The 134,176-nt window shown below is 32.7% G+C and overlaps 9 protein-coding genes and 1 pseudogene across 14 annotated transcripts; 4 read left to right on the plus strand and 6 right to left on the minus strand.

Annotated features, from left to right (window-relative positions):
* Positions 1-30,958: 30,958 nt before the first annotated feature.
* On the minus strand, positions 30,959-32,843 carry LOC133703004 (cysteine proteinase inhibitor-like). The gene is made up of 3 exons (XM_062127387.1): positions 32,638-32,843; positions 32,336-32,543; positions 30,959-31,326 (listed from the first exon to the last, which is right to left on the minus strand). Exons 1-2 carry the CDS (start codon positions 32,737-32,739, stop codon positions 32,340-32,342), a joined length of 306 nt encoding a protein of 101 aa, XP_061983371.1. The 5' UTR covers positions 32,740-32,843; the 3' UTR covers positions 30,959-31,326; positions 32,336-32,339.
* Positions 32,844-60,034: 27,191 nt separating this feature from the next.
* On the plus strand, positions 60,035-61,451 carry LOC133703602 (probable ribose-5-phosphate isomerase 2). The gene has a single exon (XM_062128230.1). It carries the CDS (start codon positions 60,351-60,353, stop codon positions 61,164-61,166), a length of 816 nt encoding a protein of 271 aa, XP_061984214.1. The 5' UTR covers positions 60,035-60,350; the 3' UTR covers positions 61,167-61,451.
* Positions 61,452-65,810: 4,359 nt separating this feature from the next.
* LOC133680844 (sister chromatid cohesion 1 protein 3) lies at positions 65,811-72,512 on the plus strand. The gene is made up of 13 exons (XM_062103857.1): positions 65,811-66,026; positions 66,685-66,946; positions 67,029-67,113; positions 67,205-67,266; positions 67,361-67,947; positions 68,036-68,183; positions 68,268-68,404; positions 68,503-69,095; positions 69,472-69,511; positions 69,626-69,671; positions 69,783-69,918; positions 71,585-71,727; positions 71,995-72,512. The coding sequence occupies exons 1-12, from the start codon at positions 65,903-65,905 to the stop codon at positions 71,681-71,683; spliced, it is 2,319 nt and encodes a 772-aa protein (XP_061959841.1). The 5' UTR covers positions 65,811-65,902; the 3' UTR covers positions 71,684-71,727; positions 71,995-72,512.
* A 369-nt stretch (positions 72,513-72,881) lies between these two features.
* On the minus strand, positions 72,882-74,881 carry LOC133680845 (thioredoxin-like protein Clot). The gene is made up of 2 exons (XM_062103858.1): positions 74,663-74,881; positions 72,882-73,376 (listed from the first exon to the last, which is right to left on the minus strand). The coding sequence occupies exons 1-2, from the start codon at positions 74,805-74,807 to the stop codon at positions 73,123-73,125; spliced, it is 399 nt and encodes a 132-aa protein (XP_061959842.1). The 5' UTR covers positions 74,808-74,881; the 3' UTR covers positions 72,882-73,122.
* A 3,458-nt stretch (positions 74,882-78,339) lies between these two features.
* Positions 78,340-83,274, minus strand: LOC133700443 (uncharacterized). 2 transcript variants are annotated; one of them, XM_062123974.1, is made up of 6 exons: positions 83,000-83,274; positions 80,691-80,763; positions 80,352-80,445; positions 79,805-79,921; positions 79,659-79,716; positions 78,340-79,287 (listed from the first exon to the last, which is right to left on the minus strand). In XM_062123974.1, exons 1-6 carry the CDS (start codon positions 83,030-83,032, stop codon positions 78,688-78,690), a joined length of 975 nt encoding a protein of 324 aa, XP_061979958.1. In that variant the 5' UTR covers positions 83,033-83,274; the 3' UTR covers positions 78,340-78,687. The 2 variants fall into 2 exon arrangements, with proteins under 2 accessions (XP_061979958.1, XP_061979968.1); XM_062123984.1 differs by lacking the exon at positions 83,000-83,274 and adding an exon at positions 81,530-82,977.
* A 728-nt stretch (positions 83,275-84,002) lies between these two features.
* LOC133701649 (uncharacterized) lies at positions 84,003-87,044 on the minus strand. Of its 3 annotated transcripts, none has more exons than XM_062125663.1 (7): positions 86,876-87,044; positions 86,694-86,730; positions 85,807-85,880; positions 85,606-85,699; positions 85,376-85,458; positions 84,934-85,025; positions 84,003-84,261 (listed from the first exon to the last, which is right to left on the minus strand). In XM_062125663.1, the coding sequence occupies exons 1-7, from the start codon at positions 86,945-86,947 to the stop codon at positions 84,204-84,206; spliced, it is 510 nt and encodes a 169-aa protein (XP_061981647.1). In that variant the 5' UTR covers positions 86,948-87,044; the 3' UTR covers positions 84,003-84,203. The 3 variants fall into 3 exon arrangements, with proteins under 3 accessions (XP_061981647.1, XP_061981656.1, XP_061981639.1); XM_062125672.1 differs by lacking the exon at positions 84,003-84,261 and adding an exon at positions 84,283-84,521; XM_062125655.1 differs by lacking the exon at positions 84,003-84,261 and having other exon boundaries at positions 84,575-85,025.
* Positions 87,045-92,931: 5,887 nt separating this feature from the next.
* LOC133669891 (uncharacterized) lies at positions 92,932-98,093 on the plus strand. The gene is made up of 2 exons (XM_062090223.1): positions 92,932-93,106; positions 95,963-98,093. Exon 2 carries the CDS (start codon positions 95,992-95,994, stop codon positions 97,948-97,950), a length of 1,959 nt encoding a protein of 652 aa, XP_061946207.1. The 5' UTR covers positions 92,932-93,106; positions 95,963-95,991; the 3' UTR covers positions 97,951-98,093.
* Positions 98,094-99,890: 1,797 nt separating this feature from the next.
* On the minus strand, positions 99,891-105,650 carry LOC133690101 (4-diphosphocytidyl-2-C-methyl-D-erythritol kinase, chloroplastic/chromoplastic-like). The gene is made up of 11 exons (XM_062110286.1): positions 105,334-105,650; positions 105,040-105,135; positions 104,859-104,927; positions 104,559-104,663; positions 104,429-104,485; positions 104,132-104,332; positions 103,320-103,412; positions 103,128-103,227; positions 101,834-101,933; positions 100,523-100,608; positions 99,891-100,246 (listed from the first exon to the last, which is right to left on the minus strand). Exons 1-11 carry the CDS (start codon positions 105,499-105,501, stop codon positions 100,149-100,151), a joined length of 1,173 nt encoding a protein of 390 aa, XP_061966270.1. The 5' UTR covers positions 105,502-105,650; the 3' UTR covers positions 99,891-100,148.
* Positions 105,651-106,410: 760 nt separating this feature from the next.
* LOC133668477 (uncharacterized) lies at positions 106,411-117,822 on the plus strand. 3 transcript variants are annotated; one of them, XM_062088353.1, is made up of 14 exons: positions 106,411-106,791; positions 106,892-106,932; positions 107,018-107,110; positions 107,295-107,369; positions 107,843-107,892; positions 108,152-108,241; positions 108,395-108,451; positions 114,805-114,874; positions 115,615-115,716; positions 115,785-115,837; positions 116,500-116,647; positions 116,771-116,855; positions 117,136-117,264; positions 117,484-117,822. In XM_062088353.1, exons 1-14 carry the CDS (start codon positions 106,530-106,532, stop codon positions 117,663-117,665), a joined length of 1,437 nt encoding a protein of 478 aa, XP_061944337.1. In that variant the 5' UTR covers positions 106,411-106,529; the 3' UTR covers positions 117,666-117,822. The 3 variants fall into 3 exon arrangements, with proteins under 3 accessions (XP_061944337.1, XP_061944343.1, XP_061944351.1); XM_062088359.1 differs by lacking the exon at positions 115,615-115,716; XM_062088367.1 differs by lacking the exons at positions 114,805-114,874; positions 115,615-115,716; positions 115,785-115,837.
* Positions 117,823-117,925: 103 nt separating this feature from the next.
* Positions 117,926-121,283, minus strand: LOC133680827 (probable serine/threonine-protein kinase PBL17; annotated as a pseudogene).
* Positions 121,284-134,176: the final 12,893 nt, after the last annotated feature.

A 134,176-nucleotide genomic window follows, 5' to 3' on the forward strand; every position in this document is an offset into this window, starting at 1 on the left:
CACGAATCAAATCATATATCTATGGTATTTTATATTGTAGTTCTAAAACAAACTATAACAACTACAAAATTATACATTCATACTACAAGTTTCTTTGACAAATAACAATCAAACAAGTACATGCGTTAACAAAATACATAAACTTAAAAACAATAAAATTCACATTTAAATATTAAAACTAAAAATGATAGATTTACTTATAAAAAATGATAAAATTCACAAGAACGGATGTTGTGACCACATACAAAAATATAAGAAACTTGAGTGCTTGTGTTGAGAAGAGGGGAGAGTTGGGATGGGTGGTTGGCTGTAGTTTGGGAGGGGAGAGGTGGGATGGGAAAGAAGAAGGAGAAATAGAGGAAGAGAGTGTCGGCAGAGTGGGTATATACTGGCTTTTACCGATGGCAACACCGACAAAACATGTTCGTCGGTGATTCCACCGATGAAAGTACCACATCACTGTACGACTATCCTGGTTTGAATCCCTCAGTAATTACATTGGTAACATCATCTAAACAAATCCACGTCATTGCACAATTGCAACTTTCCAAAAAAATTATATCATTTGCCAGTGATACGGTCGGTATATACCAACAGATTTTGAGATGAAATTATGTTTATCGTTAAAAATTTTCGACAAAAAAATTCCTTTGGTTTTCTCCGATTTTCTGGTAGTGTACGGACAAGTCTCTCAAAAATAAAAATAAGAATATATTTTGCTTAAATAAAATAATATATATGGTATTTTAATATTTTTATGCAAAATTCAAAGAATATATATTTGTATGCATTTTGGATTTAATTACCATTTTATTGAATTCATGAGAATTTTGCCAAAATTTTAATAATCTCTAAAATTTTAATTCATGAGAATTAATAGTCAATATTCTAGTATAATTATTGGACCTATAAATAGGCTGATATTTAAATATCAGAAGTTGACAAGAAAATTCACCAATTTTAATTGGGAGTATTTATCGCCACAACATACGAGTTATGGAAAACCCTTCTGCCTTTTAGGATAGGTGAACCCTGTTAAGATACCTACATAGATCCCTCTCCATAAGAATTAATTTGGGTACATAAGCCTATAATAAATTTAAAATGCCAGTTTTATTTACTCGAATAAATCCCCATCATAAGTCATAAACAGACCATCAATTAGAAACCCATCAAAATCTTTAAACCAAATTCAAATCACACAATACATCCTATTTCAACAGTTTGCACTAAGTGTGCTAATACCTTTTTTAGCCATGAGCAATCCCTTAACCTTGGAATTTCTGATAAGACCGTTACACTCAGGTTTTCTAATGATCTTAAACCAAACAATTATTTGTTTTGATGTGTTCACATTTTTTTTTCATCTGGCTTATTTTATTTTATTTATGATTTAGCATATTTTATCCTACCTATACATGTATGTTTTCATTCATCATTAGTATCGCACCCTCGCGGCGGAGCGCGAGGACCCTCGATTGATTTCAGTGTTTTTGTTTGTGAATAAGGAAGTCGCCACCTAGTATTATGGTCACTAGAAAACCTAATTGGTCTTTCAGAGATTCTAAGGTAAGGGACTAGTTGTGTAAAGGGAAGGTTTTAACACCCATAGTATGCCCTACCTAAGGTAAGTTGTTTAGTGTTTGGTTTGCTTTATGATTGCTATGGTGTTGGTGTTCTCTAATCAGTTTTCCTAGGATAGGTTTGCTATGATGAATGATTTGGGTTCAAAGTCTAAAAGCAAGAATCATTGGCCAATATAGATCATACCTTTAGATATGTCTATAAAGTGTCAAGGGGGACCAATGCAGATCTCTTGAAATCTATGTTTGATTTAGACTAAATTTATTAGATAGAAATCCAAGGAGATTCAATGTGCTTTAAAAGCTCATTTTTCCCTTAGTATTTCAAGTGTTTGCGAGTCGTAAATCGCAAGGAAAAGCAATAAAGATTGAGAAATCTAAGGAAATTCAGAGCGCCTTAAAAGCCTCTTTTTTTGCCTTAGTCTTTCATACTTTCATGGCTCGTAAACCATAGAGTCAAAAATTGAAATGTCCTCAATTATAATCGATGCTTCTTTCAAGAATGTGTGGTGACTTATTATTCCTAGAAAAATATTTTGAATATTAACTACTTGGAGTTTCTTTATCCAAACATTAACAACGAATAATAACAAATTATTCCCAATAATATTTTGGATATTCATCCCTTAGGGATTTCTTTATCTAAACATTAACGGTGAATAATAGATGAATTCCCCCTAAAATGAGATTTTTATATTTTTTTGGAATATTGGCTAACACCCTTTAGAGTTTACAAACATGTTGTGAAATCTAGAATGAAAGAAAATAATTTTTTTAAAACAAATCCATGCTACAACACAATTTCTTTTAAACTTCAAATATTTGTTTTTTTTTAAGAGAAAATTTAAAATATGTTAGGGTATTGGTCATATGCATGAAAACATTATATATATATATATATATATATATATATATATATATATATATATATATATATATATCACATTGCACCGAAAACCAGGTATTCTAAATACGAGATTTGTATTTTTACAACATAAAAATACAAAAACCACAAAATAAATACATAAAAAACAACAATATAACTCGTTTTTTAGGGGCTGGGTCCAGCTCAGCCCATGTGGCTGGGCTGAACCTAGCAGGCCTAGCCAGGTCACTGGCCTAAACCAGTGACCTGACTGGGCACAAAGGTATGCGTGAGTTTCCTCATGCATGCCTTGGCTAGTTACTGTTCAAGCGAATTAAATTTCACTTGAACAGTAACAATGCAACCAAGGATACATGCAAAGTTGGCAAGAAAAGAGAGACAACTTACCTGGTCTGCTGGCGATCCTGGTTTCTTCAGTCTTCCTCTATCTGCGCTCATATGCTATTCTCTTGTGTCTCTATTCTATCTGGCTTGTTTTGCTTCCATTTCTCTTCTCTCTCTCTCTCTCCTCCATTCTGTTTTCCTTTCTCATAATAACGAAAGGATGAAGGAAAGAAACTCCCTCTATTCTCCTATGTTATCTGTGATGTTCACTCCCCTCGCTGTCTCTTCTTTTTTCGTTTCTCTGCCCTCTTTCTTTCTCCTTGTTTTGCCTGCCTCTAGCTTTTTTCTCTCCTCTTCGTTCTTATGAAGAATTTCACAGTCGAAAAGATCAACCCTTGTTCTTTGTGTTTTTTCTTCTCTCTCTTGCTCTTCTTTTTTTTTTTTTGCTCGTATTCTGCCTCTCTATTGTTTTTTCTTTCCTCCTATTTTCATTTCTTTTCCCTTCTTTTTTTATCCTCCTCTCTTTCTCTTCCTCCGCTATGTCATTAGAGGGGGCCTATATATAGTTTAATATATCTCTATTTAGGAAAGATTCAATATATTAATTCTAGGATGCAAATCAGCAGCATCCCCCACTGATTTGCAGTAAAAAAAAATGCAAAAAGAAAACTGAAATATTCGTATTCCTATTCTGATTTCAATAATTAGTTTCAGTGATCAAGAGGGTGGTACAACTCCTTTCTTTCCTTCCATAGCTGGGACCATGAGGCACCATCTATTTCCTTTGAAATGAGGTAATAAAAACGTGGTTTGCAGCTCTCCAATCCAGTGAGAGAAACATGGAAACCAAACAGGAAATTGCAGATAAAAGGAAAGAAAAATCAAAATAGCTATGCAGATGAAAACATGGTTCTTCAATTTCTTCATCGGCATCTTTTCCTTTTGGTCCTTGGTCTTGCAATTGGTCTTCAAACTTTAAGCATCTTGCAATTGTGTCCCTGCAAACTCGGGCAAAAATCCTTCTTGCGGCAGGAATTTCTACTTTCACACTAGATATTCAAATGGGAATATCTTGAGCTTCTGATATCGAAATCAAACAATTTAAAAGCCCAAATTTATCTATGCGTTTAGGACTACACATTTGACGAAGGATTCGAAGTGAGATAAGATCATTTTAAAGAACAGAAACTTGCTGCAAGCTGGTTGGTCAAAAAGGATCTCTTGATCTGATTCAGAAATTGAAAAATGCCGAGCATCATGATATGACTGAGAGTATGAACTAAGAAGTTCTTAAAAAGGATGCACATGTCAAAACAAGCTTAGAAAATCTATCAACAGAGGAAACATAATTACAATCAAGATCATCCAATGCATGTTATGACTAACTAGTTTTCATAAAACAAAATAGAATAATTACGACTGTGAACTGGTTGAATTCAATCTGCAGGGGCACTGGTTCACTTGGTTTAGGGGTTGCTCTATGAGCCGCATTGACAGAGCTGTTGATTCCCTAGATTTTCAGCTACAATTCACATCTCTATCTCTCTGCTGCTAACCTAGAGGGACGTTCGATCATTGTCGGCTGCTCCTCTAAAGCCCTGAGGTAGACTTGGGGTGGAAGCCGTTCCGTTTCATAAACTGCTGGCTGTCGCACCTTTCTTTCTTAACAGATTTTGAAGCCCTCTAGTCTGATAGTTGCAAGGAATTTCCAGGTGAGTTTAGTCTGATTAAGAAGTTGGGGAACATGGGAAAAAGCTTAGACAATGGAATAAATCCACTTTCGGGGATCAAAATTTAAAACTTGTAGACATCCAAAATTCCATTACAACACTTGAAAACTTAAGCGAAGTGCGTCCCTTGTCTGAGACCGAAAAAACAAAGCTCCAGGGGCTGAACTCTGAACAATGGGACGTTAACAAAAGGGTTGTGGATATGTGGAGGCAAAAATCTTGTCAAAATTGGTGTAAATTGGGGATAAGAACACTCTTTTTTTTTACATATCAGCAAGTCTAAGGAAGGACCACAACTATATTAGTAAGATTGAACATAATGGTAGTCATCTAGTCTCCTCAAATGATATAAAAGAAGGCGCTGTCAACTTCTTCTCATCCTTGTTTCGCAAACCAACGTGTAAAAGTATTGAAATAGAAGACTCAAGGTTCTCCAAAATTTTAGAAGCCAAGTCAATTTGGGTAGAAATACCACCTTCAATGGAAGAAGTGAAGCAAGTTGTGTGGGACTGTGATGGTTCCAAAGCCTCTGGCCCCAATGGTTTCACCTTCTTCTTCTATAAAAAGGTATAGAATATCATCAGCTCAAAGGTTTTTATGCTGGCTAAAATTTTTTTCAGAACTGGTAAACTTCCAAAGGGTATCAGCTCTTCTTTTGTAACTCCGATTCCAAAATCAAAGGGGTCGAGCAGATTCTCCCATTTTTGTCCGATAAGCTTGATTAATGGGCTATATAAAATAGTGGCAACACTACTGTCCACTAGGCTTCGACGTGTCCTGACAGATGTAATCAGTGTTAACCAGTTTGCATTCATTGTTGGGCATCAGATTCTAGACGGTTTCATGATAACAAATGAGGTTGTCCATGGTGTGCACAGCAAAAAAAAGCATGGCCTCTTACTGAAGGTAGATTTTCATAAAGCCTTTGACTCAATTTTATGGGAACATATTGACACAAGCATGGGATACATGGGTTTTGGCTCACACTGGAGGAAGCTAATCTTCGAATGCTTATCCACTTCTAAATTAGCCATCTTGATAAACGGTTCCCCCAGTAGGGAATTCAGTCTGGAGAGGGGTCTCAGGCAAACGGACCTTTTCTCTCCTTTCCTATTTGACATCACAGTTCAGGGATTGACAGTTTTATTCAATTGGGCATCAGTTTCAGGTTACTTCAAAGGCTTATAGATTGCTCCAAAACACAACATAACTCATTTTCAATATGCCGATGACTCTCTGATTTTCCTGCCAAATGATTTTCCCTCTCTTCTACATGCTAAGAGGATACTTCGTTGGTTTGAGATCATCTCTGGACTGAAAGTTAACTTCTATAAAAGCTCACTAATAGGTATCAACTTGGACAACGACTACACCTCTAGCCTGTCAAACTTAGTTTTCTGTCATAGTGATACTTTCCCGATCAGGTACCTTGGACTACCTCTTGGAGCCAATCCCAGCAGACTCTCTACTTGGAAACTAGTGTTATCCACTATCAGAGCAAAGCTAAGCACATGGAAAGGGAATTTTTTGAGCATGGTGGGAAGGTTATGTCTAATTAACTCAGTCTTGAGCTCTCTTCCTTTGTTCTACATGTCAGTTTTTGCTATGCCAAAGAGTATTATTAAAGTCATCTCTTCTCTAACCCGGTCTTTTCTCTGGAAAGGAACCTCAATATCTAATGGCATTTTTAAAGTGGCTTGGCACAAGGTAATAAAGAATAAATCTTTTGGTGGTCTTAGGCTGGGATCCATCCACAACAAAAATCTGGCTCTACTCTTTAAATGGTTATGGAATCTGGATAATGGAGTGGCAGGAGGCTAGCAAAAACACATTCTTCTAAAATACTGACCTCACTTTATGAATGGTGTTGTTACCCATTTTGGGTTCCCCATAAAAAATGAAAAAAAAATATACAAAAAAATACACACAAAAAAAAATATTCGGAATGAATAAAAAAATCCAAAAAATAATAGGAGCGAGAGAAGGATGCTGGAATGCCTAAAATGCCAAAATTGGTCGAGGAGATTAAAAAATGCAAAAGGTTGAAATTTGACAATAAGAGCCATGTTGATAAGGAAAATTCAATTTGAGGAAGAAAAGTCCAAAATCAGATGTTTATGGACTCAATTAAATTTTATCCAAGGTTTAATTGAATTTATGGAGGGTTTGATTGCAAGAAATTGATTTCTTAAGAAAATTTAGGCTTTTATTGGAAGAAATTAAAGTTTTGGGATCCAATTATAATTTTGAAGAGTTGATTTGGTTAAATTAGGGACTTAATTGCATAATTATTGAAGTTTGATGGCCAATTAGGGACTTAATTGAAACAATCTGAAACCAAGAACTAAACTGGAAAAGGCGCTAAAATCAAGGGACCTAATTACAATTTATCTGGGGGCTTGATTACAAAATTGCAAAAACATCCAAGGACCAAACTGGAAATATTCTTTGAATTTGGAAACGACGTCGTTTCCTTGACAACTTCTCATCATCTTCATCCGTGATGGTTTTGACAGTAAATGAACGCCATCAATGGAACCGTTTCAGTCTGGGGAGGGGCATGTTTTACGCCACCGTGATGCACGCCGGTCGTTACCAAGAAGTGCCTGCGTCCTCTGGCTATAAAAGCCAGAGGAGAAACTGAACCGAGGGGGGAAAAAAACAAAGAGGGGAGAACGACAGAAGAAAAAAAAGGGAGAACAGGGGAGGAGACGACGAGCAGGAGACAAAGCAGAACAGGAGAAGAACTAAGAAAAGAAACAGAGAGAGGAAGAGAACCAGACGCAGAGAGAGGAGAAGAGACGGACACGAAGGGAAGACATAACAGAAAGGAAGCCAGAAGCAGGGAGTGGCATCAAAGTTTCTTCCCAGAATCCCAGTTACAAGCTCAAGAGGAATCCCAGTTATAAGCTTTTCATTCCTTCTCCTTCCGTTTATAATTGCACAAACACTATGCAGGTGCAATTTAATTACATCCTGGCTGTAGCAGGCGTGCGTGAATTGTTCACGTACGCTTGCGTTTAAAAGTCAGTTGGGTCACTGGCTTGGGCCAGTGACCCGGCTGGGGCCTGCTGGGTCCAGCCCAGCCACATGGGTCGGGCTGGGCCCAGCCCCAAACAAAATTCTTCAAAATTTATTTCAAAATTTTGTGATTTTTCGCAAATATTTTACTGTATTTTGATCAATATTGGTTTTTATTTTTATACTGTAAAGATACAAATCTGGTATTAAAATATCTTTTTTTTGTGAAAACATAAAAACATATTTTTGTTTTCATGCATACGGCCAAGTCTCTCTCAAAAATAAAAATAAAAAAATAATAAATCATATTGTATTTTCAAACAATAAAATTTTTTAAAAAAAGTTTTAACTTGCATTTTGGCTTTAATAACCAGTTTATTAAAGTCACGAGACCTGGCCAATATTTCAAAAAATTCTAAAAAAATTATTTTGTTTTCTTTTAATATCTGGGGTTACGACCTTATACGTAAGATATATTCCGGATATTAAATTCTTTTGTTGATGTTAGAACGGTTAGATTTTACCAAATAAGATAAGGATCTCTTTACCGAAGAGAACTTTTCTTAAACCATAAACGGACCAACAACTAGAAAGCACAATAGGACCTTAGATTTATCAGACAACAAAACAATGCAGCTTACCTTAGGTATGGCATATTTGGGGTGCTAATACCTTCCCTTTACGCAACCAGTCCCCGTATCCGATCTCTAAGACCAGTTAGGGTTCCCAGTGACCAAAATACTAGGTGGTGACTCCCATTCTATTTTTCCACTAATAAAAGATAAGAATTCATTGTCTCCCCACATTTGCCACATTAGATACAAATTTTGAGGGTGGATGTTTTCGTCGCGACGCCGCACACGTGCGGCAAATGGTATCCCTGAGTTTACGGGTTCTTTATCTCCAACTTGGCATGACATTGTTTCGGCGATCTTCTCAACACAAAACATAGCCAATCTTTTACATACAAATGTCGGGTTCAAGGTGGGTGACGGGAGGAACATCCAATTTTGAACTAACTCTTGGCTTGGCTCTGCAACCACTCTCCAACTCTTATTCCCCAGACTTTATAACCTCTCCCTGCAGCAAAACACTAGCTTTGCAGATATATACAATTTGACATATATATCTTTCAACCTATCCTGAAGAACCCTTCGGCCCGGTGAGAACTGCATGAGGGAGAGCTTGATCGCAGAGGTGTTGCGTGGTCTCATTTTCTCAAATGGTGCAGACCGCAAGTCATGGAAATTCCACAGCTCTGGCATGTACTCAGCTTAATCAGTTTGCCTCTTCTTTGATAGTCTATCGACCATTGAAAATAATCACTCCCCTGTTCTGCTACGGAATGGTTATGCCTCTCCAAAAGTGGATGTGTTCATATGACTTCTTTTTCATAGCAGTTTGAGTACAAGTTTTTTAGCTGAGAGGAGAATCATTAATTATGAGGAATCTCACTACCCATTCTGCTATAAGGAAACTGAGACAATTAATTATCTTTTTCATTGGTGTCCTATAACATGGTCTCTTTGGAGTCATTTCTTGAATTGGTTCGAGTGCCAAGGTTGTCTGCACAAAGACCCAATTCAAAATCTACAGGAATGGTCCGATTTGATTAATGGAAATTTTCAGCAATGTGCTATTACCCTCCTCTAAAAAGGTCTGTACTGGTAAATTTGGATAGCGCGCAACTGCCTAATCTTTGAATCCAAGGCTCCGGATTGGGATATGATTTTTGATCTCACCTTTCACCGTTTGGTCTTCTAGTTGAAGTCCTCGATTAGAAATTTCAGCTATATAGGCTCAAATCTTCTTAAAAATCCTAAATGTATTATAAACTGGACTAACTAATGAAGTCTCTCGTCGCTTTGGTCTTTTCCTTTCTTTTATATTCCCTTAATTAATATATAATTCTCTCGTTTACTATATAAAAAAAGAACATATATAGGTTATAGGTTAAAGTGGCTTACAGATTAAAAACAAACAAATATATATATGAGCTTACTGATTTTAAATCTTTCCATTCTTCTCGCAAGTAATCTTTATGCCAAGAATCTGTGAAGTTAGATTGGTGAAAAAGGTATGTCCATAATTCAATATAGGGATCGATGAATCCTTATCTTTTGAGTATCCATATTTCAGTACAGTTTGTTTTTCTTTAGATACTCCTTTAGGGCATCAGGAAGAAGCCCGATAACATGGTAACTGGAATGGTGGATGACGAAGCTTTAATTATTAGTGCTTGTGCTGCCAGGTCTGGAGAGATTGTGTTATTTTGTTCTTGAAAACTACAAGGTATGGATTATGCAATCAATTTTTGAATTCATATGCTGAGTGCGGTGCAGTAATGTTTCAAAATTAGGTGATGTTTTTAGACCCAAGGTTATTTTACCTAATATTTCGATGGATTAATAAATTTAAAATTATTATATTTAAAATTATATCTAGCATATTTTAAGCTAGGTGAAAATCTATTAAAAAATAAAACTATTATTTATAAAAAAAATAATGGAAAAGTGATTTTAAAATTTTCAACTCAACAAATTATTATTGGATCTGTACTCTCTTTTACTTGTACCTGATTTTGGTCCACACACAAAATCTTTCAATCCTCTCTAGACAAAAGTCTTCAACTACTTTTGCAATGAAACCAAACTTCTCATTCTATAATTCTTTATTTATAAAAGTTATACAAGCCTTAAGGTTCGTTGCATAAAAAATCCATGTTAAATAATAAATCCCAATTAATAAATAATTCTTTAGCATATAAGAAAATGTAAATATTTTTCCTTAAATTTTCAACGAGAGGAATAATGACTTTTTTATTGAGATGATGTTCAATCCATCAGCACTCGGTGACCAATATTTAAATTTTAGCATTTATGCAACCAAGAAAAAAATATTATCATTAAATAATAATGTATGATTTCCTTCATTATTTTTATTTATTTTATTAGTAAAGGTGAAAATATTAGATTATAATTTTAAAAATCTTAATTGTTGGCATTGCCAAATATTCTTTTTGAAATAGAAAAATATAATGTAAGAATAGTGATTTGTTTGTGCTTTATTTCATACTAATTAAATTACTATTTTTCTTTCTAAAAATATAACGCAAGTCTTTAAACTTTCATATTATCAATACTTAACAAACAGCTTTTGTGCATATGTACAACAAAAATAATACCAAAATACAGGTAAATAAAATTACTAAAAACCTCTCAAGATTTGAGCGGTAATATTTTCTATGCGACATTTAAAAATTTACACTTTATATATTACTATGTATATAGTTTATAATAATTTATATATGGTGTTGCACGTGTGCGGCGTCGTGGTGAAAATATCTACCCTAAAAATCTAATCTTATGTGGCAAATGTGTGAAGATAAGAAATTCTTGTCTTTTATTAGTGGAAAAATTGAATGGGAGTCGCCACCTAGTATTTTGGTCACTAAGAACCCTAACTGGTCTCAGAGATCAGGTACGGGGACTGGTTGCGTAAAAGGAAGGTATTAGTACCCCAAATACGCCCTACCTAAGGTAAGATGCATTGTTTTATTGTCTGATAAAAATTTAAAGTCTTGTTCTGTTTTTTATTTGTTGGTCCGTCTATAATTTAAAAAAAGTTCTCTTCGGTAAAGAGATCCTTATCTTATTGGGTAAAACATAATCATTCTAACATCAACAAAAGAATTTAATATCCGGAATATATCTTGCGTATAAGGTTGTAACCCCATATATTAAAAGAAAACAAAATAATGTTTTTTGAAATTTTTGAAATATTAGTCAATTCTCCTGACTTTAATAAACTGGTTATTAAAGCCAAAATGCATCCTAAAACTTTTTGTTCTTTAAATTTTACTCTTTGAAAATACAATATGATTTATTTATTTATTTATTTTTTAGAGAGACTTGGCATTATGCATAAAAACAAAACATATTTTTTATGTTTTGACAAAAACCAGATATTTTAATATTGGATTTGTATCTTTATAGTATAAAAATACAAACCAATATTGATCAAAATACAGTAAAATATTTTCTGAAAATCACAGATTTTTTGAAATAATTTTTGAAGAAATTATTTTTGAGAGGACTGGGCCCAGCCCGGCCCATAGGCTGGGCTGGACCCAGCCACCTGGTCACTGGCCCGAGCCAGTGACCCAACCAGCGTGCATGGAACAGTGCGAAGGTAATTAAATTACCTTCGCACTGTTCATTCTTCATTTTTGCTGATGGCAAAAACGAAGACCCCTTGGTTACAGAGTGCAAGAAAAGTGACGGTCTTTAAGCTTTCAATCGTCTTCTGTTTCCTTTTGTTTCTCTAGACCCACATGCATCTATTTTTGCGAAGAAAGGAATTGAGCATACCTGGTTCTGGAGAAAAGAAACCGGTGGTGATGCTGACCTCCTCTGCTGTCTGTGTTCTCTGCTTCACCGTTCGGTTTCTCTTCCTTTGCTCTTCTGTTCCGGTCTCCTTGTTCGGCCTTGCTTCGTTTTTCATACTCTTTTCTCTTGTATTTCCCTCTGTGCTATTTCCTGTCTTTCTTCTTCTCTTCCTTCCACCCTCCCTCTCTCTGTCTTTCTCTTCTGTCCGTTGTCTCGTCCTCCCTGTCTAGTTCTTTTTTCTCTCTTCTTCTCCTTTCCGTTGTGCAGTGCTGGTGCGTTTATGATGGATAATGGCAGTGGCTGCTGGACGAAGTAGATGATGAGCTGACGATGGCGTTGGCAGTGCTGGTGCGGCTCTCTCCCCTCCTTTTTTCTCCCCACTGTCACCTCTCTCCTCTCTCCTTTCTCCCTTTGTTCTCTTTTTTCCTTCTGTCGTTCTCTCCTCTCCTTGCTGCTTGGTCCCTCCTCTGGCTTTTATAGCCAGAGGATGCATGCGTTATGGCAAGCATATGGTAACGGCCGGCTTGTATTATGGTGGTGAGGAAATCAGCCGCGAGACATGCCCTTGATTGCAACTCCACCGCTCCCTTTTTTTACCGCAGAAACCGTTGCTTGAAGACAGTGAGCAGTGTGCGGTAATTCTTAATGCAACGGCGCCGTTTCAATTTCAAAATGATATTTCTGATTTGATCCTTGGATGTTTTTTACAACCTTGTAATCAAACCCCCGGATAAATTATAATTGGGTCCCTTGATTCTAGCTTTTTATTCCATTAAGTCCCTAATTGGCCATCAAACTTCAATAATTATACAATTAAGCCCCAGATTTGGCCAAAACAACTCTTTAAAATTATAATTGGACCCCAGAACTTTAATTTCATCCAATAAAATCCTAAATTGACTTAAAAATCTATTTTTCTTACAATTAAACGCTTCATAAATTCAATTAAATCTTAAATAAAATTTAATTGAGTTCATAAACATATGATTTTAGATTTTTTTTTCTCAACTTGAATTTTCTTTGTCAAGAAGGCTCTTATAATGTCAAATTTCAATTCTTATATTTCTGAACCTTCTCAACCAATTCCTAGCTATTTTATAGGAGTTCCAGCATCCTTTTCTCACTTTTATTTTTTTATTCCTTTTAAATATATTTTTCAATATATATTTTTTTGTATTTTTTTATTTTTTGTGGGAAACTCAAAAATAAGTAACAATATATGGAGTCGGAATAAAAAGTTTCTTAAATATTATAGGTTTGCCATTATAATTGGTTTAATGTTCAAAGTGCAATTATAATACCATTTGTATCTTCTTCAACATTTTTTTCTTTTCAAATCCATAAAAAATGTCCAGTAATATTCTTAAAAAAAACAAAAGAAGCAAGCAAGCAACAAAGTCTTTAATTGAGCAATTACGTTCCAAGGAAGATGAGACCATAGCTCTCAGGTAAAGGTTGACAAAAAATTAAGAACGGTGGAGGGGGCAAGCTAATTGGATAACAGCCTGGATACGTAAGAAGAACCTAATTAGATATGACATCCTCATGCTCGATCGTGAACGCAAGCTGTTCTTTTTATTTTTTTTATATTAAAAAATAATATAAATTATATTTTAAAATATCATTAAATAATTTAAATTATTAGGTTAAATTGTTTCTTTAACACAATATTAGAGTCTTAATGATTAAGCAATCATGAGTTCGAATCTCACCATCTTTATTTATGTGATAAAAATTAAATATAAGATAGTATAGGTTTGTGCAAATTTCAAACACAAAAAACTTTCACTTGAAGGGATGTATCATAGAATAATATAAATTATATTTTTAAATTTCATCTAACAATTTAAGCTATTTAATTAAGTTATTTAACACTTTGTCTCTCCTAAAAGATACCCTTGAACTAAATGACTGAAAATTCACGCCACCACATCAATGTCCTCTTCCTTTCCTTCTCCCTCTCATTTTAATTCAATGCTTCGTGGATGAGATTAATGGCTAGGAAGATGAGAGATTGGCAATTAGGAATTTGAAGAGAGAAAGGGGACATGGGTTATTATGTACTTGAACATTTTAGTTTTTTCACCAAAACTAGTATACAGAGTGTAATTTTTTAAATATATATATAAAACATTGTTACCTGAACACAGCATCCACCTTTGCTAATAATTTCAACACAATACACTCGCTCAGACAAACCTATTTTTCGAGGTCAGTTTTTTTCATGTTCTCCATGAAGCAAACTTTACAGTTGCAAAGCAAGGAGTGGATAGAGACGGTGAATATGAGGCTTCATTTTAGAAGCATCATATGATCTAGAATAAGGTGTTCTTCAAGCATTCGATTCTTGCTTTGTGCTTAATTACCTGCAAGTAGATCCTTGATCAGTTGTTCTGCGGGTCTATAGTTGGATTATTATTTTATGTTTTCCTTTTCTTTTTATAAAAATTGAGTTAACTAAAAGAAAAACAGTTTCTTTCTGAATTCCAATAGCCTATTACCAAGAAATTATTCATCCTAGTGTAGTTTTCAACTTGCAACAAAGCATAAATTACTGGTCAAAGCATACATATCATAACAATATCAAATAAATCTAATGTGGTTTCAATGGAAAAGAAAATAGAGAAATATATTCCTGATTGTGGGGGGACTAAAAAATTCAATAAATCACTTGAGAAATTAATAAAGAATTTAAGTATTAAAGAGTGTTGATAAGAGTGTGTGTTTGATGAGAGGGTAAATTAATCAATAAAGCTTTCCAAATATTGTGTGTTTTGTTTATAGAAAAATTGCACCTCTAACTATTATAATCTAACTAGGAATCTATCTATATAATTAAATAAAAATTCTAATAAACTATTCTAACACAAATTCTTATCTAACAATCCCACTCTTAAATTGATATTCTTAACACCCAGTTTAACTATGAGGAACACTTCTCTAAATAAGGTTATTCTTTACACCGTTTAACTATAAGTGACATTTCTCTAAATAAGATCTTCTTGAGTACAAACACCATGTAAGCTTTTAAGCTTCACAAACGATTCTAATTTAAAAGACTTGATGAATATATCAGAAACTTGATCTTCACTTTTGCAATAAATAATCTTAATGGTCTCATCCTTTATGAGATCTCTTAAGAAGTGAAACTTCATATTAATATGTTTGTTTGTACCATATAGAACTTATTTTAAAGAGTTTAATTATTGAGTTATTGTCACAAAAAATTATCATAGAGCCTTGTCTCTTGAAATTAAGTTCTTCAAGCATTTTCTTCGTCTATATCATTTGACATGAATATAAAGTCACAACCACAAATTCAGATAGCTCCTAAACCAAGCTTAAAAACATATCTTAAAGTGCTTCTTCTATCATCTTGGTCTCCTACATAATCGCTATCAGTAAATCCAATCGAATTTATAATTGTTCTCTCTTTTTGTAGAACAATCCAAACTCCATAGTACCTTTCAAGTACCGAAGTATCCTTTTAGTAGTCAGAAGAAAACATTATATTGGATTATTCATGTATATACTAACAAGACTTGCTAAATACATTATGCCTTATCTTATTGTTGTCAAATATATCAAATTCCTTATAGTTTGCTCGTAAAGAGTGTCATCAATCTTCTTTCTTTCATGATCCTTATTTAGTTTCAAACCAAACTCATTTGATGTGCTCACCGAATTGTAATTTTTCATTCGAGACTTCTCTAAAATTTCTCAAACATATTTTAATTTGAAATACTCTTCTTTGCAATCTTGAGCTACCAAACGTGCTTTATATTTATTAATTTCACCAATCTCCTTTAATTTTGTCTTATATTTTCCAATAATAATTATTATTTATAGTTATCCCAGCTCCCAGAATATAACCTTAATCAAACAATTAATATCTTTGCTTTTCTTGAGTTCTCACTGTTCTACATGTATACTTAAGTTTATTTGAAATGAATGATGATGGGTAGGATAACAAGACATTATTGGTGGATCCTTGCATATAATTTTTTGGTATTTTCATTGGTATCTTTGAAATTACATGCTTTTATTATAAAAGTTATAATAAAATATTAGATTTGTTAAGAATAGAGAAATATGTATTAATATATATATATGATGAATATATAATCCATTAATCTAGAATTTTAAATTGAAGATTGATAATGCCACTATCCCACGTCAGCTAGAAGACGAGAGCCTTGGTCGCTTATAAGAACAAGGTTCAACCTCTCTTCTTAAGAGGTGTTTTTTAAGGACAGAACTCACTATGTGGTTCTAGTGGGATAATACCTCTTAGAAATTCTACCATGAATGGGTGTGGGCATACATCATCATTGGCATCATCTGTATAAATATCAGTCATGTGCGACTACCCAGTCCCCTTACCTGGAGGGCTATAATGATGTCATTATCCCACATCGATTAGAAGAAGAAGACCTTAGTCACTTATAAGCACAAGGTTGAACCTCTCTCCTCAAAAGGCACCTTTTTAGGACAAAACTCACTAGTGGTTCCAGTGAGACAATACCTCATGGGGGATACCATGTGCGGGCGTGGGCACACATAATCATTGGCGTCGTCTATGTCACACCCGGAAATTGCAGCGACCGTTTAAAAATTAATCACTCGATTGGAAAAAGAAACACATATTTGACATCTTGTTCTTTTAGGAGAAAAGGTCTTATTCAAGGGGTCGTCACCTAGTATTATGGTTATTAGGAATCCTAACTAGTCAATAGAGATTCTATAGTACGAGACTGGTTACGCAAAAGGGAAGATGCTATCACCCCCTAAAGGTCCTACCTGAGGAAGGCTGCATTGCTAGTTTTGTCTAAAATTGCTAAGAATTTGTTCTCCTTTTTCCCTTTTTTTTATTCTTCCTTTTGTGTTCCTAACTTTGGCGCCAGTGAACAATTCCTACGAATATTTCCAACTCTGGCACTGGTAAATATCGCACAAATCCAAAAAATATGATACTCCTGACTCTAGCGTCAGTGAATATTTTCACAAAAAATGAATTTGACGAAGAAATTCTCTATGCAATTTTTTTTTCTTGTTTATCCTTTATTATTCTTTGCCCTTTATGGATGGAAATAAAATATTAAAAAAACACATTGTACGACAGATTTGCATTTAACAATAATAGGCCACAGCTTGAGCACGTAACTTAAAAAAAAACACAAGGAAAAAAAATAAATCAACATGCGAGGAGCCCACAAATTAGTCAACGAAAACCCCTAAATATTTTTGAAATTTTCTGATGTTGAAAAGTGACTCGTTTGGCCAAATATCAAATTAGAATGAGTATAAAAATTATGGTCAAGCCATAAGGATGTGTTTTGCCAAACACACCCTTAGTAAACACAATTTGGGCCGAGTAACACCTTTTTTTAACTTTTTTAGGGTTGATTCCAGCCCAACCGATATGGGCTGGGTTGGACCTAGCCGGCCCAGCCTAGTCGCTAGCCCAAGCCAGTGACCCGGCTGGGAAGCAGTCACGTGTGACTCAGCTCACACGTGCACTACATAGTGTGAAGGTAATTAATTACTTTCACACTATCTTGCAACATTTACATTTGAAACAGAGGAGAATGGTTTTACCTGGTGAAGACGAAGACGAAGACAAAGACGAAGGTATTGGTCCAAGCGTCAGCCGAAGAATATTCTCCTCTTCCTCTTCCTTTCAGTCTCTTCCCCTCTGTTCTTGTGTTTCTGTTTGTTGGGTTTCTTTTTTTTTTACTTACTCTCTGCTTCCCTTTGCTGTTCGTTTTCTCTGCTTTTTTTTTTCCTGTTTTCTACCCCTTTTTCTCATCCCTAGAGCTCTGTATTTATAGGAGACGTGTTTGGTCTTCTCTTCGCGCACGGCTTGCCTTTAGATAAGCACGGCTGGGAGGGATGCGTTGGTGTTTCATTAGGATTCGAATACCTGAGCTCGATCCTTATCTCCCTGGGGCATTGATCTTCATGAGGATAGGGATTAGTCTGTGTTTTAGCAGGACTGGGATGCTGGCATTTCACATTTTTGCTCTTCTTTGCAGGTGGGTTTGCAACGCCAGAGGAAGAAGAAGAAACTGTGCATGGCTGAAACGATGCTGTTTTGGACAAAAATTGATCATTTCTCAATTCGGTCCTTGCAGTTTCTAAATTTTGCATATAAACCTCTAATCTTTTCAATTTTAAATTTTAAACCCTTTAAAATTAGATTAAAAGGCAAATGGGTCAAAATTTGGGTTATAACAGTTGCCCCTCTTTACAATGCTTACGGTGCAAAGGCATTGAAAAATTCATTTTCTTTTGACTTTGTATAGTAAGTTCTATAAAGAAAAATAAACATGAAAAACGCTCCCTCTTTTCTTCTTTTTCTTTGATTGATTTTTTTTTTGGTTTTTTCTTTTAAAAAAAAAAAGTCTAATTGTTAATGGCGACCTACCTGATAGGAAGAAGAAATGCGAAGGATTTCGTGAGTAGTCTCATTTTTCAGGTGACCTGCCTGATGTAGAATAAAATGTGAAAAAGGTTTTGCGAGTGGTTTAATTGTTCCAGGCAACCTACCCGATAGGAAAAAAAAAACACGAAGGATTTTGCAAGTGATCTCTTTTTTCAGGCAACTTGTCCAATGAAAAATAAAACGCGAAAAGGGTTTCGCAATGATTTTTTATTTTAGGTGAAACTCAATTCTGTAACATAGTATTTAAGCCTCACAAGCCAAATAAGAGTTGGAATGTGTTTATATATATATATATATATATATATATATATATATATATATATATATATATATATATATATATGTTGAAAGTTAAAATTATTATTTTGTTTATTTTTAAAACGCATAAAAAAGTGTAAGGAAAAAAAGGGTTATTAATGCTTGCATAACTCCCTCACCTACCCATAAACTATGGAGTAGCTTGAGAATTGAAGGACTTAATTGCCAAACCCATACCTAACCATGAATTACGTAGATACAAGCATTATTAACGTGTACATTACCTAAATATTAATGTGGTGGTTGCGTCGATTGTCCGGAATTCAATATGGATAGTGATGGTGTAGAAAACTTCTTTAAAAAACAGCAACACCGACTCATCCTTATCGTTGGCTTTTCTACACCCATGCATCGGGCATGCATTCGATGTATTTTTTGAGTTCTAGAAAGTCAAAGCGACGCCGCCGCGCACACCCATTAACACGTCTTTTTTTTGCTGTGTGCTTTCAAACTTTTCAATGCAGAGTAAAAGCTGATTTCTCTACCAATTACATAACACCTTATTGATACATTATTTTTCACGAGATAAGATAATATAATCAAAGTTTATAAATATTTTAGGTTACCATGTGAATAAATGTAGATTATCATGGTAGATATATATTTGAAAATTTTATCAAAATTGTTTAAATTTTGTAAGAAACAAAACAAAAATTCAAAATTACTTAACCATTAAAAATTTAATTTTAAGAAATATAAACTTATTCTTTATCTTATGTGTTATTATGATTTATATTGATTATAGATATAAGTGATAAATAACCCAGGTTGATTAAGAGTAGAAAAAAAGATGATTTATATATAAAATAGATCCATAATTCATTAATAATTTATGATTTTGAATTGAAGGTGATGCATGTCACTATATATAATTAAAGCCTCACTCATGCAAGCCCATATATGGTTTTAGATGACTCTCTTGTACATATCTTCTTAGAAAGTGATTTTAAGATGAATGTTTAGTTGGATACAATGAATTATGGCTAATGACTCATATCATTCAAGACAAGTTATGGAAAGACTATGGATATTTTGACTTGTTGTATCGTGATAAAGTGAATTGCTAGTTGTTCTCTTGAATGAAGAGCATTATAGTCACCTCATATGAAGTAATATTTGAAAAAAATTGAAAAGTTTTTCTTTGTTCTTTGTTTTAAATTATTTGGTATTTTCAAATCATAAATAATTTTAAAAAAATATTATTTTAATATATTTCTAAATAAAAATACTTTGAAAAACAACCGCTACCACAATTACAAATTAATACCTTCTACAACACACCTCTTAAATTATGAGGAAAGGCATAAACTTCTAGATAAGTCTGTTCTTATATGATCGTTGAGCTCATGGTGGGGCTATTGATAGCACTATTTAATTACATGTGTGCATAGTTTAAAAATTTAACAAATCAAAAAGTTTATGCACTCATGTAATCAAATAAACTAAGAATTATGTACGTTAATAAATAAATAAATAATTATTAATGACACTTAAAAACAAAACTTGAAAAATCAAGAGATAAATATAAATCAAGATATTTAATCTCAAAAAATATGATATTTATCTAATCATATTTGCTAATTAATCAAACGATAATAGAAACAGACAAACATATTAAATTGATTAAAAAAATAAAAAGAAAAAAAATAACATGTAAAGCTTCACATAATAAAAATATCATCTGAAAATAAATATTTATTATTTTCAAAAACATAATTTATCTATATGAAAGATAAAAACAAAATAATAGATGAATCAAAAAAACCTCTTCAAAAATTAAACACAACCAAAAAATCAATATTATTTAAAAGATGATCTCTAAACAAAATAAAAGAGATAATGGGTATTAATGTAAATATAATTAAGTTTTTTTAAAAAAATCAATTGAAATAATAAAATAAGGAAAAAAGAGTCAGGCCAACCCGCATGCCCCATTTAATCAGGGTCCACACGCGAGCCTACTAGGGGAGGCCCTTTTTTTAATAAGTGCCTGGAGTGAATGACATGTCGTCCACCTCATTTTAAAAAAAAAAACAGAAGACACATCACCTATTTTGTCCAAATTATAGCTACCGTGATGGTCAGAAAATTAGGGCTTATGTTCTTTTAACTCAAAAACCTATTTTTCAACTTGTTTTTTTACCCAAAACACCTATAAAATACCTTAGAAACCATGATAAACCTCTTGATGACCTCAAAAAAACCCAAAAAAATAGCCCAAAAAACCGAACTCAACTCGAAACTAAAAATCAACCTGAGCTCAGATCTGTTTTTTTACGAACTTTTAAGATACAAAAACACCTAATATGAACTTCCCTCATCAAATGAAACAATTTGACACAAAAATATCCTATTTGGTGGCCTAAATCGGTGTCAATGACAATTTTCTCTATCTACTGCTGGAATCTGGCTACCCCTCTCTCTCTCCTCTCTTAACCAGGGATCAAAAATAACAAAAATAAATCTCTATACCAAAATAGAATTGGAACAATTTTAAGAAACCAAAATTGTATAATTTACGTGATTATGGACCACGGCACCCATGGTTACCATGTTTTTTATTTAGGTCTCCCCTTTTCCAATCCCACCATTTCATAAGAATTTGAAATCAATTGCTTCTTAAATAAGACTAAATTGCTCAAAAACAAAGTTTAAGGATCAAATTGAAAAAAAAAACATAATTTTACACAATGACAAAAGCAGAGTGAAAATCTCACATGTTTTAGAATATAGTATAATATAATGTAAGTGGTTAATATCTCACATTAGTTAGAAGTAGAAAAGAATGATGATTATAAACATAATTAACCTTTAACCACTTAGTTTGGGCTTTTGAATTGAAATAGTGTGTGTGTCAACTATTTTAATTTTTTTATTGAATACTAAATAATAGTAATTGATATTTGTATGAATACCTAAACTCCATAAATAATTTATAAATAATGATATTTTTTACTTGATAAATAATAAATATGATATGTATGTTGAAAAATTCGACCCACCAGTGCCCCCTCTTGACGTTAAAGGACCACGCCTACCCAATAATTATGGACCACGCCCAACATTAATGTGGTGATTTCATAGATTCTCAAGAATTCAAGATAGATAATACAGAGACGGCGAACGTGAATTGCATGTGTCTCTGATTATCCATATGTTGAACGATACTTAATTCATTCCATTGTACAATGAGTGACCATGTAATTAATATCTGTAGCCGTCCCAGCTCCCAGAATATGTTCTTAGTCGAACAATTAATAACTTCTTATTTCAAGTTATATTATATTACAGAATATACCAAAAGGCATGGCTTAATTAACGTGGATTTGCACGGTTAACACGCACGTATAATAATATTGTGGACTAACTGTCATTTTTTTAATAATTTATTTTGTTCCTCAAACTTTTATTTTGTGCGGTTTAATCTTAATTGAATATCAATTGCTTTTGATTTCTTAGTTAATGGCAAAATTAAAAAATGAGTGACCGAAATGAAAAGGACATCAAACATTAATGATATCCCAAAGATTGCATGACAAATTAACTTAAGTTCTCAATCTTTTAAAATAACATAATTTATACATTCTAGATCCCTTCAAATTTTAAAAAAATCAGTTTTAGTACACAAGTTGATTTGTTTTATTTTTCAATCACTAGTTAAAAAGGGGAGAAAGGGAGAGTTGTCAAATTGGATTTTTTTTCTATGAGATAAGAGGTGCTTCATGGTGATTGTTTGAAGCCTCAATATATATCGCATAAAAACCATATTAAAACTGGTAAAGCCAAAGTTAACCAGGTTTGATTTCGGTTTTTTGGGCTATTTGTTTTGTATTTAGAGTTGATGGAATGGTTTGTGGGTGTTATAAGGGTGATAGTAAAGTGTTTTTAGGTTGAAATGGCTTAAAATTGGGTTTTTTTTTTTAACCAAAAGAGTCAATGCCTCGATTTTTCAGCCACCATTGTGGTGGCTGGAACCTAGCGGACAACCTGTTGCTTGCTTATTTTTTTTTCAAAAAAAATTTGTCCGCCCCTTTAAAAATAAAAACAAAAAATAAGCTCAGGTACACCAACACTCCTGGGTTAAGCATGTTGGGTTATAGGCCCGCGAGTCTGGGCTCTTTTGACCCTTCTTTTTAATTGTATATAAATTTAAAGGGAAAAATTTATTGAACTCAGTTAAGTTCATAGTCCGGGTCACAAGTTTAACAAATAAAGCCATAATACCCAAGCTATTATTATTTTCTAATATCACTTTTTTTAACTAAAATCTTTTTTATAATATTTTTTTTATTTATGTTTCAATTAATATCCCTTATTTGTAATTGTTTTTCCATATTTAACCTTTTTTGGTTAAGAGATTGTTTTTTGATGGTGTTGTGTATATTTAATTTTTAAAAATATTATTCTAATTTATCTACAATTTTTTTTTATCTTTTGTATACAAGAACTTTATTTTTCAAAATAAATATTTTTTATTTTTAGATAATATTTTTAATATGTGAAATCTTACATAATATTTTTCACTTTTATTTTATTTAATCAATTTAATATGTGTATCTATTTTTAATATCATTTGATTGAATAAAAAATAATTTTAATAAACAATTCAATAAACATAACCGGATAAATGTCCTATATTGTAAGATTAATTATCTTGATCTATATTTATTTTTTGAATTTTTTTAGTTTTATATTAGTTATCGTTAATAAAAAGTTTCTCGTTTATTAACATAGATAGTTATTGATTTATTTGATTATATATATACATAAATTTTTTAATTTACATTTAAAATTTTTTATGTATAAAAACACATCTAAAAAAACCTAAATATATAATTTTTTAATAAAAAAAATATTTAACCCGCGGCTAATCACTGGTAAAACAGCTAGTATACTCTAATTCTTATTGTTCTACGTTTCGGCTTTGGTTTATTTGAAATGGATGATATTGAGTCGGATAGCAAGAGATTATTGGTGGATCCTTACACACATTTTGTTGTGTATTTCATCGGTCTCTTCGAAAAGTAATGCTTTTTTACAAAAGTGTTGACAGAATATTATTAGATTGGTTTTCTAGTATTTGATTATTTTATTCGAAATCTTAATGCAAAATCTTGACCTAATGACTTGGATAGTAAGAAAAAAATCACATATTGAAGTCGGGTTTCACAATGAAGTTATTTTAATTTTTTTTATGTAAAATAAGTAGGATTGGTCTCTCTAGTTTCTAGTAATATAAAAGTAATATAAATATAGACTGTGATTGTTTTCTGGAAACTAGTTTTTATAAAATCATTTTTTAATTTTTTTTGTGTTTGTTTGCCATTAAAAAAGTTGGTCAACAGAAAACATTTTCCGATCAATGAAAAACACTTTCCAGGAAAATTTGGTTTGGTTTCCAAAAAAGTGTTTTCCTTTTGTTTTGAGTGGAAAACACTTTCCGGAAATTGTGAAAAATTTAGAAATGTCATATTATTTGCTGATTATATCAAATTTGATCCTCAAACTTTTGCTTGCTATATATCTATATATCTATATATTTTATTTTGAATATTTGTTTTTTAATTTCATCCCTTAGAATTTAATTTTTATATTAATTTTGGTCCTTATTTTTATAATTATTATATATTTTCTTTTCCCTTATCATTTTTTAATTGAAATTTTTAATCTATCAAATTTGATCCTCATTCTTTTGATTGTTACTTATTTTATTTGAAATAATTTATGAAATGTTAATTATTATTATTTTAATTTCTTCATCTTTCAATTTTTTATTTTTTAGATTTAATCTTTATTATTTTGATTATTATTTCTTGTACTTGAGATAATTTATGAAATTATATTTTTTTTTCAATTTCATTCTCATTAAACTTTTTAATTTGTAAGATTTGTTCCTCATTATTTTAATAAACTTGAAAAAAATAAAACATTAATAAGTTATTTTCCAACTCATTTTTCATGACATAACCAAACACTAGAAAATGTTTTTCAATTTATTTTTCATTGCACTACCAAATATCAGAAAATAATTTATTTTCCCGAAATTCACTTTTCCAGAATTTACTTTCTAAAAAAAAACTACTTTCCAGCAAACAAACGGGACTATAATATATATTCTGTTCATGAAATTCAAACTATTCGTTTGAATATTAACAAATAAGATTTTAATCCAACAACTTAGTGTGCGTGATAAAAAAAAATTAATTGGTAGGCTTGATTTTTGTGCAAAACAATCTAAATTATTAATTTCAAAAACATGATGTATCATGTCATGTGTAAGTAAAGGGAGCAATATCTCAAAACAATATGAAAAGTAACATCAAGTAGTAGTGAATAATTGCTTTTGTTCAACGTAAAGTAGTTCCTGAATTATTTTCTTGAAGTTTTGTAATATTATAAAAAAAAATATTGAAAAATAATTTTTAGTGTTTAGTTATATTATATAATATGAGTTGGAAAATAATTTATTAATATTTTATTTTTTTTAAATTTATTAAAAATAAGATTTAAAAGAACGATAACCAAATTTAACAGATGAAAAAGTTGAAGGATGATAAAATTTATAAAAAAATTTATAAATTATTTAAAATAAAATAATAACAATCAAAATAATAAAGATAAAATATAAAATATAAAAAATTAAAGGATGGTTAAATTAAAAAACATCAGTTTAATAAATTATTTCAAATAAAACTAATAGTAAAAAAATAGAAAAGTATTTAGTCATTTCACCTTAATGTTTTATTAAAAAACGTTTCGGAAAGTTTTTTTTCTAAGAAAATAAAAGAAATTTCTTTTTTACTATCGATTTTTTCTGACTAAAGAATTTTTTTGTTTTATTTTTTTTAAGGTTGCCAAATATTTGAAAGGGAGTAAAGTAATTTTTTTTTTTTAAAAAAGTATTTTTCTAAAAATAAACGAGGCATAAAATTCTAAATTTTACCTAATAATATTTGCACCTTCCTCTGGTCAGTATAAAAAAGGAATTAGGGATCGAAACCCTTTCTCCAAGGGTTAGCACTCGCACCACCCCACGTACGTTATGTCAAAACCAGTAAAGCCTCACAAGCCAGCTGAGAGACAGTGGGTTCGATAAAAAGCTTCTTGCTAGAGCTAGCCCAACTCATAATGGTTTGGCTCAACTTCTTGGGACTGGTTTTCGTTGGATTGACATCTTCATTATTCTTTAAATACTACAAAATGGCTAAATGACTATCTACACAATTTTTCAAAACTAGCGGGTCCTTGATTCCTTCAAATAAAGCAAAAGGACTGGACTTGTATTTATAACCTTCTACCAGTCTAATAGACCAAAATCAAAACTACAAAAGAGATTGATTTCTACAAGGACTGGACTTTTGGCTTTATTTTTATGCACTATTTTTTTCTGCTTCCAATTCATGCCAGGTTCAATTTTCATACTCACTCCATTTCGAATTTTTACACATATAGGCGATGATGGTAGTTTTGTAGATTTTATTTGCAACCTAGAGCAAAACCTAAACTCGGATTCAGAGATAGAGAAGTGGCTTTGACTGGATTAATTGTTGGCAAACTTGTCACAAAAAAAAATAGTGTTGGGTTTCCTGAAACACATATATGCAACAGAAATTGTAAATTTAAAATTTTTTTAGGAGTCTCAAGGATTTTGTTAGACAAATCATATGTTGTTTTAGGTTTATGCGAAGATTATCTGAAGATTAAATGTTTCTTTGGACTTTAAATATTTACTTCAAAGCTAGGTTGTCGCACATTACAAATCATTCAAATGTTTGGCTTCTAACGGTAATCCACAGGAACCACCAATGAGAAATCTCCTAAACCCTTTTAGGAGAGAGGGATTGTTATACATTAGAGTACTGACTCTTTTCTTTTGTATTTTAGGTGTTTACGTATTGTACTCTACTCACCCTAAGAAAATAAGAGGGATAGCTTTCTATTTTGATAAACCTAAAAACCCTATAATGATAAAATATCAATTTGACCCTTAAATAATATTACATATATTATTTTATGCTAATTTTATAAATTTATTCAATCAAGTCCTTACTTGATTGTTTTTAGATCTAAAATTATAATCTCATGTATTAATTATATTTTAGTCCTTAATTTATAAAATTTATTTACAATGAAGTCACACTTGATCAATTATGTCATTTTAATTTCTGACCAATGGTTTTTATGTGTGTGACCAATTAGATTCCCTAATAAGTTAACCCAAATATAAATCATAATCCTAAATAAAATATGATTAAAAAAATTAATTTATTATCAATTCAATAATTGATTGATTTATATTTAAAAATCAAATACAATGTTTAACAACATGTCATGATCCCCCAAATATTTTTTATGAAAGTCATAAGTGGTTTGACTTAACCTTTCAATCACTAGTTTCTCAGTGTAATTATTATTCTTTCATCAATAATATTTTGATTTAAACATTATATCATGAAGTGTGTCTACTATGTCATATCATGTTTGTTCTCAACACCATAGTCATTGATTCTTTGAATAAAATTTGAAACTTTTTTTAAACCTCATTCCACCTTACGCAAGGATTTACAATCAATACTATTTGAGAATATGTGAAACATTTTTCTCAATTCACTTAGGGTGATATGAATCCTCTCTTAATTGCATAAATATTTAAGTTTGATAAGCAATTAGAGACTTGATTGAAAAAATTCAAAACTAATGATCAAATTGTAAAAGGCGTGAGACTTCAAGGATTAAAATCAGAGGCCAAATTGAAGACAAATAATTGTTTGATGGTCAATTGAGGGTAAATTTGTATAAATCAGGAACGAAGGACCGAATTGGAAAAGACACTGAACTTTGGGGCTAACAATTGAGTTTGACAATAGTAGAATTGCATGAAATTAAAAGTTAGGAGGCAATTATGGGTGTAATTAAAAGAAATTAGAAGAACAATGATTAAATTGAAGTTTTCCAAGTTCTAAATTAAAAACCCTAATTTTTAGGATTTAACCTAAACGACGCATACTCATATTTAATGAATAGATTGAATGACGCATTGTTCGACCACTATTCATCTTCTTATTTGGCAGTTTTGGCTGATTGAGTTGGTACCTTCAAACGAATGAATATGAAACTACAAACCTCCAAATAATGTAAGGTTAGATCCAAATAAAAGGTGTGCACCCCTCCACCAATTTTAAATGGTCTCCAACAACGATGACATCGAAGTTGTTCAACGAGGCTTCAAAACTACTCAACTCAGTTAGTTATGACTGTGATACCCACTATGCAAAAACCATTTATTTTTTTGTGTGTTCACACTTCAAAACTTCTCAAATGGTTCTTATCAAGCTTCCATCTATTAAGCTTTGTCCAAAACCCTCTTATTTTGATCAAAGACTTGAGCATTGATCTATCGTGATCAAGATTTGATTGAACTAAAAAACAAAACCCAATAAATACTCCCTGAAAATAAAAAAGAGGAGGAATAAAAAGAAAAGGATAGGAGAAAAAGCCTATCCTTGGAGTTCGTTAGTAATCAAGTTTATAGCTTGACATCTAGAAGCTAAAAGGATAAGTTAAAAGTTGAGCAAAAGTTGTTTTTTTAGGAAGAAGGGAAGTAACCATTCTAAGCTTTGAGTAGGTATAATCGACCACTAACCTAGTAAGTGATGTTTATGAGGCACACCGCTAGCTTGTTTTACATGCTTAATGATGTTTTTGAGCTTCTTTTAATATTATAATATTTTTAGTTTTAGTTTCAGTTAATACATAAAAGTGTTGTTTTTTTCTTCTTTAATCTTGCTTTGAGTTGTTGTTAGTGTTACTGGATGCCAAGAAAATATATTTGTGACTTCCTTTGATAAAATAATATAGTTTTGGAATCTGCCAAAATTAGCGGTAAGTGTTTAATGTCTTTTTAGGGCTTGTTGATGCATATTCTTGGTTTTTAGGTCTTGTTTGAGTCTTTGAAATGCTAAAGTATCAATTTTGAATCCGACATTGCTGAATATGCTTGCAGTTTAGCTTTGGCAATTTTAAAGATTAGAATCTCATACATGTTCCCTATGATTTGTTATTTTTTGTTGTTTGTTTTGAGTCAAACTTGTGTAACTATGGCAATATGGTTTGTGTTAACAAAAAAAAGATATTTTAGGGGCTTAAAAGGTTAGTTTTAGGTTTGACAATAGACTGAGAAATTCTCTATGTTTTAGGGTTCGGGTTCTTCATGTTCTTTCAAAGAACGTTGCCTTGGCTCTATGATTTGGACTAATTCTGGTACATTTCCTTACACTAAACACTTCAGAGAACTTGATTTGTCAATAATCTAGAGTTAATTTCCATCAATAACTTTTTTTTATGAGTTTTAATCTTAGGGTTTTGGTTTTGGTATTAAAACCTATTTTGGCCAAATCGCTTTATTGAGTGATAATCATTGATTTTTTAGGTTTGATTATGATTCGGGGATTGATTTCCAACATATCTATGTTCTTGGATTGTTCATATCAGGTCTGGTTTAAAAGTCACGTTGTTGGGTTCACTTTGAATGTTCTTCATGATTTTCCCAAGAACGTTGCTTTAGCTATGTGATTTTGAGTAATTTTGTTTCATTTATTTACATCTTTATCTTCACATGACATCATTAACCAATAATCTATAGTTCTTTTGCATTTATAACTTATTTCAGTGTTTTAATATTAGGGTTTCGGTTCTGGAATGAAATCTTTTTGTGACTAAAATGTAAAGATTTCATGATAATCAAAGTGAATAAACTCTTAATTCTTGATCCTTGAATGATTTCCAGCCTTTCTATGCTTTTTATTTCATGAAATCTAATCTATATTAGAGTTCATGTTGCTAGAATTGGTTTGAATGTTCATTGGTGTTGTTTGTATTATTTGTTTTCTATGTTTTGATTTGTTTTGACCAAAAAAAATTGTGTTTTTGCAAGTTTTATTCATTTTGGATTCTAGTTTAGGTTCTAGTCTGTTTTTTGGATCAAACCAATGATCGTTGGTTCAGTTTATGATCAAATCAAAGGTTTCGGGTCAACTTGATCGAGTCAAAGTCAAGTCAAATGTTAAGGCCCTGTTTGGTTTGCAATTGTTTTGATAAAATTTTTGCCTTAAAGGCATGTTTGGCAAACAAACCCGTAAGCCTGTTTTGACAATTTTATTTTAAATAAAAATAAACTTTTCCCAAACAAGGCCTAAACAAATAAAAAAAATGCATGTGGAAAGAAAATCCTTGAAATTATGTGAGTATTTAAAAAAAACTGAAGTATTTTGGTATGTTTTAAAAAAATATTGCATGGATTTTAGAACAAGTTCGTAAAATTCAAAAAGATTTTGACCTATATTTTAAAAATATTAAAAAAAAATATTTAGAATTAACAGTCTTGTCGAGCTCCTTGCAAAGCTTCCGATTATTTGTCATATGGCTTGTGAAACCATTACCAATCAGCCAAGAGTCACTAAAGCCATTGCTTGTTGCAAACCATGTTGCAACAAACAACCGTTCCTAATATGCGGATGATCATCAGAACTTCAGGGAAACAACACATTTTAATCGCAATCACATTAATATGCGGATCTCGAGTGAGACCATGAGCACTTGATCATATATGGGGAGGTTAAGAGTTGCAGGATGTTCTAGTTATTGTGACTGTTTGGAGTACCACCAGTAATTCACGGTTGTGTTTTTCTTTGTCAATGAGCTGCGTTGGTGTAGGTTTCAGGTTCGAACCTCTCCTAAATTAGCCTCCCCCAGCACAGCTATGGCAGCTGGTTTCTAGAATAAATCTTGCCATAAATTTCTGTTATTCACATCTGGTGTCGATTCATGCTGTTGTCAATGTCATGTTAATCCAAGAATCTTACGGTACATGAGGACATGCTTTAAGAAATATTTGAACACTTGCATCTTCAAACAGGCAAACATCACAGATAGTTTGCTAGACATATTCCATTATCAAGTCTCCATTATATGCATTTCAATGGCTTCGATTATTGCCCATTGAAATTATCTACTCAACTTCTGTCGCTGTTCAATGGTTTGAGAATCCAAATTTGAATCCGCGTGGAGGAATGTATTATCCGAAGGTGAGATGTATGGGAAAGTTTAGATTGAATCAAATATTGACAAGGACTTGAAAACATATACTACAATTCAAAGTACTGGAGTGGTGCTGATGGCAAAGCAACAATCTTTGCTTTCATGCATACAAACAAGGAAGAAGTTTCTTATTGAGTTCATAGACTGTACTGTACAGAACTTCCATAACAAACAAGGAAGAAGTTTCTTATTGAGTTCATAGACTGTACTGTACAGAACTTCCATAACTTATAAAACCATAATTACACTTATCACCGTACTCAATATATAGCAGTGATGAAGTCCTAATCCATACAGAGGGAATAGGGAAGAATTACAGAAGTAATCAAGGGACAATCAAGAAAATAGCCAACATAGATATACCATTCATGAATATGCAATATTCATTCAAATATATGGAGTAACATCTTCCAGATCCATGTTCAGAAAATACTATTTGCCTTACATCACATGGAAATCTTTTCACGTTATTATCTACTTTTATATATTTTGAACATCAACTCCAAGCGTAGCGAACTATACAGTCTTCAGTCACCTGAATCAAAAAGGCTTCGTCAGTACTCAAATAAAAGCTGGCATCATCATGCTTGACGTCGATGCCATTGAACTAACAAAATTTTAGCTACTTTACACCATCGATGGTTTTCTGAAACAATGACGTAACTTAAAGGGTAAAATGTAGACTACAAGATGCCAGGATAAGAAAATTGATATAAACTAGAGTAAGAAATAATGAATAGGGTTATAATATATGTAAATCATTTCACAACTAAACGGTCTTGTGCCTCTCCAGAGAAGGATTTGGTGAATGAATCACTATTTATTTTTTGCTTAGATGCCAATTTATATTATAAAGGTTTACGACGAATCACTATTTCAAATTCAATTAGACAAGATGCACTTGAAGAACACCACTCCCTAGAGTTGCAGTCGAAAAACCACCGCCCAATGACCAATGCATATGTAAGCTTGCAAACCAAACATACACTTGTAAACATAACGAGTGGGTTAAGTTTTACTCTTGTCATTCAAGGAATTGGGGAAAAAACAAATAAAAGTAAAATGCTTTCTTCACTAATATTTCCTCTCTGTAGGCTTTCATTTTAAATAGACGTTAAAGATAATCCTGCCACAAGAAACCCAGTTGAATAAAACAGAATCTGAGTTGATTTTGCAAAAGACATCCAACCAAAAACTCATCCCAACATGTTGTTCTAACTCCAAAAACAAGGTGCATCACTTGATATACAGCTATGAGGTCTACAAAATTCTTTTATTTCCTATCTTCTAGATGCAATTCTACTGGCATCTTACAAGTTTTAGTTCTATTGACTTCTTGCATGGCTGTTTAAGCATTCCTTTATCGTATCACAGGAAAGGGAAAAAATAAAAAAAAATAAAAAATAAACCAGATCTATGTTCCAACAACAGCATCATAAAGTGAATCAAGCCGACTGCAAAACATGACCTAAATAATCTAAAATTTCCAGAGTTGACAGCGTAATAATTCATTAAAGAAATCAAATGCAGTTAATTACATATACCTAGCTAGGTGCTAGAATCACAAGGAGCATCCGCAACAAGCTTGAATTCCTGAACCTCCTTAAAATCCAACCATGGCTTCACCCACACCTTGGCTTCATACACTTTCTTGTGACCCCCGTCAGTTACCTCAAAGGTAATATAATAAATTATCCCAGCCACCACCTGCTGCTTTGCATTCAACACCCTCTTGAACTCCAGCACGGAATTCTGCACAAAAACAAGCATCGGATCAAATTGAATCAAAACAACAATACTTCAAAAATAATGTATTCAGCTACTTTTTTGAATTTCAAGAAAGAACCTGTTTCTTGTTGTAGTCATCAACAGCAAAACGAGCAAGACTGTCGATTTCAAGACTGTTAGCTGATCCTTCCACCTCCTTAATACCACCTACTGTTGCCATTTCGTTCTGTCTTTCTTTCTGGGAGTCTCTGCTTTTGTTGTCAAGAAAAGAGAGGAAGACGAAGATGTTTTTGGAAATTCATTGGAGTGGATTGGAGGGCTTTAAATTAATATTTTTTTTAGATTAAAATCGTTATCCTGTTTGACTTTTCATCGATGTCGATGGTTTAGTCAATTTTGGCGCGCCGTTTCCATAGACGATCAGTTGGCGCACACGGATAATTAACTACTTCAGTTCATACCAAACGAATACTCTAATACCGGCTAATTAATTACGTGTTGATTGATAAAACTAGTAGTTATTCTAAGACAAATGAGTTCTCATTACGTCAACCAGTGCCGTGTTTTACGAGCACATGTCTTAATTGTTAAGAAGGTAATCCAAACTACCTATTTCAACATAGAAAAAATTACGATACATGAGATGGATGAAAAATCATTGTGATATTACTATGGTATTTCATCCATTGCGTGGAAAGATCCAGGCAACCTAATGTACTAGGAATTACTTAGAAACACGCTCAGTGCAGTGTTTCATAAAAATTTAAAAAAAATTATTTTTTTATATTTTTAGATAGTTTTGGTATATTTATATTAAAAAAAATTAAAAATATTATTTTGATATATTTTTGAATAAAAAACATTATGAGAAGTAATCATTACTACAATATCAAATGCTAAAATAGCTTAAAGCAACTTCAATATTCATGTTGATATGAACATCGAACTTGATCCTTTCTTTTTTTTCTTTGTTTTTCTTTTTTTTTTCTCTTAATTTTTTTTAATTTCTTGGTCCTCTAGTTACCTTTGGATCAGCCATGTAAACTAGGTTACATCGAATAACTCCTATATGATTTAATTTTAAATGCAGAGTAGGCAATGAGTTAAGTCGAAAGGCTTTAATGTTGACCCATTAAGCCGAGTTTAATAATAATATTATATAGTTCTCTATTACCTAAACATTTTTTGTTATGTTAAAAAAAATGATCCAACTTCCACAAGCCTATAAACTAGTTAACAAAAAACTAAATTCCTAAGGGAAGTTACTAACCATCAAGACACAAATTACTAATCATTATAATAAGGTAATTAGGAATTTACCCTTGGAAAAAAAAAAAAAGGCAATGCACTAAGCTTTAGGGGTAAGAATGTCTTTTTCAAATTGGGTTAGTTTGGTAATTTTGTTTTATTTTGTACAGTAAAATTACTAATTTAATTCTGGAATGAAATAATCTAATAGCTACTATCCAGGAACATTTTTGTATTTTTAGAATGGTGTAATTACTTTGATGCATTTAAAGACAAAACCAATTGAACTCTCACCCAATAGCTTTTTTCATCAATTTACGTTATTTTTATTGTAACTTTCAAAGGTGATCGAGGGTACTATTGTAAATTACATTTATTAAATATAATTAAAAAAAATTGTTAGCACATGCACGACTCACTAGCAAGTGGACAGTCTGCGTCATTCAAACAACATATAGGGGGTCGTCCAGCCATCAAACGTCTTCTTCTGGAGTGACGTTTGAAAAGTATTAGCACCTCAGACTATATAAAGCAATGTATGTGCCAAGATTCACGACGGTTTGAGGTCAGGGACCATTTCTTTTCCCCCTTTCTTCTCTCTCCCTCACTTAGATTTTCATGTTAGACCCCTTAAAAGTTAAAAAACAACCCTTTAATTTGTAGGTTCTTCATATTCGATCTCTTTTCTTTTTATTATGATTTTTTATCTTTAGTAATTTATTGAATCTAATTCGCATTCTTTTGATTGTTATTTTTTGTTTGGAATCATTTTATCAATTGATTTTGTTTTACGATTTCACCCTTCTTTTATTTTTATTTTTTCTATCAAATTTAATTCTTCTTCTATTAATTGTCAATTTTTTAGCCTTAAGATTAATTGTCAATTTTTTAGCCTTAAGAAGTTTTTATTTTAAATCATAAATTATTTTATTTTACAATTTCACCCTCCTTTGGTTTTTATCCTATCAAATTAAATTTTTTTTCTTTGGATAGCTATTTTTTTACTTTGACAGGTTTTACAAATTTATATTTTTAAATTGATTCATAATAAACTTCTTGATTGGACCCAGATTCAGGGTTTTATGGGTTGCGAGTTTTTAAAATTTGACCGAGTTTAAAATATTTGTCCGGGTTTGCTTGGTTTTTACAAATGTTTTTCAATATTACCCCCAATGATTTTTCTTTCTTTAAAATTTGGTCACTATTCTTTTAATTGTTGTTAGTTTTATTTGTCATCATTTTTAATTTTTTTTAAATTACATCCTCCTTAGATTTTTTCTATTAAATTTTATCCTCATAATTTTTTATTGAATTGATTGAGAATTAGGTTTTTTGATTGAATCCAAGTCAAAGATTTCACAGGTTGCAACTTTTAGATATTAGACTAGGTTTAAGAGGTTTCTCAAGTTTGTTTGATTTTTTTTTTCTAAATTGATGTTTTCTTATTTTTGTTTTTTTTTGTTTTTTTATTTTATTTTTGCGTTTTGATTCTATTGGATTAATCCTCGACAATTTATTTCTATTTCACCTCTACTATTTTAATCTATAAAATTATAGATATTTTTCAATTCACCCTCTATTTTTTTTTTTTACTCTTTGAATTTGGTTCTCATTCTTTTAATTGCCATTTATTTTGTTTGGGATTATTTTTAATATTTTTTTTTAATTTTTATCCTCTTTGGGTTTTTTTTTTCTTATCAAATTTTATCCTTGTTATTTTTGTTGCTATTTTGTTTTTGCAAGTTTTTTTATTAATATTTTTTATACTATTTCATCCTTCAAAATTAAATTTGTTGAGAGTTAAGTTTTTTAATTGAACTCAGGTCCATCATTTCACAAGTTATAGGTTTTAGAGATTAGACCAAATTTAAAAGTTCGTCTGGGTTTGCATGATTTGTTTTCCCTTTTTTAGCTTAATTTTCTTATTTTTAATCTTTTTTTATTTTGGGTTTTGTTTTTTTATGTTTTTAGTTTGATTCTATTGGATTAACCCTATATAATATTTTTAATTTCATCCCCTATTATTTTTTAATCTATAAATAATCATCAAATTACAAATGTTTTTCCATTTCATCCTCTATGATTTTTTTAATCTTTCAAATTTGATACTTATTTTTTTAATTGTTATTTATTTTATTTGGGATTTTTTTTTAAAATTTCATCCTCCCTGGTTGTTTTTATCTCAAATTTCATCCTCGTTCTTTTTGTTGTTTTTTTTTCTTTTGCAAGTTTTTTGTTGATATTTTTTCAATTATTTCATCCTTCAACAATAAATTGGTTGACAGTTAAGCTTCTTAATTGAACACCAATTCATTATTCAAGAAGTTGAAAGATTTTAAGATTAGAACAGGTTTAGAAGATTCGCTTAAGTTTTTTTGATTTTTTCCTCTAGAATCAAGTATGGTTCTTTTAATTATTATTTTATTTTTTTTGTCAATTTATTTATTGTTGTTTTTTTTAATATTATTTAAATTTCCACTTAAACAAATGGCTCGACACTACAATGTTGTTCTTTTTTTTTATCAATTTATTTATTATTTTCGTTTTTTTCATATTATTTAAATTTACACTTAAACAAATGGCTCGACACTTCGATTTCTTTTAGCGTAGTACTTCTTTTACATCAAAGAAAATCTCTCTGCCCGCGCGCGTAGAGGCGCGGGCAACATATCTTCTAAGATCTAATCCAAGAATGATTATGAAAACGAGCTTGTTTTGTTAGACTGAAGGTTTTTTAAAACCATGGTATTTGTTATTAAATTCTCGTGGTTGCAATTCCAAATTTATAATCCAAAAGGTCAAAGAAAAAAACAAACCCACGTATTAACTCCTTGCGATTTACTAATCAAACGTGATAAACTCTTGAGTTGCAGTAAGATTCAGTTATCTAATTGCAATTTTACTGGCTAAACTACAACCCACCCATACGGATAGTTTTGATTGAATCAACTATTGACAGGACTTGAAAACATCTACCACAACCATACACAAAGATAGGCCTGAGAGCTTCATCACCTGAGAGCTTCAAAGTACTGGGGTGGTGCTGATGCCAAAGCAACAATCTTTACTTTCATGCATACAAACAAGGAAGAAGTTTATCATTGAGTTCTTACATTGTACTGCACCGAACATCCATAACTTATAAAACCATACTTCCACTTATAACCGTACTCATTATATAGCAGTGATGAAGTCCTAATCCATACAGAGGGAATATGGAAGATTAACAGAAGTAATCAAGGGGCAATCAAGAGCATAGCCAACAGTGATATGCCATTCATAAACACGAGATATTCATTCAAATATGAGAGTAACATCTCCCAGATCAATGTTCAGAAAATATTTTTTGTTACATCACAAGGAAATCTATTTACGTTATTATCTACTTGTATATATTTTGAACATCAACTCCAAGCAGAGCATACTATACATTCAGTATCAGCACCTGAATCAGAAAGGCTTTCATCAGTACCCGAATAAAAGCACGCCATCATCATGCTTGATGTCGATGCAATTGAAACAACAAAATATTTAGCTAATTTACTCTACAGGTGGTTTTCTGAAACAATGACGTAATTTAAAGGGTAAAATGTAGACTGCAAGATGCCAGAATAAGAAAATTGATATAAACTATGGTTTAAGAAAAAATGAATAGGGTTATAATATATGTAAACCATTTTACAACTAAATGGTTTGGTGCCTCTCTAGAGGATGATTTGGTGAATGAATCACGATTTATTTTTTTTGTTTAGATGCCAATTTATATAATAAATGTTTACGAGGAATCACTATTTTAATTGATTCAATTAGACTAGATGCACTTAAAAAACACCACTCCCTAGAGTTGCAGTCAATAGATCACCATCCACCAATGATGCGATTCTTCCTATCTCATTGTAAAAAGAACATCAAACCCAATCGTAGGAAAGACAGTTGAACAAAGCCCAGTGCTAGCTACATTAGCTTATAATGTAAGAAGATTAGCGTGCATACACTCAAAACCCACTCAAAAGTATGTCAACTTGACACAAACATCACCTTCATCTAGCAAACATCAAAGGCACATTCCTCGAGAATTGTTGCGTACACCGTGATTTTTAAGTTGAATACCACAGAGCACCCCGATGGCCTGACCATTGCTTCAGAAGAATCCAGCAATGACCATCTTCACGCGCATCCCAAATTGTTGGACTTAATGGCTGCGGTTTGCTTGATGCACAGTTAAAAAAAAATTACAAATCAAATGACCAACGCACATGTCAGCTGCCACACAACACGGAGAAGGAACCATATCTGCAACTTATGAGAGGATGCATAAAAGCATGCTAACTCACATTCTAATGTCCTTTTCACCTGAACCAAAAAAGCGCCGTTTCCATCTTCATGACAAACATAGAATGGTCTTAGATTTTGCTGGAAACCAATATCTTTTGCAACATATATTAGACCCATCTGACACTAGACAAACTAGTTTTTTCCTAACTCCCAACCAAAACTAATTTTCAGGTCACCGGATTGGAGACACGAGTATTATGATTATGTTAAGGCTCAATGTGAAAGCCCAGAGGAAAGGCCTAAGAAAATGCTTTACAGTAGAACATATCAAGGCAAGTAGCCTACTACTTGGAGCAGCAAATTGCAGGCTCGTCTCAACTTGCAAACCAAACTGTATATGCACAAGTTCCCAGTCTCATTCCTCAAAATATATCAGGTATAAATAGTGGCTCTATCTGCCTCTACAATATTCAGCGCCACTGTTTCAAAATCTCACTTTCAGAAAATGGATCAGCTTAAAGATGAGAAGAAAAAAAAACGCATCCATTTTACAGAGAGACATCTGTTGTAGTTTGTGAAGCTATTTCAAAATGCCACTGAAATTCCTTAATAAATTTCCCTGCATGTCAGTGAAAGAAAATTTTGTTTTCCATGGTTTGAAATATCCTTATCACATATGTTCACCATAATCGTTCTTATCCTTTATCTTCAAATGCACAAGTCAAAAGTGGGTTGATGTGTGTGTGTGGGTGTGCATTGTTTCCACCGGACACTGGAATCTTCCTTCTTTAAGTGATGAAAAGAATAACCTGGTATATTTTAAGTATAACCTGATATACTTAAAAAGAATCACATGTTTTAAACTAAAAAAAAAAAAAAGAATCACATGTTTTGAACGAAGTACAGGTTTTTATATCTCCTACAGGCCCTGTTAGAAATATTTGGAGAAAAGTAGAAATAGTAATATGGAAAGCATGGTTAAAAACAAATCTCATTTATATTACATTACTCTTCCAAGAGAGAAATTCTATTCGGACTTGGATTTAAACTTACAAAACTCTTAACATATATTTATATTAGTCTAGGATAATTGAAGTGACCTAAAAAATAAATACATCTTTAATATTTATGCATAAACCTAAGAGACATGTAGAAAAACTAAAAGACGAAACTTCATAATTAATTCTAACGCTCCCCCATTATTTTGAAAGTCTTAGGGTTCTTGAAATTTGAATTTTGATGGAGATACTCTTACGATAATTTTCAATATCTTCTTTTTTTTTTCACATTGCATCCATAATTAATTTTCTAGAATTAACTTCTATTTTCATTTTAGAAAGATCTCTCATGTATTTTTGTCTCAGTCACTCCTTTCATCATCGTTAGCTAATGACATTCCACACCATTTTTTTAATTTGTTTTTCTTTAATTATTGTCTTTGTTTAAACATGGCTACTCCTAACCATATTTCTCCTCTTGTGGTTGTTGCCACAATTCTCTAGCCAAACATCTCTTTTTAATGTTTGGCTCTTCAAGTGACCATTTCATTTCTTCATGTTGCTGCTTTTTTTTTGTCATGGCTCTTTGGCCATTTCTCATGCCTTGTTGGAAAAGTTATATTTTCTCTTCTTCATGTGTAGTCTCTCTTGTACAACATCTCACATCTCATCTGTTATATAAGAAGTTGTTAACTTGCACTAAGCCTCTTTCTTAGGCTTCTTTTATCTTTTCTTGATGCAAAGTCTCAATTCTTTTGTTGAGAACTATCATCTTGTATCTCTATTTTTTTCTTTTTGTAGGTGTAACTTGTCCATCCACTTTATTTTGAGATTTCATATTTTTTAGTTTCTCTAAAAGCTTACTAGATCAAACTAACTCTGATACCATATTAGAAATATTTGAAGGGAAAAAATAAAAATAGAAAGTATGAGAAGCATGGTGAAAAACAAATATCATTCATATTACATTACTCTCTTAAGAGAGGAAGTCTCTATAGACTTGGACTTAAATTTACAATACTCAAAACATATATTTATACTAATTTAGAATAATTCAAGAGACTTAAAAGATAAATATATCTTTAATATTTATGCATAAACCTATGAGACACCTAAAAGAACTAAAAGATAAGACTTTAAAATTAATTCCAACACTATAAGCCACATGGTCTTCCTGCACAGCATCAGGATCTATACACTCTAGAATAAATAAGTTCTACTCTTGTCATTCAAGGAATTGGAAAAAATACAAATAAAAGAAAAATGATTTCTTCACTCTTGTCATTCAAGGTTGTAATTCTAAATAGATGTTAAAGAGCATCCAGCCACGAGAAACCCAAATAAATAAAAAGAGAATCTAAGTTGATTTTGTAAAGGATTGATTTTTAAACTCCTTTTTTTTCTTATTTTTTTCTAAAAACAAAATCCAAAGATAGCAAAAATTAACAAAAAAAATTAAGTATATTTTTGATTTATTTACATTTTCAATGTTTTTTAAAAAAATTAAAAATTTATTTTCAATATGTTCAGTTTCTAACGCGTTAATTTCAAAAAAAATTATTTATTTTTCTTATCGAGTCAATGTTAATGTTGTTTTAAAAAAAATAAAAAAAAATAACTAAAATAATTTTAAATTGCTTGGCAACCGATTTTACTCGATAACCAAGCAATTGAGAGAAAACAAATATTTTGTCTATAAAGAAGGAACCAAAACCCTACCCCTCTACAACACTATATCCCCTACAAAAGTGGAGAACAAATTAAAACAAATCTCAGGAGACCCCTTTCCTTTTTTCTTCACTGTCACCACTTCCCATTAAAATGAACCCATCTAAGCTTCCTTCAATATTCCTTTCTGTCACCGGTGAACTCAAGACTGACAAAATCATTTACTCCACCAGTGGCAGAGAGCCACCAACACAACCCTCTCCCCATGTTTTAACTTTAAAAAACCAATATCCATTCTCCTTTTATTCATGGAAGTTATCGCTTCCTGTCTTCTTCACCTGTAACAAGTTTGGCTCGTATGAAGGTATTTGGTATTGTAATAGTTTTTGTGGTTATGATTTGAAAAAAAATATTTTATAAAAAATATTTTTAGTTGAGGTTGATTTGGTATTTATATATGTTTGGTTAAAACTATAGTTAAAATTGAGATTGAACAAAAAGTAGTTTAGAGTGTGTTTGGTTAAAACTTTAGAATGCTTTTTAAATTTAGGTTATAAAATAATTTAAAAACATATATATTAATATTGATAATTTTTAATTTAAATATTGTAGATTTAACTATTGTTATTACATCATGAAATAAATAATACTTTATATAAAATATTTATTATTATTCCATTAAACTATCTACAATTCCATCATGTATGAAATCCATCTGACAAGGACTACAGTTTCCTTGGTTTCTTAAGCACGCAACAACATCAGGTAAAATATCATCAGGAACAAAATTCGGATTGCAATCAAATTCTGCAAATGCTACGTCATCAAGCGATCTCCTTCTAATTTATGTAGTGTCATTGAATAATGTTAAACACTAGTTTTTCGAATAAAACACAATTAAAAATAAATAAATAAAAAATAATTTTTTTTATTTTACTAGGTCGGATCTGATTCAGTGCATTTAGTTTTGGACCGGACCCAGTCCAGCCGAAACAGTGGAGATTGTCCACGGTAGAAGAGAGGAAAATGAGGTTGTTGTTGCTTGGTAGCTGCCTTTTCCAACTTTTGTTAAACCACAGGTTTGGCCACAAGTATTGATAGGTCCCACCAAAATAAAAGAAACATAACCAAACATAAAAATATTGCGGCTTGCTTTAACCTCGGGTGCAACCGCATTACCAAACGGCAACAATGTCTCAATCATCATCAACGTTCCAACCTTTCCTCTCCCTTATCTTCAAACACTAGCAACCCATGACCATCGAATTAACTTTTCAAAAGAACAACCACACCCCTCAACAGCCAACCCTCTCTAAATCAGCCTCCAATTCTTAGTCAAACAGCAACCTTCGAGGTCAACCAGCTCTACCAGTCATGGCAGCCCCTTCGCAAACTCATTGTCAGCTACCAGCACCACCTCTCACTCCCACCAGCAGCGACAACATTACCAGGTGATTCAATAGCATCCCCCAGCAGCAGTATGAGCCTTTATTTACACCAGCATCCAACCAAAGCACATAATGTTGGTGGATTTGAAACACTTAGGGGGGATAAAACACACTATTTTATTTCATAAACAAAAAGCTTGCATATATTGTTAAGCTTTCAAACACACCATCTATTTCTCTCTAGTGTTTATCTCTTACATTTCCCACACATAATAACATAAACTTAGCTGCATATTTATACAATTGAAAGTATGAAAAATCTAATTTCAAGTGTGAACATAAATGGTTGGTGGTAGTGTGAAGGTGGTTGGCAACTGCGGTTGGTGATTGCAGTTGGTAGCAATCATCCTTGACTTTATAGAATATGCTTACTGCAACAAATTCTCCCTTTAAACTTTATTAAGAGACGTTATGCCAAGCATGAACTTCAATTTGATAAATGTCTCTCTTTTAATGGCCTTGTAAAAATATCTGCAACTCAATCATTTATTTTATAAGATATCAGTTCAACTTCTTTATTCTCTATATGCTCTCGGATAAAGTGATGACGTGTATCGATGTGTTTACTTCTTTCATGATATAATAGATTCTTTGCTAGTGCAATTGCTGATCGATTATCATTACAAATCTCTAGAGGGTTTTTTTTTTTAGAAAATCCCAAATGCTTTATTATATTCCTTAACCATATTAAATGGCATACAACTGAGTTGGTGGCAATATACTCGACTTCACAACTTGATAACATTACAATCAATTGCTTCTTGGATGATCATGTGAAAGATGTATCTCTCATTAAAAAAAAAGACAAATCTTGTTGTTCTTTTTCTTTCATCTAAGTCTCTACCCCAATCACTATTTGAGTAACCAACAAGATTGAAGTTTTTACTTAAAGTATAGAATATACCTTCATTTGATATAGCATAGAATTTTCTTAGTTGCATTCCAGTGAGATTGATCTAGTGTCTCTATATATCCGTTGATAAGTCCTACTCCATAAAGTATATTTGGTCTAGTACATGTCAAGTACCTCAAGCTTCCTACTAAGCTTTTAAAGTAAGTTGGATCAATATTTTCTATTTTATTCTTCCTCAATTCCACTCCATTTTCAATTAGAGTTAATACCAGATTGCAACTTTCCATAAACTTTTCAATAATATCTTTGGTATAACCATTTTAGGATACAAAAATCCTTTTTTCTTTCCACATCACTTCTAAGCCAATAAAATGTGTCATCAGAACAATATATGTCATCTCGAACTCTTGTACCATGCTTTTCTTGAAGTCGTCAAACATGGTTGGGTTGTTGCTAATGAATATCATGTGAATAATATGTTTTCATTAGATTCTTTCTTAATATACATTACATGTTCGTATGGACATTTTTCAAATAAATTTTCTTAAAAATACATGTCAATTATCCCAACACTATAAAAATCCATAGACATTTTGAATGAAGACTTTAAAATTAATTCCAACACTATAAGCCACATGGTCTTCTCCCTGAATAGCATCAGGATCTATACACTCCAGAATAAATAAGTTCTACTCTTGTCATTAAAGGAATTGGAAAAAATACAAATAAAAGACAAATGATTTCTTCACTCTTGTCATTCAAGGTTGTAATTCTAAATAGATGTTAAAGAGCATCCAGCCACGAGAAACCCAATTGAATAAAAAGAGAATCTAAGTTGATTTTGTAAAAGATTGATTTTTAAACTCCTTTTTTTCTTATTTTTTTCAAAAAACAAAATCCAAAGATAGCAAAAATTAACAAAAAAAAATTAAGTATATTTTTTATGTATTTACATTTTCAATGTCTTTTTAAAAAATTAAAAATTTACTTTCAATGCGTTCAGTTTCTAACGCGTTAATTTTAAAAATAATTTATTTATTTTTCTCATCAAGTCAATGTTAATGTTGTTTTTAAAAAAAAATAAGAAAAAACAAAAATTTACTTAAATAAAAATACAAAAACAAATAACCAAAATAATTTTAAGTTGCTTGGCAACTGATTTTACTCGATAACCAAGCAATTGAGAGAAAACAAATATTTTGTCTATAAAGAAGGAACCAAAACCATACCCCTCTACAACACTATATCCCCTACAAAAATGGAGAACAAATTAAAACAAATCTCAGGAGACCCCTTTCCTTTTTTCTTCACTGTCACCACTTCTCATTAAAATGAACCCATTTAAGCTTCCTTCAATATTCCTTTCTGTCACCGGTGAACTCAAGACTGACAAAGTCATTTACTCCACCAGTGGCTGAGAGCCACCAACACAACCCTCTCCTCATGTTTTAACTTTAGGGTTCTGTTTGTTTGCAGAAAAGTTGTTTTCTTTTAGAAAGTGAATTCTGAGAAAAGTGAATTCCTGAAAAATAAATTTCGAGAAAGTATTTTCCGATGTTTAGTAATGTTATGGAAAATGAACTGGAAAACACTTTCTAGTGTTTGGTTATGTTATGGGAAATGAACTGGAAAATAATTTATTAATGAATTAATCTTTTTTTCAAGTTTATCTAATATATATAAAATATCTAATATAAATATTTAATCACTTACAATAAAAGAATGAAATCTAAAAAGTATAATGATGAATTTTTTTTATTATATCTTATATTCATTCATAGCTTATTTTATAACATATAACTATATATGTCATATCATATTATAGAGAAATAAGCTTGTGAAATATTTTTAAGTTAAACCTATTAATATATTTTTTTCAATTTTAAAAGCTTAAAATAAGTTTTTGTTTTTCATATGAAGAAAGCCAAATTAGTTTATGGTAAGAGTTATATATTTGGGTTTTTTTTTTGTATGAAGAATTCTCTCATTCCACTATCATTCCCCTCTCATTCTAGTTTCTCACAAATTCTCCTCATTCCCCTCCCATTCCACTATCATTCCCCTCATTCGGTTTCCCCTTATTTCCCCTCTCATTCCCCAGTTCATTCGGTTTCCCCTCATTTCCCTTCATTCCACTGTCATTTGGTTTCCCCTCATTCCCATGTCATTCCCCTCATTCGGTTTCTCAAATTCCCCTGTCATTCCCCTGGGTTTCCCCTCATTCGGTTTCCCCTCCTGCATACCCAGTTCTCTCTCAGTTGTTCTCTCGTGGTTGTTCTAGATCTCTCGGCTCTCTTTCTCTTTCCCTATTCTCTCTCGGTTCTCTCTCGCCATTCCTCTGTTCTCTGAAGAAGCAGGACAACATCACAGATTCAAAGGGCAAGGGGCAAGAGGGCTAGACCTCAAGGATCTGCTCCTCATTCCCAGCTCTCATCCCTCTCTCCCCAGGCAGTTTCCCCTCCTGTTTGCGTCTCTCTCTTTATTCTGGATCCGGTGACGGGGAAACAGGGTAGGGACTGGTTGGGAAAGCTGCCGAATGTGCAAGAAAAATTGTGTTTTTTATGGCTTGCTTGTGATGAATTTGGTTGGGTTTTTCTATGAGCTTGTTTGAATGTGACGAGGAGATGAAGAAGAAAACTGGGTATGGGAAAAAAATTGACAGGCAGCTTCCCCAACCATGATGGATTGTTTGCACAGCAAATACAAATACAGAGAAATAGTTTTTTTCGTAACAGACAACAAATTAAACAAGATCAAGGATTTTTTACTATAATTCTTGCAGATCTAAAAAATACGAAGAAGATAAAAACATAAAGAGAAATAATAGTGAAATTTGAGGGAAAAATATTTGAAATGTAAGTGTGATTCTCTAGATCTTCTTTGCTTTTCAATTGTTTTCTAAAAGAGACATAGAGAGGGGAAAGATGTGTGTTATCAGTAAAGAAAAGTGTTTTCCTTTTAACAAGGAAAGGAAAACACTTTCCTGCGGGTAAAGGCAGTTTTTTTGTTGACTGGAATTAACTTTCCTTTGACTAACTTTTCGGATGGTTGCCAAACATGGGAAATGAGGAAAATGAATTCCTGGAATTTGGTTTCCTTGAAACAAACAAGGCATAAAAAACCAATATTCATTCTCCTTTTATTTATAGATGTTATCGCTTCCTGTCTTCTTCACCTATAACAACCTGTTTGACTTGTATAAATGTATTTGATATTGTAATAGCTTTTGTGGTTATGATTTAAAAAAATATATTTTATAAAAATAGTTTTAGTTGAAGTTGGTTTAGTATTTATATATGTTTGGTTAAAACTATGGTTGAAATTAAAATTGAACAAAAAGTAGTTTAGAGTGTGTTTGGTTAAGACTTAAGAAAGCTTTTCAAATTGAGGTTATAAAATAATTAAAAAAGATATATATTAATATTGCTGATTTTTAATTTAAATATTGTAGATTTAACTATTGTTATTACATCATGAAATAAATAATATTTTATATAAAATATTTATTATTATTCCATTAAACTATCTACAATTTCATCACGTATGAAATCCATCCAACAAGGACTACAGTTTCCTTGGTTTCTTAAGCGCACAACAACATCAGGTAAAATATCATCAGGAACAAAATTCGAATTGCGATCAAATTCTACAAATGCTACGTCATCAAGCGATCTCCTTCTCATTTATGCAGTGTTATTGAATAATGTTAAACACTAGTTTTTCGAATAAAACACAATTAAAAATAAATAAATAAAAAATAATTTTTTTTATTTTACTAAGTCAGATCCAATTCAGTGCATTTAGTTTTGGACCAAACCAGGTCCAGTCGAAATAGTAGAGACACTCTCCACTATTCACTTGAATAGTGGAGATTGTCCACGACAGAAGATATGAAAATGAGATTGTTGTTGCTTGGCAGCTGCCTTTTCCAACTTTTGTTAAACCACAGGTTTGGCCACAAGTATTGATGGGTCCCACCAAAATAAAAATGGGTTTGAAACATAACCAAACATAAAAATAATACGGCTTGCTTTAACCTCAGGTGCAACCGCATTACCAAATGGCATCAATGTCTCAATCATCATCAACAGTCCAACCTTTCCTCTCCCTCATCTTCAAACACTAGCAACTCATGACCATCGGATTAATTTTTCAAAAGAACAACCACACCCCTCAACAGCCAACCCTCTCTAAAGCAGCCTCCAATTCTTAGTTAAGCAGCAACCTTCGAGGTCAACCAGCTCTACTAGTTATGGCAGCCCCTTCCCAAACTCATTGTCGGCTACCAGCACCACCTCTCACTCCCACCAGCAGCGACAACATTACCAGGTGATTCAATAGCATCCCCCAGCAGCAGTATGAGCCTTTATTTACACCAACTTCCAACCAAAGCACATAATGTTGGTGGATTTGAAACACTTAGGGGGGATAAAACATACTATTTTATTTTATAAACAAAAAGCTTGCATATATTGTTAAGCTTTCAAACACACCATCTATTTCTCTCTAGTGTTTATCTCTTACATTTCCCACACATAATAACATAAACTTAGCTGCCTATTTATACATAAATTGAAAGTATGAAAAATCTAATACCAAGTGTGAACATAAATGGTTGGTGGTAGTGTGAAGGTGGTTGGCAACTGCAGTTGGTGATTGCAGTTGGTAGCAGTCATCCTTGACTTTATAGACTAGGCTTACTGCAACAAATTTTCCCTTTAAACTTTATTAAGAAACGTCATGTCAAGCATGAACTTCAATTTGATAAATGGCTCTCTTTTAATGGCCTTGTAAAAATATCTGCAACTTAATCATTTATTTTGTAAGATATCAGTTCAACTTCTTTATTCTCTATATGCTCTCGGATAAAGTGATGATGTATATTGATGTGTTTACTTCTTTCATGATATAATGGATTCTTTGCTAGTGCAATTGCTGATCGATTATCAATATAAATCTCTAGAGGATTTTTTTGAGAAAATCCCAAATGCTTTATCATATTCCTTAACCATATTAAATGGCATACAATTGAGTTGGTAGCAATATAGTCGACTTCACAACTTGATAACATTACAATCAATTGCTTCTTGGATGACCATGTAAAAGATGTATCTCTCATAAAAAAAAAGACAAATCTTGTTGTTCTTTTTCTTTCATCTAAGTCTCTACCCCAATCACTATTTGAGTAACCAACAAGATTGAAGTTTTTACTTGAAATATAGAATATACCTTCATTTGATGTAGCATAGAATTTTCTTAGTTGCATTCAAGTGAGATTGATCTAGTGTCTCTATATATTCGTTGATAAGTCCTACTCCATAAAGTATATTTGGTCGAGTACATGTCAAGTACCTCAAGCTTCCCACTAAGCTTTTAAAGTAAGTTGGATCAACATTTTCTATTTTACTCTTCCTCAATTCCACTCCATTTTCAATTAGAGTTAATACCAGATTGCAACTTTCCATGAACTTTTCAATAATATCTTTGGCATAACCATTTTAGGATACAAAAATCCTATCTTCTTTCCACATCACTTCTAAGCCAATAAAATGTGTCATCAGACCAATATATATCATCTCGAACTCTTGTACCATGCTTTTCTTGAAGTCATCAAACATGGCTGGATTGTTGCTAATGAATATCATGTAAATAATGTGCTTTCATTAGATTCTTTCTTAGTATACATTGCATGTTTGTATGGATATTTTTCAAATATATTTTCTTAAAAATACATGTCAATTATGGTATTCCAAGCATGCGGAGCTTGTTTCAAACTATAAAGGGCTTTCTTCAACTAATATAATTTGCCTTCATTATCAACTTCAACTTATCCAAGTGGTTATTCAATATAGATCTTTTTTTCTAGAAAGTCATTCAAAAATGATGCATTTACATCAAGGTGATAGATCTTTCATCTATATTGTGCAGCTAGTGAGATCATTAGTCTGATTGTCTCCAGACGAGCTACAAGAGCAAAAAATTCTCCAAGGCCAATGCCTTCTCTCTGTTTATAGTCTTTTTACCATGAATCTTGTTTTGTATCTTTGTACTTCACATTTTGCATTCTTATTTGTCTTATAGACCTATTTGACACCAATTGCTTTATTGATTTCTGGTAAATTAGTCAACTTCTAGGTATCATTCTTTTCAATGGCATGTATTTCTTTATCCATTGCTTATATACATTTCTCTTATGTGATAGCTTTATTGAAACTAAGTGGGTCATTATTTGTAAAGAAACAAAATGGAGTTCTATCTTCCATGACTTGAGTGGCATCATACAAATCTTCTAGATTTTTCATCCTTCTTGGTTCTTCTAATGAGGATACTAATGGTGATGTTGATGATGATTTTGATATTGGTGTGTTTCTCCTATTGAATACAGGGAATATGTGTATTGGAGTTTGTCATTCATCTACTAGTAATATTGGACCTTCTACAAGTATTGTCGATACTTCCACTTCATCTTCAAGGATCATATCAGTACTGATTCATTTGACTTATTCTTAATCATCATTTCATTGCCAAGTTTTATCTTCTTTAAAGATAGCAGCTCTACTCATAATCCCCTTCTATATGATGGGATTATACAGCTTGTATCCTATCTTTATATCATCATATCTGACAAAAATGTATTTCTTGCTTTTATCATCGAGTTTGGTCCTTCTTGAATCTGGGATCTTTGCATAGGCCATACAACTAAAGACTCAAAGATAAATAACATTTGGTTTGTGATCACTTCATGCTTCTTCTAAAATGACAACTGCAAGCTTCTAGTTGGGCAGCGATTCAATAGATACATTGCACATGATATAGCTTCTGCCTAGTATTGTTTGGGCAACTTATTTGCTTTGATTCGACTTCTTGTCATATCAAGAATAGTTCGATTCTTTCTCTCAGCTACACCATTCAGTTGTATGTATAAGCTGGCGTTGTCTAATACATAATGTCTTGTTGTGTACAAAAAGCTTCAAAGTTATTTTAAAGATTTTAAAGCAATTATCGAGATGTTAAATTGTCTCAAGGTTCTTATGTTATAGCCACTTTGCTTCTTGATAATTGCTTTAAAATCTTTAAAATAATTTAACATTTCTGGCTTTCACTTTAGAAAGTATACTCATGTCTTTTTGTTATAATCATCAATGAAAGTGAGGAAGTATTTATTTTGTCCAGTTGACATTGGTTTTATGGTACTACACATGTCGGTATGAATTAACTCCAGTGTCTTCTTTGCTTTCCAGTTGACCTCTTTGGCAAAACTAGCTCTATGATGCTTGTTAAGGACACAACTCTCACAAACTTCATCTGGATAATCAATATGAGGCATACATTTGATCATTTTCATGTTTGCTAGCATTTTTAGACTTGTAAAATTTAGATGTCCAGGCCTTAAGTGCCAGAGCCACTCTTCATTATTGATGATGACATTCAAACACTTTGTTGCATCATATTGAATGTTTAGAGGAAACATCTTATTCTTAGACATCTTCACAAAAGCAATTAATCTCTCATTGTAATGCTTGATTGTTATATGACAATTTTTTCATGTAGAAAGTATAGCCTTTTCTCCAGAAGTTGACTTACACTCAACATGTTGTGTTTATGGCTGGAATATAGTACACATTTATGATGTAACTATGATCACCATTCTTCAACTTGATTGGAATGTTACCTTTACCTTTTACTGGAACTTTTAAGGTATCTCTAAAGGTGATTTATCCTTGTATGATCTCATCTAGATCACCAAATAGATCTCGTCATCCATATATGTAATTGCTGACTCTAGAATCTAGATACCAAACATTCTCTTGATTCTTACCTATTTCTTATTGGAAAAATAATGTAGTTGATCTTTTAATAATGGTATCTCCCTCTGCATAGTTGGTTCATTCATGTACCTCTAATAGAGCTTTTCTTCAAAATTCAATGTTATAGTTCCCAAATTGATTATAGCTATAACATTAGATATTTCTCTTGTCATGGTTATTATAACCGCCTCCTTTTCTTTTAGGAGTAAATGCTTGTTATCCTTGAACTCCTCTAGTGGTGTTTCTACCACCTCTTCCTTTGAAACCCATATTCCAAGATCCTCTTCGATGGAATCCTTCTTGTCTATGTTGACCTCTTTTTTGAGTGGTCTATCCACTTGCTAAAGTCCTCCTTACTCATATTTGTCTTCTTTGAGGGATAATTTTGATTGCAATACATGCTCTATTGTCTTATCTCCATTTATTTTCATAATTTTATGTTCATTAACTTGTAAAGAACCTATAAGCTCATCCAGAATCAATTTTTTCATTTCTTTAAACTCTTCAATAGCGACAACAACATAATCAAATCTTGGATATAGAGACCTCAAAATTTTCTTAATAGCCCAAGCATCTGTGAGGGGTTCTTTATTTCTTCCCATATGATTAACTATCACCATAATTCTTGTCTGATAATTAAAAAGTTTTTAAGGACCTTATTTGCAATTATTCAAATTCACCTCGTAAAGATTGAAGACAAATCTTCTTGATTCTGTTAGCACATTTGTATTTTTGTTAAAGAACCTCTCATATTTCTTTCAATGTTTTTGTGGAAGCAATGATCTCAAATGTGGCTTCATTGAGACCTTGATAAATAATGGTCTTGGCTTTGTTGTCTTTCTTTCTATTAGCTTTGAGGACTTGCTTCTGCATTTTTATAAAGAATCTCCTGCTTCTCTACAATCTGGTTCATTATAACCATATTCCACAGTCTCTATATACTATTATCAGCCAAGAAATGCCTTCAATCTGATGCACCAACTATCATAATTATCTTTGGTCATCTTTGGGATGAGTATTTGTGCATTTTCTAGTCATTTTATTCTTTGAATGACTATATCACCTTCTAGAAGTTGAATTTTGAAAAACAAGACACCACAAATGAATCCACAAGGGTCCAAATAGTAGGAAAACAATATGACTTGGTTGACAATGGGTCGAAAATGGGCTGAACCGGTCAAAAAACCGATTCTGGACATTGGTCGGTTAGCTGGGTTGAACTGAGAATATTCCAAGAATATTCTTCAGCGCGGCTTTGATGGCTCGGCTTAGTACAGATCATGGCTCGGCTAAACACAACTCAAAGATGGTACGTGTGTAGCTCAGTCATCTTCTTTCTTTAGGCGCATGGGTTACGCGTGGTTGACAGAGGTTGATATTCAGGCTATATGCGTAGGCCACTGTAAACTCCAATCAAGCTGATTTTTGCACCGATGAGTTCATATTGAAGAACCCTACACTTTGGAATTATCAAAATATATTTTTGACAATTTTGAAAATTCAAATGTATCTAAAAAACTCCTATGTTTTTTATGAACAAGACTCTGATACTAATTGTTGGTGGAAGAGACCACTGGTGATGCTTTTAAAACACTTATGGAGGATAAAACACATTGTTTTATTTCATAAACAAGAAGCTTACATATATTGTTAAACTTTAAAACACATCCTCCTTTTCTCTTTAGTGATTCTATCTTATATTTCTCACACATAATAACTTAAACTTAACTGTCTATTTATACAAAATTGAAAGTATGAAAAATCATATTTCAAGTGTGAACACAAATGGTTGGTGGTTGTGTGAAGGTAGTTGACAGCTATGGATGGTGGTTGTTGTTAGTGGTTACCATCCTTAACATTCTAGATTGAGTTTACTACAACACAACACCCATCTCCACCTTGGGCGATTGTTGCTTCTCCCAACTACCACCGCAAGCAACGCCATTATCGTAGACCATAGACACCAAAATAAAAGTTTTCTCTTGCAACAGAACCGTCACCCACCCACCTATAAAAGAGAAGAATAAAGTGAAACAAAAAATTTCAAATTTAGAGAAGAGATGAAAAACAAAATTGATTGCTTTGTGTTGAGAATTTCTTTGTTTACAGGTGACAGTGACTCTCGACAACACAGGGAGGAAAAAAAAGAGGTAATCTCCCACATTTGGTTGTTTTTTTAGCTTTACTTGCAGTGACGTGTAGAACCACTTACCACTTTTAGAAGCCCCCCTTTTATTGGAGAAGTGGATTGATTACTGGTTTGAACTAATTCCACGTAATTTATCTGTGTTTTAACTCTCCTATGCAAAAGCATGGAGAATGTGTATTTTATAATTAGAAAGAATGTTTAGCAGCTTTCTTGTTCCCCTTAGTCATCCCACCTAATGTAATTGATTTGTTTGTTTATTTGGTTGGTTTAGTCGTTATCAACATGCAGTGTGCACTTGGCAATTTGCCTCATCTGCACTTAATATTTAACATGTCTACTCTTCAAACTTCAAAAAGAGTGTGATAAGACTTGGAAACCAGGAAGATTTCCTTCGTCGTGTAGCCTGACGTCCATTGGGCTTGAAGTAAGGTACGGAAGGGGAGAGAATGGAACTCTTCTAGGGAGTGCTCTTCTCTTTCTAGTTTCTTTCTTCTTCTTTTTTTTTCTCTTTTAATCGATTCTAAAATTTTGTCCGAGGTTGCATTATATTTTGAATCTTCCACTTATTTCCCAACCAAAAACTCATCCCTAAAATGTTCTAACTCCAAAAAAAACAAAAACAAAAACCAGATCTATGTTCCTTGATTTAAATATTTTTGGAATTTACAAGAGTGGAGTGGAGTGGAGGGTTATAAATTAATTTAAATATTTTTTAGATTAAAAATTGTTATCTTGTCAGACTTTATTCATTAATGTTCATGTTTCAGTTTCCCTAGCTATTTTACTCGTGCTCCACCATAGTCATAAGTTTTTCTTAAGAAAAAATCCTGGATATACAAGTTATTTTGATTTTTTTATATAAAAGAATTTAAAGTATAAATCAAAATGTTTATACAAGTATTTAATTAAATAAATCAATAATCATCTATGTAAATAAATAAATAAAATCATTAACTATAACTAAAAGAGAAATTGAAAAAATTGAGAGATGGATGTAGATTAAGATATTTGATCTCACAAAATGAGATATTTACTTGTTTGTGTCTACTGAATTTTTTTATAACAATCAATAAAAGATAAAAAAAGAAAACATATGAAATAATTGATTGAATATGACAGGGAAAAAAAATGCAAGGCCAAACATATAATAAATATTATTTCAAAATAAATAATTTTTTTAAAAAAAATACATCTCATCTACATAAAATATAAAAAACTTCTTAAAAATCAAACACAAACAAAACATTTTTTAAAAAAAAACCTCTATTCAGAAATGGCATGCAAAACACGTGACCTACGTCATGAAATTAGGATAAACTGTTATAGATAAAATTGAAGATAACCATAAAACCAATTATTTTTTTTTAAATAATGTAAAATCATAAAAGTAAATGAGAAAAAAAATTTTGTTGCACCACATTAAATTTCCAAACTCGTAACCTGTGTTATTAGATCAAAAGCACTACAAATAAAAAAAAACATGAAGTACAATCTTCAACAAATCAAATACTAAATGATGAAACCAGGAAAAAATCAATCACATAAAAAAATTATAATTAAAAGAATGAGGGTGAAAATTGAAATAAAAAATAAATTAGAGGGCGTCAAAAAAATTTAAATTAGAGGGTTAAATTAAAAATTAAAAGACTTTAACAAAAGAAAAAAGAAATCAAAAGAATAAGGGCTAAATTAAAAAAAATAAAACAACATAATCTTTGATTGAAGAGCACAGATGCCACTCATGCACAAGTGCATAATGAGCATGCTACAATAGCTTTTTTGAATAAAAAAAATTATTTTCCGACTTAAAAATACTAGAATGCCCTTAATAATCCTGAAAATTATTAAAATAATTGCGTGAAAGATAAAAAAAAATGCCTCTAGACGTATGCCTTGTTTTTTTAAAATCTTTTTAAGGGTATAAACATATTTTTGTTGTATTCTAAGAAGTGAAAAAAAAAAACCTTTAATCAACAACTTTAAATTTTTTTACCCTAGGATAAATAAATAGTTTTAAAGTTTTTAAAAATACAAAATAATTATTGGTAAGTTATTCTAGGTTTTGTTGACCCTGGGAAACACATCATTATATAATGCAATAATTTTTTAAAAGAATAATATGCTCGAAATAGTCTTTTAATGACCAATAACCAAATTACCTTTGTCATTGACAAAGGCTTCTATTTTTTTCATCAAATGGTAAAATAGTAATTTTACTATAGCAATCCATAACAAATTATGTCTAATTATACAATGAAAAACTCACACCCTATATATTTTCTGATAATTTGATAATGTGGATGAATCCTTTTTAAGATACTTTCCAAATTATTTTTCATCTAAATAAATATAAATTAATTTTTGTTATGGTTTTGATATATTAATATTAAAAATAAAGTAAAAATATTATATTAATACATTTTTAATTGTAAAGCATTTTTGCAAAATCACTCTCTACTTTTGAAAATTTAGTCAATCTTGGCACATAGGGATTACTTCATACCCAGCCAATAATCTAATAAAATTAAAGAAAAAAATTAAAGGGGTTATTGTTTTATTGTGGATAGCACCATATAATTACAGTGCAATGACACTTTTTCCCTTCATAGGAATAGCCTATGAAGTAAAGATTGTGAACAAAATAATCTTTTCATGTGATTAAATTGGCATTATTAAATTGAATGATGAAAACTGGTCTTGTTATTTTTTTAGTATAATAAAATAACTTATTTATTCTTGAAAATAAAGAAAAATAAATCAGTGTATGAAGGCTTTTTAATCTTTTTATTTTTTAAAAAACAATAAAATGATCAAAATATCTCTAAAAGCAAATCTTACTAAATTGGCTTTGAAGGGTTTTTTCATTTTTTATCATGATTTTTTTTATATAATTGAATGCATTAAGGAATAATTTGGTATTTTTATAAATATAAATATTATTAAAAAAAAATAATTAACACTTACATTACATACATTAATGTATGGGTAGCATTGCCCGGTGGACAAATGGCGGCTTCCAGAGCGGTGTTGAAATCCCTTCAGAGGCCCCTCCATGACTTGGCAATGTATGTTGGGAATGAACCTCCCTAATAATCTTTTTCTTTTATTTTCTTTATTTTCTCCTTCATTCTCGATTCTTGCACCAAACTATTCTTTTTAATTTTATTTTTCTTTAAATTTGATTCATGTTCTTTTAATTATTATTTTTTATATTTAAGATAATTTATAAAATTAATTTTTTTTTAATTTCATTACTTTTCAAATTTTTGTATACATAGTAATTTTATCTCATCAATAATTTTATCCCACCTTCTCTTTCATGTCTTTTCTTCAAACTCCACCGTCTTGAACTCCACTGCTTTCTTTAACAAACCAAGTGCTGTGATCCTCTAGTTCTTGGCAAAACAATAAGTAGAAGTCAGAGGAGTAAAAAAGAATTTAAAAAAAAATGACATGATTAGAATAAAGTTTCAGGGGAATGATACTAGTTGAGAATTTGTTATATAATGATTGACATGCTTTGAATAATTTTTGTAATTTTAATAATGATAATGATAAATTTTTTTATTATTATATATCTTTTTGATTCAAAACATATTATATTATATTTGACTTGTTACGAGAGACATTTAACTTAAATAATATAGCCACAAAAAAAAATGGAGACCATGTTATTGATGAAAGCGACTCTTCCACGTTATAGAAGACATATTACTATGTTGTATGTAATTATATTGTGTTATTTTTTTAGCTATGAGTTATTTTTATTATTATTACTTCTGTGATGTTGTTGTAGCTAATTATAATATTAGTTTTAATATTATATATTTTTATACTTATTTTAGATAAATATGGTTTAATATTATTAACTAACAAGTGAGCATGCAAATATCATGAACAGATTGTTTAAAATTTCAAATAATTTATTTTTAAGTTAAAAAAAACACATATTGTTATGTTTTGTTATTGTCATTATCAATTATTTTTATAATTAATAAATAAAAATAATATTTAAAAATAACATGCATTAATTTAGGATTATAATTAACAAATAAGAATGATATTAAAATGTTGCACCCTCAATTATAGATTTGAAGTTTAGTAGTTTATGATTTTGTTTGGGTTTTGATTGTAATTGTTTAAACTTTATTTTATACAAGATTTGAGGTTGAGTTTAGATCAAAATTATATTTTGATAACACAACCATCATCCAATCGTCTGTGTATTGGAAAACCGTTACTAATATTAGTGGTGGTTTAATACAAGGGATTAGTGAATGTTTAATACAAATATAAGTGATAATAAAAACAACTATTATTTTTATTAGTAATTTATTAATAATATATTTTTGATGTTTTTAAATTATTTTTAATGTGTTGATTTTAAAAATAATTTTTAAAAAATAAAAAATTATCATTAATATATTTTTTTAAATAAAAAATACTTTAAAAAATAATTTCTACCATGTTACCACACACCCTATCAGATCCAACTGGCAATGTTTTGTTTGGTTTAGGAATGACTGCTTTGGTTTTTGGGTCCAATATATTAATCTCTGTTTAAAGAAACTGCGTAGACAGAACTGACTAAGCTCAGTTTGTCTGACAAAAAGAAGCCAAGCTTTATGGGTTTGGTTAGTGCGAGTGCATGGTAACTTGAATAAATTTATAAGCCTAATAGCTTGAAATATTAGATAATAGAATCCTCTCGAAGTATATAATTTTGGGATAAATAAATAAAATATATTTAAATACGTTTAATTTTTCACTTTTCAAACATAAAAAATATCTTCATAAAAATATTTTCGGGTAAATCTTTATAAAACCATCCCTAACTAAACAAGATTTTTGGTTGAGTCCTTAAACATATTTTCTTCTCTGTTCAATCCTTAAAAATTCTGAAAATATTCAATTGGGTCTCATGTTTGACTGTCCATATAAATTAAACAACACTCTTTTATATAAAAAAAATTATTAATGTTTTTCATAAAAACATTGCAAAGAATTTATATTAAAAACAGAGAATTGAGATCAGAGATTATTCTTTGTATAGATTAAGAGTAAAATAGTCAACATTGTTAATTCAATTTATTTTAATATATAATTTAATTTAATTTTGTGATTTAATATTTTATTTCAAATATAAAAATAGTAATCAATTGAATTTATTTTCGCTTTTGAATTACATTTAATTCAATACATGATTTAATTCCAAATATATTATTATTGTTTTTAAAACAATAATATTTGTTATTTAGACACATTCACACCTTTGCATTAACAATATAAATTGTTTATTAATTACATGCTTTTTTTATTTATTAAGATCAGATATACTCATAAAGTTATTTAAATTCAAAAATATAATAAAAAACACATAATATTAAATACTATAAAAAATAAAAATAAAAATAAAATCGATATATTTTGTTCTACTAAATTTTTAAAATCAATTAAAATATCTAATAGATTTTTTAAAGTGATCGACGACAGCGCCCGGATAATTACACAGTCTTTGAGCTAAGAATTGAATTCCCCGAGTAGATTATCTGTAACCTAATGGCAAAGGCATCATCTCTCTCTCTCTCTCTCTCTCTCTCTCTCTCTCTCTCTCTCTCTATATATATATATATATATATATATATATATATATATATATATATATAGATATATATCACAGTCACACTGACGATGAAAGGACAGAGGATGGTTGGCTGGATATGTAGGCACAGCAGACGCGGAGAATGGTGAGAGCAAGCAATACCCGTGCCTTTTTGTATTTTGCTTTTTTGCTATTTTTTTTTAAATATCAATATTTGTTACCGATTATTTTTTAGTGTTTTTTTATAAATATATTAAAATAATATTTGTTTAATTTATTTATAACATAAACAAATTAAAAAAATTATTCGGGTAAAAACACAGTCAAACTAGTCTGGTTAACATTGCATTTCAGAAGCGTTTCTGAAAATTTTAAATTTTTTAATATTTTTCTTTACTCTAAATTAATATTTTTTATATATTTTTAGATCATTTTAATATGTTGATGTCAAAATTAATTTTAAAAAAAATAAAAAAATTATTATTTTAATATATTTAAAAATAAAAAATATTTAAAAAAACAATTATTATCACAGTATAAAAACACTCAAACTCTTAGAAATAAAGTAAGCTCAATGATTCAATTCACATTAAGTCAATGCTTATCAAAAGTAAGGCATATTTATTACTTTTATTAAAAAGGTTTTCTTAAAATAATTTCTAGAGAGCCATAACCATTGGATATATAGAATCTTATTTAATGGGTGGAATTTATCAGAAGAAATTAATTGGAATATTAAATTTAATAGAAAAAAATAGGATGACAAGTTCACAACATGCTCTCTGACAACTCCATCCATTGAGCAAAGGATGAAAGAAGCTGTATTTTTCTTCCCATTAAAAAAAGATAACACCACACTTGAGACAAAACCAACGACAATGATTTCCATTGCTAGAAACTTTTATTTTTATACTGTTATTGGTTGTTTTTTTAAATATTTTTTATTTTTTAAAAATTATTTTAACATTAGTATATAAAAATAATATGAAAATATTTATTTAAAACAAATAAAAATTTTTTAATTTTTTTCAAAAAAATACTTTTAAAATTTTTAAACAAACATGGTCTTCGATGATAATGATGAGATTACTTTTATAAATTAGAAAGGTTAACCTAAAAAAAATTAAAATATATATACTTTTAAAAAATTCAAAATAAAACTTAACTAGTTTTAACCAAATTAAATTTAGATAAATCAAATCGCATTATTACTCAGGTTTTTAAAGAAATTAGTCATGATTTATTTTTCAATACTAAGTTATTTATATTTCTAGTGGTTAGAGTCTCTTATGATCCTGTTATCTAAGTTTTGTATTGATATTATAATAATTATTATTTTTAAAATATTTTTTTATTATAAATATATTGAAATAATATTTTTTATTTTTTATTTTTAAAATCAACATATAAAAATAATAATAATAAACCCAAAAACACAATGTCACTATGCTTGTTTTCCTGTTCTTCTTTCCTCTGCCGCACTGAACATCCCTCTCTCTTTATCTTTCGTCATCATCATCGACAACTTGTGTTAAACTAAAAATTGTCACCTTCCTTCCTCTCTATAAATACTTCTTTCCGAAACCGAACCCTCTCCATCCTCTCCTCAGCCCCCAGCTCCTAACATACAAACCCTACCCCTCCTCCACCACCCAACACAAGATTCTCATCTACATTTCCTTTTCTGGGTCCAATAAAGTTCACATTTTTATCATCTGGGCTGTTTTCATCAATGCAAAACTAGTCCCTTTTTTTTAAAGAGAAGGAAAGAAACCAAGAAACATGGCCATTCCTTATCGTCATTTCAATCTTGTTACTTCTGAGAAACCGGACATGGAGATGCTTTTTCCATCTCCTGTGGTTTTGACCCAAGATGAGCTTAAAAGAATAGCAGCTTACAAAGCTGTGGAGATGGTGGAATCAGGCATGGTTGTCGGTCTTGGTACTGGTTCAACAGCGAAGCATGCTGTGGATAGAATTGGGGAGCTTTTGCATCAAGGGAAGTTGAAAAACATTATAGGTATACCTACTTCAACAAAAACACATGAACAAGCTTTGTCTTTAGGTATTCCTTTGTCAGATCTTGATTCACACCCTGTTCTTGATATTGCAATTGATGGGGCTGATGAGATTGATCCAAATCTTAATTTAGTTAAAGGTAGAGGTGGGTCTTTGCTGAGAGAGAAAATGGTGGAGGGTGTTTGTAAGAAGTTCGTGGTTATTGTTGACGAGTCTAAATTGGTTAAGTATATTGGGGGTAGTGGTTTGGCTATGCCTGTTGAGATTGTGCCTTTTTGTTGGAAATTTACTGCTAAGAGGTTGCAGGACTTGTTTGAATATGCAGGTTGTGTGGCAAAGTTGAGGACTTTTGCTAGTTCTAATGGAATGGAGAATGGTGGGTTGCCCTTTGTTACTGATAATGGGAATTATGTTGTGGATTTGTATTTTAAGAGAGATATTGGGGATTTGAAGGCTGCAAGTGATGCAATTTTGAGGTTAGCTGGCGTGGTTGAGCATGGAATGTTTCTCGATATGGCGACTACTGTTATTGTTGCAGGGGACCTTGGGGTCACCATCAAGAATAAGATTATAAAGTAGTTAGAGGTTCCTGTAGGAGTTAATTTATCATTTTTGAAGATGTCGGCAAGACGAGTACTGTTGCTGTTCATTGTTTCCATAGGGAAGAGGTTTTTGGTCGCCTTAGCATCAGACATGATTCATGAGGATGATTCTCCTCGAATTTTGGTATCGTCTCCGAGTAAGAGGCTTAAATCTTAGAATGAGAGGTTGGAAAATAGGGTTTTATGTCAGCTGAATGATCAAGCACATGTATGTCAGCTGGATTATGATTTATTTAACATAAGAGATGCTTCATTTTTATCACATTCCATAATAGACCTGGTGCCTTGCTAGATGAATTTGCTCAGATGTTTTTTGCGTGGTACTTGCTAGTTCCACTGCGTAAACATCACTAAGATATTTAATAGAAAATTTGCAATTAGTTTACTTGCACATCAAACATTTTGTTGTAGCTAGAACTGACCATTCTTGCCTTTCTAGGGGGATAGCCATTTTAAATCCCAAGTTTAACTGCAGGATGGGGCCTCTGCCTTAGTAGATTTCAAATACTTGTTATTTTTAATGTTGTTACTGTTGCTTCAAGAAAAGAGCAGCGGTGGTAGGCTTATAAAGAAATTTTGGATTTGTAAGTACATAATTTACAATCATCCACTTTAGAAATTCTTCACGCATGGTGGTCTCACAGAGGTTCTAGCTTCCAGGCTCTTTTATACCTAGCAGGTTGCAGCGCAGAGTGGAGCACAGGTTAATTTTGTTTAACTAGTACATTTAAAATTTCGGGTGACATTGGATTTTCATGTTGGGTTTTGTTATTGGAGTCATCCTTCTCGAAGCTAATGTTTTTGTTGAGATACTACTTTCGGATAGAATTGCAAAGTCTTTGTTAATTGAGTTGCCCTTCTCCATGCTGATGAGATTGGTGCAATACTACTTTCTGATTTTAACTTTGGTGAAGTTGGAATGTGATCTTTGTATGTTATGCATTTGCTCTAACCGCTTGTGTGCTTGGTAATTTAAACATAACTGTACATGTCTTAAGGATTATAATATTGTCTCTGTCCATTCATAGATTATTTTGCCTTGAATATGCTTGCAGACAAATCAAGAAGGCTTCCTGTTAGCTGGTATTTCACTTTATATCATCGTCTCTCGTGAATAATCTTACTACAGCAGTGAAACGTTCGTGTCTAGTCATATATTTTCTAGATTGCAACCACAATTTGCTTCCTTATTAGCATTTATATAGCTTGAATCAATGTCTGAATCAATTGCTTCACATTCTCTATCTTATTGCCTTCCTCATTTTTTTTCCTCTTTTTTGAAAAGCATTGATGTTGAGCTGATCTCAATCTCAATTTATATTGCTATTGAAGCTAAAGGGACAGGTGGGCAATTTATCACTGTTGTTAGTGCCTCGAGCATAGTTATCAGACCCGATCTGGGGTTTGACCCGGCCAGGGAGCCGGGTCCTGGGTTACATGGGTTGACCCGGGTCAATCTGGAAATTAAAAAAAAATATTTGAAATTTTAATATTTTATATGAAAAAAATAAAAAATGATCCATGTGAATATAAACTAAACATGTTCAGCTTATCTCAATCTAAATTTATATTACTATTGAAGCTAAAAGGACATATGGGCAATATATCACTGTTGCTATTGTCTTGAGCATAGTTATCAGACTTGACCTGAGGGTTGACCTAGTCAAGGATTCGGGTCTCGGGTTACGTGGGTTAACCCGAATCATTCTGGAAAAAAAATTAAAAAAACATTTAAAGTTCTAACATTTCATATGAAAAAATTAAGAAACAATTCATGTGAATATAGGTTAGATATGTTATAAGTAATAAAATTTAAAATATTATTTCAAAAGATTTTTTATTCCACGTTAAAAAGATATATAGTATGTTATCCTTTTAAGTTTAAGTATTTAAATCAAAAAATATTTTTTTATTCCACATTAAAAAAATATAATTTTTTTCTTGTGAATACGTAGTATATGTACTAAAGGGTTTTAAATTCTATATTGAAAAAATAAAATATTCTTTTAGTATTTATATAATAAATTTAAAAAAAAGTAGTAATCAGGATTTGCAGAGTTTTTATTCATCTTGGTTTTTTATCTTATTCAAATTAGTTTAGCCACTAAATCAATCTATGAGCCAACCGGGTCAATCCAAGTTTAACAATCATGGCCTCGATTAAGGGTAAAGCCTATAGTACATCATGTGCTCATGTGAACATGGATGGATCCCCAACAGGGGTATGGACAGCTTTTTGTGGTGCAGTGCACCAACACAGGCCAGACTTGTCTCTGAATGGAGGTTAAGCTTCCATGGTTGCTACAATACAGATGCCTATAACATTTTAAACTAACTGAGTGATGGGATTTGCTGCTTCAAATGATGAATTTTACAGCTCCATCAGGTTAATCTTGGTTCAAGTCTCTACAAGGTATCAAAAAGGGATGGCAAAAAGGCCTGCATTTCTCATTATCACATGGTTGCCTCCTCCCTGCTCTTGCTGTAATGGACTAAGGGGAGGTACGGAGCTACAGAGCCATCCATCTTTCTAAAGCAAGAGAGCAATTTTGGAGAAATAAAAAATCAAAATCTTCATGGAAGTTGGCATTGCTGGCCTTCCAAAGTTGTATAGATTTATGTATCTCTTAGATTAGCAAAATTTTAGACTCCATTTGTTTTTCATGCATAATAACTTGTTTAGGAAAATATGGTATTGAAAAATATATTTCTAAAAAATATTTATTTTTATTTATTTGATTATGTTATTAAAAACTATTTGAAAATAATTGTTTAGTGTTTGATTTGTATGAAAAATGTGTTATAAAGGAAAATATAAGAATTAATTGATGGTGGGGCGCATAATTTATTATTGAGACTAGTTTTGTAAAATGTTTTAATTTTTTAAAAAAATAATAAATTATTTCTCATTGTTTTAAGCTTATTTTTTCCTTTGAGTGTAAAATATTTTATATTGATTAAGATTCTCTAAGCAAATCAAATATTTTTTTTACTTTAAAATATTTTATATTGACAATATTTTCAAGAAAATAAAAAAATATTTTATGAAAAGGATTTAGGCTGCAGTTCAAGATATAGGCTTACAACAATTGCATTAGTAATGGAATAAACAAGATTTTTATGTTGGCATAGTTCGACTCAATTTCTCTGAACCAACACCTTGCGTGAATGTATTTCATGGATGTTATTAACTTTGGAGATGGATTCGTGGATGTATAATCCCATTCTTGATATATTTATTATGCATTTGAATTTTTTATTTAAGAATCGAAAATTGGACTTCCTGCAATTAAAAAAAAAAAAAAACAGGATGTTCTGTGAATCTATGTTGATGGAGGAGGGAGGTCAGATTAAATTTGATTCGAACCATACCCCCTTTGATATTTATTAAGGGTGAACAAAAAAATCGAAAAACAGATTAAACCAAGAAAACTAAAAAAAAATTGAAAAAACCGAATCGTGAAAAAAAACCAATTAAACTGATTAGAATTTTGAAAAAACAAACCAGTTCGGTTCGGTTTTACAAATATAAAACTGAAAAAACCTAACCGAATCCAGACCGGAAAAAAATGGAAAAAAAACTGAGCCAAACAAAAAAAAACAGAGTCAAATCAGAAAAAAACCGAGCCAAAACACGCTCAAATCAAAAAAATCAAGCCAAACCGGAAAAATTAAACCAAACAGATTTGAACCATTTTTTGTTCTAAAAAAAAGAATCAAAACCGGTCAGTTTGAACCGATTTCGGTTTAGTTTCAGCTTTTTTTTAAAATCAATTTAGTTATTTTTTAAATAAAAACTAAACCGAACAAAAAATAATCATCTTTAATATTAATTACAGTACCTGCACACATGTGGAGCTGGAAGTTGGTTTGCACCATACCCCCCTTTGATATCCATTACCATACTTGCACACGTATGGAGCTGGAATGGGTTTTTTTTTTTTTTTTTTTTTCTGGGTTATGATACGAGAATCACAATAGGTGAGAAGAAATTATTTACAGATAATCAAGTTATGAACAATAATTTTAACCGACTAATCCACAAAATTGTTGCATTGAATGCCTTGTGATTTCGTGCCATAAAGAACAAGAACACACTCATTAGCCAAATCAAATGCCAAATTATTTTGGAATAATAATTGTGAAATACTAAAGATATGTAATAAAGATATACATAAAAACTATAACTACCTACTAGATATACATACAATATAAAATAGAGATAAACACAAAGAAAATCATATCTGATCTTATAAAAATAATAATAAAAGTTATTTTTTATATTAAAAATAAATAAATATCTCTTATTTATCTTTTTTTAGCAATATAAAATATAAAATGATAATCGTAGGATTTTGAAAATAATTAAAACCTAATTCTAAATTGTTTTTTACATTAAATCTTCCAAAACTAAAACCTGTTTTGCCTGATGGACAAGTGTTTCAATCACAAGCAATGTCGTTTCCATCTCAATCACATCGTTAATGGAATGGCAGAAGGAGTAAATAACTACATAACGAAGCGCATTTTACAAAACACAAAAACGAAGTCCCCTCTCCCTTTGGCGCCAGTATCGTTTCCGGCGCCAAAATTAATTCTCTGAATAAAACCATAAAACCTCAAACCATTATCTGATAAATGAAAAGAAAAACTTCCCCCACTCTCTCTTGAATCCCCTTTCTCTCTTTAGAATCCAAGAAGAAGAAGAGGAAGATGTTTTATTCGCAGACGTTCTTAGCAAGGAAGGGCCCTTTAGGGACTGTTTGGTGCGCTGCTCATCTTCAACACAGGCTCAAGAAATCTCACTATACCTCCACTGATATCCCCTCCACTGTCGGTCTGTTATCACTCTCTGTTTTTTTTGTTAAAAAGAATGATTTTTTGGATTTAATTCTGTAATTTTTTGCCTTTCATGATCTGGGCTGTATTTGTTTTCATCGATTAAGCTATTTGGTGGCACAAAGATCTCTTCTTTTTCTTCACTCTCTTTCGCTTTTTAATGAATTGAGCTGCATTTTTTGTTTGGTACACTGCTTATAGTGTAAATGAATTTGCATTACATTGAGAAAATGAAGGGTTTTGTAATGTTAATTTTGCAATTTTTTTTAAGGGTAATGGAAATTTTGCAATTTTATTTTTTCGGTGGTTGGAATTTAGGGTTTTTTTATTGTTCTTCCAGTTTTGTGGTTTTATTCTTCAAAGAGAATTAATAAATTTGTCTAATATGTTTCTTTGCGTAGTATGTCTAAATCCCCCGCTTTCTTGTTTTTCTTGAATTGTAATGAAGATTAATTTGTGAAAGAAATCATCTTTGCTTCATCGGTGAATAAATCTGGTTTCACAGTGCTTATTTATTTTAATTATTTTGATTCCCCTGTCTGATTTCTAATTTTGAATTAGGTACATCCAATTTTCTAATATACTGGCGGGAGTTACATCTAATTTTGATTCCCCATGTTGAATTCTTTTTTTTTATCTTATGAATGTGTTTTTAGATCGAATTATGTTCCCGGAAGTTCCGATTGCGTTGAGAATGTCAAGCCACCTTCTGCTAGGTGTTGTTCGGATATATAAAAAGAAAGTTGATTACCTTTTCCAAGATTGTACTGTTGCTCTTGCTGGGCTAAACAAGGCTTTCACAACTACAGAAGTTAATTTGCCAGAGAACGCCACAACAGCAACATTCGAGTCTATCACTTTGCCACCAACCCTCAACCTTGATGGCTTTGACATGAGTGATTACTTAGATCCCGAAGGGTAAACTTTAAAATATCTCAAGTTTTTTGTTCATGTTTTTGTGTTTTAAAATTTATTTCTGATGCTATAGGTTTGTTGTTAGGTCCCCGGATAATCATCTCAAGAGTTACGAGGAAATCACGATACCAGATCAAATTTCTCCTTACATCACCATACATGTCGATGAGGTCCATATTATTTTCTATGGTTTGGCGATGATTTTGTACTTTGATACGACTTATTGGAATGCATTATCACTTGCATGAAATTTTTGTGTAGGATAATATCTGTCCATCAGTTCCAGAACACGATCCTGGTTCAGAGGCTAGACCAGTGGATGAGTATGCCCCAAATTGCATTTGAAAGATGCACTCTTTCTTTTTTTGGAATTTATATGAAGATATCCATCTAATATTAATCCTTTTATAACTACAGTATCCATCCACCACCTCCAGTCAGTGGTGACTCGCCTTCTCAAGATACAGGTCAAAGGACTCAGACAGCTGTGAATAACGAGACTGGACCCGGTGCAAGTAATCAGACAGATGTGCTTGTGGACGATATGGATTTTCATGATCCTGGTCAAAGTAATCAACCAGAAGACCCAATGGATACTGAGGATTTTCGAGATCCTGCTCCAAGTAATCAGACAGAAGTTCTAATGCACACTGGGGATTTTCAGGATCCGGGTCCAAGTAATCAGACATCAGTACCTACTGAGACTCTTAACCAAAGTCTTAGTGGAGAAAATTCCCCTCCAGAAATTGAAGTTATGCGTGATGCTGCCACTGATTTGGGCTCAGAAAGCTTTCCTCCATTGAGTCCAACTAGAAAGGATGATGCAACTGAACCAAATAGATCTTTAGACGAAGTTCTAAATGAGAAGGATTTCCTTTCTCCAATAATGGAAGATGCTTTACCTTCTCTTGAGAAGTCCTTACCATTTCAGCAGCATTCAAAAGCACCTACTTCTGCTGCTTCACAAGATATTCCTGATGTTTTTGACACACATGGTTCATTTGGTGAGAGCATACTTCTTATATGCTTGGGTTGTAAGTGTCTTTAGGGCTTGTATGTTTACATTTAACGAGCTTCTTGTTTTTATTTCAGGGAATATATCACCTCAATTTGCCATTCGTTCAACTCCACCTGGGCCTCCACCTGCTCAGCAGCCACAACCAGGGCCTCCACCTGCTCAGCAGCCACGGCCAAGGAGGAGGAGGATGCAATTTGATGGGGCCACAGTGTTGACTAATAGGTAAGATTTGTTATGTGTGCATGTAGAGCTACTTTTTCCATGACACTGCTTACTTACTGATACAAGTATATGAAACTTTGCTAGGTTTATGAGGAGGGCACTTGAGGATCCTAGTGATCTGATGCGACAGAAGAGGACGAGGTCATCCTCAATGGTGGGTATATGGAGGTTGAACAATAGTTTGAGAAAGGAACAAATCTTTTATGAGCCTTTGATAACTGGTGAGGGGGTCTTACTTCTAATGAATTTTTTCTTGCTCATTACCTTCAAGGTTGTGGAATTGATTTTCAAGAGAATTTTGATGCTTGTCTATCACCAGGGTCTTGTGAAGATTTATGCAGACTTTCTGAGAAGGATTATATTACTACAAAACCTCATTTGACTCTTGAACAGGGAGCTATTTCAGAGCATGGGGTTGCAACATCTCCTGGCCCTGAAACTGAAGCCATCCCTGAGCCTAGGATGTCAAGCTCTCCTGCTTCCACAGCCGAACCCATCTCAGAGCCTATGATTGCACAATCTCCTGTTCCAGGACGTCAGTCTGGCATGGAAAAGGAGCGAACCCAACAGGATCTAGGCTGTTATGACCACAGTGTTTTACCTGAAATTGATATGGAAATCGAACGACTTCGAAATGATGGAGGTCATGATGGCAATGACTTTTTATCAGACCTGCCTTCTCCAGCAATGCCCATGCCTTCTCCAGGAAGATTCATGTCTTCTTCTCTTAGAAGAGATGACTTCACTCCCATGCCAATAAGCAGCTTTGGATCAGGAACAGTACCCCAGGAAGGAACATCTACAACTGTGCACACTCCAGAATTTTCAGCTTCCCCTGGAACTTATCAGTTAGGTGAACAGAACACTGGGCTCTCTGATATTCCTGAATTGATGAAGACTGCAGAAGATGACGTAAGTAGTTTGTTTTCTTGTGATTTGAGAACGTAGACTCTTTATTCCTTTTGTCACATGCTTCTGCATTGACAGTTTCTATAATTGTGTTTCTTTTTAATTGTAATTGCTGCTACTTCTGCATGGCCCATGTCACTCTCAGAGCTAAAATATATGAAGCTGTTGATTTGAAAGTAAGGCATGTACATGATATTTCATACTCCACTTCTCAATAATGCACTTGTGCTTACCATTTTTTCATTATTGTAGATACATAAAGCATAAAACTCATGCCTTGTTCCTTGTGTGTCATATCAAACCTTGTTCTTGCACCTTTTCTTCTGAGCTACTTGACGAAGTTAATGATACTCCTGACTCCAATATTATATTTTTGTAGGACCTTGCTAAAATACTAGAAGCAGACAACACACCAGTTGGTAAGCTGATATTTTCTTGTTTCCTAGAAATTGAATAATTTCAAATGTACACAATTTCAACAACTTTATTTTTTAATGAATGATATGTGGATGACATATTTATGCTTATTGCAGGATCCCTAGGTACTCGAGACATTGATTCATTGTCTGTGAGGACAAGGTACTTTCTTTTTCTTTATTCCCCGTGCCTGGAGGAAATTCTTTCCTGTTGATTCAAAATTATCAGTTCCTTTTAGCTGCTGTCTTTTTAATTGCTTATGCTGGCATGCAGGGGTGTGGCTAAATATTTAAAAGAACATTCTCCTATTATCCCATTGTCAGAAGAGTCATCTGGAGATATCAGTCTCACCAGTATCTTACAAGGAAAAACGAGAAAGTTATGTGCTCGGATGTTCTTTGAAACAATGGTAAGCTGCAAAGTCATTTCATTCATAATGGATCATTTGTCAATTACCACCAATCTAAACCTTTTTGTGAAAGACAAACCATGAAGGAAAGAAAGCCTCTCCATTTAAACAAAGATTGTTTTAAGTGTTTTGAACCTGTCATTGTTCCCTCTGCAATTCCTGTTACCATGACAATACCGCATATTAGGCATTACTTGGTCTTTTACTCTGGGGCCAAAAAGCAATGATTCAACTTTGAATCTTGAGCAAGAAGCTTGCATTGTAAACCCAGAAAGATAAAATGAAACTCTATTGAATCCCAAGACCTAATGCTTCTTAAGCTGTCATTTTTTATAGCAAGAATGCTGACTTTGTGGTGCAGTTAGTCTCAATTTTTACGATGGTTTTTTTTTATCCACTTCAAAGCAGAAATAAAGACAATTCTGTTTAGAAGAACTTGTTATTGTTGTCTTATAGATGGATCTATGGTGATTTCAACATGATTCATTTGCTTGTTTCCTTGAAAACGCCAATCATGTTCAGAAAAGAATTTTTCCCGCCTCAGTTTCTTTTTGCGTGTTGTTGATCCTCTTAGTATCCTTTCTTCTAACCACCCCACCAAAAATTGATTTCCAGTATCCTTTGTACTAACCACCCAGCCAAATATTGCTTTTCTGTCCATAAATTTTAGACTTCTTATGAACCAAGCAAATTGGCCTCTGTATGGACATGAACTTCACATATTCATCAACTTTATCAGTGTTTACCGTGCCTATCTTAGGAACCACTTAATTTTCTCATCAAAAGTCAGTCATTGAACCTCTTTCTTTGCTTCCCCTCAGTTTTCATTGATATTTATACTTTTTAACATACCAGGAAACCACCAAGTTTGTTTTATCAGTGGGATCAGGTGCAGTGTTTAGGCCTGTGCTGTAGACTTGACTGTTAATCACTTCATCAAAGATGCGTTCCTTTATTTGTTTTCTTTTTAATGAATTTTTTTGATTGCCTTCTAGTAGTAGTTTCCTCTATTGGAGACTTAAATGTGTTTGTGCATTCACTAGCAAATCTTTTTTTCAAAGACTTATTTTGCCTAACAATTATTGCTATTTTCACAATCATTTCCATAAATGTGTTTCAGTTACATAACATGTAGCAACACAAATTCTCAAACACAGCTTGTACCTGTATTCTCTTGTCTAACTTTTTGGCTACAAGCATTCTCGAGTCATGTCTGTCTCTGCAGATAATAGGTTTATGGTACCTGAGGTAAAGTAGACCACCTAATAATTCATAATTATTTTTAAAGAGAATGGTTTACTTAAAGCTGTTTATTATCGTGCAACTATTTCTTTAATATCACACATTTGGTGTACTCAGGTTTGTTAAAGATTTTTGCATCTTTAGATGCTTTATCTTTCATTCCGAGACAGGATTATTGTTTGGCAAATCACAGCTAGTGCATAGAATTGTCTGTGGCTCCTTGGCACATGGTTCTTATATTGGCAAACTTTTCTTAGTTCCATCATGGTGGCTTAGTCCTGAAATGTGTGCTTCATCAAACAATTTTATCTTTAAGCAGTATTCTCATTTTGATGATTCTTACATCTTTTCATAAGCATTAAAAATGCAACCTTTTTCCATTCACCGTGCTTCTTATTATGTGATCCTTTATGGTGAATTGCAGGTTTTGAAGAGCTATGGGCTTATTGATGTACAACAGGAGGAACCTTATGGTGACATTGCTTTGAAGTTGACTTCAACGCTATCGAAGGCCCGATTATGAAGTTATAGAAGCTATTTATAGTGCCTTGCAGGCCTTATGTATAGGTATGACTATAAGAACTAATATTAACAACAATATTTAGAAATTCTTTTTTTTTTTTTTGGAGACCTATTGAAAGTGATGTTGATAATTTACTATTGCTATTTGTCCTGGTTTAATGGCCAATTTACCTGATTACTGAAAAATGAAACAGTTAAAATGTAAATCACCCTCTGAATACTGAAATTAAAATATATATACTTATATAGTACACGCGCCCGCAGTACTTGGAAATATCAGGCTATTGATCCGTTCTATTTTATGAATTGCAGTGAGTTCCAAGCAAAGAGAAGGTTTGAGTGAAGTGGGGGAGTTGTACAGAAGCAGGAATACAAGAGTGGAATTTTGTGAAGTTGAGTAGTAGTCGACATCACTATTAGGAACTTAGGATGATCTTTGATATAGATTTAGAGCTTTTTTGATATTAAATTTAGTGTAGCTGTGGTTGATATTTTTAATTTATTTTTTAAAAATTATTTTTAATATCGCGCTTTAAAAATATTAAAAAAATATTAATTTGAAGAAAAAAATTTAAATTTTTTTAAAAGTTTTTTTGAAATAAAAAAACAAACAAGATTTTAATACATATAGGGGAAAAAAATGCATGGTGATAGAGATTTTGTAAAACTCACACTGCGAATGGGTTATGCAAATTGGAATGACATGCCAAATCATTGTAATCAACCAGGCATTTTAACCTAAGTAACAAGGTCTTCTACTTCTCTTAATGGATCTGGTAGAAATAGTGAAAAAATTAATAAAATGGTTCAGATCCCCTGTTTCATGTTTAGATCATTCTATTGAAGAGGACTTGCGTTACTTACCTCTGTGCAGCAGAAACGAAAACCAGCAATTGAAGCGAGCAATTTTGTTGGCTTCTTGAAACAGGTATGGATCAGCATCCGACAGCATGGCGGACCATCATCCTGATTTTCAAATGCCAAGACTAAACACTCCCATTAAGTGACTCAAAACTATTGCATGCACAACGCGCATTTTGTGAGCCTTTGCATCCAAAGTGCTGGATTAGCAGAGTCTGCTCTCATAGCCCCAAAGGTTGTTCTCAATGATTCCAATTCAAATCACTGGTTTTGATCGACTGCAGAACTATAACAACTACCATCTACCAAAGACACCAAATTTCTCTTACACAGACAAATAAAAAAGAAAAAGAAGACATTCTTGATTTCTTCTGGGCAACTTCTTGGAACATAATATCAAGAAGCTATTAATGTCTTTTTGGGGTTGTTTAGCTACACTTTATTTTAATAGGTTTTCACAAAGACTTGAAAGCTCAAGGTGCAAGATGAACAAGCTACACTTGATTGGGTAAATGTTCAGATAGTCCTAGTAAGAATCATAGGATTTTCAACCATCTCATAAGCTGGAAAAATGCCAAGTTAATTCCCAGAAACAAGGGCATTGATCTTGTGTTCAAGGTGAGCTTCGTAGTCCTCAAGGCGACCTTTGACGGCATCATTCTCCCAGCTGATCAATGTAGGAACTCCTTTGAGCTTGAACCTTGAGTCTACTCGCCATGGGTGCTGGGGATTCCTCCATGTTGGTCTATCTCCAACATAAGCTCGCAGAAGTGCCACATCATCTGGCAATGCTTCCAGCTTCTTCAATATTACAGGTTCAGCTCTCACACAATCTGGTTAGAGATGTCAAAAAGAAATCATTAAATTACATTCCGGATTCAAATATTGTCATATTTCTCAAAACAAGTGACTCAGACCTCACAAAATCTACAGATTTGTACCAAAAACAGCACATTTTTTATACATCAAATAAAAGATTCCAAGTTCTTCACTCAAAAGAATAGTTCATGATAGCCACTCAAAATAAAGCTAAAGATGGCATAAGATGCCAACAAAGTAATCTTAAAAGCAGAGCTGTGAGAGAATAAGATCTTGTTCCACAAGAATAATGAACCAAAAGTTGAACCAATGCCTCAGTACTGAGCCATACATGATGCAAAGGCCACTCCAAATGAGTCATTTCTATAAGAATTTAAAATAGTTAAATCCATGGCTATTTGAACGGTAATAGTTACATTTCAAATAGCACAAACTACAAACTAAAGAGGCAGAGGAGATGCTTTGCCAGCATTTCAACTGAGGGTATCTCTTCTAAAGCCCTTCATTCTCCATTTATGTTCTAGCCTGCTTGTTTGGCCTTGATGTTGTTAAGTGTACAGATTTTCTTCTCTAATGGGCAACCCCAGTACCCCACTCTATTATAGCTAACTCCCTAAAACATTGAATAACCCATCCAGGAAGTTCAGCAGTGACCTCTGGCGAAATTATCTTAAAAAACTAACAGTACTTGAAGAAAAAGCTGGAGGAAATCTTAAGACTGCAAACTGGAAGTGTGCTCACAAATATCTAATTTTGGTGAATTCAGTTTTTGTATCATTAGAAAACATATGTTCACAAACACATATACACACAATGTTCCTAAACCATTTGGCTTCTTGAGCCACTCAATGCTCTTCCCTTATCTTTATTTGAACTTTATCTCTCTTCTCTCAATTACCATTTCTGCATCAATAAATATAGTCTTTTATTCAGAAAAAAGCACATGAAATTGAAAAACACAAGCATGTTTCAAGTATATATGACATGGTGCTGTTTCTGGAACCTAAATTCTATGCAATTTCACTCTGAACATCTACTAGTTTTTTAAAGAAAACAAGACTCAATTTCCCAAAACCTAAATATATAATCTTTTCACTCCGTTTAAAAAAAAATTAAAATAAAAGGCAGCAATAATCACAAGGACCGCACTTAAAAATGTTGAAACCAATCACAAAAACACCTTCAATCTTATAAACTCAAAAAGATCATATCTTTCACAAGGATTACGTATCGGGTCATCATTTTTCGAGCCAGAAACGAAAATAAATTCCAAAAAAAACAGAAAAAAAAAAACATTTACCAGGGCACCAACTGAGATTGGTAGAAGGGTCATTATCAGCCAGGAAAAGGATGAGATTAACTTTGTTTTCGGGTGCTTCTGCTTTGAATTTCTCAAACACACTGCCAAAGCTTGAAATGGTTGCATCCACCAACTTTACTGTCATTTTTTCTTTCTCAGTTTCTCAAAATATTCGAAGCCTGATTTTTTTTGTTGGGTTGAAGATAAAAGACAGTGGCCGCACGGTCGGCCGGCATTTTTATAGGATTGCTATGTTGTGTCCTCATAGTTTAAGGCAACTACTTATTTGATCCTCGAAGTTTCAGAAATATATTCAGTCTATATTGTCGAATCTAAGGTACCCCACACACACACACACACACACACACACACACACAGTTACTTAAAACGTTCAACTTTACTTAATTTGAAGTAAAACTATCTTATATTATTTGGTATATATTTAAAAGCGATTCGTATTGTTTTGTTGTATTAATATGGGATAGAATTGGGGCTTACGAGGGTTGAACTAGAAAGGCCTGTAGGTTATCAAACATTACTGTAAAGGTTTAATAGTTACTGTAAAGGTTTAATAAAGATTGTTTTTTAAAAAAAAATTATTTGAAAATGTATAAAAATAATATATTTTTTAATTTATTTTTGATATTGATACATTAAAATAATTTAAAAATATTAAAAAAATAATTTAAAGCTAAAAATTTATTTTTAAAAAATTAAAAACACAGTTAAGAAATGCCAAACAAAACTTAAAATCTAAATTAATCTGGCAGGTTGAGTTAGTACTCATCCAACTTGAAACTTGTTCAACTCAAGAGCTTAAATTGATTTGGGTTGAAGAAAAAAAATCATCTAATCTAGTAAAGAACTTCAATTGATTTGATCAAAATTTAGCTTTTAATTCATTAATTTATTTTAAAATGAAATAATTTGAATATTTTTATTTTCTTATAAAAAATTAGAATCGAGCAATATCATCTCTTAACTTATGAACATGCTTTGTCACATATTGGTTCTCGAATGAGTTTTACCACAATGATGTTAAATAGTTACATGTAAACTATTCACGTGAAATAAAGCTGTGATATTGCAGCCTGTATGATTTGTTAACCATAATTCATAAACTCCGTCATTATAGAAAATATATAGTTAATTTTTATGAATAATTTACTTTGTAGCAAAATATTTTTAACTAGTGTCCAAGGACTTTTTCATACTTTCATTTGGTTAATTTGATATTTTAATAAATATAAAATATAATTTAAAAATAAAACTGGTCAACAAGAAAGAGACACTCATGCTCTTTCAGTAACATGTGAAGTGTCTCCTATCAACCAAACATCATCTTTCATATTGGCGTTAAAATCATCTTAGTGGCATCTTCATTCCTAGATAGTGTGTGTAGCTTACTGACTTCTAGTTTGGTACTCGTGGCCTTTTCTTCTTTTTCTTTTTTTTTTCCTCCTTAACTTTCGTATATGACCCTCAAAATTTTCGAAGTAATCTTTCAATTTATTTTTTCTTCAAATTTGGTCCCTTTTTTTATTACTATATGGAATATTTGAAATAATTTATAAAATTATAATTTTTATTTAATTTTATCTTGTAATTTTTTTATCAATCATATTTGGTCCTCATTTTTTTTATTGCTATTTTTATTTGAGATTATTTTTAAAATTAATTTTCTTTATGATTTCATTCTTTTTCAGTTTTTTTTCCTATCAGATTTGATCCTTATTATTTTGATTATTGTTTTTAACTTTCACAAATTTTTGAAATTGATATTTTTTTTCTGATTTTATCCTTCAACATTAAATTTGTTGGGAATTAAATTTCTTGATTGAGCTTGAATATATGATTTCACGGGTTGCGAGTTTAGGAGATTAACCCAAGTTTATGAGATTTGCCTGAGTTTTCTTGATTTTTTTTAAGCTCATGTTTTTTTCTAGTTTCATCATTCAACATTTATTTAATTGGAGATTTTTCTCTGATATTTTTTTTTATTTTCTTTGTATATGATTTTTCATTATTTTTTAAAAATGACTCGTCATCTTGAGTCTTTTTTTTGTCGTTCTTTGTTAAATTTAACTTTTTAAAAAAGAATTTTTTTTGAATTAAATTAAACTAAATTATTTGGTTAAATATATGCATGAAATGTTCACTCCATGATATTTTGTTGGATTTGCTTTCTAGGTCGTTGCTATGACAGTGTGTGCAGCCTCTTTTAGTGTTGTTATGCAGCCTTTTGCAATGGTATTAGAACAATCTTGATGAGTTCTTTCCACAATGAAGCAATGTCCACGACAAAGTGATGATAAGTTTTCAATAGATTTTTTTTTCTTCTCTCAAGTATGATATTGACAACTTATTTTTTATAGTTAATTATTATTATTTTTTTTCACTTTATTTAATGTTGATTTTTTTTTATTGAATTATTAAACTAGCTGAGATTATTAAACTTGGTCAAGTGAATGACTCTTGCCTTGACTTTTTGAACATTGTATTTTTAAATTAGAAAAACATTAACCCGTCTATGGCGTAGCATATACCACATGTCTAGTGACTATCCCAAGATGTTGGCCGGAGAGTCTTTAGCATTAATTTTGTCCTTTATGTGTTGATAGTTTCTGCATAGTCTTCTAGAGCTTGTGCTGAGTTGAAATATCCAGAGTTCTTGCATTTTTGAAGGTTTCTTTCCATGATCCAAATAAGTTTAAGAAATTAAAAGAGAGTTGTTTAGGTTCGTTATGAAACTAAGAAGTGTAACTTTTAACATTTGTAAGAAGTATGAGAAGGCATTTTACAAAATATTAGGTACCTCTGAGCAGGTACAGGGAAACCATGGCCATCCCTCTAACAAGTTCGAGTTTGGCTACTATCCTGAGACAAAAGAGATAGAGATCGTGATGATGGAGGAGATAGATCTCATTATATTTTTTGTTTTAGGAAGCATGTCCAAGAAACAATGATAGGAAAAAAGATGCACGCTAGCCCTCCATAATAAGTATTAACCCATTGTAGTCGAGGCCGGACTCCCTATCGTTGCTTGTAGACATTAATACAAGCATGGAGATCAAATTTAGTTGGCTCATTCATCCTGCAATTGCTCATGGCATGCAAGGCAACGCAATGTAGCTCATATCTTAGATAAATTCTCTGACTAAAATAATTTCTTAATCTGTAATTGCTGAGCAATTATGACAAGAGTTCTACCATGATGAAATCAAATTCCACTCCAACCGACCTCCCTTTCAATTTTCCATTTGAAGCAACAACGCAGGAAGAAATTCTTAAAACAAGTTTTAGAAACAATAAAGTTCAATCACTCTAAAAGTTTGTGTCACCAAGTGGTCTCTCCCTGCCATATAACCTCATAACATTGGCCAATTCTGTATACTGTGTTTTGGCTGTTCATTTGGCCCAAAAATCTCTTCGTGGCAGCTTTGATTTTGCAACTAGAAAGTTAGTATCATAGCAAATGCAATTGCTAAGAGGAAAAACCAATCCCAAAAAGGGATGCATCCAATATTGAAGCTTAACTTGGATTTTTCCAAGTGAGAGTGGTTTGGATCAAGTTAGGCTCTGTGTGGCCTTCTTGTTCAATGTCAAAGGCTGCAGCTGGCACAAGGGCCTTTATGGTTTATCATGGACCTAGATTCCTAATCCCTTGCCAGGAAAAAGACCACAGAAATTCCCCAGCTGTTGTATGAGCCTTTCTATGCCTTCAAGAAGTAATAATTAGCGTTTTGCATCTTAAAATACAAGAATGGTTAAACAGACTGATCTCTAAATGCCTAGGGGAGTAAATGTGTAATCTACATTCAGCAAATGCTGGAGAAAATATATTCTGAAGAAGACAGAATCCTACCATTTTCTGCCTAGTCTGTAATGATGACTACCACTTAATCCTAAGCTCCCTAGTCGCTACCATCAGCTTCAATAATCGCTACCTTCAGATTTATATTTTCCTGCAAGGACCTAAAACCTATAGGATGTGAGAAGCCATATACAGCAGCAGAAAACACTAGCTAGTAACTGCAGTCTTCTTCATCGTAATCTTCCTCCTCCTCATCTATTCTTGTATTTAAGTTTGCAAGTTGAACGGGATTGATATCCATCTTTTCAATGTCTTCAAGGGACCATCCAGGCACTTCCTCATGCTTCAATTCAGGAGTTGGTTTTGTTGAGGAACTTGCAGGGACAACAGTGTCAGGTTTTGTTAAGGAACTTGTAGGGACAACAGTGTCATGTTTTGTAAAGGAACTTGCAGGGACAACAGTATCAGATTTTGTTGAGAAACTAGAAGGGACAGAAGCTAACACTGGTTGTGTTTCTCCATTCTCATCCAAGCCCGCATTCAGGTCAAAGTCACGTACTGGAGCTTGTAAATTTCTGCCAGCTGGAATATTATCCTTCGAATCTTTAGGCTCATAATCCTTGTCAAGTTTTGGACAGTGCTTGTCATTGTGATGATCAATGTCAGGGTCATCTTCAAACTTCCCATGCTGTGCAGCTGTCTCCCTCTCCATGGATCTTGTCCCCCGGCCACGCCCTCTACCTCTGCCCCTACCTCTTCCTCTTCCTCTTCCTCTTCCTCTGCCACTGCTGCTTGTATGGATAGTCTCATTCTGTCAACAAAATTCTAGGGTTGAGTTCTAGTGCAACATATTGTTCAAAAACATAAAATGCAGAATAAATCCATAGAAGCTTATTTTCTACATCGATTAAAAGTTGCCATAACATATGCCTTGTAGTCAATGGAGCACAGAAACAATCTGCAGCAGGTGATACAATCTAACTTGTTGCACAAAAACTAACACCATTTAAACTAAGAGCATGGTCGTAGACATCAATCATAAATAGTTCAAACTACAAGGTAACATGAAATTCAACTTCCAACTTTAAGGATAACAAATAAATGTTGATATCTAACTTCACGCAAAATGCTTGTACAGTTTTCTTTCTCCATTTTTATATAATGCAAGACATGGAAACTTACTGTTCTGTTTCTACTGCACTCCTCATCACTGTCATTGTCTTCATCATCAGCAACTTTCCTAAAGTTGAAGCATTAAGAATGTCATTAGTCATCAAGCAATCTAACGTCCAAACTAAAACAAAGATATAAGACTAGACATTCCAAACCTTCTTTTGGCAACACCATGTTCATCACCAGTGACATCTGGGCCACCAAGATCTGGAACCTTGCTCACAATTTCCCTCAGAAAATCAAAAACATTAAAAGTCTGTACACACTGTTTCCTGTAAATTTCATAGAAAAAATCAGACCACCTCGATTCCCTGATGTTAGGTGTAGAAAATACAAATGTCTAATGCACGCATGAGGACACATGAGCGTTAATGTGCTCGTCCAAGGCGTGAGTATGTGAGCGCACTTGCCCAGGCACATGCGTGTACGTGTGTGGGTGTGCCCCTGCGGGCGTGAGAGAGAGGGGTGTGTGGTGTATGTGTGTAAAGCTACATCTCATTTGTTCTAAGAGTCAGGACCAGACCAACAATATGAATAAGATTGACCACTATCCCAAACTCAAAGCTCTGTATAGTAAAAGTAGGCTTTCAATATATTGTCATACAGCGCCTGGAAGGTTCAATTCTAAGGACCAAAATAATATACAGTCCGCAGCCATAAGTAGATTTGTAGCAACAAAGACAATATAAAAATCTTACTTACAAATGCAATGAATTCAAAGTCTTGGCTCCCCTTTTCAGAGTTATTTCATATGTTCGGTCACATAGGTCTTGCAAAAATAGTTCCAAGGCTTTAGCTGCACATTTCAAAACAAATTGAATTAGTACTGTAAATGAAACAAAACAACCATAAAGAAAAACAAGTAGAAGAATAAAAATGTGCATGAACATATATGGAGGGGAAGGGAAGAGGGTTTCCATGCATGATATTGGCATAGGATGACTTTATGAAGAGCACGTAGAAAAAGGTGGTGTGGAAGAAAATAGAAAGGGGCCAAATTTCCTTTCATTGCATAAGCATGAGTCCTAATTATTTACTTACAAACAAGAAGAGGTACTGCCATGGCAATCTTCCCAACATCCTCATCAGTTTGCATAATCTTCTTGATTCGAACCTGTCAAATAATACCCAGATAAAGTAGATAATCAAATGCTAGAAAAATAAACACTGTAAAAGAAAATCACTGGACATGCTAGGGAAAAATCTTATGCAAGAATTCAAGTGATATCTGTTAATTGCTCATAGCTCATTCACATCTCAAAGCACTAAATGGGGCCAATAAAAAGTTGAAACACTAGATTCTCCTCGATTTGAAACAAACACAGGCCTAAAGTTAAGAGTCCTTGGCATGGTACAAGCGCCCACAAGAGTTGATACAAAGGCTCTATCAATGAAATCATCATCCTTCGACAAGTGATTGAACAAATGCAAGATGAGGCATAATTTATTGTAAAAAGAAAATTATTTAAATTTGTTTCCTGTGATAAAAGCACAAGAACAAAATTAATTAACACATCCAAGATTACCTACCAAAATGCTATCCTGCTATGCACAAGAAAGGTAAGATTTACAATTTGCATGTCAAGTGATCAATACCAAAAAGAATTTAGTTACAGCGGAGAGCTGAGTAGGTTCAATCAATCAATTTTTTGAAGGACGGTAAATTGAACCAATCAAAATGGTCATACCAGAAAAAACAACTAATCTAAAATGTTAAGGTTCGATAAAATCTCTTTCAGCATAGCAAAGTACTACAGTGTTGTACATAAATGGGAAGGCTATAGAAGGATGCTTTACCCACTAAAGTTAAAGTTTTAGTCTGGTCTAACAAATTAGTGCCAACTAATTGTTGCAGAAAATAAGTCATAAGAAGGCATTACCCTGCTTTCTGTGTGGTAATACCTCTTGTACCACTGTCAGATGCCAGGAGCCTTTGGATAGGCTTTTTACAAAGGGACAAATGATGGCATCAGAAACAGGGCAAGATAAAGGGGGACAGAGAGGAAGGGGTTACTCTTTGGACGAAACTTCCAATTCCTATTCCAAGTATGCAGTTGAGAACAGTTTTTTGCTCTTTTGGAATTGAACTACCCATTGATGTTTCAAAACAATGCTCTTGAGCACAAATCTTCTTAAAAAAAAAATTGTGGGGTCACATTCAAGGAAAGAGAGAACAAGCTGAGACAGAGAGGAATCTCAAATGCACAGTAAGCTAAGGAAAATTTGCGATTAATAAGGAAGGGGGACTGACAAATAAAGAAGAGAAAAGGTTAGAAATTGATAAAAAGAGTTGATAACTTTATATCCACCATTCAGCACATAACAAATTTGATATCTAACCATGGTGAAAAACTAAAAACTCTTTAATTTGCGCATGACAGCAAGTGTTTGCGCACACACCTGCAATAAACAATTTTTTTGCAGCTATGTTATTCTGTCTAATGGGTTATCACATCTATGTGGCTAGGTTTCAGTTTCCACTCAATTATGCACACTCCTATTACTAGTTGAGTTTAAAGACTAAACTTTCTACTCCATATTGAAAAATGGCTTACGTTTCACAGAACCAAACTACCATACATCTATCATACATCACGTGCATAGAACGAAACAATAACTTAACAGGTAGCAAGACTAAAACAAAAGGTAAACATCACTTCTAAAAAGAGCTGAGTTCATTCCTATTACAGCAAAGTCACATCAACAACCAAAAATTACAAAAACAAGATGTTTCCATCTGTCTTCCAATCAATAATCCCTAGGAAACCCCATAAAACCTCGTAGAAGGTGAAAAAAACAATCCAGCAAAGTGCCCCACATGCGAAACAACAAAGCAATGAAACAAATTCAGTAGCACGCCAAGTACATGCAAGAAAGAGGAAAAGCACAAGCTCTAGAAGTCAATACATATTAGACAGTGCCCTACATACAGGCAATTCATTAACCATAATCAAACTGGTCCTACCTCAAATTTAACCAAACAAAAACACTTGTTGGTCCACTTATTTTTTTGCTATTTCAGCCAAGTAAATTAGATAAAAACACAAAATATCCAACAAGCTGCCCCAGATGGGCCACGAATTCAGTAGTCCATGTAAAAAAAAGTAAAGGGCATGAAAATTATGGAAAAAATCAAAATCTAAAACTCAATAAAGATTAGACACTGCTTTAAATATCAACAATTCTCTAACCCCATGTTAGTATCAGCCATAAAAAAAGGGGGGAAAACAGTAACAGGATTGCTAACCATGAAAAGGCCAGTAGAACAACAAAAAAAAAACAAAGACAATCCAAAATGTTTTTTACGGAAAAAAACAAAACATGAAGACAGCACAAAAGAAAGAACTTACGGCAGGGAAACGAGTGTCGAGTTTCTTTTTCATGTTGTAAGAATCTCTCTCTTCTTTTCTCTTGAGGATAAGCAAGGAAAAGACAACGTTGTTAAATAGAAAATATTGTTTAAAAAGAAAAATACAAAAAGAGAGATGATGGAGGCTGAGCAGAGTTTGGCCGGAATAAGGAAGGGAAGCTTGGGGAATTTATTTATATTTTTTGAAAGTTTAGGGTGATTTTTTTAATTTAATTACATTTATGGGCTTTGACTGCCAACCTCTAATCTTAAAAAAGGCCTGAGCTGTAACGTTATGCTTCTGCCGTCTCTTTGGTTTCCTTTGTTTTTTCTGATCTCTATGGTTAGACTTCACTTTAACCCTTATAAATTTACTAATATTCCACTTGAGCCCCTATATTTTATTTTATTTTTATTTTGGATTCTTTTTATAATGCTACCATAGAAGATGACACGTTATTTTATTTCTTTTTTTTTTGTTGCTCATATATATATATTAAGATGACACGTTATTTTATTTCTTTTTTTTTTGTTGATAATATATATATATATATATATATATGAGCAATATTTAGTTTTACTTACATTTTTAGAACTTTAGTATGGAGGGTTTATTCTTATTCTTAGGAACCTAATTCAAATTATCTTATAACTATTTTAAAGTAAATAAAATAAAATAAAATATTATTGTGTTTTGTCTTTTTTTTTCATAATATACCACTCAATGCATGGATAATTGGCTCGCCACCATTAAAACTGAGAAAACTCACTTTTCTTTTACATTTTTTATTATTAATATTTTATTTTTTCCTCTTAAATTTGCATTCATATGAGAATATTTCCATAAAAATAGTTCAAAACTTATTTTTAAAAATGCTTTTCGTCTAAAATGATTTTGTTTCAGATTTCTTTTTATTTTTAATATCTTCGAAAGCAATAAAAGCTGGTTTTTTTTTCTTTACTGTTTTGCCTAATATCAACTTTTTGAGGGTCTTCGGACCAGCTTCTGCATCAAATCAAAACTATTAATATTTTTTGAACAATTTTAAGAACGCCCCAACAAACATCAATCTGCATAAATTCTTTTAATCGATGGCCCTAAAGTTTGGATCCAAGAAGTCAAGAAAAGAACTCTTTTACTACCAAGCCAATCGTTGAAGTTGCTGCCGAGTATCAACTTGGTGTTTGAGTTGAGCCCAAAATCTCTAAACCATGTCGTGAATTCCCAACCGTTTGTGCCCTGGAGAGATCGTTTCTTGCTGCCTAAATTTAAACACATTGCAATTTGCAGGACAAGGTGCTAATCAGCCATATACGAGAGAAACAACCCAAATTTCTGAGCATTGTAAACCAGCGAAGGAGTGCCCTTGAAAATTTCAAATGCCAGTCTCAGAAACACAACTTTTCTCCAATGACCAGGATTCATAGATTTCATCTATACGGTATCTGTTTTAATTCAAATGTATTTTGTTTCTCTCTGGATTGTTTCATGCACAACTCAACGAATTGGAAACAGCAAATATCTGCGAAAAACAACAAATGAAAAGGGAGCTTTTCGCATTTTAGCATAAATTGATTGGCAACATTAAATTTCACTTTGCCTGTATTGAGATTTTATGCAATAAAATTCAGTAATCAGCTTGTGCAGTTAAATTAGCTTCTGAAAATGCCAAAATATTACAGGACTCTGATAGCTGTACAAAACTTTCTTTTTTCTAAGAAAAAATGGATGAAAACTTATATTGTGAAATAGATGACGACAACGATGACGACTTTCATTGGAAGAATGTATTCGTTTTGGACAATGAACTGGGGATGAATCTTCCATATCAACATCAAGCATGCTAATGTCACTTGTTTTCATACACATGCTTGTCTAAGAAAGCTTTAGCCAGATTACTGAAGCTTACATTTACTGTTTCACAAGCAGCATACCTCTTGATAACATCTAAAACTTCTGGCTTTAGAATCTCTTCCTTGGTAGATGAGTTACAGAGATAATAAAGAGAACCAAGAGCATAATTAACCTGCAATCATACAGAACTCTTAATCAAATTAAACCATACAAAAAACTGCACAATTATGGTTTCACAGATGCAAGGTCAAATATAAGCTTCAAAGCATCCTAAAGAATCGATCACAGTAATGAAGGAAAATTTTCTGAAAGATCAAAGAAAATGTCAAAGCTATAAAAGCACACTCCAACATGAGAATGGTAGAGTAGGGGGGGAGGGGGCGCGGCGCAGCCATATTTCTTACAGGGAAAAAAAACTATTTCGGTTGTGTATTTAGGACCACGTCATCTCCAGGATGAGCTAGACAAGTTATGAAGCAGGGGGGTGTAACAATAAAGAAGCGCAGGCTCTCTTCCACTTACAGTGTTTCTTACTGGGCTTGATAAACATTGGATAGTGAGGGGTATGCCTCCGGACTGAGTGATGATAGCAGCATTTGCTGGATCTGCAGGCAAGAGTTTAGAAAGAAAAAAAAAATTAATAGCATGAAAAAGGAGGCTGTAAATATGCAAAGCAAACAATCTTTGCAGCCTAATATTTTCGGTCAACAGTATTTCCAGTTCTAGCAGAAGGTACACTTTGTTGGACTTACCAGCACAAGAATTGCATATTCCTCCAATCCCAAATTCCACAAGCTTCTCATTTGGTTCTGTTATACAATCAAGGAATAGCTCCAAAACATTTAGCTGTTTAGATCACATTCAAAAGTTGTTACATGGAAGAATTATATGAAATATACCTTGGTTTATAATTATAACCAGATATTTCTAAAACTAAAATCAAAAGTATTAACCTGACGCAAGAATGTATAGTTATAAGGATCATAAGCAAAGTTTGCCAAGTTAGCAACTATCCTCTCTTTTCTTTCTGCAACAACAAGAACAAAAATATGGTCAATAGAAGTTGTATAGGCAAGGTTAGTTTTCAATGGTTTAGTCACATTACAAGACATGGTGTGAAGTGACATTTGCAAAAATACAGACAGTATTTGAACTTGGCTACCATTACAAACAGAGACATTTCAAGCATGGTTTCCACCCTCATAATCCCCTACACCTCCTCACAGTGATAAAATTGACACTCCACTTTCACTCCCAGACCAGACACAAAAGCAACATGCACAACACCCAAAAAAAAAAGCAGAGAGAAAGAAGCATGTCCTCTGCTACCACCCGAATTTCTATATTTGCTTAGCCTGCATATTGCACAGATATCCAGTGAATCTAGATTGTGCAACATTCCTCTTGACAGCGGAAATACTGCCACCGCCAAAGACTCCATTTCATACCAAACAAAGGGTAAATGCAGAACACAGATAACAAAGTTAAGATGCATAATAGCTACAAACAGAATGATATCGTAAACTGCATTCTACAGCCATGTAGAACATAGAAATCAGTTTAGTATTTGAAGACGGGCTAGCTTTGCATATTATAACTCAATCATGTAATGGAAGATTCTCGAAATCAACAAGGATTATTACTAGGAAAGTAAATTCATAGCCAACAATACAATGAAATCACGTAAAAAGCATGAACTCTAATAATCTGATCAAGCTAAGGGATTAATCAGTGATTAAGGGAGCTAAGCCTTCAATTAAGTGCTTGCAAGTTACAACACATATATATAGATTGACCTAACCATATTAAAGAAGACACCACGAGCAAAATTTAAAAGTACCTTCATCCGCTGCATTCTGAAACTGGTTCACCAACTCCTGCAAAATCAAAAATAAAAAAAATGGTCATTTGATTTGCTGGATAATTATTATTTTATGATACAAACAATCAAACTAAAGCAAACAAGAAAAAACAAAAAAGAAGAAGATATACAGAAGGGCCTTTCGAGAAAAGAAGGAATACCTGAAGGTATTGGAGTCTTGGGGTTCCATATTTTCCGGTTCTTTCTTCTTGTCTTTGATTATTTGTAAACATCTCAGTTGTCTGTCAGATAATTTAAAAGTAACTTTACTGCTCCCTCGGAACCATGACTTGCCTTCCTCCTCGTTTCTTACAGACCCTATGCCTGAAATCGAAGGGCTTTCTTGTTCCTAGTTCACTTCGGTTTCAGGGGTTTTAAATGGAGTCTTTGGGCTTGGCCAGTAAAACCCATTGGGTGTGATTAGCTCTCTTTTTCAAACAAAAAGCAAAAAGAGCTTGTTTAATCCATATTTATTAAACTCCACACGGGGCAAGACTTTGACAGATTAAACAAATTTTTAAAAATGGTGGAAACAATGTTATTTTAAAAAATTAAAATTTTAAATTTTAACAGGTTTTTGATCAAGTTAATTTTATTAATTTATTATAAAACCTAGTTCGGACTAAACCCTAAATTAACTGATTTAGATCAATTCATCGGTCTAATCAGGTTTAATAACCATGATGTAATTTTGATGTAAAAAAAAAACATTTCTAAAGTTTCTTTGGATGCTGAAATACAAAAATAAAATACTAATCTCAAGGTAATCAGGCATATTAAAAAGAAACAAATTATACCAACTGGTACATTTAACCACGTTGCACCGGAAGTTAAACTATTTTAAAAAATTACTTAAAAAATTGTTTAAAGTATGAAAATTTTGTTGTATTATTAAATCCAATCAACCAGATTCATTTTGAAACATGTCATTTTAGCTCTTTGTCCAACTTAATTTTTAAATTAAATCATGTAAGAACTGATTTAAAATAAATTGTTCAATTTAATAGGTTTAAAAATAACTTGGATGACCAATAAAAACATAACTTATATTTTAAAAAAAAAATAAAACAATAATTTTTTTAATATTAAAATGATGTCAAATTAGATTGACCTTGGTCATCCTTTGACCTAGATCATGGATTTCAATGGGTTTAGTAACTTTATTATTTTTGTAAATTATCTTTATTTAATTTTATGATAAAATTAGATGCTTATAAAATTGAGTTTCAACCCTAAAAAATATATTTATTTGATATTGTGATAACCTTATAGAAAGTAAAAAAAAACAATAAATCATGAATTCCATTTCTCAATTGAATATTGAAGAAGAGTAGAATAAAAAAAATAAGGGATCAAAAACTAAAAAAAAACATATAAGTTTTGATGGGTAAATCCGCTAAACTCGTGAATCAGGTAACCGGATCAACACGTCAAACCCACAAGTTGAGTAATGGATTCCATTGAAATTAATTACTTTTATTTTTCTAAATTATTTTTTATTTGAAAGTATGATAACAAAAATAGACAATCATAAAATCAAGTATTAAACCAATACTAAGATTTTTTTAAAAACTATGATAACCTCATAGAAAACAAAACAAAACAAATCATAAAAACTCAAATTTTAATTAGTCCAATATCAAAGGATAAAATCAAAAAAAAAATTTTAAAAAGAAAAGAAAAAAAATTTAAATTTGTCAAACCCGTCAACAGGCCCATGAACTTTCTAAAATTTAAGAACATGCTTTTTAAAAAACTATTTTTTAACTATATGATAAAAAAAAATAGACGATCATAAAATCAAGTTCAATTAGAAAAAAAAAAGTATATCGCTAAACTCGCAAACCAAGGCAATCAGGGTTACTCTATCAAACTCACAAACCGGGTAATTGACTCCACAAAGTTTAATAACTTAGTTTTTTTAAAATAATTTTTTATTTAGCTAAACTTTTGAAAAGATAGACTATATCGTGATGCTAAGATTTTTTCCTGATATCAACCCGATGTCAAAATATCTTTATGATATCACGATAACCATATAAAAGGTAAATTAAAATAAATTATTAGTTCAAAATCTCCATAAAGACATCATATAAAGACTAAATAAAAAAAACTAAAGAAAAAGAAAAGGGTTAAAATGCACACACACAAAAATCACAATATTGTGGATTATTATTGTGATCTACAATGCTAATGGATGTGGGAAAATAATATTTTCCCCACACCTTTAGCTTTATAGTTAATATCAACCTAATGCTGAGATTTTTTTTTATACTGCAATAATCATATAAAAAAAATTAAAAAAATTATCAATTATAACTCTTCATAAACACATCAAATAAGAACTAAATAAATAAAAAAAAATCAATGACTAAATGGAAAAAAGAGTCAAAATGCAAGGCAAAAAAAACATAACACTTTAGATTATTATTGTAATACATAGTGCTGGAAAAACAATATTTTCTCCACAGTTTTTAACTTTATACTAATATATTGGCTCGCACTTCATAACAAGTCAATATTAATTTTTAAAAAATATAAAAAAATATTAAATGTATAAAGAATGTTTTAACCACCTTGGATCTGGTAGCCATTAAAGAATCAAAAGCCCTAAGTTTAGCAGACATTAAAGACTCAAGCGTCTACCCAGGTGAATTGGGTCTGGTAGCCCATATCAGGCTCAAATTTTCTAGATTTGACAGTCATGCATAGTTGCCAGACCGTGCCTAGGTCTGACACCAAACATGGTTGCTGAACCCAAGTAGTTAGGGCTTGATGTATTTGTCAGGCACGAGCAAACAACAAACAGACAGAGGACAAAATGATATATTTTAACTATTTAACAGTTTGTGAAAGGTAAAAAAACTCATGGGTAACAAGTTTTATTTTTGTTAACCTTGGAGATAGAATACTATTTTTACTATGCAAATATCATCAAAAGACTATCATATCCCCGTTGAAATGTTTAATACCAGTGAGCTCATGAAAAATACTGAAATACGCTTACAATTAGTGCTTTATTTGTTCAACTAAAGGGCAAATTGTTAATTTAACTTTATGTGAAAAGATAATATTAGCCCTATCCCAAGCCTTCAGAGCTTGAAAAATCCATTGTGCAAGTTTACAATGGACTGTGTCTTAGTCCACAATATACTTGCATAGGGTTGTCAGCTTTAAGAAGCTAAGGTCTGGCAAGCAAAGCAGGCCCGCATCTGAGTCTAGCAACCATATCAGACTCGCGTCTAGGTCTGCCACCAAACATGGTTGCTAGCCGCTCTTGGGTCTAGCACTAAACACAGTTGCCAGACCCCCGACTCTTGGGCTTAACATTGTTACCAGACCTAAGGATCTTGGGTCTGACGTGTTAGCTAGACCCAAGCAAACAATAAACAAGCAGATGATAATTGTACACTTTAATTGTCAGGAGATAGAAAAGAAAAGAAAACACAAACCATCAATCACTAACGGCAATCCAACCATGATATATATATCTACAAGTGCCTCATCATGTGAAAGAGAGCACGTCTGTGCATCTATTTATATAGCGGATGACCGAATTTGACTACCGAGTAGCATCTCATGCATCTTTTTGATAGCGCGAGTATTGCCCACTTGCTGAGACGTGTGAAACATATGCCAATAATTTTTCAATTAAAAAATAAAAAATACAACGTAAAAATATAAAAACACCTCCCACATCCTCTTAATTATGTAATATACCTATATAAATTTTATTATTATAATTCATAATTATCTATATATAGAGTTACAGTAAAATCTCCATATAATATAGCTTTCTTTATAACATTTAATAAGAGTACTTAAGATTCTTACCTATACATGTCTCTTTATATCTACTTGGATTATCACTCAAGGACATATACCAACTTTTTGCCTCATAATTTAGCCTATTACAAGCTAACATGGGAAGAGGAGGGGTGGTTGAGAAAAGACTAGCATATGTCATTCTCTCACGTAAAAAGTACACCTACTTTATTTTTGAAAAAAGTTAGACCTTTTTATGAACACATTTTAACATGTCAGTGTTTTTTTTTTTTTTTTTTTTTTTTTTAAGTTATGGTTTTTGACTTTGGTAATCACTCCTTGAAATCTATAAATTGGCTTCCGAAAATTACTATATAGCTATAAAATCATGTGCGAAAAGAAACTGTGATAGTAGGAGCATCTCACTGTTTAAGACGTGGCCAAATTCTTTTTAAAAATCTTTCAAAGTCAAGGGCTAAAGACTCCATCCTAGTTTTTAATTATAAGTTAATATAAGTTATTAAAACACAACGTTTCAATATTTTTAAAATAATTAAAAAAATTGTTTTGATTTTTCTTTAAAATTTAAATTAATTTTTAATTGTGTTGTTAGTTGATTCATCGAGTTTGATCGGGTCAATTTTATATATATATAATTTGGAAGGATTCATAATCATTAATAAAATAAATTTATAATTTTTGCAAAATAGATATTTGTTTATAAATTACCATCTAGTAGGACCGGTTATATTACTCTTTTATATACACACACACCTTTAATCTTCTTATAATGTAAAATTTTGGATTTGAATATGTAATCTAGGTGTTTATGGTTTTGCCTCCATGAATATCTTTATTTTGATAGTAGAAAATATTGTTTTGAAATGCGGTTGAAATCACGTTTTTTCAAATTTTATTTACTTATTTTTTTGTTAAAATTAATTTTTTATATATATTTTTAAATCGTTTTGATATGCTAATTTAAAAAGTAATCTTTTTAAAATAAAAAATATATTATTTTAATATATTTCTAAATAAAAAGCATACCATTACTACTACAATTCCACATAAACATAAAGTATCTTGCATTATTGTTTATATTGCAGAGATTACGTGCAGTGCACTAAATTTATTTGAAGATTTGATGCAAAAACAAAGAGTATTTTCAGGAAAAAAAAAACACTAAATCGAAGAAACTCCGCACCACATAAAATAAAACCGGAAGGACTAAGTTATTAAAAAATTTAAAAACCTTGAAATTGATCTATTACTTTCTCAAACAACAGGATCGGATTAGTTCATTTTGTTAAACTATAAGCACTAAGTTGTAATTTACTCTAATAAACCCAAAATTACTTGAGAAAAGTATAGTTGTAATAATTGACCGAAGAATCGATCTAAGATAAGGTTTGAATTATGGATTGAAAAATCAACACTAAATTTTTTATATATAAAAAATTAAAATAATATCAATTTAACTTTTCTTTTTGAAAATCAATAAGTTAAGAATCGAGTTTTGACCGAATTAATTTCAGGTCAACTAAAATAACATATTAACCTGAGTTTTTGACAATATCGGTTATATTCTTTTTCTTTAACTCGAATAGCCTAAACCAGCCAATTCTCAAGTTGACCCTTCAAGTTAGTCTAGTTTTTATAACTATGGATAAAAAATTAATTTATATTTTAAAATCTCAACTCAATTCCTACAATAATTTAGAAAATTTCAAATTTTAAATTTAGAAATTAAAACTCAAATTTTATTTATTGGTTTGAGTTTAGAAATACTTGTTGGAATTGGAAAGTTATCAAAAAAGATTGTTGTGATATGATTTTAGTGGTTGCAATTAAGTTACAACCTTGAATAGTAATGTAGAGGTCTCAATCCAAACATTTTATAGTTTACAGTAGAGATGATCATTTTCGGTTCAATTTGGTTTTTATAAAAAAAAGTAACAAAACTGAATTTTTTTAAAAAACAAAATCGAATCGAAACTGGATCAAACCGACCAGTTTTGGTTTGACTAAATTTTTTTAGGACAAAAACTGGCTCAAATTAGTTTGGCTTGGTTTTGGCTTGGTTTGGCTATGTTTTTTTTCTATTTTTTCGGTTTGAATTCAGTTTGATTTTTTCGATTTTAAACTTATAAAATTAAAACCAAACCGAATTGGTCTGTTTTTTTTTTAAATTTAATTGGTTTTTTTTGCAATTTTTTTTTCTGATTTTCTTAGTTTAATTGATTTTTTAATTTTTTTACCCACACCTGGTTGATGTATTACATTCAAGAAAACAAAAATTACTGGGGTGTCGATGAAAACAGTATAACTCGGAGGGTCAAAAAATAAAACAAATACAATAGTAGTTAAATAAAAAAGAAGCCGACAACGCTAAGAAGCCGACAACGCTAGGGCCACATCCATCCATTAAAATATATAGCAAAAAAAAGCAGTTCCATTTTTAAATTTTATTTTTCTCAAAAACCAATAAAAACAAAAATCAAAATCCCTCTTTTCTCCTCTCTCTCTCCAAAAACCCTAATTCTATCGATTCGGTTTCACCCTCGACCAATCCTAATCTCCGCCGTCCGATCTATCACACCGCCATATCTCTCACTCTCTCTCCTCAGGTCTGCCTTCCTCCCTCCCTTCTCCTCTTTCTCTCTCTAAGTTCTTGCACTCAATTTTGATTTTGATTATAATTAATTGACGGAACATCAATCGAATTAGGGATTTGAATTCGATTTTCTTGCTCTCTTTAAGACTTCGAATCTAGATATTTTGGAAACTTTTTTATGGATCTATCAATTTTGACTATTATCAATTGACCGATAATTCTGTCATCTGTGATCGTAATCAGTGGAGTAATGTTGTTTCTAAGTTATTAAAGGATTGAAAATTCCGGTGCCGTAAAATTTACATTCGAAGGAGAAGGAAATTAATACTTCGTTTGTTGTCTTGCGGCAGTTCTTTTTTTTTTTTTTTTTGTTTCGAAGGAGAGATCATTTTTTAGTGTCTGGCTTGGTCTGCTTATGATGAGATGGAAAATTAGATTTTTTTTATTAAAGGTTTGTTTAGGATTGTGGCAGTGTTTAAAATGTTTTTTTTTTGTTTAGAAATGAATCAAAAATAATATTTTTTTATTTTTTAAAAATTATTTTTAATACTAGCATATTAAAACAATAATAAAAAAATTTAATGAAAAAATTTTAAAATTTAAAGAAACGCTGTTTGTACGTTTCCAAATAGACTCTAAGTCTCGAGAATTGAGACTTGATTAGGGTGTGAATTCATTGCAAGTTTTGGTTAGTTTTATCTGGCGGGTCATTTTATTGTTTTTGATTATGTTGTTGCTATAGTGGTGTTATATCTTAGTTGTAAAGCACTGGAGTTGATTGTTAGCATGTTAGCCCTTTTGGAGAAAATTTTACCAGAAATGCATGAACAATTAATTCAGATAAAAAGTAATCATACAGTGATACACTATTGTATTTGTGTTGAGCTTTATTAGTCATGTTACATAGGGTAACAGTGATTGTTTGGGTTTAAATGACATTATTGATTGTTGTAGGAGAAGTTAGGATGCTAATAGACAGTTAGGTTGAGTACCTGAGTTGATGTGGTTCTTTGTGGTTGCTCCTCTCGATTACACTGTGGGATTGCGTGAAGAAATTAAGTTCATAAGGGTGATTTAATCTCGAATTCAACTATGCTTTAATGCTCATCGATTCTTTTTGGTGATAGAGAAACAGAAATGACACAATTCTGTCTATGGGTGTGTTTTTCGAAACTGCATTTGGAAATGTGGATCACTTCATTGAGATTCTGTAAGGCCAGTGACTTTTGAATGCAGTCTTAATGGGTGATGGTGTGAAGATTGGAATAACATTGTTACTTAAGCAGTTGTTGGAATTGAATTTTGTGTTTGTTTCTCTTACTGTTAATGTAGTAATGTACCTGCAAACTTATCTAGCATCTATAAAAATAAACCTAGACAATTTATTCTCTTCAAAGGATCTGAGGTTTGCTTGTTGAACGATGCTGTTTTTGAACCATTATTTTTTACTTTTAAGGTCCTAATGGTACTGAATATTTATGCTTTGGAAGAAGAGGCCTCATTTGTGGAGATTGTTCACTGCCTTGCTTGTGCTAAGGACAACCCTAGCTCTTTTGACGACTCTTTAACATTTGAAATTACATCATTGGATGATATTTGGACCTTTCAAGTGATTCTCAACTGTTGGCATCACAATAAATTTTGAAACCTTGCTATTGCCAAATGGGGACACAATAGAGCTGATGGTTTGGAACAACAGTTAAAGGCACACAAGAGTTGGCAGTTTAGCTGTTCGAATGCTTCCAGAGTAGTTTTTCTTGCAATAAAGGAGGTGTGTTGGAACAAAATTATAGGCTTTTAGTTGTTGACAGAATTAGCGGATCAAAATGTTCAAGTATGGTTTGTTAAGCAATGTGCTCCTTAGAGGGTAGGCAAGGATATGGCAGTTTTGGGGTTCCCTGGTCAAGGCAGTATTGGGGTTCCCTGGTTAATAATAGCCTCCTTATGATTTCCGGATCATCCATTTTAGAAGCCAGAAGCCAGAAGCTTTGCTCAACTAAATCAGTTTCAACAGTTTTAAGTTCATGACTAGGGTGAAGAATTTTTTGATGCTTTGTTAAATAGGAGAGAGCTATCTATCGTGGGGAATCTTGTGATTCAGTAGTAATGCTTAACTTTATTACCACAGTATTTTGTAATTTCCTTGATTGTTCTGAGGATTACATGTATGAGTTATCACTAAAATAAATTCTCAAACTTCACATTCCTGATGTATATAGTCTGCATTTGCCTGTATTCTGATTTGGAACAACTTTTCTTGCAATTTAAAATGAATGATATTCGTGGTAGTAAATTTCACATGAAAAGTGAGTGAATGTGTTTTTGCAAAATAAAGAGCAGGGAAAAGATGGTTAGTTATATAGTGGGTACTTTTGTTTTGGTTCTCTGAGAAGCATGCTCAATATGGACGACATGCCAGAATGTGCATTTATGAGTTGGCCAAACTAATACTACCTATGTATTCTATACAATATTAGTCCTCAGGGTATCGGTATTTGTAATGAACAGTTTTTTGAACTTGTCATTCTTCATGTATACTGGTGGTTTCTTTTTTCAATTTAAAGTTCTGCAACAGGCATCACTAAAACATCATTTAAATGAGATATGGTCATTGGTGTTTAGGCTTGTGTTTACTCGTTATGTGTCCATTTCTGCAGATATGAGATTCTGACTCTTTAATAAATAACTTGCTATCTGTATCTTATAAGCATAAACTGACTTGTTTTTTGGCTTCCATATAAACTCTTATGAAGATATTGTGGTGGATGTTTACTGGTTGTTATACTGTCTGATTTAATGGCGATCCAGCTGACTGAGTTACTTGTCTTTTTCCACAACTGTATACTAAATGTCGTAATCATTATTGTAGACATCACAGGAACATATTTGCCTTTTGAGATGTCTCCAGCTTCAAAATCAAAGTCAAAGGACAGAAAGGTTGGCAAGGAACCCCAGAAGGCTTCATCAAAGCCTTCGGGACCTGCTAATGCAGGAAGTGGTATCTCATCTAGTGCATACAATCCACTGTCTGGAACATTTCATACCATTGAAACAGTGCCGACATCCTCTGCTTCACCTCTACACAATAATAGTCGTTTCCGAAACATTGACGAGACAGATGATCATCTTGGAGGGTCGCTTGGAGCTGGGGTTGAGTATGATTCTGTTTCGAATAATGGTAGCTGGTCTGGCGAGTCAGAAGATCATAAAGAGAAGACATCTAATCATCCAGTCCGGCAAGAAGCAATACCAGGCACTGAAAATGATAAGCGGGAAAAAATCCGCCAGAAGAATGAGAAAAAGCATCAGCGTCAAAAGGAGAGGCGAGCACATGAGTTGCATGAGCGGTGCACTGGCTATCTTATGTCGAGAAAGCTGGAAGCACTAGCTCAACAGCTTGTTGCAATGGGATTTTTGCATGAACGGGCAACAATGGCTCTTATATTGAATGAAGGCAAGTTAGAAGAATCTGTAACATGGTTGTTTGAAGAGGGTGAACATGCAGATAAGCACAGAGATCAAAACCTTGGTGGGGGTACTTTGAAAATTGATATATCAGAAGAGCTTGCTCGGATTGTAGAAATGGAAATCAGATATAAGTGCACAAAGCAGGAGGTTGAAAGAGCTGTGGTTGCCTCTGAAGGTGATCTTGAGAAGGCTGTAGAAGGTTTAAGACAACTGAAGCTAGATCCACCTTCTTCTCCTCCAAAAGCTGATGAAAATGGTGATCCTCCAACGTCAAGTAATGATAAGCATTCTTTAGCAGGTAGCCAGAATATGGTGAGACCACAACCAAAGCTCAACCCAACTTCCATGATACAGCAAAGAAGAGATGATAAAGATTTTAACTATACAAAAGCAGCTGTTCTGGTGGGAGGATCTTTGGAATCAGGTAGTAAAAATGTGCAGTCCTTGAAGAGAATACAACCGAAGTCGGAGTGGCCAAGACCTCAGCCAACTCCTACTCCAACTGACAAGAGATGGTCAAGTGTGGGATCAAATCCTTCTGTCTCTCACTCTTTGGCATCTCCTTTGCATGGGCCACCTCCACCTGCCAAGACGGAAACCAGTTATGTTACTGTTGGAAGTGAATACAAGAGCCTTCAGCCTGGAACTATCAGAGAACCAGTTATTATGATGCAGCGGCCTCAATCTGTAAATTCAAAGCAGGTTCCAACTGCAAGCATAAGCTCATCTCCTCCTGGAACAGCCACTGGTTGGTATCCCACCAATAGTGCTGATATCATGAAGTCAAATGGCTTGATGCCACACGTTCCTAGCACAAGAAGCCCCAGCCCAAACATTCCGAGTTCGAATCAGATGTTCCACCAATTTCATTATCAACAACCGCAGTATTTTGTCCCCAGCAGTGGCCCAGGGGATTCTCCTGGAACCAGCAAAGTAAATGGCTTATGGAGTAGAGCTGGTGCATCGCCATCACTTGCTGCTGCTTCTTCCCTTGGACTTTTCTCTGGTTTGGGCTCAACAGGTTCATCAGGGGCAACCTCTCCAGTTGATTGGAGCACTTCCGGGTCAATGGAGCAGTTAGATTACACCAGCATAGACTGGAGTTTGAATCGAGGTTTATCTTCCCCAAGGCCCGGTGGATTGTGGTTAGGACCAAGTTTAAAGAGCAGTGCTCAAGCGTATGTTTCCACGGGCGCTTCTGGCTTTGGTGCTAGACTGGCAATGAGATCAGCTCCCAGCGGCAATGGCATGCCCATTCCTGGATTGCGGGATGGTGGTGTGGCTAATTCAGAAACATCCAGCTCCGGTTCCCATGAATGGACCTCTCCGTTTGAAGGGAATGATATCTTTGGCTTGTCAAGACAGTTTGTTTCATCTCCTTCGCTGTAGGGGCGGCAGGGGATGATTTCAATGAATGAATGAATGAATGAAAAAGATAAAAAGGAAGAAGAAAAGAAAGACCTCAAAATGTGTTTGAATTTGATGTTGGTTCCTTTTGTTGCTTTTTGGTGAGTATCATTCCAGTTTCGAAAGTCCTTTGCCTTTGATCCCCTTTTCCCCTTCCTTTTCATTGATTTGCTATCCGTCAAGTCATAATTCGAAAAATCCAGAAGTTTGAAAAAAATGATGAAAGGAAATTAAGTTCCATACATTGTATTAGCATTAATCAGATGCGCTATTAAACAAAAAAAATCAATTAATTTTTATATATTCAGATTGTTTTAATTTGTTGATTTTAAAAATTAAAAAAAATATTATTTTAATGTATTTTTGAATGAAAAATATTTTAAAAATAATATTTTTTTTTGATGATTTGACATTTTCATTACAATAATAATTTTATTGATTAAAGATCATTTTATCAATAAATAATTAGATAGACTAAGAATCTTGATAAATATAACTTTTATGCGAGGAGTAACGTGGTAGTGAATATTTATGAATCGGTTTTATATTATTTATTCTTGAATCTAAATTCAAATCTAAAATAATTATTCAAACTTGATTGAATATGAATTTTTTATACTTATCCAAGTAGGTTTTAAATATTTATTTAGTATCCATGAACTCAACCTAAGTTTAAAATATAAAGTCAAATACTATAATTTATAACTATTTAATACTTAATTTATTTGTATACATGTAAGTTTTTCAAACTTTAATACTATTTATTTATTTTAAGTCGAGCTCAAGTAAAGTAACCTAATTTTTTACATTCAAATTTTACTTAAACCTAATTAATTCTAAAAATTTTCTATCAATTTAAATCGATATTAATAAGATCAGTTTAGGTAAAATTATTATCCTTGAATATTAAATTTCGCGCATGATGAATAATCCCTCCATTTTATTATTCAACATCATGCTTTATAGGATATTCATATTAATAAAAAAAAAATAAAAAAAAGGGATTTTACTTTACTCTTGCTCATAAAAACACTATTCATTAAAATAATATTTTGTTTCTTCCTTCATGTTTTTTTATTTTTAATTATATTTTTTAATATTAAGTTTATTGAGGATTGTGTTTTATAATTTTTTTCAAATTAATTTTTATGAGGTTATCCAAATCTCATGACTTGCATTATAGGTTTGGAGGGTTGATTCGAAGTTTTTTCCCGCTCTTCTTTATTAGTTTTTTTCTTCTCAAATTCATCATTCAACATTTAGTTTATTGAGAATTATATTTCATGATTTATTTTGACTTGTTTTTTATAAGGTTATCTCCATCTTATGACTCAGGTCACAAATTTGACTAGTTAACTCGAGTTTAATTAAATTATTTTTTATATCTTATTTTTAATTAAATATGTTTTCAATTTCATATTTTTACACAAAGTTAATTGGAAATTAGACTTTATAATTTCTTTTAATTTATTTATTATTGGATTATCCTGATCTTATGACCTGGGTTACGGGTTTGACTGGTTAACTTAAATTATTTTTTTGTTATTTTTAATTTTATCATTTAACAATAAATTTATTAAAAATTAAAATTCACAATTTATTTTAATTTACTTTTTATAGGATTATTATAATCTCATGACTTTATAAGCAGATTGACAAGTTAACCCAGATTATTCTAAATTAATATAATATATTTCCATCTTAATATTCATGAAAAAAATTTCCGCTTTACTAATCATCTGGATTGTTTTTGAACCCATCAAATTAAATTAATCACATCAGATCAATACTCGTGCAATTTAAATCTTTTTTTCTACTAACAAAAATACTAGCAACACCTATATATTTTTTTATGTTATTTTATTTTTTTAATTCTACCAGCAGTTTAGCATATATTCTGATAATACCCCCTCCCATCAACATGTCTAAAGCTTTCTTTATTCCCAGCTACATAGCTTCAGAAAAAGGTATTACAGTTGTAACTACAGCAAGATTTTGACTCGAAATTGCTTGGATATCTTTCCCTATCCAACCACCTAGCATTTGCTATTATTCGTTCTGATTAACAAAAATTGTGAAGACTACTCACAGCAGAAAAGAGGCAGCGAAAATTCGAAGTTGCACCTCAATGAATGATACAATTATTCAGATGTGACCATTGTTTTATACAAGAGAATAATTCACTCAACAGACGGGGAAAATTCGGGTGGAGAGCTACAAGTTGCTGAAGCAGGTTGTTGATACCATTGGTTTGCTTCACGAGCAAGGAAGTTGGCTTCTGCAATTAGAAAGAATGATGATGTGAAAGAGTCAAATTTACAAATAACATGAGGAATGTGAAGAAGAGGCTTCTTCTTTCATTGACTGGGCCTTGAGTTTTTCCTAAAAGATGAAAACTAGCCTCTGATTGTGTACCTTAATCCCTCTTGCTTTTAATGCATCTCTAAGTAAATGGAAACCTACTTCAGTGATATTAGGGATTTGCTCTTCAAGCTTCAGGAATTCTAGTGAGGCATTTATGAAACAGGAAGCTAATGGGCGGGACTAGCTTTACCTGACACAAAAACATCCTGGTACTCATCTTCGTCATATATAAATTGCGGAGGATCTGGTGAGCCAATCCCAACTATTGTGCTTCCACTGCATGGAATATATGGGAAATGGAATTCAGATTGAGGTACAATGGATGTTCTAATATTATCAACTTGTCTTCTTTTGGCATATCAACATTAAAATATACAACTACGCAAACAAATTTCAAAAGCTACAACTGATTAGATACTTCATGCAAACAGTTTGTTTTATTCCAACTCTCCTTGCACCATTAGAGATCAACTACTAGTGCTCAATTATTAAGAGGTGTGAAATTAACAAGATCATCTTGTAAAACTTGAAAGCAAGCACAGAAAAAAGAACCTAGAAAACATACGAGTGATAAGATTTTTAACAATATACACATGGTAGGGCATAACATTCACAGAATATGATAAAGATACTAACACTGTATCAAGGCTTGCACCACCTCACATTCAATCACCTCATTCACGGCAAACAGGCTGAATTTAACAGTTAAGAGACACCTCCAAGGCAAGAATATAACCTCATTCCATCCTAATTTCAATGTCGGTATGAAACGTACATGCACTTGAATGATTACATTCAGAAATGAGCTTCAAATGCTTAAATGGAGCCGAAACAGGTTGCATTAATGAATATTTAAGGCAGCTATGCTGTGCCATTTGAGTAGTTGCAGATAGATTAAGGTTTAAAGAGGGTACAGGGTTTGGAAATGGAGAAAGGATGCCTTCTTCTGAACTATTGAAAAATTTGTACTTGACATTAGGAGTATTAGAGAAGCTAAACTATCAGTTTCAACTTCTCCCTCTCTCTCAAGGAGAATAGCATTCAAGTGTACTCCAGTTGGGCCACTGCATAAGAGGATGTCTAAATATCAAAAGATAAATAGTTGACCTGATTGTATATCTGCTGTGTAAGTGAGCTTTAATGACCATTAGGATAACTGCTGTGTTACAGAAAATTATGCAGCCTGTATAGAGGTTTTGAAGGCCTATTGGACAGCATGGTTGCTCAAACGACCAGCATTTAACTTGAACATAAAATTATCGTTATGAACATGGGGTTATTACATGTTGATATCAGAACTACAAAAATTACAATGACAAGGTGCATTAAAGAGTTTGTCACTTGCCAATACCATAGCTTACAGTAATCAATGCATTGAAGTGCAAAAAATCAAATCTCATTAAAATTCATCAGAAATAAAACACTATCAGAAAACCATTTTGCTGACTTAAGCCAAATGTTGATTAAATATGAAGATTCAAATCGCAATCCAGCACCATACCTTCCAGACATGAAAACAGCATCATATTGTCCACGACCAGCTGCAGCTATACGCTGTTTTAATCTTTTGAGAGAGGGGAGAACTTCAAAGGCAGGAGGTTCTGCAAGAAAGCCATTCAAGAATATATAAATAATGAATATTCCATCCCTGAAAAGTAAGAAAATCAAAATGTATGATTGGACCAGCCCTGGCTATCCAAGAACTACCATGAGCATAGCAGACTCAGGATGATAAGGGAGTCTATAACCTGCAACACCCACCCTTTATGCCTAAAAAAGAGAGGATAAATGGACAAAGAGATGGGCACCAGTATTGATGTGAGAGCAGGTAAAGCATTAGGGTTAGATTAAGGGTCAACCAGCCCAAAGCCAACTATGCACGCATAAAAGTCTCCCCTATTTCTGTCTTTTGTTCTGCAATTATCCCATCATTGCCCCAACCATCAAATAGCATGTTTAATGTCTCTGTCACCTTTTACCACCATAAATATCATTTGTGGTAGAAAAGGTGCCACCAGTACTCCTAGCAGCAATCGATATTTAATTCCATGATCTGCTGGTCTAGATTTGGTGCATAGGTAGTAGTGATGATGGTGGCAACATGGCATGAGCGGAAGTGGTCCAGATTAGGCCCAGTTGCTTCTTCTTTATATTGACCTAGAGAGAGTGTTATTGTTTTGATTTTGTAATAATTTGATTATAAAACTTGGGAGGTTTTTAAGAATTGGGACACAAGTCATGCGTCAAGCATGATACCGAATCAATGTTGATGCAGTTATGGATGGAGGGTCCTAATTGTAAACGGAATGCATAGTAGAGGGACTCTAATCAAATTAGTAGCTGAGGGAACTGGTTGATCAAACTACATAGTACAGGGACCATGAGTGTAATTGACCCTACATTCATTCATATATTCTGAAACTGCATCAATAAGAGCCAGCTTGTGTGATAACCAATAAATTTGGATCCAGCAGTTTTTTTTTTTTTTTTATATATATATATATATATATATATTATATGTGTAATGCATATGGCAGGGGACAGCAAGGTGTAACTATGTTACTGGGTTTATATATTCTACAACAAAAATTGTTCTTTCCAGTTACCTTGTTATTCAATTATTATGCTAAGAACTGAAACCAAACTGTTTATTCAGACATCTAAAACAAACAAAGGTTTTCGTGCAGGTTTACCTAATCTGAAAGCAGGGGGATTGGAGAAAGAAAGAAAGATAACTTGATATTTCGGAAAGGAGAATAAAAGGATGACAAGCTCAAGTATCTGAAGATTCATACCCAAATCATTGATACAGACATCTTGAGATATTCCATTCCTTGAGATCTTCTCCAGCAATGTTAAAGGATCAGCTTGACTGGTTTTATCCAATTGAAAGCGCTGAAAAATCAAAAAGTTCTCTTATCAAGAGATGTGCTGATATTAAAGAAACCCAAACAATTTTCTATTCCATAATACTAATACCAAATTACCTTGTAAACTTCTGCTGTTGAACATGACTGCGGGGGCTTCATGAGAACCATTGGAATGCCTGAAGATACTGGTGAAGGAATATCTTGAACAATCTAAAAAACCAGAGCAAAAACTTCAGAAAGTTCTCTAGCTAAACAAAATTGCATTTCCTGACATGCATGCACATTTGAGGCAGGCATCTATAATGGCAAATGGGTGTGCATGTCCTTCTAAAAGTAACTGAGAAATTAATTCAAGCAATTCATATTGTTCTGCTGAGAAAAGGTTGCAACTTCCCCCATTGCCTACCTGGCTTTCAAATGATTTCCTAACTGCACGATTCTGTATGACTCATCCTAACATTTGCATGATCCTTTTATGCACAATACTACCTCAACTATTAACTCCACAGAGTTTGAGGTTGGGACATGAATCTTTTATCTTCAGTCTGCCTTGTCTAAAAGCCTAGACCTACTTTGTTTGGTACCAAACTACAGCCACACTATCTATGCATGATATAACAACATCACAGCTAAAGGTTACTAAACAGAAACGCCACCTAAACACCATAAGTGGCTCCCCACAGTCTTCCAGACTAAACTAAACCAGCCCTTAGTCCTCCAGAAAGGGAATGGTTTGCAACTATACTTATGAAACCAGCTTATTATTCATAGCAAAAGCAATATATAAAAGGAAGGAATTTGACCTTCTCAAAAGAATGAGGGAAATCTCAATCAAGTCTGTAATTGAAAAATCACCCTCCATCGGCAATTGAGAGGAATGAAATAAGGAAGGTCTTCAAGTTGATTGTTAAACCGAAATTCATACATACCTCACCACGGCCAGTACAGTAGGCTGCTCCATGAGAAAAAAAGAAAGGGATATCTGAACCAATCTCACTTGACCATTCTTGGAGTTCCTTCTCAGTAGCAAGACAGCCACTGAATTGATTTGCGGCCCACAGGGCAGTAGCGGCATTGCTGCTCCCACCACCAAGTCCTGCTCCAGTGGGCACCTTTTTGTCTAAATGAATCTGCCAACAATTTCAAATATTCAGTATTATTCTTCAATTACTGTGTTCATATCTAGAAACAGATCTTCAAATACACTAACCAATAGAATTTCTTACCCAAAAGAAATTGTCAGTGCCAGTCTTTTTCCTGTAAAGGTTAAGGGCTTTAATTATCTGCAAGAAGAAAGTTCAGAAAATAAAAGTTCACAAGCAATACACAGCAAGAACAATATCATTTATGCCTTACCAAATTATCTTCAGTAAGAGGTACACCAGACACATTGGTTGATAATCGATCAATTCTTTTTGATGGTGACAAAGAGAACTTAATTACATCTCCGAGACTAATCACCTGAGGGGACAAGAGGGGAAAAATATGAACTTGTGAAATTCAAATGACGGAAGAAACTAAAACCAAACACAGCATTGAAAAAAAAAATGCTAAACCAATCAGGTTTCTTTTTCCGATTTCACTTTAGTATACTAGTGTGCATAAATCTAACAAGAAAACTAAAGGCATTCGCTGCTAGAATTTGTACAAGCTTACATGAAATAGAGATGCCAAATCATGATACCCATCTTCTCTCTTACTGGTTATTCTCAAGAAAACATTAACCTGCACCAAATAAGAATACCAAAATGCTCATACATTTATTAAGAAAACCAAACAAACCCAATGATCATAAAGTTGAAGCACAAGCAAGGCATGAGAACACTAGCAAACAAACCTTGCAAGGTGAGAAAAGAGTGAGCCTTGAGAGAGGAGCCTGTTTATCCACCTCATCCGCCAACTTGTTTACCCTTCCATCAGGATCATACACCAGCTAAATTACCCCAACAACCAAAAAAAACCAAAACAAAAAACCCCAAAAGTTCAAAACTTGAATTCAAAGCATAAACAACAAACCATGCTAAAATGAAAGCAAAACCAACCAAATAAAACAAACACAAAAGAAAAAAACAGTTCAAAACTTCGAACCCAAAACACAAACAACAAAGGATTCTAAACTAGAAGTGCACACCTCTACTTGTTTTCTTGTGGCTTTCACAACTGGGGTCCTTTGAAATTGAAGTTTTTGACAAAAAGAAAAGGATCCACTTGGCTTAAATGAAGAGATGTTGCTTTTACTTGAGAGATTGCAAGATGTTTGAATGGGAAAAGTATTGCAGAGAAGATGAGAAGAAGCCATGGTGGTTGTGTTTGCTCTTGGTATTGCTATCACAGGCACATAAATTCAGTGTTAAAATAGTGAAATTCAAGCTCCAATTGTACAGTATTTGGTATGACTGCTGGGCATGATTCTCGAGCGTGTTTCTCGCATAAAATGTTTATACTTTGGTTGGCGTTTTTCGTGGATTTTTTATATTGTTTAGGCAACCTGGCACGTGACAAACTATAAAATTAATTTTTTTTATATTTATGGTATTCATACCCTTTTTCAATTTATTTTTTTAATTATTTTATTTCTATAAAAAATATAATTAAAAAAGTAAAGTGGGTAGGATAGGGAAGCTTGGTTATGAAAAAAAAAGTATTTACGGATAAAAACAAAATAACAAATTTGAGATGGTCGATGTCAATCAAAGGATTGCTTAGTTATTTTTAATAGTATAGGGAATAATCACTTAATTTTAATTTTAATAAATTATAGTGACTAAGTTGTATTTTTATGATGTTCTTTGTAATGGAGTTTCGGATCAAACATTTAAATAAAAAATAAATTATAATTTAGTCATTGTGTTGAGTGACTTGTTTAAAATTTTATTAATTAATTTAAAAAGTTTATTATATTATAAAAAACACGAAAAAGAAATTATTAATTATTAATTTTTTTAATCAAAATAATATTATTTTAATTTGATATTTGGGGTTTTTTTAAGTAATGTAAGTGTTCGGATCAGTTTGCGTGTATTTCGACTAATCTCATAAGTTTTAAAATTGATAATTATGTAAATTTTTAGTAATCTTAGATTTATAAATAATAAATTTTAAAAAATAAATCTAAAATTAGGGATATATATATATATATATATATATATATATATATATATATATATATATATATATTAGCATGGAGGAGAATGCAGTAAAGGTTGGCCCACGTTATCTTGATTTTTGTTGCCTTGTAATCTCCCTCCTCTTCATTCTCCATTCCTCACCAGGAGGCAGCAGAGCAACCAACACAGGCTAACAATATTATAACAATTGAAAAAAACGATGTCTCTGTCTCTGCCTCTGCCTTCTCGTTCTTCACAAATTCGAACCCTTGCAATAACCGCAGCAAGCAGAAAGCACAAGTTCTTGCACATTCCAGTACAACAATGGACACCATCAAGACCACTTCAACACTTATACACAAATCACCAATATTTTTTATCAAGAACGTCCTTTCAATGTATGTCTCGAAGCCAACAACAAGAATATGAAGTTGAAAGGCTTTTTTCTAACCTTAACCAGGTCACCTTGAAGAGAGAACCTGGTATCCCAGTTCTGTCTTTTTTTTTTAATAAAAAAATACTTTAATCCGTTCTCTTTGTTGCATGCAATTCTGTCTTCATGTCGTTCCTCTGTGTTTTCAGGAAGTTTATCTAGTGCAATACTTCTAGTTGCTGGCACTACGGTATATATATGTGTATTCTTGTTGGTTGTACGTGTTTATACGGAGTTTTATACTTTTAGCATGGCTAAGTATCTCCATTATCTAGATAGGTGCTGGGATCCTGGCAATTCCTGCTGTGACTCAAGAATCTGGATTTTTGGCCTCTTCGGTTGCCTGCATTTTTTGCTGGATCTTTATGGTAACAATCTTTACCAAGATTAGTTCATCTATGACGGCATTCTAGAATATAAATAATTCTACACAAATGTAATGAAAGAGTCTGTTTTTGTCTCTGTTTCTAACTGTAGCTGTTCTGGGCTTCCATCTCCATGGTCGTTTATGGTCTTAGTTTGGTGATTTTTGCTTTTTATACTACTGTGTAGGTTACTACGGGATTGCTCATTGCTGAAGTAAATGTGAACACAATGTGTGAATTGGGTTCAGGTGGTGTGTCATTGGTAAGTACAGTCTAGGATTGAAATTAATTTCTGCAGTTTAATGTTTTGTATCTATATGAGAAATTTATGATAAAATTAGGATTAGATCAGTAACTGCTGTTTGTGGGTTCTCTCTTTAAATTTGGCTTGATCGAAACTCTTCCTGTCTTCTGTGCTGAAATGAGAGTTGTACACTTTGATTATATTAAAACCATCTTAGGATGTTCGACTGACAACGAAAAATGTAATCGAAGTTTGAATATTTGCAAGCCATGGTGTAAGAATGAAAATCTGTGCTTGTATATCCATGATCAAATGCTTATTCAGTATGGTTGATGGAAACTTGATCTGATTAGCTCCATAATCAGCGTCATATACTAGAGTAGAGTTTTCTTCAAATAGAAGGGAGTATAATATTATTTACTTTGTATCTTAATTTTGCTGATATTCTCTATTTAGCTTATAGTTTCTGTTTTTCTGGTGGCTGATTTAAGGTGTCAATGGCCAAGAGGACACTTGGGGTGGCAGGAGTTCAATTTTCTTGGTAGGCTATTAAGTCATTTTTATGCTTTTATCCTTTTAGGCCTCTCATTGATAGTATTATGCACTTTTAATGAAAAGATGTGTTGGAAGAAAAGATTTTATTGGTTGTCATTTTTTCCTATATACTTGCTGAGGATGAGAAAGGGAGAGCAGCTTCTCTAGCTCATGAATTTCAGACACTGTGTGCATTGTTGCTTACAGTTTAAGTTATTTTGGCTTGAATTGAACATCAAGAACATTCGTTGTGATTTGTTTTGCAGTTGGTCATACATATTCATCCATTATGCCCTTCTAATTGCTTATGTGGCTCGCTCTTCAGATATTTTGACGAACTTTCTCGGCATTCCATTGTACGATCCATAATTCTAGCTTTTTAATGTGCCTAAGTGTTCGCCCTAATTTGTATGTCTCACTTTGTTGTTTCATCGGCAGTCTTTGTCAATTAATTTTTGTCAGTAGTTTATGCATTTTGTATGTGCTGACAGGTTGCATTGTGTTTGCAGATGGGAAAGTGCAACCTTATTCTCCTTAGTGTTTGGAGGCATATGCTACTTTGGAAGGTTGGTTATGTGTTTCATATATCCTTAGCTTGAGGAATCAGAAGCATCATGCATTGTTTCATACTATCACTGTTTTCTGTGTAACTTGGAATCATCAATTTCTGCATTGTTCTGTCATGCCTTGATAGGTCCAGCACAAATATTACGAAGGTTCTCTTTGGGTGAGAACTGTACCATATTTTTTTACTGAAAAATATATACATACATCCTCTTATTCAAGCTTTGGTTGCTTAAATACCCAAAGTCAAGTACAGATAAAACTAAAATACAAAGAGAACAATAAAACTAAAGTACAAAGAGAACTTTAAAACCACTAATAACTTAGAATTAATTAGGATGTAACTGAAGGTCATAAATAGTGTTGTAACTAGTGTAACTACTCCTTCCATTACTCCTTGATAGCCACGACCCATGTTTAATGGCTTCTTCTGTTATGCATGTATTCACTCATGTCCAGCTCATCCCAAATATTTGGGATTTGGTTTATGGCCCCTCTTAGAATGGCGTGGACTCTTAGGCTCTTCAGATTATGGCTTAACAATACCTTCCCCCACCAAGCGAAACCTTGTCCTCAAGGTTTATGTGTGGAAATTGCTCAAGCAACTACTTAGTTGGCTCCAATGTGGCCTCCTCTATTAGTAGTCGTTGACACTGTATCAAGTTCTCCTCTTCAAATTTGTTTACTTGTTTGACCCAACGGGTGTCCAAAATCTGTTGTGGTTCTAGTATAATTAGGTCTTTATCAGTCACTGATGGCAATTCTGTAGAAGGCACCACTAGATCACCCACGTATTTCTTGAGTAGAGAGACGTGGAAGACCAGGTGAATACGACTGCCCTCTAGCAGTTGAAGTTTAAGCAACCGCGCTGATTTTTTGAACTACTAGATAAGGATCGTAAAATCAACTTTCAAGCTTTTGGTGCACACATTTAAAAACCGATTGTTGTCGATAGAGGTGTAACTTGAAAAACATCATATCACCTACCGTAAAAGTCACATCCCTTCTGTTTTTGTTCGTTGTTTGCTTCATATGATTAATGGAATTCTCCAAATTTATCTTTAGGTGATGTAGTAACTCATCTCTAGACATGAGATTCTTGTCCACCTCATGCACTACGCATCACCAGCCTGGTAATTGGGAATGAGAGGAGGAAGTCGACCATACAATGCCTGGAATGGAGTCATTCTAGTAGAGGTATGGAATGTGGTATTATACCAGAGCTCAGCCTAAGGATTATAGGGGCTCCATTTGCACAGCCATTGATGAACAAAACACTGAAGATATTATTCAACACAACGATTTACCACCTTTGTTTGGCTGTCTGTTTGTGGGTGATAAGCAGAGATGAGTTTTAGTTATGTACTGAAATAATTGTTGCCAAAATTGATTGATAAATATGGGATCTCGATTGTTAATGATTGATTTAGGAATGCCATGCAGCTTGATAACCCCTTCCACAAATCTTTCAGCTACTCCTTTTGCAGTAAATGGATGGGATAAAGTTAAGAAATGGGTGAATTTACTTAACCTATCAACCACTACTAAGATTGTATCTTTTCCATGGGAGGTTGGCAATCCTTCAACGAAATCAAGAGTAATATCATCCCAAACTTGGCAAGGAATGGGTAAAGGTTGTAGGAGTCCAACAGGGGAAAGTGTGCATGTTTTCATTTTTTGGCATACTTCACAGCGCTTGACATATTTTTGGACAACTTGGTGTATCTTAGGCCAGTAAAATTGATGAGCTAGTCGCTTGAATGTACGTAAGACTCCAGAGTGCCCGCCAATCTTGGTATTGTGTGCTTCATATAATAACTTATTGCATAACAGTTCTTATGTAAGAATTATCACTATGTGTTTAAATAGCCACAATCCTTGGCGTTGTGAATATGATCCATTGGGTTGAGCCTTAGCTACCAGCTCTACTGACTAAATATACTTATTCCCATTGTATGCTTCTTTAATTTCATCCCACAAGGTTATAGTGGCTAAGTGCAAATGATGAAGTGTGGGGCTGTTTGGCCTAATGGAAAATGCATCTGCACTTGAGTTTTCATGGTCTGGACGAAATAATTTCTTAGTCATAACCTAGTAGTTTGGCTACCCAATTTTGTTGTTCTTGTGTTACTACTCGTTGATCCAAGAGATACTTTAAGTTATGTTGGTCGGTTTCAATAAAGAATTTTCTTCCTAGTACATAAAGACGCCATAAACTGATGGCTTCTACAATTGCAAGCATTTCCCTAGTGTATGATAACCAGGATTTCTTGGTGACTCCCAGTGCATGACTCATGTAGGCGATGAGTTTGCCTTGTTGTGTTAGAACTACATCAATGCCCTCTTCTGAAGCATCTATTTCAATTGTGAAAGAATAATTGAAATTAGGCATGACTAAAGTGGGAGTGGTTGTTATGGCTTGCTTGAGAGCCGAGAAGGCTACCTCTGCCTCATCATGCCATTCGAATTTCCCTTTTTTTAATAAATTGGTGAGGGGTCGAGCGATGATGCTGTAATTTTGGACAAACTTCCTGTAGTAATTTGTCAATCCTAAAAAACCATGCAATTCAGAAATATTAGTAGGTTGGGCTTATGCAAGCATGGATGTAATTTTTTTGTCATCAACTTTCACTCATTGAGGTGTAATGATATGCCCCAGATACTCCAATTCTTATTGATCGATAACACATTTGCTAGCTTTAGTAAAAAACTAATGCTGTCTTAAAATTTACAGAGTTTATGCAATGTGTTCCACATGTTTATCCCAGGTAGCACTATAGATGAGGATATCATCAAAGAAAACTAGAATGAATTTTTGAAGGTGAGGTCGAAAGATAGTGTTCATGATGGCCTGAAATGTGGAGGGTTCATCACATAGGCCAAAAAGCATAACGAGGTATTCATAATGGCCATTATGAGTATGAAAAATAGTCTTAGGAATATCAGAAGGATTGACCCTTACTTGGTGATATCCGGCTTGTAAATCCAGCTTTGTAAAATATGCAACTCTATATAATTCTTCAAGCATATCCTCCATTGTTTGAATGAGGACTTGGTCTTTGATAGTTACATTATTTAGTGCGCGATAGTCCGTGCAAAATCTCCAACTACTATCTTTTTTTTTTGTACGAGTAACACTGGTGAAGAAAAGGGATTGGTGCTAGTATGTACATGTCCTGATTTCAGCATCTCCTGCACTTGTTTTTCAATTTCTTCTTTCTGAAAGTGAGCATATCTATAGGGTCGTATATTAACCGGTTCTGTGCCCTACTTAAGTGTAATGTAGTAGGCAACCTCGCGCACAGGTGGTAGGTATGAGGGTTCTTAGAACACGTTCTGATACTCCTTTATTACGTGTTGTATGTCTTTATTGCCATGGTTTATATTCTAAATTTTATCCTTTGTGGTTGAAAGAAAGCATACTACAAATAACATATGTTGTTGTCGATGATCTTTTGAGATTTTTTTTAAAGTAGCCTCTTGAATAGATTGCTCACCCAATCCTTGCAACCTTCGAGCTTGATTATTCCAAATAAAGTCCATAGTTAAGTCTTTCCAAATACAAACCACTGATCCTAACCATTGGATGCCCAACACTAGATCAAGCCCTAATAATGGCAGAGAGAAGAGGGTGAGATAAAATTCAGTGCCTTGTAAATTCACGGGTACCTTATAAAATTTTATTTGGCAATATAGATGTTGGCCATTAGCAACTCGAACAATGAACGGTTTGGTTGGTTTCACTGGTAGATTTAGCGTGCTCGCTAAGCGATCATTGATGAAGTTATGTGTGGATCCACTGTCTATCAACATCATCACCATGTGAGAGCTCATATTCATTGTCAATCGTATTGTTCTTGGGGGCGGTCCACCTTGTTAATGCATGCAAAGTGATTTCAGGTTCCAATTCTGGTTCGCGTACCTCTCATATCTCTTCTCCTTGTTCAAACCCCCTTGTTTATGGGTAAGTAATATCTTCATAGGACATATTACCAGCATTTGTGTAACATTTCAAGAGTAATAGCTGAGGTTATTGACATTTGTGCCCAGCCGTAAACCTTTCATTTCAATTGAAACAAAGGCCTTGCACTTTTCTTCTCTACATGTCCTCCCATGATAAATGCCTAAGTAGAGCAGACAGATTAGCAGGAGTTACATGATTGGGTGGTGGAAGAGTTAAAGGAGTTTTTTGAGGTGGTGGTTGTATGAATCGCCTTTGTCTTGTAAGTTGTTCGTCTCTCATTCTTGCTAAATTAATGACCTCCTTGAGGGATTGCGGTTTAAACATCCGAATCCCTTCAGAAATCTCTATCTTCAGACCCCCCTATGAATGTTCCCACCAATGCTTTATGTGTCCAACCCTGTACCTTATTTCCAAGCTTCTCAAACTCCCGTTAATAATCCCTCAATGTCCCCACATGTTTGATTTTTGAGAGAGCTTCATCAAAATCTTTACAGCTTGATGGTCCGAAATGAGCCCATAACTCTTCTTGGAATTTTTCCCATGAAATCACTTGCCCTTCTCCCTGCAACGTCCTTCGAAGCCATTGCCACCACTGGTTGGCCTCCCCTTCAAGGTGGTAAGCAACCATGTCTACCTTTTGGTTTTCAACCGTGCCCAAGTATTCAAAGAATTGTTCCACATGGTTGAACCATTCGGTTGGGTCATCCCTTGAAAATCATGGAAAGTCCGGTTTTGCTATTTTGAAGGAGATAATCTGCCGACCTTCATTGTTCCCTTCTTTATAATAATTGTCGCGGTTGGGATTCTTTTGATTTGTGCTCAACATATTGGAAAGTCGATTAAGAGTTTCCTTCAAATGTTGGAGTTTATCATTCATTCCCAACTCCATTCTTTGAAGACCATCTTTGAACCATCCCAAGTAAAGATTCTAGGTGCTCAATACACTCTTTGTTGGTTCCCATAACCTGCTTTGATACCACTGATAGGTCTTAACACATATATTATGAAGGTTATCTTCGGGTGAGAATTGTACCACACTTTTTTATTGAAAAATATATTTATCCTCTTATTCAAGCTTTGGCTGCTTAAATACCCAAAGTCAAGTACAGATAAAACTAAAATACAAAGAGAACTTTAAAACCACTAATAACTTGGAATTAATTAGGATGTAACTGATGGCTATAAATGGTGTTGTAACTGATGTAACCACTCCTTCCATTACTCCTTGATAGTCACAATTCATGTTTAATGGCTTCTTCTTTTATGTATGTATTCATTCACGTCCAGCTCATCCCAAATATTTGAGATTTGGTTTATGGCCCCTCTTAAAATGATGTGGACTCTTAGGTTCTTCAGATTGTGGCTTAACATGCCTGTATATAGAGCTTCCTGCATTGTACAAAGTTCAAAGCTAATTTTAAAGGTCCAAGACAATTGACTGCTTGGCCTGCATTGGATGAGTGCCCCTTTCTATATACAGCTAAAGTTTGGCATTTGCACTTTACTACCTTGCTGCGATGAAGATGTCAATCTTGCTCTTCAGATTCTACTTTCAATGGGAAAATAATGAAAACTGATGAATGGTATACTATATGATGATGTCTACTTTAATATGGAGATAAAGCTAAAACTTATTCCTCAAGGTTTATTGAAATTCACTTCTAAGTTGGTTAGTTGTAATTGGTGCATGTAGACGTGGTGTAGCATGTTAAAAAATCATCTTAATCTAAAAGTTTAAGCTATTAGATGAGTTTTCAGAATATGATTTATATTATTATTTTAATACACCCTTTAAGTGAAAGCTTTTTGGACTTGGAACTTGTACGTGTTCATCACTACCTTGTGCTATTAATTAATTTTATCAAATAGAATAGGTTGGTGAGATTCAAACTCATAATTATTTGGTCAGCAAAGCTCTGATACTATGTTAAAAAACCATCTCAACCCAAAAATTTAAACTATTAGATGAGATTCTAAGAATAGTTTTATATTACTCTTTAACACACTCCATCAAGTAAAAAGCCTTTGAGCTTGAAACTTGCACAGTTCACATTATCTCGTGTTTAATTTTTATTAATTAAAATAAGGGTGGTGAGATTCAAACTCGTGACCGTTTGGTTAGTAAAGCTCTAATACAATGTTAAAGAATTATCTCAATTTAAATACTTAAACTATTAAATATGATTCTAAAATATGATTTATATTATTTTACATACTAAAATTTTTGTGATTTGGTACAAATATATGATGATATATGCATGCACCTTGAATTTTGGTAGGCTTTGTAGAGGATCAGATTTAGTTCATGTTTCCTTTGCAAACATCTCTATATCTATTTTTTTCTATAAATTGAATGAAGAAAAGATAACTTCAAATCCAATTTTATTACAGCCAGCGCTTCATTGGAGCAGTCAATGGAGTTCTAGTATTTGGAATCATCATTTCTTTTACATCTCTTGTGGTAATTCTCTTTATGAATGTGTTAATTTCACCTTTTGTTATATAGACAACTACAGATTATATGATCTTCACTGCTGAATAAAACGCTAAATGTGTTACTTAAGAAATATTAATCCATTGACGACGTTAATCATGTGAATTCCTTGAACAAACATCTTGCATATGCACTAAGCGGGTTGTCTTGGATGGTCTGATGTGAAAAAAGTGCAGATCATGAAGGAGAAGTATTGAAATCGTGAACATATTTCTTTGTTAAATAAATTGTTGAGGTTGCTATACTACATATTTAGTAGAATTATCTCATCAGTAAGTTATAGGAAAGTTTGGAGTAGCCTGGCTTCCTCATGGTAAAACTGCTGCAATGACAACTACTTTCAAAAACGTCTGTGAACAGGATTAAATGTTTCTTGAAAAAAAAAAAAAAATTTCAAACTGCATCTCAAACATAGAACTTGAGAACTTCACTTCTATTCTCAGCAAGACTTCCACCGGTCCATACAGACTGACTCTAGGATAGTCATTAAACTTTTACCTCTTCCCTGGAAAAGTTTGAAAATAAAAGGAGAAAAGGGCGAATTAGGAGGAAGAGATAAACAGTGATTTTCTGAATCTAAAGTCTTGTTTATTTACTTTCTCATCACTCTCAGGCAACTAGTTCTATCAAATGATGTTGTAATTAAAGTGGTGAATGTGCTTCTTTGCATGTTATATGCGAAGGGAAATTAAATTTTGTTCTGTTAGGTGGCTGCAAGTGGAGACCTGCATTTAGACGCTCTTTTGAAAGCCAACTTTTCAGCTGTTCCTATGAGTATACCCATAATTGCACTTTCATTTGTTTATCAGGTAACATTACTGACCTGTAGTGTTTCCACGTTGAAGCAATTGTAACATTTCCTATCTGCTTTGTTCAGAATGTAGTACCTGTTCTTTGCACAAATCTTGAAGGAAACCTATCAAAAGTAAGGTGACTGATCTTATCACCATAATTTTGCTTGATACTACTCTGAGTGTGTTTTTTGGACTAAAATAAATCTTCTTGGTAATCTTATTTGCATTGTCATCAACAATTCAAACCATTGCATTTTTTTTTATAAAATCCTCCAAGAATGAGAATGAGAATAGATTATTAGTTGCTTCAAACAGTTGATAGTGTTGACAGGCTCCACAAAGTTGGTTTGTATATAAGGTGGTCTAAAGTTCTTGATTGATTGAGGAATCATGTCATTTCATTTTTAGCTTTGTCATAATTCCAAGGGCTATTTCATGTCTTTTAATTCATCTTACTCGTTCTGAAAATTTTTAACTGGTGCTCTCTGATGAAAGCAAGACTAGGGATTTAGTTTGTATGTTACATTGGTTATTGTCATAGACTAGTAGCTTTCAACCAAATGCAGTTGTCAACGTTCAAGATTTGTTGAAGTTCCTTCGACTGCCTTCATTCTGGAAATTTGGTTTAATTATTGAAATTTTATAAACGGATTTGAACTTTAGCTTACAAGCAGCTGGCTTCTTTGCCTGACTGCCTGTCTTACATGTTATACTCTATACCTTGTTTTCCTTCCTGCTATTGTGATCTTCTTCTTGAATTGTTGTACACAGTGAGTTCATCAGGTTTTCTATTTTCAGGACTGCCATTGTTCTAGGCACAGCTATTCCCCTTGGTTTGTTTCTTGTATGGGATGGTGTAATTCTTGGATCCATTTCAACCCCTGAGATGGCTGATAAGATTGCTGATCCATTACAACAGCTTCTATCTACCAATGGAGTTGTGGGAGTAAGTGTTTCTGAAAAACTGTTAACCTCGTAAGTTCTGCTTCTAAATGACTTGCAAAAGGTATGGCGGGAAGTAAATACTATGGTCTGTTTCATTTACTGTTTGTTTTTATCCATTCTGCAGCCCATAATACAAGCCTTCTCATTCCTTGCAATTGGAACATCTTATATTGGATTCGTTTTGGGACTTTCCGACTTCCTCGCTGACTGTGAGAGAACCTTCCTCTAATAGTTATGATAAACTATAATCATATGCATGTCTGATCATGTTAAGTATATGACCAGTTGTAAAAAGGTTTCTTGGTTCAAAGTCGGCTATTTTCTGTGTAGTTTTTCTTTTTGGCTCTCTTTTATTTTCCCTTCATGTTTCTTGCAATCCTAGTATATTAAGGTTACGGAACTCTTTTTTACAATTTCTGAATTTGTTAAAAGTATATTCATCTCATTCTTTAGGAAGATAACTAGTTTGTTATTTTTGTTAATATTCAGTGCTAAAGCTCCCAGCTGGCGAGAACAAGCCTCTGCCCTACATCTTGACTTTGATTCCACCACTGGTGTTAGCATTGCTGGACCCTGAAATTTTCTTCAAGGCCCTGGACTTTGCAGGGACATATGGAGGTATGCAAGCATAGTATTCTCCTTTTCTTAGTGTCCTTTATGTTAAAATTCTATTGTTTGTTTAGATTATCCTTGAGTTGGCTCACCTCTCAGAGAGCCGCAAGATCGTCTGAAATGTTCTTTCTTTACTTGTGAAGTAAGACAGTTGTATGATTATTCATGCAAAGTTTAGAACTTAATATAGACTGACATGCCTTAGTTGCTCCATGTTATTGTTAGTATTGGTGCTCTTTGGAATTATTCCTGCTGCAATGGCATGGTCAGACAGGTACTCAAGTTCATCAACAACTATCAAACTACCACAACTGGTTCCTGGAGGAAAAGTTACCCTTTCTCTTGTGATGGGAGCTGCTGGGTGCATCATTCTTTCTGAAATACTAGAGAACTTCATGAACCTTTAATTTAGCGTCCCCTTTTTTTTTCCTTCCTGTTTTACTTCCAATTTGCCTTATTTTTGTACAAAATGACCGTAAGGTTGTCGGTTTTGACAATCAAAATCTTTGTTTTGATATTGATCTTCGAGATCTAGCTATAAACAGCTTCACATTTGATCATCAATTCCAGTTCTCCTATGATAAGGCAACAGTCATAACAATTCGGAACTACTCCACGAGCATTCAAGTATCAATACAAATCAAACTGAAAAAAACTACAACTGATGTTAGTCAAGCATTTCTGCATAACGCAGTGATATTCCATTTCCAGATTTTTCTCTCCACATTTTGTCGCTCTTCACACTACTTGTGGGGCTCCTACTGAAACTTGCTGAATTAAACGAAACTGATGTGCTTGCTCGGCTTTCATCGTCTATTTCTACGCTGAAGCTGTCTCTTTTAAATGATTTATCATACCTTCGAAATCCATTGAATTCAAATGTGCTGTAGAAGTAAGATTTGGCTGCAGCAAGATCTTGAATCACTTGGCATGATTTTCTTTCTGTTATGCATTCTAGCGCAGATGCCACCTGAAAGGAAATAAGTAGATAAAATGTATTTTAATTCCTTGCATAACAATCAACCATCTTTTGTCATGCTGATTCCTATGTATGATTCTTGTTGCGATTGGATTTCATTGACAAACTCTAAGCAATTACCTTATCCAAGGTTAATCGTTTCTTAGGATTGTCACAGAGACATTTCTGTGTCACTAGACCAATCCAGTAAAGCTGTTCAGAATCAAGGGAGCTGTCAATTCTGGGGTCAAGTATTTCAAGAAGCCTCTTGTCTTTCAGAAATGGCCTTGCCTGTTCAAGAATCATTGTGGAAAATATGTAAATAGTTTCGAGCATGATTACGTTGATAAACTAAAAGTTCTGCCCAAATTTGACAGTTTCCAGTTAAGATGGGATTTCTCATACATTAACACATTCTTAAGGTGAAATTAAAATTTTCTAGTCCTTCTATTTGTAGCTATTTAAGTTAGGAATCAATTTTCAAAAGTTAAATGTATGGTATTTTGGTTGTTACCCATTTCACAAGACCTTTCTCCCCTGGCTTCTTTTCTGCAGCATTCCTGCCAGTGATCAGCTCCAGTAGGACTATGCCAAAGGCATAGACATCTGTCCTTGTTGAAAGTTTCCTGTTTTCTTGATATTCTGGGGCTACGTATCCAGTTTCAAAATCTATATCATCCGATGGATTTTCTGTTGACAGGCCGAAATCTCCAAGCTGATTTTTACATTAAACATCAAGACAAAATATTCAGTTTCTGAAGCATGATGACAAAGGGTGTGTTGATATTGATAGAATAGCGTTTTAGTATCTAGATTTGAGTAATTTCATTACCATTGGTTCAAAATCATGATTTAGAGCAATGTTTCTTGTTCTCATGTTTCCATGAATTATGTTGTTCTTATGCAGGTAGTCTAAACCTCTAGCAGCACCCATTGCTACCTTCATCCTTTCTGTCCATGTCAAAGGTAAGGGGCAGTGCTCTGCATCATGCAAGAGATTTTACGCAGTTTTCTTCTTAGAATTATTGAATGTCAGGGATAAAAGAAATTGAGTTTCTGTTTAAAGATTGAATTGCATGTTCATGTTGAATAGATTTTACTTACTTGATATGTGTTGATTAACTGAACCATTGCATGCATACTCGTATACAAGCAGTCTGACACTTGGTTCTGTACAGGATCCCAGTAGCATGAGCACATTGTCATGTCTAGCTTTCTTGAGCAGATGGACTGCTGATTTGAAATTCATCTCTCCTTGATGGCTTGAAGATTTGTGTTGCTTGACGACAATTTTCAGATTATTACTTAGCTTACCCCTGCAAGCAGTACCAATTCCACCTTCATATATAGTGTTCTTTGCTGAAAAATCATCTGTAGCAGCTTGAAGTTCTTCAAACGTGAAGTCCCTTATCCATCCACTATGCGGTCGCCTAATCTTGCAAAGGTTACATATTGAATTTTGAAATATCACTTCAGGTTGCCATTCTTCCACCACCACTTCATCTCCGCCGCTGCTCCGTGTTAGTGCTTCAACCTGGCTTGGTTGAATGACTTCTGTTTGCCCTATCAATGAATCATTATAAATATTCTTGTCTTAGAAAATATTTGTTTGAGAACTGTATCCAAGACATCAAAAGTGTACTGTAAACACAACAAATTTTGGTCGGAAAAGTATAAGAATTTATGCAAATGCGAACCAAACTGTGAATGCATATGCATAGACCTACTAACTTACTTGGAGGGAGAAGTTCAATGCTGAAAAACTCTTGCTCCTCTAGGGAACCGGGAATCATTTCATCATAAGATAGACAGATGTTGCGTACTCTTTCATTTTGATTGGCTTCTGTTGAATCTTTTGGTCCTCTCAATTGTTCAATGCTGTTGTTGCGTTTCATTCTTGATATCCCACACGAAAGCTTTCGGAGGAAGTATTTGCTGTCTTTCTTCATTGTTCTGTGAAAGGATCAGTTAATTTTACAGTTTTTGATGAGCATCACAGGCTGTTTAGACCATCAATCATTTAAGAAACAAAAATATATTATACAAGATGAAATAATTAAAATTAAGAGAAACCACAATATCCAGCAGCAAATCAAGGGAAGCATAAACATATCTGATAATTCAAACATTTAGGTTAATTAGTAACTCTCTTTTCAATTACCAAGCCATTCAAATTAATTGGGAATTTTGAATTGAAATGCAGACATGCACTCGCTACTACGCATATATAGAGCTTAGCAAGAGTTGGATATAATTAACAAGGAGTGAACAACTTTGCATGCAATAGTGCAGTCCTACTTGCACCTGTCAAGTATAATCCATGTTGCCTTCAAATCTTGAGCTATCTTTAAAGCAACTGCCTTTGGTGAAGGCCCTGTAGCCACCTCTATCTTCAACTCAACCTGGGATTTCATGCAAAAGTTTTTATTAGACGTTTCAGAAATACCATGATTAGAACTCAAAATTTTCAAAGCCTGCCACTGACCCCAGGACAAGCAGTTCATATTGAGTTGCATCTTCCTTAGATTCTGCACGGGTAAGTGGCTAAATACCTGTTGTATTTCATACAGCTTGGATAGCTCCTTGAGTTCCCCATGATTTTCATACTCATTTATCTTCCCTGTAACTTCTCTGTCAACAATATTCTGATTTACTCCGAACATGGAACTGTCTATTCTGCTTTTGTATCCCACTAAAAAATGTAGAGAAAAGAAACACACAGTACTAAATAAATACAAGAACAGATTCATAAGCGAAAAGGGCATAAAATCTTCTTTAGTTTTTATTATTAAAAACTCCTAGGAATTTTTTGCTCGAGAACAATTTTTTGAACAAAAGGAGTTAGCCCCATGATCAGCTCATCCAGAATCAGCATATATATTTTGCCTTGCAGATAAATTCTGGTGTAAGTTTACTTACAAGGGTTATTGACCAAGTGAAGAACACCAAGAAGGGTGAGCATATCTCCAGGCTTAAGTGATAACCCATGCAGTGCCCACTTGATGGCACTTGAACTAACTTCCCTTGATGCATCTTGGATCACCCAAACCCTCTGAGCTCCTTCCATGGACAACAAAATGACTAATTATTTCTTTGTAAATTCTCTACTGAAGAACATTTGGGTATCCAAAGAGGCACTTAGTTTTACTTTTTATGATGTTTCCTAGCGTAGAGGAGGACTACTGGCTCGACTCTTCAGTTGTCAGTATATATGTTTTGTTCCGTCCAAGGATAAGCCAACTCGATTCTTCAACAAATGTCGTGTTTGTGTTTGTATATTATTAGGGAAAAAGGACAAGAGATCACTGAGAAAGTTGTGGTAAGCCCTTAGGATTAAGTGTTGAGGAACTCTACCAGCACGACCATGATAAGAATCCTGGAACCAGTTCTCCTTGTTTGCTTCTCTTGGTTTTGTCGAGCATCTGTTGCTTTCTCTGATCAGCATGTCTTAATCTTTTGAGTATAAATATTAAGGTGGAACTAGTCAGTTACGGTGGTTACGTTCTCTCTATTTTCTTTTTTTTTTAATCTTTTGAGTTTAAATATTAAGGCTAACAATTTAACATCCATTAAGATTTTGGTAAATTTCTCCGATCGATATAAATTACGAGGCTAATATTATTTTAGAAGAAAATTTAGTTTTAAATTTCAAGTCTTTAATATTATTTTAGAAGTCTCTGGTGAAGAAAATTTAGTTTTAAATTTCAAGTCTTTAATATTATTTTAGAAGTCTCTGGTCGGCATATTTTAATTAAGTGGCTTTTCGGTCGACAATTTAATATTTTGAGTTTAAATATTAAGGTGCAACTAGTCACAGTTTCGGTGGTTACGTTCTCTCTATTTTTTTTTTAATCTTTTGAGTTTAAATATTAAGGTTAACATCCATTAAGATTTTGGTAAATTTCGCCCTCTAATATTATTTTAGAAGAAAATTTAGTTTTAATTAACTCATAAACTAATAAAAAATAATAAACACAACAATAATTAAGAATTGAGATTGATTGATTGAGCCATGAGGTGAAAGTAGACATAATCATCATGCAACAATAGTAGGGTAGAACTTTGTGTACATTTAAACTTAAAGTCTATAAACTACTATGGTATAAAATAATACGAATTTCTTGAATATGTGATCAAGTAATTCATACACAAAAATACTAATTTCTAAAAAAACTAAGTAAATAAGGTTCGATAGGAGTGTGACACAAAAATAATTTATACTTAGACACCAATACTATTGAAAAAGAAAACCCCCACCCAATAAAATCAATTTGCGAATGAGAAGTATAAGGATGATGCTGCAAAGTCAGTTGTTCTTCGATAAATCATTTCAATTCTTTAGAGAACCAAGAAAGGGAGAATATCTCACAAAATCACATAACAAGGTGCAATAAAGAAGTCTTATTAATCTCAAGATTGTGTAACCCTACATGTCTAATTATAACATTATTTATATTGACTCTAGACTAAAATAAACCCTAATGGGCCTTTTATGTGGACTTATATGAGGTTCACTTACAACTAAACCCCAAACATAAAGAAATAAAAATAACACAAAGCTTAGTATTGTTGTTGTATATAGCAAGGAAAATAAAAGCTAAATAATCTGATTTCCCTAATTTATAAGTTGTTATAGTTGAATAACCCTTCCTTGCATTCATAGGAATAGTTGTTGCCACTATACGTCCTTTGTAGACTAGGAAAATCCTGACCTGATTTGCCGTCCTTTTAGTTCATATTTAGCTTGGATTTCCGTGTATAACTTGGGCAAATAATAAAGTCAATTTCTCCCTTTGTTGCTAATTTAATTAGTTGTTTGTTTAGGAGAATAAATTGTTGACTTTTTATCATTGTAACATTAGAAAGACAAGCCTAACAAGGCTATTATGGAGTTGGACACATCACTGCCTTAATCCACATGAATTGAGCTATTTTTTTACTTGGATTAAATGAGTTAGAGGTTGTCATTCATGCTCCCTAAGCGCCCTAAGCTCCTCGAGGTCCATCTTGCTCTATATGTTTCGAACAAACTCATTCAATGCCTCTTTAAGTTTTTTTATCCTAACACTTGTAATTGGTTAATTTGGCTCCTCCAAAAGGTCTTTTGTATAATTAAGCTTTGTGTTGAGTTGATCCTCATTATAAAATCTATTGTTCATTCCTTGAACCTTAATAATAGGGATTCAACTTGAGGCTTTAGGATTTTTATTTTTCAAAAAGAAAATGAAACTTTGTTTGCCTGAATATATTGTTTAGAAGACAATTATCCTAACTATTGTACTACAAGCGATTCTTTTATGGTTTTTGTGGAAAAGCTATTAAAAACATTTTTCTCATAATATTCAAAACAAAGAGATAGATGGTCCACATTACATTTCCCATCGAACTATTTTTTTTTAATGTCAGGTATTATTTAAAGAAGAAAAAAAATTTGTGATTATAATCATCAACTCAACTAGGTCTAATAATATAGTTTTATTTAATATTATGATAAAAAAACAATGACACTAAGGATTATTTTTTTTCTAAAAAAAGTAATCATGATGATTGCAAAACAAACACTTACCAAAAAGGAAAATATTATCAAGTATAATTCCAAGACAACCCAATACTAAATGATAAAATTAAAAAAAAATAATGATGTTCAATTCTCAACAATCCAAATATAGAAGGATGAAATTGAAAAAAAATCAACAAAAAGAACCCAAAAAAATAAAACACAAGCAAAATCGAGTAAGTCTGCTAAACCTCATAAACTAGATAATGTGAATGGGATAACCTAACAGATGGCAAAATAAGAAAAATTATGAAGCTCAATTCTTAAATAAGCGAAATGTTCAAGGATAAAATAAAAAATATTCATTCTATAAAAAAACAATCCAAAAAAAAGATTGGAGTCAATCTAAGATAACCTACCAGACTCACGATCCAGGTTATGAGACTGTATAACTCCATAGAAAGGAAAGCAAATAAAATTATCGAAGCCCAATTTCAGCAAACCCAATGTATAATGATGTAATTGAAAAGGAAAATCAATGTAAAAAAAAAAAGATCTAAAAAAAAGACTGATGTAAGCCTAAGTTAACCTTTCAAATGCGTGACCTAGTTATCAGATCATGATTACTCCATAAAAAAAATCATGAAGTCTAATTCCCAATAAACTCAATGTTGAAGAATAAAATGGAAAAAAAATTAATTTTAAAAAATAACCCAAACCAAATAATAACAATCAAAACAATGAGGACCAAATCTAACACAAAAACAAAGTGACACACCTTTCATTTTTGGCTGGACAATGCAATTCCTAAGGAGAGGAGAGAGAAAAGAAGGAGGATAAAAAAAATGTCGTTGAAGCCTCACCATCAACCCTCTACCAACATGCATTGCCTTTGTCGAATGACCTCGCTGCACAACGTCCAATGCCACCAAGGAATCTAACATTTGACCATTTGATAAAGTCACAAGTGTCATTAGAATTTGATAGGCTTCCTCCACATGGTTGTGCGAGCATCGCATGCACTAGCCAAGTTGTCCCATTTATTGATGTCATCCCACCATATTTATTTTTGTATCAATTTTGATCCTTTTAATCTTAATTATTTCACATCATCATAATTTTATTTTATTTTGTCAAACCAAACATCAATGAAGTACCATAATTTTCTCTTGATATTGTGGGATTTTCATATCTAGGTAACCAAAACAAACTACCAAGTCAAATCCCAAATAAATTCAATGTGAGAGAATCAAATTGATAAAAAAAAGTTGAGTGGCCAAAAAAATATAAAGGACATGGACATTTCCCCTGACTGTGCAAATCAGCCCCTAGTGTTAGCAAAAAAAGGACTGAACATTCATATAAGCTTTAAATTCGGGTCGTGAAGCTCTAATTCTTTTAAATCAATGATATGTGAATTTTAATTTTTTAAACCAAGCAATGAAATATTTCTTTGACACTACAAGATCCTATATATAGGCATAGAAAACAAATCATGAAGACTGATTAGTACTTAAAAGTGCATTTTTATCAAAGTTTTATATCATCATATTGCACTTAAAGTATCATAAATTTCATAACTTGAGCATGTTTTATAATATCAAGTCTGATAATATAAGATATCTTTAATTTATGGTAAATGCTCATTTTAAATGCAGGCATATCTCACAATTTAAAGGATTGATTGATGTATTGAAAGTGAAAAGACAAAGAGAGGGCTAAGCTTAAAGAAGAGATGTTGGTTTAATTCAAACTGGAACACCATTTGGTTATTGGATCATAACTGGAGCTGTAGAGCATGGATTTAGGTGTCGTTTATATGAATGGAAAGCTAAGACATAGGCCTAAAACTTTAATGCAGAGTCCAAGATTCAAAACAGCTGTTTTCAAGTTCAAATTGTAACAACAAAAGAGAAGTTAGAATCTGTCATGCAGCCTTGATACTGTTCAGTGTTAAGCCCATATCATAAGTTCTAGAAGTCCAAATGAGCTCATTTTTATCTTGTTGGAAAGATGAGACAAATGCCCAGAACTTTCATGAAGACTATCTATTCAAATTCTGATGTTAGAAATGTTATTTTGTTCGGACAAGAAGATAATGGTTATCACCAAGTCAAGAGGTGGCCACCCACTCAATAATTAGTCTTCAAATCAATAGTTCTAAATTTTAGCCTATAAAAGGAGGCATTTGCCATACATTTAGACATCTTGGTTTTCAAATCAAGATCTTGCTCTTGCTCTTGCTCTTTTTCTTTGTATTTTGTAATGTTAAAGTTTTATTTCATGTTATATTAATCTCTTATTTATGTTTTTCATTTTCTTTTCTTTACTTAGTTAATTTATATCATTATTATGTTTTTATTTTGTTTATTCATGTTCCTCATCTTCATTATGTTTAACTAAGTTTATTTTGTCAAGGTGAAAAGGGTATACTAATGGTGTAAGCATATGTATAGTATAAACTCAACATGGACTTTAATGTTTGATAATAACATGTTTTGTATTTGTTATCTTACTTACTTTTAATACCTTGCTTGTTAAATGATTAATCTAGATTGTGTTGTACAACCCTTGGTACAACAAATACTTGATCCTTTCATAAACAACTGTATGTTATAATCGACACTTGTGTTATGAAAGGAACTTGATTTGTTGTTGACATAAGTTATCACCATGAATACCTAACAACATTTACAAGTATTGACATTACTCAAATAAGATAATTAATATGATCATGTTACTAAGTTATAACCCGATTGGAACGTTCTTTGTGTGTGGTTTCCTGTTAAGTAATAAAAAGAGTTTATATTATACTTATTTGAAATATCATTAATCCTTACATCAATATCACATCTCAAAAGTTCTCTTCAATGCCTTTTCATTTATTACTTGTAATTTTATATAATTGACCTCTATGTGATTCAACCTCGGTCTTGTCGGGTTATTTATTACTTTGAAACTCCTGCATTTGGGATAATACATTAATCTTTTGATCGTGTTAGATTTTTGGCACCGTTGCCGGGGAGGTAAGTTACTATATAAATTATATATTTTATTTTATTTTTCTTTTCACTTTTATTGTTTTTCTAATTTTTGTTTCTTCTTTTTCTTTTTCTTTCCATCTGCACATATATGAGAGTTTGGACAAGTACATTAAGTTGTAGACTTTCTAAGAAATCCTCATCATTTTCAGAAAACATGACCGAAGAGGATAATCAGTTGCTTCATAATAAGAATAATCATGTTAAAACACTTAAAGACCAAATGAATCCAACTAGAACAAGTGCACCCTCATGTATTGTTTTCCCTCCTAATGCATCCCACTTCAATTTTAAACCAGACATTATTCAATTTTTACCTACTTTTCATGGCTTAGATCTAGAAAAACTATACTTGCTTTTGAGAGAATTTGAAGAAGTTTGAAACACTTATAATGACTTAAATTGTAGCATGAACACCATTAGATTAAAACTTTTTTTAAAAAAATATAAAGCTAAAACATGGCTATAAAATCTTAGGTTAGGATCCATTCGTGCTTGGGATGAAATGCAATAACAGTTTTTGAAGAAGTTTTTTCCATCTCATAGAACAAATTCTTTCAAAAGACAAATCATCACATTCACTAAAAAGCCAAGAGAAACATTTTACCAATGTTGGGATAAGTATAAAAACTTGTTTAATACATGTCCTCATCATGGTTTTGAAACATGAAGATTGGTTTCACACTTTTATGAATGGTTAACACCTAAAGATAGGCAAATGGTGAAATTGATGTGCAATGAAACTTTTAAAGATAAAGATCCTGATGAAGCAATGAAATACATGGACTTGTTAGCTGAAAATGCTTAGAATTGGGACACTACATGTACTTATGAGGCACTAGGTAAAACTCAACCTTATACATCTAGTGGAGGTATGTATAACCTTAGGGAAGATCATGACCTCCAAGCTAAATTTGCATATTTAGCTAGAAAAGTCGAGGCACTAGAAATTGAAAAGGAGTGGTCAATTGAAATCTGTTCAAGAAATTATATGTCAAGTCTGTAAAACAAATGAACACTCAACCATTGATTGTCCAACTTTACCTTATTTTAAGGAATGTCTCTATGAACAAGCCAATTCTTTAAACAGTTTTCAAAGGCCAAATCAGAATCCATACTCACAAACATATAACCCTAGTTGGAGAAATCATCCAAATTTTAGTTGGAAGAGTGGTAACAATAATGCAAAAACTTCACAGCCACCATTTCAAGCACACCATAATTTTTAAAATTCTCATGGATTTGTACCTCTTTATGCTCCCTCTTCTAGAAAAATCTTGAGGAAACACTGCATGCATTCATTAAAAAGCAAGAGACAATCAACACTCAAAATGCTCAAACTATGACAGATTTGAAAGATACTCTTACAAAGTTCATATCTGCTCTCAGTTTTCAGCAAAATCCCAAAGGGCAATACAATTCAAGTGTAAGTAGCTCCGAAAGTCAACACATGGATCAAGTCAAATCAGTCATTACTCTCCGTAGTGGTAAGGTTATTGAAAAACCTATTCTTGAATCTTGTGAGAAAGATGACGAGTTAATCTCTAAGGGTAAGGAAAGAGTTGAACCTGAACATTGCATAGAAAAGACTGATTCCTCACCAACACTTCCATTTCCTTATGCTATGACCAAACAAAGAAAAGTCAATCACAATTCTAAAATCTTTAAAACTTTCAAATAGGTAAGGGTAAATATACCTTTGTTAGATGCTATTAAACAAGTACCTTCTTATGCTAAAGTTTTAAAAGACTTGTGCACCGTGAAGAGAAAACTGAATGTGAAAAAGAAAGCTTTTTTAGCCGAACAAGTGTCTTTCTTCAAAACAATAATGCTTTGAAATATAAAGACCCTAGTTGCCCTATAATTTCATGCTTTATTGGAGAATATAAAATTGGAAAAGCTTTACTTGATCTTGGAGCTAGTGTGAATTTACTTCCATATTCGATTTTTCAAAGTTTTAATCTAGGTGAGTTAAAACCAACTTCTGTAACTCTTTTACTTGCGGATATATCTATAAAAGTGCCTAGAAGAATAGTTGAAAATGTGTTAGTACAAGTTGATAAATTCATTTATCCTATGGAATTTATTGTTTTGGATACACAACCTGTTGAAGCATGTAATTCAATTCCAGTTATTTTAGGACGTCCATTTCTTGCAACTTCTAGTGCATTGATTAATTGTAGGAATGGAATGATGAAGTTATATTTTGGAAACATGACATTGGAGATGGATGTTTTTAACATTTAAAAGCAACCTAGAGATGATAATGATTTACAGGAAGTAGATTTTATTGAAAAATTAGTTTATGATCAATTTGAAACTACTTCTAGTAAAACTTCGTTTAATGAATTTGAAGATTTGCAAATGATTTATTTTTAGAAAGAATCAAATGCAAGTAGTTAGAGACCAAAAATTAAGGAATTGCCACCACGATCAGTTGAGTCCATACCTTCAAGTGTTCAACCACCAAAACCTGATTTGAAGTTGTTACCATTTAATCTCAAATACTTATTTTTAGGAGAAAACAAAACTTTTCCGGTAATAATTTCTTCCAAACTTAATGCTCATCAAGAAGGTAAGTTATTACAAACTTTGAAAATGCACAAAAACGCATTAGGATGGACCATAGCTGAAATAAAAGGAATTAGTCTTTTGATCTGCACACACAGGATTTATTTGGAGGAAAATGCTAAACCCTATAGAGAAATGCAACGAAGGCTTAATCCTAATATGAAAGAAGTAGTGAGGAATGAAGTCATTAAGCTTTTAGATAATGGAATCATTTATCCTATTTCTGACAGCAAATGGGTAAGTCCTACCGTTATACCTAAAAAGTCTGGAGTCACTGTGATAATAAATGAGAAAAATAAGTTAATTCCAACTATGACTATTACTAGTTGGCGCATGTGCATTGACTATAGAAAACTTAATTCAATGACTAGAAAATATCATTTTCCTTTACCTTTCATGGATCAAATCCTAGAAAGAGTTGCAAGTCATGAATTTTATTGTTTCTTAGATGGCTATTCAGGTTATAACCAAATAGAAATTGCATTGGAAGATTAAGAGAAACTACTTTCACATGTCTATTTGGTACTTTTGCATATCGAAGGATGTCTTTTGGATTATGTAATACACCAGCCACATTTCAAAGATGCATGCTTGGTATATTTAGTGATATGGTTAAACGTTTTCTTGAAATTTTTATGGATGATTTTTCTGTTTCTGGTGATTCATTTGATGATTGTTTAACTAACTTGGAAAAGGTTTTGAACAGGTGTGAAGAGAAGAATCTTGTGCTAAATTGGGAAAAATATCATTTTATGGTAACAAACGGCATTGTACTTGGTCACATTATTTCATCAACAGGAATTGAGGTTGATAAATCTAAAATCGAGTTAATTGCCAACTTGCCAACACCAAAATCTGTTAAAGATGTTAGATCATTCTTAGGACATGTTGGTTTTTATAGAAGGTTCATCAAAGATTTTAGTGTAATATCTAAGCCATTGTGTAACCTTCTAACAAAGGATAATGTTTTTTAATGGACTGAACATTGTGAAGAAGCCTTTGTTAAGCTCATGAACTTGCATACTTATGCTCTTTTCATTCAACCTCCTGATTGGTCAAAACCTTTTGAAATAATGCGTGATGCTAGTGATTATGTCATGGGTGCTGTTTTGGGATAAAGAAAAGATAAGAAATCTTATGTGATTTACTATGCAAGTAAAACTTTAAATATTGTTCAAATGAATTACACAACCACTGAAAAGGTTACTTGCAGTAGTATTTGCATATGAAAATTTTCAATCTTATCTTGTTGGCTCACTTGTTATTGTTTTTAGTGATCATACAACATTGAAATGTCTTCTTTCTAAGAAGGATTCTAAGGCTAGATTGGTGCGGTGGATTTTATTACTTCAAGAATTTGATATCACAATCAAGGACAAGAAAGTCACCGAAAATGTTGTCGCTGATCATTTGTCAAGATTGACAATAGATTCCACATCTGATATCACACAAATCAATGATTACTTTCCTGATGAATCTTTAATTTCTATTTCTACAATGCCTTGGTTTGCTAATATTGTCAATTTTCTTGCAATATAAGATTTGCCAGCTCATTGGAGTACCCAAGACAAAAGAAAGTTTTTGAACGAAGTAAAAATCTTTTATTGGGATGACCTTCACTTATTCAAATATTGTCCTGATAAAATATTTCAAAGATGCATTCCCGATAATGAGGTAAGTAGTGTCATTAAATTTTGTCATTTTAAGGCACGTGGAGGTCATTTCTCATCAAAGAAGATGACTGCAAAAATCTTACAATGTGAATTTTATTGGCCCACATGTTTAAGGACACACATGCATTCTGTAAAACATGTGAAAATTGTCAAAAGTTAGGATCTATTTCAAAACGTTATATGATGTCTTTAAATCATATTCTTGTCATTGAAATCTTTGATTGTTGGGGTATAGATTTCATGGGTCCATTTCCTCCATCATTTGGTTTTGTGTACATATTAGTCGCAGTGGATTATGTTTCAAAATGGATAGAGGTAATTCCAAGTCAAAATAATGATCATAAAATAGTGATCAAGTTTTTGAAAGAAAATATTTTGAGTCAATTTGGAATCCCTTGGGCTATGATAAGTGATGGTGGAACATATTTATGCAAAAAACCATTTGAATCGTTAATGAAGAAATATGGAATCACACATAAAGTTGTCACCCCTTATCACCCTCATACAAGTGGACAAGTAGAACTTGCTAATAGGAAGATCAAACAAATTTTGGAAAAAACAGTGAACCCTAATAAGAAAGACTGGTCTTTAAGACTTAATGATGCACTTTAGGCTAATCAAAATGCTTTTAAAACATCATTAGGTATGTCATCTTATAGGTTGGTTTATGGAAAACCTTGTCACTTGCCTGTGGAACTTGAATACAAAGCTTATTGGGCTATTAAAGCTTTCAATTCAAACCTTGATGATGCTAGCCAGCTGCGTAAGTTACAAATAAATGAGCTTGAGGAAATAAAAAATGATGCATATGAGAATTCAAAAATTCATAAAGAAAGAACCAAAGAGTTTCATGACAAGAGAATCTTGAGAAAAACATTTGATATTGGTCAAAAAGTTTTGCTTTGTAATTCTCGACTCCATTTATTTAATGGAAAGCTAAGATCAAGATGGAGTGGTCCATTTATTGTGAAACATGTGTATCCTTATGGGCCTTTAATACTGAGAATCCAAAGAATAATAATGTTTTTAAGGTAAATGGATATCGTTTGAAAGCTTACTTTGATAATTTTCCTAGTGAAAATAAATCCATTAGTTTGAATGATCCTGTATATAAAGGTTGATTATTTTGTTTTTCTCACATTGTTTTTGTGTTTCTTTTTTGTGTGACCCTTGTTTTTCTAGTCTTTCTCCAACCCCGGTCAAATGATGGATAACGATACTCCATGACTCTTAAGTCAGTTTTTTCAGTTTTCCATGATAACTAATATCTTTGTATATATTTGTTCAATTCCTCATTCCTTTTTTTTATGCATCTTTTTTTTCACTTTTCATCTAAACAATGGACACCACTCTTGAAAAATTTAAAAAGTATTTTCCAATTTTGCCTCAAAATGCGATTACAAAAATTTACCATGCTAGGTGTGAAAGATTGAGATTGTTAATGAACCATGAAATTCCTGAAGATATTCGCTGGACGATTGAAGCAAAAGTCCGATTATCAGGTGAGTCTTCCAATTCTTTTATTTCATATATGCTTGGGACAAGTAAAAGCACTTTTGCAAAGAAACATCGTGCAAAACGACTGAAAGTCTGTCACCGATGTGCCAGATGAACTTGTAATGCACAATGTCGTTCTTTAGGAATGATATTTATAAACCGTAAAGATAAAATACAATTCATTAAGGATGGCCTGAGTAAGGAGTATTTAGATAATTTTCTATTAGCTCTTAAGACGCATCCTAGTGGAGATGTGCATCATTCAATTCATGATTTATGACCCTATTTTCATAAAAAAAAACATGATGGACTTAGTCTTGAGAATCTGACTAAAAAAGACCATGTTTGTTAGTTTTTAAGAAAATTGGATAAAAAGCTTATCCCTGACCCATAGAGGGCGTTTAAGCCGTTCTTGGATGTAAAACTAAGGGAAGATGTGAGCCACAATCACAACTACTTGTACATACACATGTTTTTTAAAAAAAAGAAAAAAGAAAGAAAGAGAGAGTGAAACTCCAGCTAACCTACTTATAGGTGGTATGATTGCATTTTCAATTTCTCATCTATAAAATCTTCTCTTCCTTCTCTTCATTTCTACTTAACCCATACATTCAACAGATATAGAAGAGTGTAGGAATGGCAGGTTCCTCAGGTCATCAAACAAAAAATATTTGTTTTTTTTTATGGATCCAGTCCTAGAAAAGAAAAAGGAGTTTTTAGAATCAACAAATCATCTTGGTTAGGTACTAGCTGAGAAAAAGATTCATTTAGTGTATGAGAGAGGCAACTTTGGGTTAATGAGGAGTGTGTCAACAACTGTATTTTTAGGAGGTAGTCAAGTTTTGGATATCATTCCCAGAGCTTTAGCCAAATTGGATATCATCGGAAAAATAGTTGGAGAGGAACTACAGGTCTCCATAATATTTAACGAATGAATGCAATATCTGATCATGAGGACACCTTTATTGCCTTACTAGGTGGTCTAGACACATTAGAAGAGATATTTCATATTTTTTCTTGGGTCCAACTGAACATTCACAAGAAACCTATAGGTTTGCTAAATGTTAATGGTTTTTATGATAATTTGTTGTCTTTTCTTGATCAAGCTATGGAATATAATCTTCTAACATCTTTAGCACGACAAATCAAAATCTCTGCTGCTGCTGCTGAACAACTGATTGATCAATTGTAATCTTTCATCCTCTTTAGATTGGATTTGAGCCTTAGTTTGTAAAAACTTGTGTTTTTTGGTTTTATTAATAGCATAATATTTTTCTGTTTTGTTATTTCTTATATTTGTTTAAATGTGTTTTAGCCTTGTCAGTAGTCGTTGCTTCAGGTAATGTCTTCTATACTTTACCTTTCTACCTTAGAACATTGAGAACAATGTCTCATTTTGGTTGAGAGGAGAGGGTAATAGTAGTAAGTTAAAAAAAAAACCTAACATTTTGTTGTTATTAAAACCATTTGATAAAATTATTATTGTTAAGATGACAGAGTAAGGAGGAATTTTATTGACTCTTGAGACGCATCTTAGTAATCATTCAAGAACAAGGTTCTATCACACACTTCTTATGAAATATTCATATTTACAAACTCTCACATTATTATCACTTGATTCTGCTCATATATTTATTTAAGAAGTATTTATAAATCATCATTTTCACACACACATTTTAAC

Source organism: Populus nigra, chromosome 1 (genome assembly GCF_951802175.1).
Source record: "Populus nigra chromosome 1, ddPopNigr1.1, whole genome shotgun sequence".
Taxonomy (NCBI): Eukaryota; Viridiplantae; Streptophyta; class Magnoliopsida; order Malpighiales; family Salicaceae; genus Populus; species Populus nigra.

Coding starts and splice junctions, on each gene's coding strand:
- LOC133703004 (XM_062127387.1), bottom strand. CDS start 32,739: ATGGCAACAGTAGGTGGTATTAAGGAGGTGGAAGGATCAGCTAACAGT. Junction 32,544..32,637: donor ATGACTACAACAAGAAACAG/GTTCTTTCTTGA, acceptor GTTTTTGTGCAG/AATTCCGTGCTGGAGTTCAA.
- LOC133703602 (XM_062128230.1), top strand. CDS start 60,351: ATGGCCATTCCTTATCGTCATTTCAATCTTGTTACTTCTGAGAAACCG.
- LOC133680844 (XM_062103857.1), top strand. CDS start 65,903: ATGTTTTATTCGCAGACGTTCTTAGCAAGGAAGGGCCCTTTAGGGACT. Junction 69,096..69,471: donor TGAAGACTGCAGAAGATGAC/GTAAGTAGTTTG, acceptor ATATTTTTGTAG/GACCTTGCTAAAATACTAGA. Junction 69,672..69,782: donor TCATTGTCTGTGAGGACAAG/GTACTTTCTTTT, acceptor GCTGGCATGCAG/GGGTGTGGCTAAATATTTAA.
- LOC133680845 (XM_062103858.1), bottom strand. CDS start 74,807: ATGACAGTAAAGTTGGTGGATGCAACCATTTCAAGCTTTGGCAGTGTG. Junction 73,377..74,662: donor CAATCTCAGTTGGTGCCCTG/GTAAATGTTTTT, acceptor ATCTCTAACCAG/ATTGTGTGAGAGCTGAACCT.
- LOC133700443 (XM_062123974.1), bottom strand. CDS start 83,032: ATGAAAAAGAAACTCGACACTCGTTTCCCTGCC. Junction 80,764..82,999: donor TCGACACTCGTTTCCCTGCC/GTAAGTTCTTTC, acceptor ATTATTTGACAG/GTTCGAATCAAGAAGATTAT. Junction 79,922..80,351: donor ACTTTGAATTCATTGCATTT/GTAAGTAAGATT, acceptor TGAAATTTACAG/GAAACAGTGTGTACAGACTT.
- LOC133701649 (XM_062125655.1), bottom strand. CDS start 86,947: ATGTTTACAAATAATCAAAGACAAGAAGAAAGAACCGGAAAATATGGA. Junction 85,700..85,806: donor ACTATACATTCTTGCGTCAG/GTTAATACTTTT, acceptor TGATCTAAACAG/CTAAATGTTTTGGAGCTATT. Junction 85,026..85,375: donor CAAGCCCAGTAAGAAACACT/GTAAGTGGAAGA, acceptor GTATGATTGCAG/GTTAATTATGCTCTTGGTTC.
- LOC133669891 (XM_062090223.1), top strand. CDS start 95,992: ATGTCTCCAGCTTCAAAATCAAAGTCAAAGGACAGAAAGGTTGGCAAG.
- LOC133690101 (XM_062110286.1), bottom strand. CDS start 105,501: ATGGCTTCTTCTCATCTTCTCTGCAATACTTTTCCCATTCAAACATCT. Junction 104,333..104,428: donor GCACTGACAATTTCTTTTGG/GTAAGAAATTCT, acceptor AATTGTTGGCAG/ATTCATTTAGACAAAAAGGT. Junction 103,413..104,131: donor ACTGTACTGGCCGTGGTGAG/GTATGTATGAAT, acceptor CTGGTTTTTTAG/ATTGTTCAAGATATTCCTTC.
- LOC133668477 (XM_062088353.1), top strand. CDS start 106,530: ATGTCTCTGTCTCTGCCTCTGCCTTCTCGTTCTTCACAAATTCGAACC. Junction 106,792..106,891: donor CACCTTGAAGAGAGAACCTG/GTATCCCAGTTC, acceptor CTGTGTTTTCAG/GAAGTTTATCTAGTGCAATA. Junction 116,856..117,135: donor TTCCGACTTCCTCGCTGACT/GTGAGAGAACCT, acceptor GTTAATATTCAG/TGCTAAAGCTCCCAGCTGGC.